The sequence below is a fragment of the Carcharodon carcharias genome, chromosome 9, assembly GCF_017639515.1.
Source record: "Carcharodon carcharias isolate sCarCar2 chromosome 9, sCarCar2.pri, whole genome shotgun sequence".
Taxonomy (NCBI): Eukaryota; Metazoa; Chordata; class Chondrichthyes; order Lamniformes; family Lamnidae; genus Carcharodon; species Carcharodon carcharias.
The window spans coordinates 59,599,695-59,743,873 of NC_054475.1; positions in this window are offsets into that span (position 1 = coordinate 59,599,695).

Here is a 144,179-nt window from a genome sequence, read left to right on the forward strand (position 1 = left end):
ATGGTCACTCAACGTCTGACATTGTCCAGTCTAACCACTCTGGTTATTTGTGGTAACTCAGTGCCTGACATTGTCCATGTCTGGTCACTCTGGTTATTGATGGTCACTCAGAATCTGACATTTGCCATGTCTGGTCACTCTGGTTATTGGTGGTCACTCAGCATCTGACAATGTCCAGTTTCAGCAATCTGGTTATTGGTGGTCACTCAGCGTCTGACATTGTCCAGTCTGGTCTCCCTGGTTTTTAGTGGTCACCCTGGTTATTGGTGGGTGCTCAGCATCTGTCATTGTCCAGTCTGGTCACCCTGGTTATTGATGGTCAGCCAGTGCCTAGCATTGTCCAGTCTGGTCGCTCTGGTAATTGGTGGTCACTCTGCTTATTGTTGGTCAGTCCGCATCTGACATTGTCCATGTCTGGTTGCTCTGGTTATTGGTTGTCACTCAGCGTCTGACATTGTCCATGCCCGGTTGCTCTGTTTATTGGTGGTCACTCTGGTTATTGGTGGTCGGTCACTGAGCATCTGACATTGTTCATGTCTGGTTGCTCTAGTTATTGATGGTTATTCAAAGTCTGACATTGTCCAAGTCTGGTTGCTCTGGTTATTGGTGGTCACTCAGCATCTGACATTGTCCTGTCTGATCACCCTGGATATTAGTGGGCACCCTGGTTATTGCTGTCTGCTCAGCATCTAACATTGTCTAGTCTGGTCACCCTGGTTATTGATGGTGACTCAGTGCCTGACATTTTCCACTCTGGTCACTCTGCATTTTGATGGTCACTCGGGTTATTGATGGTCGGTCACTCAGCATCTGACATTGTCCATGTCTGGTCGCTCTAGTTATTGATGGTCACTCAGCGTCTGACATTGTCCAGTCTAACCACTCTGGTTATTTGTGGTAACTCAGTGCCTGACATTGTCCATGTCTGGTCACTCTGGTTATTGATGGTCACTCAGAATCTGACATTTGCCATGTCTGGTCACTCTGGTTATTGGTTGTCACTCAGCATCTGACAATGTCCAGTTTCAGCAATCTGGTTATTGGTGGTCACTCAGCGTCTGACATTGTCCAGTCTGGTCTCCCTGGTTATTAGTGGTCACCCTGGTTATTGGTGGGTGCTCAGCAACTGACATTGTCCAGTCTGGTCACCCTGGTTATTGATGGTCAGCCAGTGCCTAGCATTGTCCAGTCTGGTCGCTCTGGTTATTGGTGGTCACTCTGCTTATTGTTGGTCAGTCCGCATCTGACATTGTTCATGTCTGGTCACTCTGGTTATTGGTGGTCACTCAGCATCTGACAATGTCCAGTTTCAGCAATCTGGTTATTGGTGGTCACTCAGCATCTGACATTGTCCATGTCTGGTTGCTCTAGTTATTGATGGTCACTCAGCGTCTGACATTGTCCAGTCTAACCACTCTGGTTATTTGTGATAACTCAGTGCCTGACATTGTCCATGTCTGGTCACTCTGGTTATTGAAGGTCACTGAGAATCTGACATTTGCCATGTCTGGTCACTCTGGTTATTGGTGGTCACTCTCATTATTGGAGGTCACTCATCATTTAAAATTGTCCATGCTTGCTTGCTCTAGTTATTGATCGTCACTCAGCGTCTGACATTGTCCAAGTCTGGTCGCTCTGGTTATTGGTGGTCATCCGGTTATTGGTGGTCGGTCACTCAGCATCTGACATTGTTCATGTCTGGTTGCTCTAGTTATTGATGGTCTCTCATAGTCTGATATTGTCCATGTCTGGTTCCTCTGGTTATTGGTGGTCACTCAGCATCTGACATTGTCCAGACTGATCACTCTGGTTATTGGTGGTCACTCTTGTTATTGTTGGTCAGTCCGCATCTGACATTGTCCATGTCTGGTTGCTCTGGTTATTGGTTGTCACTCAGCGTCTGACATTGTCCATGCCCGGTTGCTCTGTTTATTGGTGGTCACTCTGGTTATTGGTGGTCGGTCACTGAGCATCTGACATTGTTCATGTCTGGTTGCTCTAGTTATTGATGGTTATTCAAAGTCTGACATTGTCCAAGTCTGGTTGCTCTGGTTATTGGTGGTCACTCAGCATCTGACAATGTCCAGTTTCAGCAATCTGGTTATTGGTGGTCACTCAGCATCTGACATTGTCCAGTCTGGTCTCCCTGGCTATTAGTGGTCACCCTGGTTATTGGTGGGTACTCAGCATCTGACATTGTCCAGTCTGGTCACCCTGGTTATTGATGGTCAGCCAGTGCCTAACATTGTCCAGTCTGGTCACTCTGCTTATTTCTGGTCACTCTGGTTATTGGTGGATTGTCACTCAGCATCTGACATTGTCCATGTCTGGTCGCTCTAGTTAATTGTAGTCACTCGGCCTCTGACATTGTCCTTGTCTGGTCGCCCTGGTAATTGGTGGTCCCTCAGCATCTGATATTGCCCAGTCTGATCACCCTGTATATTGGTGGTCACATAGCATCAGATATTGTCCAGTCTTGTGACCCTGGTTAATGGTGGTCACCCTGGTTATTGGTGGCTGCTCAGTATCTGTCATTGTCCAGTCTGGTCACCCTAGTTATTGATGGTGACTCAGTGCCTGACATTGTCCCTCTGGTCGCTCTGCTTAGTGGTGGTCACTCTGGTCATTGGTGGTCGGTCACTCAGCATCTGGCATTGTCCATATCTGGTCGCTCTGGTTATTGGTGGTCACTCAGCGTCTGACATTGTCCAATCTAATCACTCAGGTTATTGGTGGTCACTCAGCGCCTGACATTGTCTTGTCTGAGCACTCTGGTTATTGATGGTCACTCTGGTTATTGTTGGTCAGTCCGCATCTGACATTGTCCATGTCTGGTTGCTCTGGTTATTGGTCGGTGCTCAGCATCTGACATTGTCCATGCCTGGTCGCTCTATTTATTGGTGGTCACTCTGCTAATTGGTGGTCGGTCACTCAGCATCTGACATTGTTCATGTCTGGTTGCTCTAGTTATTGATGCTTATTCAAAGTCTGACATTGTCCAAGACTGGTTGGTCTGGTTATTGGTGGTCACTCAGCATCTGACATTGTCCAGTCTGATCACCCTGGATACTGGTGGTCACCCTGGATACTCGTGGGCACCTTGGTTATTGGTGTCTTCTCAGCATCTGACATTGTCTAGTCTGGTCACCCTGGTTATTGATGGTAACTCAGTACCTGACATTGTCCCTCTGGTCGCTCTGCTTAGTGGTGGTCACTCGGGTTATTGGTGGTCGGTCACTCAGCATCTGGCATTGTCCATGTCTGCTCGCTCTAGTTATTGATGGTCACTCAGTGTCTGACATTGTCCATATCTGGTCGCTCTGGTTATTGGTGGTCACTCAGCGTCTGACATTGTCCAGTCTAATCACTCTGGTTATTGGTGGTCACTAAGTGCCTGACATTGTCCATGTCTGGTCACTCTGGTTATTGGTAGTCACTCAGCATCTGACATTGTCCAGACTGATCACTCTGGTTATTGGTAGTCACTCTGGTTATTGTTGGTCAGTCCGCATCTGACATTGTCCATGTCTAGTTGCTCTGGTTATTGGTTGTCACTCAGCGTCTGACATTGTCCAAGCCTGGTCGCTCTGTTTGTTGGTGGTCACTCTGGTTATTGGTGGTCAGTCACTCAGCATCTGACATTGTTCATGACTGTTTGCTCTAGTTATTGATGGTCATTCAGAGTCTGACATTGTCCAAGTCTGGTTGCTCTGGTAATTGGTGGTCACTCAACGTCTGACATTGTCCAGTCTAACCACTCTGGTTATTGGTGGTAACTCATTGCCTGACATTGTCCATGCCTGGTCACTCTGCTTATTGATGGTCACTCAGCATCTGACATTGTCCATGCCTGGTCACTCTTGTCATTGTTGGTCACTCAGGTTATTTGTGGTCACTCAGCACCTGACATTGTGTAGTCTGACCACTCTGGTTATTGATGGTCACTCTGGTTATTGGTGGTCAGTCCGCATCTGACATTGTCCATGTCTGGTTGCTCTTGTTACTGGTGGTCACTCTGGTTATTGGTACTCGGTCACTCAGCATCTGACATTGTTCATGCGTGGTTGCTCTAGTTATTGATGGTCACTCAGTGTCTGACATTGTCCAGTCTGATCACTCTGGTTATTGGTGGTCAGTCTGGTTATTGTTGGTCAGTCCGCATCTGACATTGTCCATGTCTGTTTGCTCTGGTTATTGGTTGTCACTCAGCGTCTGACATTGTCCAAGCCTGGTCACTCTGTTTATTTGTGGTCACTCAGCACCTGACATTGTGTAGTCTGACCACTCTGGTTATTGATGGTCACGCTAGTTATTGGTGGTCAGTCCGCATCTGACATTGTTCATGTCTGGTTGCACTGGTTATTGGTGGTCACTCAGCATCAGACATTGTCCATGTCTGGTCACTCTGTTTATTGCTGGTCACTCAGCCTCTGACATTGTCCAGTCTGATCACTCTGGTTATTGGTGGTCACTCAGCATCTGGCATTGTCCATGTCTGGTCGCTCTGGTTATTGGTGGTCACTCAGCATTTGACATTGTCCAGTCTCAGCACTATGATATTTGGTGGTCACTCTGGTTATTGGCGGTCACTCAGCATCTGACATTGTCCATGTCTGGTCACTCTGGTTATTGGTGGTCACTCTCATTATTGGAGGTCACTCATCATCTGAAATTGTCCATGCCTGCTTGCTCTAGTCATTGATCGTCACTCAGCGTCTGACATTGTCCAAGCCTGGTCGCTCTGGTTATTGGTGGTCACTCTGGTTATTGGTGGTCGGTCACTGAGCATCTGACATTGTTCATGTCTGGTTGCTCTAGTTATTGATGCTTATTCAAAGTCTGACATTGTCCAAGTCTGGTTGCTCTGGTTATTGGTGGTCACTCAGCATCTGACATTGTCCAGTCTGATCACCCTGGATATTGGTGGTAACCCTGGTTATTGCTGTCTGCTCAGCATCTGAAATTGTCTAGTCTGGTCACCCTGGTTATTGATGGTCACTCAGTGCCTGACATTTTCCACTCTGGTCGCTCTGCTCTTTGATGGTCACTCGGGTTATCGGTGGTCGGTCACTCAGCATCTGACATTGTCCATGTCTGGTCGCTCTAGTTATTGATAGTCACTCAGCGTCTGACATTGTCCAGCCTACCCACTCTGGTTATTTGTGGTAACTCAGTGCCTGACATTGTCCATGTCTGGTCACTCTGGTTATTGATGGTCACTCAGAATCTGACATTTGCCATGTCTGGTCACTCTGGTCATTGGTGGTCACTCAGCGTCTGACATTGTCCAGTCTGGTCTCCCTGGCTATTAGTGGTCACCCTGGTTATTGGTGGGTGCTCAGCATCTGACATTGTCCAGTCTGGGTCACCCTGGTTATTGATGGTCAGCCAGTGCCTAACATTGTCCAGTCTGGTCGCTCTGCTTATTTCTGGCCACTCTGGTTATTGGTGGATTGTCACTCAGCATCTGACATTGTTCATGTCTGGTTGCTCTAGTTATTGATGGTTATTCAAAGTCTGACATTGTCCAAGTCTGGTTGCTCTGGTTATTGGTGGTCACTCAGCATCTGACATTGTCCAGTCTGATCATCCTGGATATTAGTGGGCACCCTGGTTATTGCTGTCTGCTCAGCATCTGACATTGTCTAGTCTGGTCACCCTGGTTATTGATGGTGACTCAGTGCCTGACAGTTTCCACTCTGGTCGCTCTGCTTTTTGATGGTCACTCGGGTTATTGGTGGTCGGTCACTCAGCATCTGACATTGTCCATGTCTGGTCGCTCTAGTTATTGATGGTCACTCAGCGTCTGACATTGTCCAGTCTAACCACTCTGGTTATTTGTGGTAACTCAGTGCCTGACATTGTCCATGTTTGGTCACTCTGGTTATTGATGGTCACTCAGAATCTGACATTTGCCATGTCTGGTCACTCTGGTTATTGGTGGTCACTCAGCATCTGACAATGTCCAGTTTCAGCAATCTGGTTATTGGTGGTCACTCAGCGTCTGACATTGTCCAGTCTGGTCTCCCTGGTTATTAGTGGTCACCCTGGTTATTGGTGGGTGCTCAGCATCTGTCATTGTCCAGTCTGGTCACCCTGGTTATTGATGGTCAGCCAGTGCCTAGCATTGTCCAGTCTGGTCGCTCTGGTTATTGGTGGTCACTCTGCTTATTGTTGGTCAGTCCGCATCTGACATTGTTCATGTCTGGTCACTCTGGTTATTGGTGGTCACTCAGCATCTGACAATGTCCAGTTTCAGCAATCTGGTTATTGGTGGTCACTCAGCATCTGACATTGTCCAGTCTGGTCACCCTGGTTATTGATGGTCAGCCAGTGCCTAGCATTGTCCATGTCTGGTCGCTCTGGTTACTGGTGGTCACTCAGCATTTGACATTGTCCAGTCTCAGCATTATGATTACTGACGGTCACTCTGGTTATTGGTGATCACTCAGCATCTGACATTGTCCATGTCTGGTCACTCTGGTTATTGGTGGTCACTCTCATTATTGGAGGTCACTCATCATCTGAAATTGTCCATGCCTGCTTGCTCTAGTCATTGATCATCACTCAGCGTCTGACATTGTCCAAGCCTGGTCGCTTTGGTTATTGGTGGTCATCCGGTTATTGGTGGTCGGTCACTCAGCATCTGACATTGTTCATGTCTGGTTGCTCTAGTTATTGATGGTCTCTCATAGTCTGATATTGTCCATGTCTGGTTCTTCTGGTTATTGGTGGTCAGTCAGCATCTGACATTGTCCAGACTGATCACTCTGGTTATTGGTGGTCACTCTGGTTTTTGTTGGTCAGTCCGCATCTGACATTGTCCATGTCTGGTTGCTCTGGTTATTGGTTGTCATTCAGCGTCTGATATTGTCCATGCCCGGTCGCTCTGTTTATTGGTGGTCACTCTGGTTATTGGTGGTCGGTCACTCAGCATCTGACATTGTTCATGTCTGGTTGCTCTAGTTATTGATGGTTATTCAAAGTCTGACATTGTCCAAGTCTGGTTGCTCTGGTTATTGGTGGTCACTCAGCATCTGACATTGTCCAGTCTGATCACCCTGGATATTAGTGGGCACCCTGGTTATTGCTGTCTGCTCAGCATCTGACATTGTCTAGTCAGGTCACCCTGGTTATTGATGGTGACTCAGTGCCTGACATTTTCCACTCTGGTCACTCTGCATTTTGATGGTCACTCGGGTTATTGATGGTCGGTCACTCAGCATCTGACATTGTCCATGTCTGGTCGCTCTAGTTATTGATGGTCACTCAGCGTCTGACATTGTCCAGTCTAACCACTCGGGTTATTTGTGGTAACTCAGTGCCTGACATTGTCCATGTCTGGTCACTCTGGTTATTGATGGTCACTCAGAATCTGACATTTGCCATGTCTGGTCACTCTGGTTATTGGTGGTCACTCAGCATCTGACAATGTCCAGTTTCAGCAATCTGGTTATTGGTGGTCACTCAGCGTCTGACATTGTCCAGTCTGGTCTCCCTGGTTATTAGTGGTCACCCTGGTTATTGGTGGGTGCTCAGCAACTGACATTGTCCAGTCTGGTCACCCTGGTTATTGATGGTCAGCCAGTGCCTAGCACTGTCCAGTCTGGTCGCTCTGGTTATTGGTGGTCACTCTGCTTATTGTTGGTCAGTCCGCATCTGACATTGTTCATGTCTGGTCACTCTGGTTATTGGTGGTCACTCAGCATCTGACAATGTCCAGTTTCAGCAATCTGGTTATTGGTGGTCACTCAGCATCTGACATTGTCCAGTCTGGTCACCCTGGTTATTGATGGTCAGCCAGTGCCTAGCATTGTCCATGTCTGGTCGCTCTGGTTACTGGTGGTCACTCAGCATTTGACATTGTCCAGTCTCAGCATTATGATTACTGACGGTCACTCTGGTTATTGGTGATCACTCAGCATCTGACATTGTCCATGTCTGGTCACTCTGGTTATTGGTGGTCACTCTCATTATTGGAGGTCACTCATCATCTGAAATTGTCCATGCCTGCTTGCTCTAGTCATTGATCGTCACTCAGCGTCTGACATTGTCCAAGCCTGGTCGCTTTGGTTATTGGTGGTCATCCGGTTATTGGTGGTCGGTCACTCAGCATCTGACATTGTTCATGTCTGGTTGCTCTAGTTATTGATGGTCACTCATAGTCTGATATTGTCCATGTCTGGTCCTTCTGGTTATTGGTGGTCAGTCAGCATCTGACATTGTCCAGACTGATCACTCTGGTTATTGGTGGTCACTCTTGTTTTTGTTGGTCAGTCCGCATCTGACATTGTCCATGTCTGGTTGCTCTGGTTATTGGTTGTCATTCAGCGTCTGACATTGTCCATGCCCGGTCGCTCTGTTTATTGGTGGTCACTCTGGTTATTGGTGGTCGGTCACTCAGCATCTGACATTGTTCATGTCTGGTTGCTCTAGTTATTGATGGTTATTCAAAGTCTGACATTGTCCAAGTCTGGTTGCTCTGGTTATTGGTGGTCACTCAGCATCTGACATTGTCCAGTCTGATCACCCTGGATATTAGTGGGCACCCTGGTTATTGCTGTCTGCTCAGCATCTGACATTGTCCAGTCTGATCATCCTGGATATTGGTGGTAACCCTGGTTATTGGTGTCTGCTCAGCATCTGAAATTGTCTAGTCTGGTCACCCTGGTTATTGATGGTCACTCAGTGCCTGACATTTTCCACTCTGGTTGCTCTGCTTTTTGATGGTCACTTGGGTTATCGGTGGTTGGTCACTCAGCCTCTGACGTTGTCCATGTCTGGTCGCTCTAGTTATTGATGGTCACTCAGCGTCTGACATTGTCCAGTCTACCCACTCTGGTTATTTGTGGTAACTCAGTGCCTGACATTGTCCATGTCTGGTCACTCTGGTTATTGATGGTCACTCAGAATCTGACATTTGCCATGTCTGGTCACTCTGGTTATTGGTGGTCACTCAGCATCTGACAATGTCCAGTTTCAGCAATCTGGTTATTGGTGGTCACTCAGCATCTGACATTGTCCAGTCTGGTCTCCCTGGCTATTAGTGGTCACCCTGGTTATTGGTGGGTACTCAGCATCTGACATTGTCCAGTCTGGTCACCCTGGTTATTGATGGTCAGCCAGTGCCTAACATTGTCCAGTCTGGTCACTCTGCTTATTTCTGGTCACTCTGGTTATTGGTGGATTGTCACTCAGCATCTGACATTGTCCATGTCTGGTCGCTCTAGTTAATTGTAGTCACTCGGCCTCTGACATTGTCCTTGTCTGGTCGCCCTGGTAATTGGTGGTCCCTCAGCATCTGATATTGCCCAGTCTGATCACCCTGTATATTGGTGGTCACATAGCATCAGATATTGTCCAGTCTTGTGACCCTGGTTAATGGTGGTCACCCTGGTTATTGGTGGCTGCTCAGTATCTGTCATTGTCCAGTCTGGTCACCCTAGTTATTGATGGTGACTCAGTGCCTGACATTGTCCCTCTGGTCGCTCTGCTTAGTGGTGGTCACTCTGGTCATTGGTGGTCGGTCACTCAGCATCTGGCATTGTCCATATCTGGTCGCTCTGGTTATTGGTGGTCACTCAGCGTCTGACATTGTCCAATCTAATCACTCAGGTTATTGGTGGTCACTCAGCGCCTGACATTGTCTTGTCTGAGCACTCTGGTTATTGATGGTCACTCTGGTTATTGTTGGTCAGTCCGCATCTGACATTGTCCATGTCTGGTTGCTCTGGTTATTGGTCGGTGCTCAGCATCTGACATTGTCCATGCCTGGTCGCTCTATTTATTGGTGGTCACTCTGCTAATTGGTGGTCGGTCACTCAGCATCTGACATTGTTCATGTCTGGTTGCTCTAGTTATTGATGCTTATTCAAAGTCTGACATTGTCCAAGACTGGTTGGTCTGGTTATTGGTGGTCACTCAGCATCTGACATTGTCCAGTCTGATCACCCTGGATACTGGTGGTCACCCTGGATACTCGTGGGCACCTTGGTTATTGGTGTCTTCTCAGCATCTGACATTGTCTAGTCTGGTCACCCTGGTTATTGATGGTAACTCAGTACCTGACATTGTCCCTCTGGTCGCTCTGCTTAGTGGTGGTCACTCGGGTTATTGGTGGTCGGTCACTCAGCATCTGGCATTGTCCATGTCTGCTCGCTCTAGTTATTGATGGTCACTCAGTGTCTGACATTGTCCATATCTGGTCGCTCTGGTTATTGGTGGTCACTCAGCGTCTGACATTGTCCAGTCTAATCACTCTGGTTATTGGTGGTCACTAAGTGCCTGACATTGTCCATGTCTGGTCACTCTGGTTATTGGTAGTCACTCAGCATCTGACATTGTCCAGACTGATCACTCTGGTTATTGGTAGTCACTCTGGTTATTGTTGGTCAGTCCGCATCTGACATTGTCCATGTCTAGTTGCTCTGGTTATTGGTTGTCACTCAGCGTCTGACATTGTCCAAGCCTGGTCGCTCTGTTTGTTGGTGGTCACTCTGGTTATTGGTGGTCAGTCACTCAGCATCTGACATTGTTCATGACTGTTTGCTCTAGTTATTGATGGTCATTCAGAGTCTGACATTGTCCAAGTCTGGTTGCTCTGGTAATTGGTGGTCACTTAACGTCTGACATTGTCCAGTCTAACCACTCTGGTTATTGGTGGTAACTCATTGCCTGACATTGTCCATGCCTGGTCACTCTGCTTATTGATGGTCACTCAGCATCTGACATTGTCCATGCCTGGTCACTCTTGTCATTGTTGGTCACTCAGGTTATTTGTGGTCACTCAGCACCTGACATTGTGTAGTCTGACCACTCTGGTTATTGATGGTCACTCTGGTTATTGGTGGTCAGTCCGCATCTGACATTGTCCATGTCTGGTTGCTCTTGTTACTGGTGGTCACTCTGGTTATTGGTACTCGGTCACTCAGCATCTGACATTGTTCATGCGTGGTTGCTCTAGTTATTGATGGTCACTCAGTGTCTGACATTGTCCAGTCTGATCACTCTGGTTATTGGTGGTCAGTCTGGTTATTGTTGGTCAGTCCGCATCTGACATTGTCCATGTCTGTTTGCTCTGGTTATTGGTTGTCACTCAGCGTCTGACATTGTCCAAGCCTGGTCACTCTGTTTATTTGTGGTCACTCAGCACCTGACATTGTGTAGTCTGACCACTCTGGTTATTGATGGTCACGCTAGTTATTGGTGGTCAGTCCGCATCTGACATTGTTCATGTCTGGTTGCACTGGTTATTGGTGGTCACTCAGCATCAGACATTGTCCATGTCTGGTCACTCTGTTTATTGCTGGTCACTCAGCCTCTGACATTGTCCAGTCTGATCACTCTGGTTATTGGTGGTCACTCAGCATCTGGCATTGTCCATGTCTGGTCGCTCTGGTTATTGGTGGTCACTCAGCATTTGACATTGTCCAGTCTCAGCACTATGATATTTGGTGGTCACTCTGGTTATTGGCGGTCACTCAGCATCTGACATTGTCCATGTCTGGTCACTCTGGTTATTGGTGGTCACTCTCATTATTGGAGGTCACTCATCATCTGAAATTGTCCATGCCTGCTTGCTCTAGTCATTGATCGTCACTCAGCGTCTGACATTGTCCAAGCCTGGTCGCTCTGGTTATTGGTGGTCACTCTGGTTATTGGTGGTCGGTCACTGAGCATCTGACATTGTTCATGTCTGGTTGCTCTAGTTATTGATGCTTATTCAAAGTCTGACATTGTCCAAGTCTGGTTGCTCTGGTTATTGGTGGTCACTCAGCATCTGACATTGTCCAGTCTGATCACCCTGGATATTGGTGGTAACCCTGGTTATTGCTGTCTGCTCAGCATCTGAAATTGTCTAGTCTGGTCACCCTGGTTATTGATGGTCACTCAGTGCCTGACATTTTCCACTCTGGTCGCTCTGCTCTTTGATGGTCACTCGGGTTATCGGTGGTCGGTCACTCAGCATCTGACATTGTCCATGTCTGGTCGCTCTAGTTATTGATAGTCACTCAGCGTCTGACATTGTCCAGCCTACCCACTCTGGTTATTTGTGGTAACTCAGTGCCTGACATTGTCCATGTCTGGTCACTCTGGTTATTGATGGTCACTCAGAATCTGACATTTGCCATGTCTGGTCACTCTGGTCATTGGTGGTCACTCAGCGTCTGACATTGTCCAGTCTGGTCTCCCTGGCTATTAGTGGTCACCCTGGTTATTGGTGGGTGCTCAGCATCTGACATTGTCCAGTCTGGGTCACCCTGGTTATTGATGGTCAGCCAGTGCCTAACATTGTCCAGTCTGGTCGCTCTGCTTATTTCTGGCCACTCTGGTTATTGGTGGATTGTCACTCAGCATCTGACATTGTTCATGTCTGGTTGCTCTAGTTATTGATGGTTATTCAAAGTCTGACATTGTCCAAGTCTGGTTGCTCTGGTTATTGGTGGTCACTCAGCATCTGACATTGTCCAGTCTGATCACCCTGGATATTAGTGGGCACCCTGGTTATTGCTGTCTGCTCAGCATCTGACATTGTCTAGTCTGGTCACCCTGGTTATTGATGGTGACTCAGTGCCTGACATTTTCCACTCTGGTCGCTCTGCTCTTTGATGGTCACTCGGGTTATCGGTGGTCGGTCACTCAGCATCTGACATTGTCCATGTCTGGTCGCTCTAGTTATTGATAGTCACTCAGCGTCTGACATTGTCCAGCCTACCCACTCTGGTTATTTGTGGTAACTCAGTGCCTGACATTGTCCATGTCTGGTCACTCTGGTTATTGATGGTCACTCAGAATCTGACATTTGCCATGTCTGGTCACTCTGGTCATTGGTGGTCACTCAGCATCTGACAATGTCCAGTTTCAGCAATCTGGTTATTGGTGGTCACTCAGCGTCTGACATTGTCCAGTCTGGTCTCCCTGGCTATTAGTGGTCACCCTGGTTATTGGTGGGTGCTCAGCATCTGACATTGTCCAGTCTGGGTCACCCTGGTTATTGATGGTCAGCCAGTGCCTAACATTGTCCAGTCTGGTCGCTCTGCTTATTTCTGGCCACTCTGGTTATTGGTGGATTGTCACTCAGCATCTGACATTGTCCATGTCTGGTCGCTCTAGTTATTCATGGTCACTCAGTGTCTGACATTGTCCATATCTGGTCGCTCTGGTTATTGGTGGTCACTCAGCGTCTGACATTGTCCAGTCTAATCACTCTGGTTATTGGTGGTCACTCAGTGCCTGACATTGTCCAGACTGATCACTCTGGTTATTGGTGGTCACTTTGGTTATTGTTGTCAGTCCGCATCTGACATTGTCCATATCTGGTTGCTCTGGTTATTGGTGGTCACTCAGCATCTGACATTGTTCTGTCTGATCACCCTGGATATTTGTGGGCACCCTGGTTATTGGTGTCTGCTCAGCAACTGACATTGTCTAGTCTGGTCACCCTGGTTATTGATTGTAACTCAGTACCTGACATTGTCCCTCTGGTCGCTCTGCTTAGTGGTGGTCACTCTGGTTATTGGTGGTCGGTCACTCAGCATCTGACATTGTTCATGTCTGGTTGCTCTAGTTATTGACGGTCACTCATAGTGTGATACTGTCCATGTCTGGTTGCTCTGGTTATTGGTGGTCACTCAGGATCTGACATTGTCCAACTGATCACTCTGGTTATTGGTGGTCACTCTGGTTATTGTTGGTCAGTCCGCATCTGACATTGTCCATGTCTGGTTGCTCTGGTTATTGGTTGTCACTCAGCATCTGACATTGTCCATGCCTGGTCGCTCTGTTTATTGGTGGTCACTCTGGTTATTGGTGGTCGGTCACTCAGCATCTGACATTGTTCATGCGTGGTTGCTCTAGTTATTGATGGTCGCTTAGATTCTGACATTGTCCAGTCTGATCGCTCTGGTTATTGGTGGTCACTCTGGTTATTGTTGGTCAGGCCGCATCTGACATTGTCCATGTCTAGTTGCTCTGGTTATTGGTTGTCACTCAGCATCTGAAATTGTCCAAGCCTGGTCGCTCTGTTTATTGGTGGTCACTGTGGTTATTGGTGGTCGGTCACTCAGCATCTGACATTGTTCATGACTGTTTGCTCTAGTTATTGATGGTCATTCAGATATTGTCCAAGTCTGGTTGCTCAGGTATTTGGTGGTCACTCAACGTCTGACATTGTCCATGTCTGGTTTTTCTGGTTATTGGTCGGTGCTCAGCATCTGCCATTGTCCATGCCTGGTCGCTCTGGTTATTGATGGTCACTCAGCGTCTGACCTTGTCCAGTCTAACCACTCTGGTTATTTGTGGTAACTCAGTGCCTGACATTGTCCATGTCTGGTCACTCTGGTTATTGATGGTCACTCAGAATCTGACATTTGCCATGTCTGGTCACTCTGGTTATTGGTGGTCACTCAGCATCTGACCATGTCCAGTTTCAGCAATCTGGTTATTGGTGGTCACTCAGCCTCTTACATTGTCCAGTCTGGTCTCCCTGGTTATTAGTGGTCACCCTGGTTATTGGTGGGTGCTCAGCATCTGACATTGTCCAGTCTGGTCACCCTGGCTATTGATGGTCAGCCAGTGCCTAACCTTGTCCAATCTGGTCGCTCTGCTTATTTCTGGTCACTCTGGTTATTGGTGTTCGATCACTCAGCGTCTGAAATTGTCCATGTCTGGTCGCTCTGGTTATTGGTGGTCACTCTGGTTTTTGGTGGTCAGTCACTCAACATCTGACATTGTTCATGTATGGTTGCACAGGTTATTGGTGGTCACCCAGCATCAGACATTGTCCATGTCTGGTCACTCTGTTTATTGGTGGTCACTCAGCCTCTGACATTGTCCAGTCTGATCACTCTGGTTATTGGTGGTCACTCAGCATCTGGCATTGTCCATGTCTGGTCGCTCTCGTTATTGGTGGTCACTCAGCATTTGACATTGTCCAGTCTCAGCACTATGATTACTGGCGGTCACTCTGGTTATTGGTGGTCACTCAGCATCTGACATTGTCCATGTCTGGTCACTCTGTTTATTGGTGGTCACTCTCATTATTGGAGGTCACTCATCATCTAAAATTGTCCATGCCTGCTTGCTCTAGTCATTGATCGTCACTCAGCGTCTGACATTGTCCAAGCCTGGTCGCTCTGGTTATTGGTGGTCATCCGGTTATTGGTGGTCGGTCACTCAGCATGTGACATTGTTCATGTCTGGTCACTCTGTTTATTGGTGGTCACTCAGCATCTGAAATTGTCCATGCCTACTTGCTCTCGTTATTGATCATCACTCAGCGTCTGACATTGTCCAAGCCTGGTCGCTCTGGTTATTGATGGTCACTCTGGTTGTTGGTGGTCGGTCACTCAGCATCTGACATTGTTCATGTCTGGTTGCTCTAGTTATTGATGGTTATTCAAAGTCTGACATTGTCCAAGACTGGTTGCTCTGGTTATTGGTGGTCACTCAGCATCTGACATTGTCCAGTCTAACCACTCTGGTTATTGGTGGGCACCCTGGTTATTGGTGTCTGCTCAGCATCTGACATTGTCTAGTCTGGTCACCCTGGTTATTGATGGTGACTCAGTACCTGACATTTTCCCTCTGGTCGCTCTGCTTAGTGGTGGTCACTCTGGTTATTGGTGGTTGGTCACTCAGCATCTGGCATTGTCCATGTCTGGTCGCTCTAGCTATTGATGGTCACTAAGTGTCTGACATTGTCCATATCTGGTTGCTCTGATTATTGGTGGTCACTCAGCATCTGACATTGTCCAGTCTAATCACTCTGGTCATTGGTGGTCAATCAGTGCCTGACATTGTCCATGTCTGGTCACTCTGGTTATTGGTAGTCACTCAGCATCTGACATTGTCCAGATTGATCACTCTGGTTATTGGTGGTCACTCTGGTTATTGTTGGTCAGTCCGCATCTGACATTGTCCATGTCTGGTTGCTCTGGTTATTGGTTGTCACTCAGCGTCTGACATTGTCCATGCCTCGTCGCTCTGTTTATTGGTGGTCACTCTGGTTATTGGTGGTCGGTCACTCAGTATCTGACATTGTTCATGTCTGTTTGCTCTAGTTATTGATGGTTATTCAAAGTCTGACATTGTCCAAGTCTGGTTGCTCTGGTTATTGGTGGTCACTCAGCATCTGACATTGTCCAGTCTGATCACCCTGGATATTGGTGGGCACCCTGGTTATTGGTGTCTGCTCAGCATCTGACATTGTCTGGTCTGGTCACCCTGGTTATTGATTGTGACTCAGTACCTGACATTGTCCCTCTGGTCGCTCTGCTTAGTGGTGGTCACTCTGGTTATTAGTGGTCGGTCACTCAGTATCTGGCATTGTCCATGTCTGGTCGCTCTAGTTATTGGTGGTCACTCAGTGCCTGACATTGTCCATGTCTGGTCACTCTGGTTATTGGTAGTCACTCAGCATCTGACATTGCCCATTCCTGGTCGCTCTGGTTACTGGTGGTCACTATGGTTATTGGTACTCGGTCACTCACCATCTGACATTGTTCATGCGTGGTTGATCTAGTTATTGCTGGTCGCTCAGAGTCTGACATTGTCCAGTCTGATCACTCTGGTTATTGGTGGTCACTCTGGTTATTGTTGGTCAGTCCGCATCTGACATTGTCCATGTCTAGTTGCTCTGGTTATTGGTTGTCACTCAGCGTCTGACATTGTCCAAGCCTGGTCGCTCTGTTTATTGGTGGTCACTCTGGTTATTGGTGGTCGGTCACTCAGCATCTGACATTGTTCATGTCTGTTTGCTCTAGTTATTGATGGTCATTCAGAGTCTGACATTGTCCAAGTCTGGTTGCTCTGGTAATTGGTGGTCACTCAACATCTGACATAGTCCAGTCTAACCACTCTGGTTATTGGTGGTAACTCAGTGCCTGACATTGTCCATGTCTGGTCACTCTGGTTATTGATGGTCACTCAGAATCTGACATTGGCCATGTCTGGTCACTCTGGTTATTGATGGTCACTCTGGTTATTGGTGGTCAGTCCGCATCTGACATTGTCCATGTCTGGTTGCACTGGTTATTGGTGGACACTCAGCATCAGACATTGTCCATGTCTGGTCACTGATTATTGGTGGTCACTCAGCATTTGACATTGTCCAGTCTCAGCACTATGGTTATTGGCGGTCACTCAGGTTATTAGTGGTCAATCAGCCTCTAACATTGTCCATGTCTGGTCACTCTGGTTATTGGTGGTCACTCAGCATCTGAAATTGTCCATGCCTGCTTGCTCTAGTTATTGATCGTCACTCAGCGTCTGACATTGTCCAAGCCTGGTTGCTCTGGTTATTGGTGGTCACTCTGATTATTGGTGGTAGGTCACTCAGCATCTGACATTGTTCATGTCTGGTTGCTCTAGTTATTGACGGTCACTCATAGTGTGATAATGTCCATGTCTGTTTGCTCTGGTTATTGGTGGTCACTCAGCATCTGACATTGTCCAGACTGATCACTCTGGTTATTGGTGGTCACTCTGGTTATTGTTGGTCAGTCCGCATCTGACATTGTCCATGTCTAGTTGCTCTGGTTATTGGTTGTCACTCAGCGTCTGACATTGTCCAAGCCTGGTCGCTCTGTTTATTGGTGGTCACTCTGGTTATTGGTGGTCGGTCACTCAGCATCTGACATTGTTCATGTCTGTTTGCTCTAGTTATTGATGGTCATTCAGAGTCTGACATTGTCCAAGTCTGGTTGCTCTGGTAATTGGTGGTCACTCAACATCTGACATAGTCCAGTCTAACCACTCTGGTTATTGGTGGTAACTCAGTGCCTGACATTGTCCATGTCTGGTCACTCTGGTTATTGATGGTAACTCAGTGCCTGACATTGTCCATGTCTGGTCACTCTGGTTATTGATGGTCACTCAGAATCTGACATTGGCCATGTCTGGTCACTCTGGTTATTGATGGTCACTCTGGTTATTGGTGGTCAGTCCGCATCTGACATTGTCCATGTCTGGTTGCACTGGTTATTGGTGGACACTCAGCATTAGACATTGTCCATGTCTGGTCACTGATTATTGGTGGTCACTCAGCATTTGACATTGTCCAGTCTCAGCACTATGGTTATTGGCGGTCACTCAGGTTATTAGTGGTCAATCAGCCTCTAACATTGTCCATGTCTGGTCACTCTGGTTATTGGTGGTCACTCAGCATCTGAAATTGTCCATGCCTGCTTGCTCTAGTTATTGATCGTCACTCAGCGTCTGACATTGTCCAAGCCTGGTTGCTCTGGTTATTGGTGGTCACTCTGATTATTGGTGGTCGGTCACTCAGCATCTGACATTGTTCATGTCTGGTTGCTCTAGTTATTGACGGTCACTCATAGTGTGATAATGTCCATGTCTGTTTGCTCTGGTTATTGGTGGTCACTCAGCATCTGACATTGTCCAGACTGATCACTCTGGTTATTGGTGATCACTCTGGTTATTGTTGGTCAGTCCGCATCTGACATTGTCCATGTCTAGTTGCTCTGGTTATTGGTTGTCACTCAGCGTCTGACATTGTCCAAGCCTGGTCGCTCTGTTTATTGGTGGTCATTCTGGTTATTGGTGGTCGGTCACTCAGCATCTGACATTGTTCATGTCTGTTTGCTCTAGTTATTGATGGTCATTCAGAGTCTGACATTGTCCAAGTCTGGTTGCTCTGGTAATTGGTGGTCACTCAACATCTGACATAGTCCAGTCTAACCACTCTGGTTATTGGTGGTAACTCAGTGCCTGACATTGTCCATGTCTGGTCACTCTGGTTATTGATGGTAACTCAGTGCCTGACATTGTCCATGTCTGGTCACTCTGGTTATTGATGGTCACTCAGAATCTGACATTGGCCATGTCTGGTCACTCTGGTTATTGATGGTCACTCTGGTTATTGGTGGTCAGTCCGCATCTGACATTGTCCATGTCTGGTTGCACTGGTTATTGGTGGACACTCAGCATCAGACATTGTCCATGTCTGGTCACTGATTATTGGTGGTCACTCAGCATTTGACATTGTCCAGTCTCAGCACTATGGTTATTGGCGGTCACTCAGGTTATTAGTGGTCAATCAGCCTCTAACATTGTCCATGTCTGGTCACTCTGGTTATTGGTGGTCACTCAGCATCTGAAATTGTCCATGCCTGCTTGCTCTAGTTATTGATCGTCACTCAGCGTCTGACATTGTCCAAGCCTGGTTGCTCTGGTTATTGGTGGTCACTCTGATTATTGGTGGTCGGTCACTCAGCATCTGACATTGTTCATGTCTGGTTGCTCTAGTTATTGACGGTCACTCATAGTGTGATAATGTCCATGTCTGTTTGCTCTGGTTATTGGTGGTCACTCAGCATCTGACTTTGTCCAGACTGATCACTCTGGTTATTGGTGGTCACTCTGGTTATTGTTGGTCAGTCCACATCTGACATTGCCCATGTCTGGTTGCTCTGGTTATTGGTTGTGACTCAGCGTCTGACATTGCCCATGCCTGGTCGCTCTGTTTATTGGTGGTCACTCTGGTTATTGGTGGTCGGTCACTCAGCATCTGACATTGTTCATCTCTGTTTGCTCTAGTTATTGATGGTTATTCAAAGTCTGCCATTGTCCAAGTCTGGTTGCTCTGGTTATTGGTGGTCACTCAACGTCTGACATTGTCCAGTCTAACCACTCTGGTTATTGGTGGTAACTCAGTGCCTGACATTGTCCATGTCTGGTCACTCTGGTTATTGATGGTCACTCAGAATCTGACATTGTCCATGCCTGGACACTCTTGTCATTGTTGGTCACTCAGGTTATTTGTGGTCACTCAGCAACTGACATTGTGTAGTCTGACCACTCTGGTTATTGATGGTCACTCTGGTTATTGGTGGTCACTCATCGTCTGGCATTGTCCAATCTGGTCACCCTAGTTATTGCTGGTCACTCAGCACCTGACATTGTGTAGTCTGACCACTCTGGTTATTGATGGTCACTCTGGTTATTGGTGGTCAGTCCGCATCTGACATTGTCCACATCTGGTTTCATTGGTTATTGGTGGTAACTCAGCATCAGACATTGTCCATGTCTGGTCACTCTGTTTATTGGTGGTCACTCAGCATTTGACACTGTCCAGTCTCAGCACTATGGTTATTGGTGGTCACTCAGCATCTATCATTGTCCATGTCTGGTCACTCTGGTTATTGGTGGTCACTCTGATTATTGGTGGTCACTCAGCATCTGAAATTGTCCATGCCTGCTTGCTCTAGTTATTGATCGTCACTCAGCATCTGACATTGTCCATATCTGGTCGCTCTAATTATTGATGGTCACTCAGCGTCTGACATTGTCCAGTCTAACCACTCTGGTTATTTGTGGTAACTCAGTGCCTGACATTGTCCATGTCTGGTCACTCTGGTTATTGATGGTCACTCAGAATCTGACATTTGCCATGTCTGGTCACTCTGGTTATTGGTGGTCACTCAGCATCTGACAATGTCCAGTTTCAGCAATCTGGTTATTGGTGGTCACTCAGCGTCTGACATTGTCCAGTCTGGTCTCCCTGGTTATTAGTGGTCACCCTGGTTATTGGTGGGTGCTGAGCATCTGACATTGTCCATGTCTGGTCACCCTGGTTATTGATGGTCAGCCAGTGCCTAACATTGTCCAGTCTGGTTGCTCTGCTTATTTCTTGTCACTCTGGTTATTGGTGGATTGTCACTCAGCATCTGACATTGTCCATGTCTGGTCACTCTAGTTAATTGTAGTCACTCAGCCTCTGACATTGTCCTTGTCTGGTCGCCCTGGTAATTGATGGTCCCTCAGCATCTGATATTGCCCAGTCTGATCACCCTGGATATTGGTGGTCACATAGCGTCAGATATTGTCCAGTCTTGTCACCCTGGTTAATGGTGGTCACCCTGGTTATTGGTGGTGACTCAGTGCCTGACATTGTCCCTCTGGTCACTCTGCTTAGTGATGGTCACTCTGGTCATTGGTGGTCGGTCACTCAGCATCTGGCATTGTCCATGTCTGGTCGCTCTAATTATTGATGGTCACTCAGCGTCTGACATTGTCCATATCTGGTCGCTCTGGTTATTGGTGGTCACTCAGCGTCTGACATTGTCCAGTCTAATCACTCTGGTTATTGGTGGTCACTCAGTGCCTGACATTGTCCATGTCTGGTCACTCTGGTTATTGGTAGTCACTCAGCACCTGACATTGTCTTGTCTGAGCACTCTGGTTATTGATGGTCACTCTGGTTATTGTTGGTCAGTCCGCATCTGACATTGTCCATGTCTGGTTGCTCTGGTTATTGGTCGGTGCTCAGCATCTGACATTGTCCATGCCTGGTCGCTCTGGTTATTGGTGGTCACTCTGGTTATTGTTGGTCAGTCCGCATCTGACATTGTCCATGTCTGGTTGCTCTGGTTATTGGTTGTCACTCAGCGCTTGACATTGTCCAAGCCAGGTCGCTCTGTTTATTGGTGGTCACTCTGGTTATTGGTGGTCGGTCACTCAGCATCTGACATTGTTCATGTCTGTTTGCTCTAGTTATTGATGATCATTCTCTGACATTGTCCAAGTCTGGTTGCTCTGGTAATTGGTGGTCACTCAACATCTCACATTGTCCAGTCTAACCACTCCGTTTATTGATGGTCACTCAGAATCTGACCTTGGCCATGTCTGGTCACTCTGGTTTTTGGTGGTCACTCAGCATCTGACATTGCCCATGCCTGGTCACTCTTGTCATTGCTGATCATTCAGGTTATTTGTGGTCACTCAGCGCCTGACATTGTGTAGTCTGACCACTCTGGTTATTGATGGTCACTCTGGTTATTGATGGTCAGTCCGCATCTGAAATTGTCCATGTCTGGTCACTCTGGTTATTGATGGTCACTCAGAATCTGACATTGGCCATGTCTGGTCACTCTGGTTATTGGTGGTCACTCAGCATCTGACATTGTCCATGCCTGGTCACTCTTGTCATTGTTGGTCACTCAGGTTATTTGTGGTCACTCAGCACCTGACATTGTGTAGTCTGACCACTCTGGTTATTGATGGTCACTCTGGTTATTGGTGGTCAGTCCGCATCTGAAATTGTCCATGTCTGGTCACTCTGGTTATTGATGGTCACTCAGAATCTGACATTGGCCATGTCTGGTCACTCTGGTTATTGGTGGTCACTCAGCATCTGACATTGTGTAGTCTGACCACTCTGGTTATTGATGGTCACTCTGGTTATTGGTGGTCAGTCCGCATCTGACATTGTCCACGTCTGGTTGCACTGGTTATTGGTGGTAACTCAGCATCAGACATTGTCCATGTCTGGTCACTCTGTTTATTGGTGGTCACTCAGCATTTGACAATGTCCAGTCTCAGCACTATGGTTATTGGTGGTGACTCGGTGTCTGACACGGTCCAGTCTCAGCGCTCTGGTTATTGGCAGTCACACTGGTTATTGGTGGTCACTCAGCATCTAACATTGTCCATGTCTGGTCACTCTGGTTATTGGTGGTCACTCTGATTATTGGTGGTCACTCAGCATCTGAAATTGTCCGTGCCTGCTTGCTCTAGTTATTGATCGTCACTCAGCGTCTGACATTGTCCAAGCCTGGTCGCTCTGGTTATTGATGGTCACTCTGGTTGCTGGTGGTCGGTCACTCAGCATCTGACATTGTTCATGTCTGGTTGCTCTAGTTATTGATGGTTATTCAAAGTCTGACATTGTCCAAGTCTGGTTGCTCTGGTTATTGGTGGTCACTCAGCATCTGACATTGTCCAGTCTGATCACCCTGGATATTGGTGGGCACCCTGGTTATTGGTGTCTGCTCAGCATCTGACATTGTCCATGCCTGGTCGCTCTGGTTATTGGTGGTCACTCTGGTTATTGGTACTCGGTCACTCAGCATCTGACATTGTTCATGCGTGGTTGCTCTAGTTATTGATGGTCGCTCAGAGTCTGACATTGTCCAGTCTGATCACTCTGGTTATTGGTGGTCACTCTGGTTATTGTTGGTCAGTCCGCATCTGACATGGTCCATGTCTGTTTGCTCTGGTTATTGGTTGTCACTCAGCATCTGACATTGTCCATGCCTGGTCACTCTTGTCATTGTTGGTCACTCAGGTTATTTGTGGTCACTCAGCACCTGACATTGTGTAGTCTGACCACTCTGGTTATTGATGGTCACTCTGGTTATTGGTGGTCAGTCCGCATCTGACATTGTCCACGTCTGGTTGCATTGGTTATTGGTGGTAACTCAGCATCAGACATTGTCCATGTCTGGTCACTCTGTTTATTGGTGGTCACTCAGCATTTGACACTGTCCAGTCTCAGCACTATGGTTATTGGTGGTCACTCAGCATCTATCATTGTCCATGTCTGGTCACTCTGGTTATTGGTGGTCACTCTGATTATTGGTGGTCACTCAGCATCTGAACTTGTCCATGCCTGCTTGCTCTAGTTAATGATCGTCACTCAGCGTCTGACATTGTCCAAGCCTGGTCGCTCTGGTTATTGATGGTCACTCTGGTTGTTGGTGGTCGGTCACTCAGCATCTGACATTGTTCATGTCTGGTTGCTCTAGTTATTGAAGGTTATTCAGAGTCTGACATTGTCCAAGTCTGGATGCTCTGGTTATTGGTGGTCACTCAGCATCTGACATTGTCCAGTCTGATCACCCTGGATATTGGTGGGCACCCTGGTTATTGGTGTCTGCTCAGCATCTGACATTGTCTAGTCTGGTCACCCTGGTTATTGATGGTGACTCAGTACCTGACATTGTCCCTTTGGTCGCTCTGCTTAGTGGTGGTCACTCTGGTTATTGGTGGTCGGTCACTCAGCATCTGGCATTGTCCATGTCCGTTCGCTCTAGTTATTGGTGGTCACTCAGTGCCTGACCTTGTCCATGTCTGGTCACTCTGGTTATTGGTAGTCACTCAGCACCTGACATTGTCTAGTCTGAGCACTCTGGTTATTGATGGACACTCTGGTTATTGTTGGTCAGTTCGCATCTGACATTGTCCATGTCTGGTTGCTCTGTTTATTGGTCAGTGCTCAGCATCTGACATTGTCCATGCCTGGTCGCTCTGGTTATTGATGGTCACTCTGGTTATTGGTACTCGGTCACTCAGCATCTGACATTGTTCATGCGTGGTTGCTCTAGTTATTGATGGTCGCTCAGAGTCTGACATTGTCCAGTCTGATCACTCTGGTTATTGGTGGTCACTCTGGTTATTGTTGGTCAGTCCGCATCTGACATTGTCCATGTCTAGTTGCTCTGGTTATTGGTTGTCACTCAGCATCTGACATTGTCCAAGCCTGGTCGCTCTGTTTATTGGTGGTCACTCTGGTTATTGGTGATCGGTCACTGAGCATCTGACATTGTTCATGACTGTTTGCTCTAGTTATTGATGGTCATTCAGAGTCTGACATTGTCCAAGTCTGATTGCTCTGGTAATTGGTGGTCACTCAACGTCTGACATTGTCCAGTCTAACCACTCTGGTTATTGGTGGTAACTCAGTGCCTGACATTGTCCATGTCTGGTCACTCTGGTTACTGATGGTCACTCAGAATCTGACATTGGCCATGTCTGGTCACTCTGGTTATTGGTGGTCACTCAGCATCTGACATTGTCCATGCCTGGTCACTCTTGTCATTGGTGGACACTCAGGTTATTTGAGGTCACTCAGCACCTGACATTGTGTAGTCTGACCACTCTGGTTATTGATGGTCACTCCGGCTATTGGTGGTCAGTCCGCATCTGACATTGTCCATGTCTGGTTGCTCTGGTTATTGGTGTTCACTCAGCATCAGACATTGTCCATGTCTGGTCACTGTTTATTGGTGGTCACTCAGCATTTGACATTGTCCAGTCTCAGCACTATGGTTATTGGCGGTCACTCTGGTTATTGCTGGTCACTCAGCATCTAACATTGTCCATGTCTGGTCACTCTGGTTATTGATGGTCACTCTGATTATTGGTGGACACTCAGCATCTGAAATTGTCCATGCCTGCTTGCTCTAGTTATTGATCGTCACTCAGCGTCTGACATTGTCCAAGCCTGGTTGCTCTGGTTATTGGTGGTCACTCTGGTTATTGGTGGTCGGTCACTCAGCATCTGACATTGTTCATGTCTGGTTGCTCTAGTTATTGACGGTCACTCATAGTGTGATACTGTCCATGTCTGGTTGCTCTGGTTATTGGTGGTCACTCAGGATCTGACATTGTCCAGACTGATCACTCTGGTTATTGGTGGTCACTCTGGTTATTGTTGGTCAGTCCGCATCTGACATTGTCCATGTCTGGTTGCTCTCGTTATTGGTTGTCACTCAGCGTCTGACATTGTCCATGCCTGGTCGCTCTGTTTATTGGTGGTCACTCTGGTTATTGGTGGTCGGTCACTCAGTATCTGACATTGTTCTTGTCTGTTTGCTCTAGTTATTGATGGTTATTCAAAGTCTGACATTGTCCAAGTCTGGTTGCTCTGGTTATTGGTGGTCACTCAGCACCTGACATTGTCCAGTCTGATCACACTGGATATTGGGGCACCCTGGTTATTGGTGTCTGCTCAGCATCTGACATTGTCTAGTCTGGTCACCCTGGTTATTGATGGTGACTCAGTACCTGACATTGTCCCTCTGGTCGCTTTGCTTAGTGGTGGTCACTCTGGTTATTGGTGGTCGGTCACTCAGCATCTGGCATTGTCCATGTCTGGTTGCTCTAGTTATTGGTGGTCACTCAGTGCCTGACATTGTCCATGTCTGGTCACTCTGGTTATTGGTAGTCACTCAGCACCTGACATTGTCTAGTCTCAGCACTCTGGTTATTGATGGTCACTCTGGTTATTGTTGGTCAGTCCGCATCTGACATTGTCCATGTCTGGTTGCTCTGGTTATTGGTCGGTGCTCAGCATCTGACATTGTCCATGCCTGGTCGCTCTGGTTATTGGTGGTCACTCTGGTTATTGGTACTTGGTCACTCAGCATCTGACATTGTTCATGCGTGGTTGCTCTAGTTATTGAAGGTCGCTCAGAGTCTGACATTGTCCAGTCTGGTCGCTCTGCTTATTTCTGGTCACTCTGGTTATTGGTGGACTGTCACTCAGCTTCTGACATTGTTCATGTCTGGTCGCTCTAGTTAATTATGGTCACTCAGCCTCTGACATTGTCCTTGTCTGGTCGCTCTGATAATTGGTGGTCCCTCAGCGTCTGATATTGCCCAGTCTAATCACTCTGGACATTGGTGGTCACATAGCATCAGATATTGTCCAGTCTTGTCACCCTGGTTAATGGTGGTCACCCTGGTTATTGGTGGCTGCTCAGTATCTGACATTGTCCAGTCTGGTCACCCTGGTTATTGATGGTCACTCTGGTTATTGGTGGTCAGTCACTCAGCATCTGGCATTGTCCATGTCTGGTCACTCTGGTTATTGATGGTCACTCAGCACCTGCCATTGTCCAGTCTGAGCACCCTGGTTATTAATGGTCACTCTAGTTATTGTTGGTCAGTCCGCATCTGACATTGTCCATGTCTGGTTGCTCTGGTTATTGGTGGGTGCTCAGCATCTGACATTGTCCATGATTGGTCGCTCTGGTTATTAGTGGTCACTCTGGTTATTGTTGGTCAGTCTTCATCTGACATTGTCCATGTCTGGTTGCTCTGGTTATTGGTTGTCACTCAGCGTCTGACATTGTCCATGCCTGGTTGCTCTGTTTATTGGTGGTCACTCTGGTTATTGGTGGTTGGTCACTCAGCATCTGACGTTGTTCATGTATGTTTGCTCTAGTTATTGATAGTCATTCAGAGTCTGAAATTGTCCAAGTCTGGTTGCGCTGGTTATTGGTGGTCACTCAGCATCTGACATTGTCTAGTCTGATCACCCTGGATATTGGTGGTCACCCTGGTTATTGGTGTCTGCTCAGCATCTGACATTGTCTAGTCTGGTAACCCTGGTTATTGATGGTCACTCAGTGCCTGACATTGTCCACTCTGGTCGCTCTGCTTATTGGTGGTCACCCTGGTTATTGGTGGTCGGTCACTCAGCATCTGACATTGTCCAAGTCTGCTTGCGCTGGTAATTGGTGGTCACTCAACATCTGACATTGTCCAGTCTAACCACTCTGGTTATTGGTGGTAACTCAGTGCCTGACATTGTCCATGTCTGGTCACTCTGGTTATTGATGGTCTCTCAGAATCTGACATTGGCCATGTCTGGTCACTCTGGTTATTGGTGGTCACGCAGCATCTGACATTGTCCATGCCTGCTCACTCTTGTCATTGATGGTTACTCTGCTTATTTGTGGTCATTCAGCACCTGACATTGTGTAGTCTGAGCACTCTGGTTATTGATGGACACTCTGATTATTGGTGGTCAGTCCGTATCTGACATGGTCCAGTCTCAGCACTATGGTAATTGGCGGTCATTCTGGTTATTGCTGGTCAGTCAGCATTTGACATTGTCCATGTCTGGTCACTCTGGTTATTGGTGGTCAGTCACTCAGCATCTGGCATTGTCCATGTCTGGTCACTCTGGTTATTGATGGTCACTCAGCACCTGCCATTGTCCAGTCTGAGCACCCTGGTTATTAATGGTCACTCTAGTTATTGTTGGTCAGTCCGCATCTGACATTGTCCATGTCTGGTTGCTCTGGTTATTGGTGGGTGCTCAGCATCTGACATTGTCCATGATTGGTCGCTCTGGTTATTAGTGGTCACTCTGGTTATTGTTGGTCAGTCTTCATCTGACATTGTCCATGTCTGGTTGCTCTAGTTATTGGTTGTCACTCAGCGTCTGACATTGTCCATGCCTGGTTGCTCTGTTTATTGGTGGTCACTCTGGTTATTGGTGGTTGGTCACTCAGCATCTGACGTTGTTCATGTATGTTTGCTCTAGTTATTGATAGTCATTCAGAGTCTGAAATTGTCCAAGTCTGGTTGCGCTGGTTATTGGTGGTCACTCAGCATCTGACATTGTCTAGTCTGATCACCCTGGATATTGGTGGTCACCCTGGTTATTGGTGTCTGCTCAGCATCTGACATTGTCTAGTCTGGTAACCCTGGTTATTGATGGTCACTCAGTGCCTGACATTGTCCACTCTGGTCGCTCTGCTTATTGGTGGTCACCCTGGTTATTGGTGGTCGGTCACTCAGCATCTGACATTGTCCAAGTCTGCTTGCGCTGGTAATTGGTGGTCACTCAACATCTGACATTGTCCAGTCTAACCACTCTGGTTATTGGTGGTAACTCAGTGCCTGACATTGTCCATGTCTGGTCACTCTGGTTATTGATGGTCTCTCAGAATCTGACATTGGCTATGTCTGGTCACTCTGGTTATTGGTGGTCACGCAGCATCTGACATTGTCCATGCCTGCTCACTCTTGTCATTGATGGTTACTCTGCTTATTTGTGGTCACTCAGCACCTGACATTGTGTAGTCTGAGCACTCTGGTTATTGATGGACACTCTGATTATTGGTGGTCAGTCCGTATCTGACATGGTCCAGTCTCAGCACTATGGTAATTGGCGGTCATTCTGGTTATTGCTGGTCAGTCAGCATTTGACATTGTCCATGTCTGGTCACTCTGGTTATTGGTGGTCAGTCACTCAGCATCTGGCATTGTCCATGTCTGGTCACTCTGGTTATTGATGGTCACTCAGCACCTGCCATTGTCCAGTCTGAGCACCCTGGTTATTAATGGTCACTCTAGTTATTGTTGGTCAGTCCGCATCTGACATTGTCCATGTCTGGTTGCTCTGGTTATTGGTGGGTGCTCAGCATCTGACATTGTCCATGATTGGTCGCTCTGGTTATTAGTGGTCACTCTGGTTATTGTTGGTCAGTCTTCATCTGACATTGTCCATGTCTGGTTGCTCTAGTTATTGGTTGTCACTCAGCGTCTGACATTGTCCATGCCTGGTTGCTCTGTTTATTGGTGGTCACTCTGGTTATTGGTGGTTGGTCACTCAGCATCTGACGTTGTTCATGTATGTTTGCTCTAGTTATTGATAGTCATTCAGAGTCTGAAATTGTCCAAGTCTGGTTGCACTGGTTATTGGTGGTCACTCAGCATCTGACATTGTCTAGTCTGATCACCCTGGATATTGGTGGTCACCCTGGTTATTGGTGTCTGCTCAGCATCTGACATTGTCTAGTCTGGTAACCCTGGTTATTGATGGTCACTCAGTGCCTGACATTGTCCACTCTGGTCGCTCTGCTTATTGGTGGTCACCCTGGTTATTGGTGGTCGGTCACTCAGCATCTGACATTGTCCAAGTCTGCTTGCGCTGGTAATTGGTGGTCACTCAACATCTGACATTGTCCAGTCTAACCACTCTGGTTATTGGTGGTAACTCAGTGCCTGACATTGTCCATGTCTGGTCACTCTGGTTATTGATGGTCTCTCAGAATCTGACATTGGCCATGTCTGGTCACTCTGGTTATTGGTGGTCACGCAGCATCTGACATTGTCCATGCCTGCTCACTCTTGTCATTGATGGTTACTCTGCTTATTTGTGGTCACTCAGCACCTGACATTGTGTAGTCTGAGCACTCTGGTTATTGATGGACACTCTGATTATTGCTGGTCAGTCCGTATCTGACATGGTCCAGTCTCAGCACTATGGTAATTGGCGGTCATTCTGGTTATTGCTGGTCAGTCAGCATTTGACATTGTCTATGTCTGGTCACTCTGGTTATTGGTGGTCACTCTGATTATTGGTGGTCATTCAGCATCTGAAATTGTCCATGCCTGGTCACTCTGGTTATTGATGGTCTCTCTAGTTTTTAACGCTCACTCAGCATCTGACAATGTCCATTTCTGTTCGCTCTAGTTGTTGATCGTCAGTCAGCGTCTGACATTGTCCATGTCTGGTCACTCTGGGTAATGGTGGTCACTTTGCATCTGGCATTATCCAGTCTGGTCACTCTGGTTATTGGTGATTACTCAGTGTCTGACATTATCCAATCTGATCACTCTGGTTATTGGTGGTCACTCAGCGTCAGACATTGTCTAGTCTGGTGTCCCTGGTTATTAGTGGTCACCCTGGTTACTGGTGGGTGCTCAGCATCTGACATTGTCCAGTCTGGTCATCCTGGTTATTGATGGTCAGCCAGTGCCTGACGTTGTCCATTCTGGTCGCTGTGCTTATTTCTGGTCACTTTGATCATTGGTGGACTGTCACTCAGCATCTGACATTGTCCATGTCTGGTCGCTCTAGTTAATTGTGGTCACTCAGCCACTGACATTGTCCTTGTCTGGTCGTTCTGCTAATGGGTGGTCCCTCAGCATCTGACATTCTCCAGTCTCAGCACTCTGGTTATTGGTAATCACTCATCATCTGGCATTGTCCAGTCTTGTTACCCTGGTTGTTGGTGGTCACTCAGCATCTGACATTATCCAGTCTGGTCACTCTGGTTATTGGTGATCGCTCAGTGTCTCACATTACCCAGTCTGATCACACTGGTTATTGGTGGTCACTCAGCATCAGACATTGTCCAATCTGGTCACCCTGGTTATTGGTGGTCACCCCGGTTATTGGTGGGTGCTCAGCATCTGACATTGTCAAGTCTGGTCACCCTCATTATTGGTGGTCACTCAGTGCCTGACATTGTCCAGTCTGAGCACTCTGGTTATTGCTGGTCACTCTGGTTATTCATGGTCAGTCCGCATCTGACATTGCCCATTTCTGGTTGCCCTGGTTTTTGGTGGTCACTCAGCACCGGACAATGTCCATGCCTGGTCCCTCTGGTTATTGGTGGTCACTCTGGTAATTGGTAGTCGGTCACTCAGTGTCTGATATTGTTCAGCCGGATCACTTGGTTATTCCTGGTCACTCTGGTTATTGCTGGTCAATCAGTGTCTGACATTTTCCTGTCTGAGCACTATGGTTATTCGTGGTCACTCTGGTGTTTGGTGGTCACTCAGAATCTGACATTGGCCATGTCTGGTCACTCTGGTTATTTGTAGTCACTCAGCACCTGACATTGTCCAGTCTGAGCACTCTGGTTATTGATGGTCATTCTGGTTATGGTTGGTCAGTCCGCATCTGACATTGTCCATGTCTGGTTGCTCTAGTTATTGATGGTCACTCAGCGTCTGATATTGCCCAGTCTGATCACTCTGGATATTGGTGGTCACATAGCATCAGACATTGTCCAGTCTTGTCACCCTGGTTAATGGTGGTCACCCTGGTTATTGGTGGCTGCTCAGTATCTGACATTGTCCAGTCTGGTCACCCTGGTTACTGATGTTGACTCAGAGCCTGACATTGTCTCTCTGGTCGCTCTGCTTATTGGTGCTCACTCTGGTTATTGATGGTCGGTCACACAGCATCTGGCATTGTCCATGTCTGGTCGCTCTAGTTATTGGTGGTCACTCAGCGTCTGACATTGTCCAGTCTGATCACTCTGGTTATTGGTGGTCACTCTGGTTATTGTTGGTCAGTCCGCATCTGACATTGTCCATGTCTGGTTGCTCTGGTTATTGGTTGTCACTCAGCGTCTGACATTGTCCATGCCTGGTTGCTCTGTTTATTGGTGGTCACTCTGGTTATTGGAGGTTGGTCACTCAGCATCTGACGTTGTTCATGTATGTTTGCTCTAGTTATTGATAGTCATTCAGAGTCTGACATTGTCTAGTCTGATCACCTGGATGTTGGTGGTCACCCTGGTTATTGGTGTCTGCTCAGCATCTGACATTGTCTAGTCTGGTCACCCTGGTTATTGATGGTCACTCAGTGCCTGACATTGTCCAGTCTGGTCGCTCTGCTTATTGGTGGTCAATCTGGTTATTGGTGGTCGGTCACTCAGCATCTGACATTGTCCAAGTCTGCTTGCGCTGGTAATTGGTGGTCACTCAACATCTGACATTGTCCAGTCTAACCACTCTGGTTATTGGTGGTAACTCAGTGCCTGACATTGTCCATGTCTGGTCACTCTGGTTATTGATGGTCACTCAGAATCTGACATTGGCCATGTCTGGTCACTCTGGTTATTGGTGGTCACGCAGCATCTGACATTGTCCATGCCTGCTCACTCTTGTCATTGATGGTTACTCTGCTTATTTGTGGTCACTCAGCACCTGACATTGTGTAGTCTGAGCACTCTGGTTATTGATGGACACTCTGATTATTGCTGGTCAGTCCGTATCTGACATGGTCCAGTCTCAGCACTATGGTAATTGGCGGTCATTCTGGTTATTGCTGGTCAGTCAGCATTTGACATTGTCCATGTCTGGTCACTCTGGTCATTGGTGGTCACTCTGATTATTGGTGGTCATTCAGCATCTGAAATTGTCCATGCCTGGTCACTCTGGTTATTGATGGTCTCTCTAGTTTTTAATGCTCACTCAGCATCTGACATTGTCCATGTCTGGTCACACTGGTTATTTGTGGTCACTCTGATTATTGGTGGTCACTCGGCATCTGAAATTGTCCATTCTTCGTCACTCTGGTTATTGATGGTCACTCAACATCTGACACTGTCCATGTCTAGTCGCTCTAGTTATTGATGGTCCCTCAGCGTCTGACGTTGTCCATCTCTGTTTGCTCTGGTTATTGGTGGTGACTCAGCGTCTGACATTGTCCAGTCTGATTACTCTGGTTATTGGTCGTTACTCAGCATCTGACATTGTTCCGTCTCAGCACTCTGGTTATTGGTGGTCACTCTGGTAATTGGTGGTCACTCAGCATCTGACATTGTCCATGTCTGGTTACTCTGGTTATTGGTGGTCACCCTGATTATTGGTGGTCACTCAGCAACTGACATCGTTCATGTCTGTTTGCTCTAGTTATTGATGGTCACTCTGCATCTGACATTGTCCACTCTGATCACTCTGCTAATTGGTGGTCACTCAGCGCTTGACATTGTCCATGTCTGGTCACTCTGGTTGTTGGTGGTTACTCAGCGTCTGACATTGTCCATGTCTGGTTGCTCTGGTTATTGGTGGGTGCTCAGCATCTGACATTGTCTATGTCTGGTTGCTCTGGTTATTGGTGGTCACTCAGCATCTGACATTGTCCAATCTGATCACCCTGGATATTGGTGGGCACCCTGGTTATTGGTGTCTGCTCAGCATCTGACATTGTCTAGTCTGGTCACCCTGGTTATTGATGGTGACTCAGTACCTGACATTGTTCCTCTGGTCGCTCTGCTTAGTGGTGGTCACTCTGGTTATTGGTGGTCGGTCACTCAGCATCTGGCATTGTCCATGTCCGTTCGCTCTAGTTATTGGTGGTCACTCAGTGCCTGACATTGTCCATGTCTGGTCACTCTGGTTATTGGTAGTCACTCAGCACCTGACATTGTCTAGTCTCAGCACTCTGGTTATTGATGGTCACTCTGGTTATGGTTGGTCAGTCCGCATCTGACATTGTCCATGTCTGGTTGCTCTGGTTGTTGGTGGTCACTCAGCATCTGACATTATCCAGTCTGGTCACTCTGGTTATTGGTGATCGCTCAGTGTCTGACATTATCCAGTCTGATCACACTGGTTATTGGTGGTCACTCAGCATCTGACATTATCCAGTCTGGTCACTCTGGTTATTGGTGATCGCTCAGTGTCTGACATTATCCAGTCTGATCACACTGGTTATTGGTGGTCACTCAGCATCAGACATTGTCCAATCTGGTCACCCTGGTTATTGGTGGTCACCCCGGTTATTGGTGGGTGCTCAGCATCTGACATTGTCAAGTCTGGTCACCCTCGTTATTGGTGGTCACTCAGTGCCTGACATTGTCCAGTCTGAGCACTCTGGTTATTGCTGGTCACTCTGGTTATTCATGGTCAGTCCGCATCTGACATTGCCCATTTCTGGTTGCCCTGGTTTTTGGTGGTCACTCAGCACCGGACAATGTCCATGCCTGGTCCCTCTGGTTATTGGTGGTCACTCTGGTAATTGGTAGTCGGTCACTCAGTGTCTGATATTGTTCAGCCGGATCACTTGGTTATTACTGGTCACTCTGGTTATTGCTGGTCAATCAGTGTCTGACATTTTCCTGTCTGAGCACTGTGGTTATTCGTGGTCACTCTGGTGTTTGGTGGTCACTCAGAATCTGACATTGGCCATGTCTGGTCACTCTGGTTATTTGTAGTCACTCAGCACCTGACATTGTCCAGTCTGAGCACTCTGGTTATTGATGGTCATTCTGGTTATGGTTGGTCAGTCCGCATCTGACATTGTCCATGTCTGGTTGCTCTAGTTATTGATGGTCACTCAGCATCTGATATTGCCCAGTCTGATCACTCTGGATATTGGTGGTCACATAGCATCGGACATTGTCCAGTCTTGTCACCCTGGTTAATGGTGGTCACCCTGGTTATTGGTGGCTGCTCAGTATCTGACATTGTCCAGTCTGGTCACCCTGGTTACTGATGGTGACTCAGAGCCTGATATTGTCTCTCTGGTCGCTCTGCTTATTGGTGCTCACTCTGGTTATTGGTGGTCGGTCACACAGCATCTGGCATTGTCCATGTCTGGTCGCTCTAGTTATTGGTGGTCACTCAGCGTCTGACATTGTCCAGTCTGATCACTCTGGTTATTGGTGGTCACTCTGGTTATTGTTGGTCAGTCCGCATCTGACATTGTCCATGTCTGGTTGCTCTGGTTATTGGTTGTCACTCAGCGTCTGACATTGTCCATGCCTGGTTGCTCTGTTTATTGGTGGTCACTCTGGTTATTGGAGGTTGGTCTCTCAGCATCTGACGTTGTTTATGTATGTTTGCTCTAGTTATTGATAGTCATTCAGAGTCTGACATTGTCTAGTCTGATCACCTGGATATTGGTGGTCACCCTGGTTATTGGTGTCTGCTCAGCATCTGACATTGTCTAGTCTGGTCACCCTGGTTATTGATGGTCACTCAGTGCCTGACATTGTCCAGTCTGGTCGCTCTGCTTATTGGTGGTCAATCTGGTTATTGGTGGTCGGTCACTCAGCATCTGACATTGTCCAAGTCTGCTTGCGCTGGTAATTGGTGGTCACTCAACATCTGACATTGTCCAGTCTAACCACTCTGGTTATTGGTGGTAACTCAGTGCCTGACATTGTCCATGTCTGGTCACTCTGGTTATTGATGGTCATTCAGCATCTGAAATCGTCCATGCCTGGTCACTCTGGTTATTGATGGTCTCTCTAGTTTTTAATGCTCACTCAGCATCTGATATTGTCCATGTCTGGTCACACTGGTTATTTGTGGTCACTCTGATTATTGGTGGTCACTCGGCATCTGAAATTGTCCATTCTTCGTCACTCTGGTTATTGATGGTCACTCAACATCTGACATTGTCCATGTCTAGTCGCTCTAGTTATTGATGGTCCCTCAGCGTCTGACGTTGTCCATCTCTGTTTGCTCTGGTTATTGGTGGTGACTCAGCGTCTGACATTGTCCAGTCTGATTACTCTGGTTATTGGTCGTTACTCAGCATCTGACATTGTTCCGTCTCAGCACTCTGGTTATTGGTGGTCACTCTGGTAATTGGTGGTCACTCAGCATCTGACATTGTCCATGCCTGGTTACTCTGGTTATTGGTGGTCACCCTGATTATTGGTGGTCACTCAGCAACTGACATCGTTCATGTCTGTTTGCTCTAGTTATTGATGGTCACTCTGCATCTAACATTGTCCACTCTGATCACTCTGCTAATTGGTGGTCACTCAGCGCTTGACGTTGTCCATGTCTGGTCACTCTGGTTGTTGGTGGTTACTCAGCGTCTGACATTATCCATGTCTGGTTGCTCTGGTTATTGGTGGGTGCTCAGCATCTGAAATTGTCTATGTCTGGTTGCTCTGGTTATTGGTGGTCACTCAGTGTCTGACATTGTCCAATCTGATCACTCTGGTTATTGGTGGTCTCTCAGTGTCAGACATTGTCCAGTCTGGTCACTCTGGTTATTGGTGGTGACTCAGCGTCTGACATTGTCCAGTCTGATTACTCTGGTTATAGCTCATCACTCAGAATCTGACATTGTCCATGTCTGGTTACTCTGGTTATTGGTGGTCACCCTGGTTATTAGTGGGTGCTCAGCATCTGACAAATTCCAGTCTGGTCACACTGGTTGTTGTTGGTCACTCAGTGCCTGACATTGTCCAGTCTGAGCACTCTGGTTATTGCTGGTCACTCTGGTTACTCGTGGTCAGTCCACATCTGACATTGCCCATTTCGGGTTGCTCTGGTTTTTGGTGGTCACTCAGCATCTGACATTGTCCATGCCTGGTCCCTCCGGTTATTGGTGGTCACTCTGGTAATTGGTAGTCACTCTGGTTATTGGTGGTCACTCAGCGTCTGATATTGTCCATGTCTGGTCGCTCTAGTTATTGATGGTCACTCAGCCTCTGAAATGGTCCATGCCTGATCGCTCTGGTTATTTGTGATCACTCAGCATCTGACATTGTCCAGTCGGGTCACTCTGGTTATTGGTGGGTGCTCCGCGTCTGACATTGTCCAGTTTGGTCACCCTGGTTATTGATTGTCACTCAGTGCTTGTAAATGTCCAGTCTGGTCTCTCTGCTTATTGGTGGTCACTCTGGTTATTGGTGGTCAGTCACTCAGCATCATGTCTGGTTGCTCTAATTATTGATGGTCACTCAGCGTCTGATGTTGTCCAGTCTGGTCACTCTGGTTATCGGTGGTCACTCAGTGTCAGACATCATCCAGTCGGGTCACACTGGTTATTGGTGGTCACTCAGCATCTGACATTGTTCATGTCTGGTTGCTCTAGTTATTGATGGTCACTCAACATCTGATATTGTCCATGTCTGGTTGCTCTGGTTATTGATGGTCACTCTGCATCTGACATTGTCCATCTCTGGTTGCTCTGGTCATTGGTGGTGACTCAGCGTCTGACATTGTCCACTCTGATCATTCTGGTTATTGGTGATCACTCAGCGCTTGACGTTGTCCATGTCTGGTCACTCTGGTTGTTGGTGGTTACTCAGCGTCTGACATTGTCCATGTCTGGTCACTCTGGTTATTGGTGGTGACTCAGCGTCTGACATTGTCCAGTCTGATTACTCTGGTTATAGGTCGTCACTCAGCATCTGACATTGTCCAGTCTCAGCACTCTGGTTATTGGCGGTCACTCTGGTTATTGGTGGTCACTCAGAATCTGACATTGTCCATGTCTGGTTACTCTGGTTATTGGTGGTCACTCTGATTATTGGTGGTCACTCAGCATCTGACATTATCCATGCTTGGTCAATCTGGTTATTGGTGGTCACTCAGCATCTGGCATTATCCAGTCTGATCACCCTCGTTATTGGTGGTCACTCTGGTTATTGGTGTTCGGTCAGTCAGCACCTGACATTTTCCATGTCTGGTTATTCTGGTTATTGGTGGTCACTCTGATTATTGGTGGTCACTCTGCATCTGACATTGTCCATGCCTGGTCAATCTGGTTATTGGTGGTCACTCAGTGTCTGACATTGTCCAGTCTGGTCACCCTGGTTATTTCTGGTCACTCTAGTTATTGGTGGGTTCTCCACGTCTGACATTGTCCAGTTTGGTCACCTTGGTTATTGATGGTCACTCAGTGCCTGACATTGTCCAGTTTAGTCGCTCTGCTTATTGGTGGTCACTCAGCATCAGACATTGTCCATGTCTGTTCTCTCTGGTTATTGATGGTCACTCATTGTCTGACATTGTCCATGTCTGTTCTCTCTGGTTATAGGTGGTGACTCAGCGTCTGACATTGTCCAGTCTGATCACTCTCGTTATTGCTGATCACTCAGCGCCCGACGTTGTCCGTGTCTGGTAGCTCTGGTTATTGGTGGTGACTCGGTGTCTGACACGGTCCAGTCTCAGCGCTCTGGTTATTGGCAGTCACACTGGTTATTGGTGGTCACTCAGCATCTGACATTGTCCATGTCTGGTCACACTGGTTATTTGTGGTCACTCTGATTATTGGTGGTCACTCGGCATCTGAAATTGTCCATTCTTCGTCACTCTGGTTATTGATGGTCACTCAACATCTGACATTGTCCATGTCTGGTCGTTCTAGTTATTGATGGTCCCTCAGCGTCTGACGTTGTCCATCTCTGTTTGCTATGGTTATTGGTGGTAACTCAGCGTCTGACATTGTCCACTCTGATCACACTGGTTATTGGTGATCACTCAGCGCTTGACGTTGTCCATGTCTGGTCGGTCTGGTTGTTGGTGGTGACTCAGCATCTGACATTGTCCAGTCTGATTACTCTGGTTATTGGTCATTACTCAGCATCTGAAATTGTTCCATCTCAGCACTTTGGTTATTGGCGGTCACTCTGGTAATTGGTGGTCACTCAGTATCTGACATTGTCCATGTCTGGTTACTCTGGTTATTGGTGGGCAACCTGATTATTGGTGGTCACTCAGCATCTGACATTGTTCATGTCTGGTTGCTCTAGTTATTGATGGTCACTCAACATCTGACATTGTCCATGTCTGCTCGCTCTGGTTATTGATGGTCACTCTGCATCTGACATTGTCCATCTCTGGTTGCTCTGGTCACTGGTGGTGACTCAGCATCTGACATTTTCCACTCTGATCACTCTTCTTACTGGTGGTCACTCAGCGCTTGACGTTGTCCATGTCTGGTCACTCTGGTTGTTGGTGGTTACTCAGCCTCTGACATTGTCCTTGTCTGGTCGCTCTGTTAATTGGTGGTCCCTCAGCGTCTGACATTGTCCAGTCTGGTCACTCTGGTTATTGATGGCCTCTCAGCATTTGACGTTGTCCATGTCTGGTCACTCTGGTTATTTGTGGTCACTCAGTGTCTGACATTGTCCAGTCTCAGCACTCTGGTTATTGGTGGTCAATCTGGTTATTGGTGGTCACTCATCGTCTGGCATTGTCCAGTCTGGTCACCCTGGTTATTGGTGGTCACTCAGCATCTGACATTATCCAGTTTGGTCACTGTGGTTATTGGTGATCGCTCAGTGTCTGACATTATCCAGTCTGATCACTCTGGTTATTGCTGGTCTCTCAGCGTCAGACATTGTACAGTCTGGTCACCCTGGTTATTGCTGGGCACCCTGGTTATTGGTGGGTGCTCAGCATCTGACATTGCCAAGTCTGGTCACCCTCATTATCGGTGGTCACCCTGGTTATTGGTGGTCACTCAGCATCTGACATTGCCCATGTCTGGTTACTCTGGTTATTGGTGGTCACTCAGCATCTGATATTATCCAGTCTAATCACTCTGGTTATTGGTGGTCTCTCAGCGTCAGACATTGTCCAGTCTGGTCACCCTGGTTATTGCTGGTCACCCTGGTTATTGGTGGGTGCTCAGCATCTGACATTGTCAAGTCTGGTCACCCTCATTATTGGTGGTCACCCTGGTTATTGTTGGTCAGTCCGCATCTGACATTGCCCTATTCTGGTTGCGCTGGTTATTGGTGGTCACTCAGCATCTGACATTGTCCATGTCTGGTTACCCTGGTGTTTGGTGGTCACTCAGCACCTGACATTGTCCAGTCTGAGCACTCTGGTTATTGACGGTCAATCTGGTTATTGGTGGTCACTCAGCGTCTGACATTGTCCAATCTGATCACTCTGGTTATTGGTGGTCACTGTGGTTATTCGTGGTCAGTCCATATCTGACATTGCCCATTTCTGGTTGCTCTGGTTTTTGGTGGTCACTCAGCATCTGACATTGTCCATGCCTGGTCACTCTGGTTATTGGTGGTCACTCTGGTAATTGGTAGTCGGTCACTCAGCGACAGATATTGTTCAGCCTGATCACTCTGGTTATTGCAGGTCACTCTGGTCATTGCTGGTCAATCAGAGTCTGACATTTCCTGTCTGAGCACTGTGGTTATTCGTTGTGACTCTGTTGTTTGGTGGTCACTCAGCATCTGACATTGTCCATGTCGGCTCACTCAGGTTATTGGTGGTCACTCAGCATCTGACATTACCCAGTCTAATCACTCTGGTTATTGGTGGTCAGTCAGCACCTGACATTGTCCAGTCTGAGCACTCTGGTTATTGATGGTCACTCTGGTTATTGTTGGTCAGTCCACATCTGACATTGTCCATGTTTGGTCACTCTGGTTATTGGTGGTCACTCATTGTCTGGCATTGTCCAGTCTGGTCACGCTGGTTATTGGTGGTCACCCTGGTTATTGGTGGGTGCTCAGCATCTAACATTGTCAAGTCTGGTCACCCTCGTTATTGGTGGTCACCCTGGTTATTGGTGGGTGCTCAGCATCTGACAATTTCCAGTCTGGTCACCCTGGTTGTTGATGGTCACTCAGTGCCTGACAATGTCCAGTCTGAGCACCCTGGTTATTGCTGGTCACTCTGGTTATTGTTGTTCAGTCCGCATCTGACATTGTCCATGTCCATGTTCGTGAGGACTCGAAACGTCAACTCTTTTCTTCTCCGCCGATGCTGCCAGACCTGCTGAGTTTTTCCAGGTAATTCTGTTTTCGTTTTTGTTATTGTCCATGTCTGGTTGCTCTGGTTATTGGTGGTGACTCAGCGTCTGACATTGTCCAGTCTGATCACTCTGGTTATTGCTGGTCACTCAGCGCCTGACGTTGTCCATGTCTGGTCACTCTGGTTATTGGTCATTACTCAGCATCTGACATTGTCCAATCTCAGCACTCTGGTTATTGGCGGTCACTCTGGTTATTGGTGGTCACTCAGCATCTGACATTGTCCATGTCTGGTCACTCTGGTTATTAGTGGTCACTCTGATTATTGATGGTCACTCAGCATCTGATATTGTCCATGTCTGGTTTCTCTGGTTATTGATGTTCACTAGGCATCTGACATTATCCATGTCTGGTCAGTCTGGTTATTGGTCATCACTCAGCAACTGACATTGTCCAGTCTGGTCGTTCTGGTTATTGGTGGTCACTCAGCGTCTGACATTGTCCATGTCGGGTCATTCTGGTTATTGGTAGTGACTCTGGTTTTTGGTGGTCGGTCACTCAGCATCTGACATTGTCCATGTCTGGTTTCTCTAGTTATTGATGGTCACTCGGCATCTGACAATGTCCTTGTTTGGTCGCTCTGGTTATTGGTGGTCATTCAGCATCTGACATTGTCCATGTCTGGTCGCTCTAGTTATTGATGGTCACTCAGCGTCTGACATTGTCCATGTCTGTTCTCTCTGGTTATTAGTGGTGACTCAGCGTCTGACATTGTCCACTCTGATCACTCTGTTTATTGCTGGTCACTCAGCGTCTGACATTGTCCATGTCTGTTCTCTCTGGTTATTAGTGGTGACTCAGCGTCTGACATTGTCCACTCTGATCACTCTGTTTATTGCTGGTCACTCAGTGCCTGACCTTGTTCATGTCTGGTCACTCTGGTTATTGGTGGTTACTCAGCGTCTGACATTGTCCAGTCTGGTCGTTCTGGTTATTAGTGGTGACTCAGCGTCTGACATTGTCCACTCTGATCACTCTGTTTATTGCTGGTCACTCAGTGCCTGACCTTGTTCATGTCTGGTCACTCTGGTTATTGGTGGTTACTCAGCGTCTGACATTGTCCAGTCTGGTCGTTCTGGTTATTGGTGGTCACTCAGCGTCTGACATTGTCCATGTCTGGTCATTCTGGTTATTGGTGGTGACTCTGGTTTTTGGTGGTCGGTCACTCAGCATCTGACATTGTCAAGTCTGGTCACCCTCGTTATTGGTGGTCACCCTGGTTATTGGTGGGTGCTCAGCATCTGACAATTTCCAGTCTGGTCACCCTGGTTGTTGATGGTCACTCAGTGCCTGACAATGTCCAGTCTGAGCACCCTGGTTATTGCTGGTCACTCTGGTTATTGTTGTTCAGTCCGCATCTGACATTGTCCATGTCCATGTTCGTGAGGACTCGAAACGTCAACTCTTTTCTTCTCCGCCGATGCTGCCAGACCTGCTGAGTTTTTCCAGGTAATTCTGTTTTCGTTTTTGTTGTTGTCCATGTCTGGTTGCTCTGGTTATTGGTGGTGACTCAGCGTCTGACATTGTCCAGTCTGATCACTCTGGTTATTGCTGGTCACTCAGCGCCTGACGTTGTCCATGTCTGGTCACTCTGGTTATTGGTCATTACTCAGCATCTGACATTGTCCAATCTCAGCACTCTGGTTATTGGCGGTCACTCTGGTTATTGGTGGTCACTCAGCATCTGATATTGTCCATGTCTGGTCACTCTGGTTATTAGTGGTCACTCTGATTATTGATGGTAACTCAGCATCTGATATTGTCCATGTCTGGTTTCTCTGGTTATTGATGTTCACTAGGCATCTGACATTATCCATGTCTGGTCAGTCTGGTTATTGGTCGTCACTCAGCAACTGACATTGTCCAGTCTGGTCGTTCTGGTTATTGGTGGTCACTCAGCGTCTGAAATTGTCCATGTCTGGTCATTCTGGTTATTGGTAGTGACTCTGGTTTTTGGTGGTCGGTCACTCAGCATCTGACATTGTCCATGTCTGGTTTCTCTAGTTATTGATGGTCACTCGGCATCTGACAATGTCCTTGTTTGGTCGCTCTGGTTATTGGTGGTCACTCAGCATCTGACATTGTCCATGTCTGGTCGCTCTAGTTATTGATGGTCACTCAGCGTCTGACATTGTCCATGTCTGTTCTCTCTGGTTATTAGTGGTGACTCAGCGTCTGACATTGTCCACTCTGATCACTCTGTTTATTGCTGGTCACTCAGCATCTGACATTGTCCATGTCTGTTCTCTCTGGTTATTAGTGGTGACTCAGCGTCTGACATTGTCCACTCTGATCACTCTGTTTATTGCTGGTCACTCAGTGCCTGACCTTGTTCATGTCTGGTCACTCTGGTTATTGGTGGTTACTCAGCGTCTGACATTGTCCAGTCTGGTCGTTCTGGTTATTGGTGGTCACTCAGCGTCTGACATTGTCCATGTCTGGTCATTCTGGTTATTGGTGGTGACTCTGGTTTTTGGTGGTCGGTCACTCAGCATCTGACATTGTCCATGTCTGGGTTCTCTAGTTATTGATGGTCACTCGGCATCTGACAATGTCCTTGTTTGGTCGCTCTGGTTATTGGTGGTCACTCAGCATCTGACATTGTCCATGTCTGGTCGCTCTAGTTATTGATGGTCACTCAGCGTCTGACATTGTCCATGTCTGTTCTCTCTGGTTATTAGTGGTGACTCAGCGTCTGACATTGTCCACTCTGATCACTCTGTTTATTGCTGGTCACAGTGCCTGATGTTGTTCATGTCTGGTCACTCTGGTTATTGGTGGTTACTCAGCGTCTGACATTGTCCAGTCTGATTACTCTGGTTATTGGTCATCACTCAGCATCTGACATTGTCCAATCTCAGCACTCCAGTTATCGGCGGTCACTCTGGTTATTGGTGGTCACTCAGTGCCTGACATTGTCCTGTCTGGTCACTCTGTTTATTGATGGTCACTCTGGTTATTGGTGTTCGGTAACTCGGCGTCTGACATTGTCCATGTCTGGTTGCTCTGGTTATTGGTGGTCACTCAGCGTCTGACATTGTGCAGCCTGATCACTCTGGTTATTGGTGGTCACTCAGCGTCTGATATTGTCCATGTCTGGTCGCTCTGGTTATTGGTGGTCACGCAGTGCTTGTAAATGTCCAGTCTGGTCTCTCTGGTTATTGGTGGTCACTCAGTGCTTGTAAATGTCCAGTCTGGTCTCTCTGCTTATTGGTGGTCACTCTGGTTATTGGTGGTCAGTCACACAGCATCATGTCTGGTTGATCTAATTATTGATGGTCACTTAGCGTCTGATGTTGTCCAGTCTGGTCACTCTGGTTATTGGTGGTCACTCTGGTTTTTGGTGGTCAGTCACTCAGCATCTGACATTGTTCATGTCTGGTTGCTCTAGTTATTGATGGTCACTCAATATCTGACATTGTCCATGTCTGGTCGCTCTGGTTATTGATGGACACTCTGCATCTTACATTGTCCATCTCTGGTTGCTCTGGTCATTGGTGGTGACTCAGCGTCTGACATTGTCCACTCTGATCACGCTGGTTATTGGTGATCACTCAGCGCTTGACGTTGTCCATGTCTGGTCAGTCTGGTTATTGGTGACTCAGCATCTGACATTGTCCACTCTGATCATTCTGGTTATTAGTGGTCACTCAGCGCTTGACATTGTCCATGTCTGGTCGCTCTGGTTATTGGTGGTCACTTAGCGTCTGACATTATCCATGCCTGGTCAATCTGGTTATTGGTGGTCACTCAGCATCTGGCATTATCCAGTTTGATCACCCTGGTTATTGGTGGTCACTCTGGTTATTGGTGTTTGGTCACTCAGCACCTGACATTGTCCTGTCTGGTCACTCTGTTTATTGATGGTCACACTGGTTATTGGTGGTCACTCAGTGTCAGACATTGTCCAGTCTGTTCACCCTGGTTATTGGTGGTCACCCTGGTTATTGGTGTGTGCTCCACATCTGACATTGTCCAGTTTGGTCACTCTGGTTATTGGTAGTCATTCTGGTTATTGGTGGTCACTCAGCATCTGACATTGTCCATGTCTAGTCACTCTGGTCATTAGTGGTCACTCTGATTATTGATGGTCACTCAGCATCTGATATTTTCCATGTCTGGTTTCTCTGGTTACTGATGTTCACTAAGCATCTGACATTATCCATGTCTGGTCAGTCTGGTTATTGGTCATCTCTCGGCAACTGACATTGTCCAGTCTGGTTGTTCTGGTTATTTTTAGTCACTCAGCATCTAACATTGTCCAATCTCAGCACTCTGGTTATTGGCGGTCACTCTGGTTATTGGTGGTTACTCAGCGTCTGACATTGTCCAGTCTGATTACTCTGGTTATTGGTCATCACTCAGCATCTGACATTGTCCAATCTCAGCACTCTAGTTATTGGCGGTCACTCTGGTTATTGGTGGTCACTCAGCATCTGATATTGTCCATGTCTGGTCACTCTGGGTATTAGGGGTCACTAGGCATCTGACATTGTCCATGTCGGGTTTCTCTGGTTACTGATGTTCACTAGGCATCTGACATCCATGTCTGGTCAGTCTGGTTATTGGTCGTCACTCAGCAACTGACATTGTCCAGTCTGGTCGTTCTGGTTATTGGTGGTCACTCAGCGTCTGACATTACCCAGTCTAATCACTCTGGTTATTGGTGGTCACTCAGCACCTGACATTGTCCAGTCTGAGCACTCTGGTTATTGATGGTCACTCTGGTTATTGTTGGTCAGTCCGCATCTGACATTGTCCATGTTTGGTCACTCTGGTTATTGGTGGTCACTCATTGTCTGGCATTGTCCAGTCTGGTCACCCTGGTTATTAGTGGTCACTCAGCATCTGACATCATCCAGTCTGGTCACGCTGGTTATTGGTGGTCACCCTGGTTATTGGTGAGTGCTCAGCGTCTAACATTGTCAAGTCTGGTCACCCCCGTTATTGGTGGTCACCCTGGTTATTGGTGGGTGCTCAGCATCTGACAATTTCCAGTCTGGTCACCCTGGTTGTTGATGGTCACTCAGTGCCTGACAATGTCCAGTCTGAGCACCCTGGTTATTGCTGGCCACTCTGGTTATTGTTGGTCAGTCCGCATCTGACATTGTCCATGTCCATGTTCGTGTGGACTCGAAACATCAACTCTTTTCTTCTCCGCCGATGCTGCCAGACCTGCTGAGTTTTTCCAGGTAAGTCTGTTTTCGTTTTTGTTATTGTCCATGTCTGGTTGCTCTGGTTATTGGTGGTGACTCAGCGTCTGACATTGTCCAGTCTGATCACTCTGGTTATTGCTGGTCGCTCAGCGCCTGACATTGTCCATGTCTGGTCACTCTGGTTATTGGTGGTTACTTAGCGTCTGACATTGTCCAGTCTGATTACTCTGGTTATTGGTCATCACTCAGCATCTGACACTGTCCAGTCTCAGCACTATGGTTATTGGCGGTCACTCTGGTTATTGGTGGTCACTCAGCATCTGACATTGTCCATGTCTGGTCACTCTGGTTATTAGTGGTCACTCTGATTATTGATGATCACTCAGCATCTGATATTGTCCATGTCTGGTTTCTCTGGTTATTGATGTTCACTAGGCATCTGACATTATCAATAACAAAAACAGAATTACCTGGAAAAACTCAGCAGGTCTGGCAGCATGGGCGGAGAAGAAAAAAACATTATCCATGTCTGGTCAGTCTGGTTATTGGTCGTCACTCAGCAACTGACATTGTCCAGTCTGGTCATTCTGGTTATTGGTGGTCATTCAGCATCTGACATTGTCCATGTCTGGTCATTCTGGTTATTGGTAGTGACTCTGGTTTTTGGTGGTCGGCCACTCAGCATCTGACATTGTTCATGTCTGGTTTCTCTAGTTATTGATGGTCACTCAGCATCTGACAATGTCCATGTCTGGTCGCTCTGGTTATTGGTGGTCACTCAGCATCTGACATTGTCCATGTCTGGTTGCTCTAGTTATTGATGGTCACTCAGCGTCTGACATTGTCCATGTCTGTTCTCTCTGGTTATTAGTGGTGACCCAGCGTCTGACATTGTCCACTCTGATCACTCTGTTTATTGCTGGTCACTCAGTGCCTGACGTTGTTCATGTCTGGTCACTCTGGTTATTGGTGGTTACTCAGCGTCTGACATTGTCCAGTCTGGTCGTTCTGGTTATTGGTGGTCACTCAGCGTCTGACATTGTCCATGTCTGGTCATTCTGGTTATTGGTGGTGACTCTGGTTTTTGGTGGTCGGTCACTCAGCATCTGACATTGTTCATGTCTGGTTTCTCTAGTTATTGATGGTCACTCAGCATCTGAAAGTGTCCATGTCTGGTCGCTCTGGTTATTGGTGGTCACTCAGCATCTGACATTGTCATGTCTGGTCGCTCTAGTTATTGATGGTCACTCAGCGTCTGACATTGTCCATGTCTGTTCTCTCTGGTTATTAGTGATGACTCGGCATCTGACATTGTCCACTCTGATCACTCTGTTTATTGCTGGTCACTCAGTGCCTGATGTTGTTCATGTCTGGTCACACTGGTTATTGGTGGTTACTCAGCGTCTGACATTGTGCAGCCTGATCACTCTGGTTATTGGTGGTCACTCAGCGTCTGACATTGTCCTGTCTGGTCACCCTGTTTATTGATGGTCACTCTGGTTATTGGTGGTCAGTCACTCAGCATCTGACATTGTCCAGGTCTGGTCGCTCTAGTTATTGATGGTCACTCAGCCTCTGAAATGGTCCATGTCTGACCGCTCTGGTTATTTGTGATCACTCAGCATCTGACATTATCCAGTCGGGTCACTCTGGTTATTGGTGGGTGCTCCGCGTCTGACATTGACCAGTTTGGTCACTCTGGTTATTGGTAGTCACTCTGGTTATTGGTAGTCACTCAGCGTCTGATTTGTCCATGTCTGGTCGCTCTGGTTATTGGTGGTCACGCAGTGCGTGTAAATGTCCAGTCTGGTCTCTCTGGTTATTGGTGGTCACTCTGGTTATTGGTGGTCAGTCATACAGCATCATGTCTGGTTGATCTAATTATTGATGGTCACTCAGCGTCTGATGTTGTCCAGTCTGGTCACTCTGGTTATTGGTGGTCACTCTGGCTTTTGGTGGCCAGTCACTCAGCATCTGACATTGTTCATGTCTGCCTGCTCTAGTTATTGATGGTCACTCAACATCTGACATTGTCCATGTCTGGTCGCTCTGGTTATTGATGGACACTCTGCATCTTACATTGTCCATCTCTGGTTGCTCTGGTCATTGGTGGTGACTCAGCGTCTGACATTGTCCACTCTGATCACGCTGGTTATTGGTGATCACTCAGCGCTTGACGTTGTCCATGTCTGGTCGGTCTGGTTATTGGTGACTCAGCGTCTGACATTGTCCATGTCTGGTTGCTCTAGTTATTGATGGTCACTCAGCGTCTGACATTGTCCATGTCTGTTCTCTCTGGTTATTAGTGGTGACCCAGCGTCTGACATTGTCCACTCTGATCACTCTGTTTATTGCTGGTCACTCAGTGCCTGACGTTGTTCATGTCTGGTCACTCTGGTTATTGGTGGTTACTCGGCGTCTGACATTGTCCAGTCTGGTCGTTCTGGTTATTGGTGGTCACTCAGCGTCTGACATTGTCCATGTCTGGTTTCTCTGGTTATTGATGTTCACTAGGCATCTGACATTATCCATGTCTGGTCAGTCTGGGTATTGGTCGTCACTCAGCGTCTGACATTGTCCATGTCTGGTCATTCTGGTTATTGGTGGTGACTCTGGTTTTTGGTGGTCGGTCACTCAGCATCTGACATCGTTCATGTCTGGTTTCTCTAGTTATTGATGGTCACTCAGTATCTGAAAGTGTCCATGTCTGGTCGCTCTGGTTATTAGTGGTCACTCAGCATCTGACATTGTCATGTCTGGTCGTTCTAGTTATTGATGGTCACTCAGCGTCTGACATTGTCCATGTCTGTTCTCTCTGGTTATTAGTGGTGACTCAGCGTCTGACATTGTCCACTCTGATCACTCTGTTTATTGCTGGTCACTCAGTGCCTGATGTTGTTCATGTCTGGTCACTCTGGTTATTGGTGGTTACTCAGCGTCTGACATTGTCCAGTCTGATTACTCTGGTTATTGGTCATCACTCAGCATCTGACATTGTCCAATCTCAGCACTCTAGTTATCGGCGGTCACTCTGGTTATTGGTGGTCACTCAGTGCCTGACATTGTCCTGTCTGGTCACTCTGTTTATTGATCGTCACTCTGGTTATTGGTGTTCGGTAACTCGGCATCTGACATTGTCCATGTCTGGTCGCTCTGGTTATTGGTGGTCACTCAGCGTCTGACATTGTGCAGCCTGATCACTCTGGTTATTGGTGGTCACTCAGCGTCTGACATTGTCCTGTCTGGTCACTCTGTTTATTGATGGTCACTCTGGTTATTGGTGGTCGGTCACTCAGCATCTGACATTGTCCAGGTCTGGTCGCTCTAGTTATTGATGGTCACTCAGCCTCTGAAATGGTCCATGTCTGATCGCTCTGGTTATTTGTGATCACTCAGCATCTGACATTATCCAGTCGGGTCACTCTGGTTATTGGTGGGTGCTCCGCGTCTGACATTGTCCAGTTTGGTCACTCCGGTTATTGGTAGTCACTCTGGTTATTGGTAGTCACTCAGCGTCTGATTTGTCCATGTCTGGTCGCTCTGGTTATTGGTGGTCACGCAGTGCGTGTAAATGTCCAGTCTGGTCTCTCTAGTTATTGGTGGTCACTCAGTGCTTGTAAATGTCCAGTCTGGTCTCTCTGCTTATTGGTGGTCACTCTGGTTATTGGTGGTCAGTCATACAGCATCATGTCTGGTTGATCTAATTATTGATGGTCACTCAGCGTCTGATGTTGTCCAGTCTGGTCACTCTGGTTATTGGTGGTCACTCTGGTTTTTGGTGGCCAGTCACTCAGCATTAAACATTGTTCATGTCTGGCTGCTCTAGTTATTGATGGTCACTCAACATCTGACATTGTCCATGTCTGGTCGCTCTGGTTATTGATGGACACTCTGCATCTTACATTGTCCATCTCTGGTTGCTCTGGTCATTGGTGGTGACTCAGCGTCTGACATTGTCCACTCTGATCACGCTGGTTATTGGTGATCACTCAGCGCTTGACGTTGTCCATGTCTGGTCGGTCTGGTTATTGGTGACTCAGCGTCTGACATTGTCCATGTCTGGTTGCTCTAGTTATTGATGGTCACTCAGCGTCTGACATTGTCCATGTCTGTTCTCTCTGGTTATTAGTGGTGACCCAGCGTCTGACATTGTCCACTCTGATCACTCTGTTTATTGCTGGTCACTCAGTGCCTGACGTTGTTCATGTCTGGTCACTCTGGTTATTGGTGGTCAGTCATACAGCATCATGTCTGGTTGATCTACTTATTGATGGTCACTCAGCGTCTGATGTTGTCCAGTCTGGTCACTCTGGTTATTGGTGGTCACTCTGGTTTTTGGTGGCCAGTCACTCAGCATTAAACATTGTTCATGTCTGGCTGCTCTAGTTATTGATGGTCACTCAACATCTGACATTGTCCATGTCTGGTCGCTCTGGTTATTGATGGACACTCTGCATCTTACATTGTCCATCTCTGGTTGCTCTGGTCATTGGTGGTGACTCAGCGTCTGACATTGTCCACTCTGATCACGCTGGTTATTGGTGATCACTCAGCGCTTGACGTTGTCCATGTCTGGTCGGTCTGGTTATTGGTGACTCAGCGTCTGACATTGTCCATGTCTGGTTGCTCTAGTTATTGATGGTCACTCAGCGTCTGACATTGTCCATGTCTGTTCTCTCTGGTTATTAGTGGTGACCCAGCGTCTGACATTGTCCACTCTGATCACTCTGTTTATTGCTGGTCACTCAGTGCCTGACGTTGTTCATGTCTGGTCACTCTGGTTATTGGTGGTTACTCGGCGTCTGACATTGTCCAGTCTGGTCGTTCTGGTTATTGGTGGTCACTCAGCGTCTGACATTGTCCATGTCTGGTTTCTCTGGTTATTGATGTTCACTAGGCATCTGACATTATCCATGTCTGGTCAGTCTGGGTATTGGTCGTCACTCAGCGTCTGACATTGTCCATGTCTGGTCATTCTGGTTATTGGTGGTGACTCTGGTTTTTGGTGGTCGGTCACTCAGCATCTGACATCGTTCATGTCTGGTTTCTCTAGTTATTGATGGTCACTCAGTATCTGAAAGTGTCCATGTCTGGTCGCTCTGGTTATTAGTGGTCACTCAGCATCTGACATTGTCATGTCTGGTCGTTCTAGTTATTGATGGTCACTCAGCGTCTGACATTGTCCATGTCTGTTCTCTCTGGTTATTAGTGGTGACTCAGCGTCTGACATTGTCCACTCTGATCACTCTGTTTATTGCTGGTCACTCAGTGCCTGATGTTGTTCATGTCTGGTCACTCTGGTTATTGGTGGTTACTCAGCGTCTGACATTGTCCAGTCTGACTACTCTGGTTATTGGTCATCACTCAGCATCTGACATTGTCCAATCTCAGCACTCCAGTTATCGGCGGTCACTCTGGTTATTGGTGGTCATTCAGTGCCTGACATTGTCCTGTCTGGTCACTGTGTTTATTGATGTTCACTCTGGTTATTGGTGTTCGGTAACTCGGCGTCTGACATTGTCCATGTCTGGTCGCTCTGGTTATTGGTGGTCACTCAGCGTCTGACATTGTGCAGCCTAATCACTCTGGTTATTGGTGGTCACTCAGCGTCTGACATTGTCCTGTTTGGTCACTCTGTTTATTGATGGTCACTCTGGTTATTGGTGGTCGGTCACTCAGCATCTGACATTGTCCAGGTCTGGTCGCTCTAGTTATTGATGGTCACTCAGCCTCTGAAATGGTCCATGTCTGATCGCTCTGGTTATTTGTGATCACTCAGCATCTGACATTATCCAGTCGGGTCACTCTGGTTATTGGTGGGTGCTCCGCGTCTGACATTGTCCAGTTTGGTCACTCTGGTTATTGGTAGTCACTCTGGTTATTGGTAGTCACTCAGCGTCTGATTTGTCCATGTCTGGTCGCTCTGGTTATTGGTGGTCACGCAGTGCTTGTAAATGTCCAGTCTGGTCTCTCTGGTTATTGGTGGTCACTCAGTGCTTGTAAATGTCCAGTCTGGTCTCTCTGCTTATTGGTGGTCACTCTGGTTATTGGTGGTCAGTCATACAGCATCATGTCTGGTTGATCTAATTATTGATGGTCACTCAGCGTCTGATGTTGTCCAGTCTGGTCACTCTGGTTATTGGTGGTCACTCTGGTTTTTGGTGGTCAGTCACTCAGCATCTGACATTGTTCATGTCTGGTTGCTCTAGTTATTGATGGTCACTCAACATCTGACATTGTCCATGTCTGGTCACTCTGGTTATTGATGGACACTCTGCATCTTACATTGTCCATCTCTGGTTGCTCTGGTCATTGGTGGTGACTCAGCATCTGACATTGTCCACTCTGATCACGCTGGTTATTGGTGATCACTCAGCGCTTGACGTTGTCCATGTCTGATCGGTCTGGTTATTGGTGACTCAGCGTCTGACATTGTCCACTCTGATCATTCTGGTTATTGGTGGTCACTCAGCGCTTGACGTTGTCCATGTCTCAACGCTCTGGCTATTGGTGGTCACTCAGCATCTGAAATTATCCATGCCTGGTCAATCTGGTTATTGGTGGTCACTCAGCATCCGGCATTATCCGGTTTGATCACCCTGGTTATTGGTGGTCACTCAGCATCCGGCATTATCCGGTTTGATCACCCTGGTTATTTGTGGTCACTCTGGTTATTGGTGTTCGGTCACTCAGCACCTGACATTGTCCTGTCTGGTCACCCTGTTTATTGATGGTCACACTGGTTATTGGCGGTCACTCAGTGTCAGACATTGTCCAGTCTGTTCACCCTGGTTATTGGTGGTCACCCTGGTTATTGGTGTCTGCTCCACATCTGACATTGTCCAGTTTGGTCATTCTGATTATTGGTAGTCATTCCGGTTATTGGTGGTCACTCAGCATCTGACATTGTCCATGTCTAGTCACTCTGGTTATTAGTGGTCACTCTGATTATTGATGGTCACTCAGCATCTGATATTGTCCATGTCTGGTTTCTCTGGTTATTGATGTTCACTAGGCATCTGACATTATCCATGTCTGGTCAGTCTAGTTATTGGTCGTCTCTCGGCAACTGACATTGTCCAGTCTGGTTGTTCTGGTTATTGGTGGTCACTCAGCATCTGACATTGTCCAATCTCAGCACTCTGGTTATTGGCGGTCACTCTGGTTATTGGTGGTTACTCAGCGTCTGACATTGTCCAGTCTGATTACTCTGGTTATTGGTCATCACTCAGCATCTGACATTGTCCAATCTCAGCACTCTAGTTATTGGCGGTCACTCTGGTTATTGGTGGTCACTCAGCATCTGATATTGTCCATGTCTGGTCACTCTGGTTATTAGTGGTCACTAGGCATCTGACATTGTCCATGTCTGGTTTCTCTGGTTACTGATGTTCACTAGGCATCTGACATCCATGTCTGGTCAGTCTGGTTATTGGTCGTCACTCAGCAACTGACATTGTCCAGTCTGGTCGTTCTGGTTATTGGTGGTCACTCAGCGTCTGAAATTGTCCACTCTGATCACTCGGTTTATTGCTGGTCACTCAGTGCCTGACGTTCTTCATGTCTGGTCACTCTGGTTATTGGTGGTTACTCAGCGTCTGACATTGTCCAGTCTGGTCGTTCTGGTTATTGGTGGTCACTCAGCGTCTGACATTGTCCATGTCTGGTCATTCTGGTTATTGGTGGTGACTCTGGTTTTTGGTGGTCGGTCACTCAGCATCTGACATTGTTCATGTCTGGTTTCTCTAGTTATTGATGGTCACTCAGCATCTAAAAGTGTCCATGTCTGGTCGCTCTGGTTATTGGTGGTCACTCAGCATCTGACATTGTCCATGTCTGGTCACTCTAGTTATTGATGGTCACTCAGCGTCTGACATTGTCCATGTCTGTTCTCTCTGGTTATTAGTGGTGACTCAGCGTCTGACATTATCCACTCTGATCACTCTGTTTATTGCTGGTCGCTCAGTGCCTGATGTTGTTCATGTCTGGTCACTCTGGTTATTGGTGGTTACTCAGCATCTGACATTGTCCAGTCTGATTACTCTGGTTATTGGTCATCACTCAGCATCTGACATTGTCCAATCTCAGCACTCTATTTATCGGCGGTCACTCTGGTTATTGGTGGTCACTCAGTGCCTGACATTGTCCAGTCTGGTCTCTCTGCTTATTGGTAGTCACTCTGGTTATTGGTGGTCACTCAGCGTCTGATATTGTCCATGCCTGGTCGCTCTGGTCATTGGTGGTCACTTAGTGCTTCTAAATGTCCAGTCTGGTCTCTCTGCTTATTGGTGGTCACTCTGGTTATTGGTGGTCAGTCACACGGCATCATGTCTGGTTGATCTAATTATTGATGGTCACTCAGCGTCTGATGTTGTCCAGTCTGGTCACTCTGGTTATTGGTGGTCACTCAGCGTCTGATATTGTCCATGTCTGGTCGCTCTGGTTATTGGTGGTCACTCTGGTTTTTGGTGGTCAGTCACTCAGCATCTGACATTGTTCATGTCTGGTTGCTCTAGTTATTGATGGCCACTCAACCATCTGACATTGTCCATCTCTGGTTGCTCTTGTCATTGGTGGTGACTCAGCGTCTGACATTGTCCACTCTGATCACGCTGGTTATTGGTGATCACTCAGCGCTTGACGTTGTCCATGTCTGGTCGGTCTGGTTATTGGTGGTGACTCAGCGTCTGACATTGTCCACTCTGATCATTCTGGTTATTGGTAGTCACTCAGCGCTTGACGTTGTCCATGTCTGGTCGCTCTGGTTATTGGTGGTCACTCAGCGTCTGACATTATCCATGCCTGATCAATCTGGTTATTGGTGGTCACTCAGCATCTGGCATTATCCAGTTTGATCACCCTGGTTATTGGTGGTCACTCTGGTTATTGGTGTTCGTTCACTCAGCACCTGACATTGTCCATGTCTGGTTACTCTCTTTATTGGTGGTCACTCTGATTATTGGTGGTCACTCAGCATCTGACATTGTCCATGCCTGGTGAATCTGGTTATAGGTGGGTGCTCAGCGTCTGACATGGTCCAGTCTGGTTACTCTGGTTATTGGTGGTCACTCAGCGTCTGACATTATCCAGTCTGGTCACCCTGGTTATTTCTGGTCACTCTAGTTATTGGTGGGTTCTCCACGTCTGACATTGTCCAGTTTGGTCACCCTGGTTATTTCTGGTCACTCTAGTTATTGGTGGGTTCTCCACGTCTGACATTGTCCAGTTTGGTCACCTTGGTTATTGATGGTCACTCTAGTTATTGGTGGGTTCTCCACGTCTGACATTGGCCAGTTTGGTCACCTTGGTTATTGATGGTCACTCAGTGCCTGACATTGTCCAGTCTAGTCGCTCTGCTTATTGGTGGTCACTCTGGTTATTGGTGGTCCGTTACTCAGCATCAGCCATTGTCCATGTCTGTTCTCTCTGGTTATTGATGGTCACTCATCGTCTGACATTGTCCATGTCTGTTCTCTCTGGTTATTGGTGGTGACTCAGCGTCTGACATTGTCCAGTCTGATCACTCTGGTTATTGCTGGTCACTCAGCACCTGACGTTGTCCATGTCTGGTAGCTCTGGTTATTGGTGGTGACTCAGTGTCTGACACGGTCCAGTCTCAGCACTCTGGTTATTGGCGGTCACGCTGGTTATTGGTGGTCACTCAGCATCTGACATTGTCCATGTCTGGTCACACTGGTTATTTGTGGTCACTCTGATTATTGGTGGTCACTCGGCATCTGAAATTGTCCATTCTTCGTCACTCTGGTTATTGATGGTCACTCAACATCTGACATTGTCCATGTCTGGTCGCTCTAGTTATTGATGGTCCCTCAGCGTCTGACGTTGTCCATCTCTGTTTGCTCTGGTTATTGGTGGTGACTCAGCATCTGACATTGTCCACTCTGATCACACTGGTCATTGGTGATCACTCAGCGCTTGACGTTGTCCATGTCTGGTCAGTCTGGTTATTGGTGGTGACTCAGCGTCTGACATTGGCCAGTCTGATTACTCTTGTTATTGGTCGTTACTCAGCATCTGACATTGTTCCGTCTCAGCACTCTGGTTATTGGTGGTCACTCTGGTAATTGGTGGTCACTCAGCATCTGACATTGTCCATGTCTGGTTACTCTGGTTATTGGTGGCCACCCTGATTATTGGAGGTCACTCAGCAACTGACAATGTTCATGTCTGGTTGCTCTAGTTATTGCCCGTCACTCAACATCTGACATTGTCCATGTCTGCTCGCTCTGGTTATTGATGGTCACTCTGCATCTGACATTATCCATCTCTGGTTGCTCTGGTGGTGACTCAGCGTCTAACATTTTCCACTCTGATCACTCTGCTAATTGGTGGTCACTCAGCGCTTGATGTTGTCCATGTCTGGTCACTCTGGTTGTTGGTGGTTACTCAGCATCTGACATTGTCCATGTCTGGCTCTTGTTATTGGTGGTGACTCTGATTATTGGTAGTCACTCAGCATCTGACATTGTCCATGCCTGGTCAATCTGGATATTGGTGGTGACTCAGCATCTGGCATTATCCGGTTTGATCTCCCTGGTTATTGGTGGTCAACCTGGTTTTCGGTGGGTGCTCAGCGTCCGACATGGTCCAGTCTGGTTACTCTGGTTATTGGTGGTCACTCTGGTTATTGGTGGTCGGTCTCTCAGCATCTGACATTGTCCAGTCTGGTCACCCTGGTTACTGATGGTCACTCAGTGCCTGACATTGTCCATGTCTGATTACTCTGGTTATTGGTGGTGACTCTGATTATTGGTAGTCACTCAGCACCTGACATTGTCCATGCCTGGTCAATCTGGTTATTGGTGGTCACTCAGCATCAAACATTGTCCAGTCTGTTCACCCTGGTTATTGGCGGTCACCCTGGTTATTGGTCGGTGCTCCACGTCTGACATTGTCCAGTTTGGTCACCCTGGTTATTGATGGTCACACAGTGGTTGACATTGTCCAGTCTAGTCGCTCTGCTTATTGGGGGTCACTCTGGTTCTTGGTGGTTGGTCACTCAGCACCTGACATTGTCTAAGTCTGGTCACTGTAGTTGTTGATGGTCATGGAACGTCAGACATTGTCCATGTCTGGTCGCTTTGGTTATTGGTGGTCACTCAGCATCTGACATTGTCCAGTCTGAGCACTCTGGTTATTGGTGGTCACTCTTGTTATTGGTGGTCAGTCCACATCTGACATTATTCATGTCTGGTTTCTCTGGTTATTAGTGGTCACTCTGATTATTGATGGTCACTCAGCATCTGATATTGTCCATGTCTGCTTTCTCTGGTTATTGATGTTCACTAGGCATCTGACATTATCCATGTCTGGTCAGTCTGGTTATTGGTCTTCACTCAGCAACTGACATTGTCCAGTCTGGTCACCCTGGTTATTGGTGGTCACACAGCATCTGGCATTATCCAGTTTGATCAACCTGGTTATTGGTGGTCATCCTGGTTATAGGTGGGTGCTCAGCATCTGACATGGTCCAGTCTGGTCACCCTGGTTATAGGTAGTCAGTCAGCATCTGATGTTGTCCAGTCTGGTCACTCTGGTTATTGATGGTCACTCAGTGCCTGATATTGTCCAGTCTAGTCACTCTGCTTATTGGTGGTCACTCTGGTTATTGGTGTTCGGTCACTCAGCGTCTGACATTGTCCATGTCTGGTCGCTCTGGTTATTAGTGGTCACTCAGCATCTGATATTGTCCAGTCTGTTCACTCTGGTTATTGGTGGTCACTCGGCGTCTGACATGGTCCTGTCTGGTCACTCTGTTTATTGATGGTCACTCTGGTTATTGGTGGTCGGTCACTCAACATCTGACATTGTCCAGGTCTGGTCGCTCTAGTTATTGATGGTCACTCAGCCTCTGAAATGGTCCATGTCTGATTGCGCTGGTTATTTGTGATCACTCAGCATCTGACATTATCCAGTCGGGTCAGTCTGGTTATTGGTGGGTGCTCCGCGTCTGACATTGTCCAGTTCGGTCACCCTGGTTATTGATTGTCACTCAGTGCTTGTAAATGTCCAGTCTGGTCTCTCTGCTTATTGGTGGTCACTCTGGTTACTGGTGGTCACTCAGCATCTGATATTGTCCATGTCTGGTCGCTCTGGTTATTGGTGGTCACTCTGGTTTTTGGTGGTCAGTCACCCAACATGTGACATTGTCCATGTCTGGTCGCTCTAGTTATTGTTGGTGACTCAGCGTCTGACATTGTCCACTCTGATCATTCTGGTTATTGGTGGTCACTCAGCGCTTGACGTTGTCCATGTCTGGTCACTCTGGCTGTTGGTGGTTACTCAGCGTCTGACATTGTCCATGTCTGGTCACTCTGGTTATTGGTGGTTACTCAGCGTCTGACATTGTCCAGTCTGACTACTCTGGTTATAGGTCGTCACTCAGCATCTGACATTGTCCAGTCACAGCACTCTGGTTATTGGAGGTCACTCTGGTTATTGGTGGTCACTCAGAATCTGACATTATCCATGCCTGGTCAATCTGGTTATTGGTGGTCACTCTGGTTAATGGTGGTCACTCAGCATCTGACATTGTCCATGTCTGGTCAGTCTGGTTATTGGTCGTCACTCAGCATCTGACATTGTCCAGTCTGGTCACCCTGGTTTTTGGTGGTCACTCAGCATCTGGCATTATCCAGTTTGATCACTCTGGTTATTGGTGGTCATCCTGGTTATAGGTGGGTGCTCAGCATCCGACAGTGTCCAGTCTGGTCACCCTGATTATAGGTGGTTACGCAGAGTCTGATGTTTTCCAGTCTGGTCACTCTGGTTATTGATGGTCACTCAGTGCCTGACATTGTCCAGTCTAGTCGCACTGCTTATTGGTGGTCACTCTGGTTATTGGTGGGGTCAGTCACTCAGCATCTGACATTGTCCGTGTCTGGTTGCTCTGGTTATTGGTGGTCACTCAGCTCCTGACATTGTCCATGTCTGGTCGCTCTGGTTATTGGTGGTCACTCAGCATCTGACATTGTCCATGTCTGGTTGCTCTGGTTATTGGTGGTCACTCAGCATCTGACATCGTCCAGTCTTATCACTCTGGTTATTGGTGGTCACTCAGCTCCTGACATTGTCTATGTCTGGTCGCTCTGGTTATTGGTGGTCACTCAGCATCTGACATTGTGCAGCCTGATCACTCTGGTTATTGGTGGTCACTCAGCGCCTGACATTGTCCTGTCTGGTCACTCTGTTTATTGATGGTCACACTGGTTATTGGTGGTCACTCAGTGTCAGACATTGTCCAGTCTGTTCACCATAGTTATTGGTGGTCACCCTGGTTATTGGTGTGTGCTCCACATCTGACATTGTCCAGTTTGGTCACTCTGGTTATTGGTAGTCATTCTGGTTATTGGTGGTCACTCTGCATCTGAAATTGTCCATGCCTGATCACTCTGGTTATTGAAGGTCACTCAGCACCTGACATTGTCCAGTCTGAGCACTCTGGCTATTGATGGTCACTCTTGTTATTGGTGGTCCGTCCACATCTGACATTGTCCATGTCTGTTTTCTCTGGTTATTGGTGGTCACTCAGCTCCTGACATTGTCCATGTCTGGTCGCTCTGTTTATTGGTGGTCACTCAGCATCTGACATTGTGCAGCCTGATCACTCTGGTTATTGGTGGTCACTCAGTGCCTGACATTGTCCTGTCTGGTCACTCTGTTTATTGATGGTCACACTGGTTATTGGTGGTCACTCAGTGTCAGACATTGTCCAGTCTGTTCACCATAGTTATTGGTGGTCACCCTGGTTATTGGTGTGTGCTCCACATCTGACATTGTCCAGTTTGGTCACTCTGGTTATTGGTAGTAATTCTGGTTATTGGTGGTCACTCTGCATCTGAAATTGTCCATGCCTGATCACTCTGGTTATTGAAGGTCACTCAGCACCTGACATTGTCCAGTCTGAGCACTCTGGCTATTGATGGTCACTCTTGTTATTGGTGGTCCGTCCACATCTGACATTGTCCATGTCTGTTTCCTCTGGTTATTGGTGGTCACTCAGCTCCTGACATTGTCCATGTCTGGTCGCTCTGGTTATTGGTGGTCACTCAGCATCTGACATTGTCCATGTCTGGTTGCTCTGGTTATTGGTAGTCACTCAGCATCTGACATCGTCCAGTCTTATCACTCTGGTTATTGGTGGTCACTCAGCGCCTGACACTGTCTATGTCTGGTCGCTCTGGTTATTGGTGGTCACTCAGCATCTGACATTGTGCAGCCTGATCACTCTGGTTATTGGTGGTCACTCAGCGCCTGACATTGTCCTGTCTGGTCACTCTGTTTATTGATGGTCACACTGGTTATTGGTGGTCACTCACTGTCAGACATTGTCCAGTCTGTTCACCATAGTTATTGGTGGTCACCCTGGTTATTGGTGTGTGCTCCACATCTGACATTGTCCAGTTTGGTCACTCTGGTTATTGGTAGTAATTCTGGTTATTGGTGGTCACTCTGCATCTGAAATTGTCCATGCCTGATCACTCTGGTTATTGAAGGTCACTCAGCACCTGACATTGTCCAGTCTGAGCACTCTGGTTATTGATGGTCACTCTTGTTATTGGTGGTCCGTCCACATCTGACATTGTCCATGTCTGTTTTCTCTGGTTATTGGAGGTCACTCAGCGTCTGACATTGTCCATGTCTGGTTGCTCTAGTTATTGATGGTCACTCAACATCTGACACTGTCCATGTCTGGTTGCTCTGGTTATTGATGGTCCCCCAACGTCTGACCATGTCCATCTCTGTTTGCTCGGGTTATTGGTGGTGACTCAGCGTCTGACATTGTCCACTCTGATCACGCTGATTACTGGTGATCACTCAGCGCTTGACATTGTCCATGTCTGGTCGGTCTGGTTATTGGTGGTGTCTCAGCGTCTGACATTGTCCAGTCTGATTACTCTGGCTATTGGCCGTTACTCAGCATCTGACATTGTTCCGTCTCAGCAATCTGGTTATTGGCGGTCACTGTGGTTATTGGTGGTCACTCAGCATCTGACATTGTCCATGTCTGGTTACTCTGGTTATTGGTGGTCACCCTGATTATTGGTGGTCACTCAGCATCTGACATTGTTCATATCTGATTGCTCTAGTCATTGATGGTCACTCAGCATCTGACATTGTCCAGTCTGAGCACTCTGGTTATTGGTGGTCACTCTTGTTATTGGTGGTCAGTCCGCATCTGACATTGTTCATGTCTGGTGTCTCTGATTATTGGTGGTCACTCAGCATCTGACATTGTCCATGTCTGGTCGTCCTGGTTATTGGTGGTGACTCTGGTTTTTGGTGGTCGGTCACGCAGCATCTGACATTGTTCATGTCTGGTTGCTCTAGTTATTGATGGTCACTCAGCATGTGCCAGTGTCCATGTCTGGTTGCTCTGGTTAGTGGTGGTCACTCAGCATCTGTCATTGTCCATGTCTGGTCGCTCTAGTTATTGATGGTCACTGAGCGCCTGACATTGTCCATGTCTGTTCTCTCTGGTTATTAGTGGTGACTCAGCGTCTGACATTGTCCAATCAGATCACTCTGGTTATTGCTGGTCACTCAGCTCCTGACATTGTCCATGTCTGGTCGCTCTGGTTATTGGTGGTCACTCAGCATCTGACATTGTCCATGTCTGGTTGCTTTGGTTATTGGTAGTCACTCAGCATCTGACATCGTCCAGTCTTATCACTCTGGTTATTGGTGGTCACTCAGCTCCTGACATTGTCTATGTCTGGTCGCTCTGGTTATTGGTGGTCACTCAGCATCTGACATTGTGCAGCCTGATCACTCTGGTTATTGGTGGTCACTCAGCGCCTGACATTGTCCTGTCTGGTCACTCTGTTTATTGATGGTCACACTGGTTATTGGTGGTCACTCAGTGTCAGACATTGTCCAGTCTGTTCACCATAGTTATTGGTGGTCACCCTGGTTATTGGTGTGTGCTCCACATCTGACATTGTCCAGTTTGGTCACTCTGGTTATTGGTAGTCATTCTGGTTATTGGTGGTCACTCTGCATCTGAAATTGTCCATGCCTGATCACTCTGGTTATTGAAGGTCACTCAGCACCTGACATTGTCCAGTCTGAGCACTCTGGCTATTGATGGTCACTCTTGTTATTGGTGGTCCGTCCACATCTGACATTGTCCATGTCTGTTTTCTCTGGTTATTGGTGGTCACTCAGCTCCTGACATTGTCCATGTCTGGTCGCTCTGTTTATTGGTGGTCACTCAGCATCTGACATTGTCCATGTCTGGTTGCTCTGGTTATTGGTGGTCACTCAGCTCCTGACATTGTCCATGTCTGGTCGCTCTGGTTATTGGTGGTCACACAGCTCCTGACATTGTCTATGTCTGGTCGCTCTGGTTATTGGTGGTCACTCAGCGCCTGACATTGTCCTGTCTGGTCACTCTGTTTATTGATGGTTACACTGGTTATTGGTGGTCGCTCAGTGTCAGACATTGTCCAGTCTGTTCACCATAGTTATTGGTGGTCACCCTGGTTATTGGTGTGTGCTCCACATCTGACATTGTCCAGTTTGGTCACTCTGGTTATTGGTAGTAATTCTGGTTATTGGTGGTCACTCTGCATCTGAAATTGTCCATGCCTGATCACTCTGGTTATTGAAGGTCACTCAGCACCTGACATTGTCCAGTCTGAGCACTCTGGTTATTGATGGTCACTCTTGTTATTGGTGGTCCGTCCACATCTGACATTGTCCATGTCTGTTTTCTCTGGTTATTGGAGATCACTCAGCGTCTGACATTGTCCATGTCTGGTTGCTCTAGTTATTGATGGTCACTCAACATCTGACACTGTCCATGTCTGGTTGCTCTGGTTATTGATGGTCCCCCAACGTCTGACGATGTCCATCGCTGTTTGCTCGGGTTATTGGTGGTGACTCAGCGTCTGACATTGTCCACTCTGATCACGCTGATTACTGGTGATCACTCAGCGCTTGACGTTGTCCATGTCTGGTCGGTCTGGTTATTGGTGGTGTCTCAGCGTCTGACATTGTCCAGTCTGATTACTCTGGCTATTGGTCGTTACTCAGCATCTGACATTGTTCCGTCTCAGCAATCTGGTTATTGGCGGTCACTGTGGTTATTGATGGTCACTCAGCATCTGACATTGTCCATGTCTGGTTACTCTGGTTATTGGTGGTCACCCTGATTATTGGTGGTCACTCAGCATCTGACATTGTTCATATCTGATTGCTCTAGTCATTGATGGTCACTCAGCATCTGACATTGTCCAGTCTGAGCACTCTGGTTATTGGTGGTCACTCTTGTTATTGGTGGTCAGTCCGCATCTGACATTGTTCATGTCTGGTGACTCTGGTTTTTGGTGGTCGGTCACGCAGCATCTGACATTGTTCATGTCTGGTTGCTCTAGTTATTGATGGTCACTCAGCATGTGACAGTGTCCATGTCTGGTTGCTCTGGTTAGTGGTGGTCACTCAGCATCTGTCATTGTCCATGTCTGGTTGCTCTGGTTATTGGTAGTCACTCAGCATCTGACATCGTCCAGTCTTATCACTCTGGTTATTGGTGGTCACTCAGCTCCTGACATTGTCTATGTCTGGTCGCTCTGGTTATTGGTGGTCACTCAGCATCTGACATTGTGCAGCCTGATCACTCTGGTTATTGGTGGTCACTCAGCCCCTGACATTGTCCTGTCTGGTCACTCTGTTTATTGATGGTCACACTGGTTATTGGTGGTCACTCAGTGTCAGACATTGTCCAGTCTGTTCACCATAGTTATTGGTGGTCACCCTGGTTATTGGTGTGTGCTCCACATCTGACATTGTCCAGTTTGGTCACTCTGGTTATTGGTAGTAATTCTGGTTATTGGTGGTCATTCTGCATCTGAAATTGTCCATGCCTGATCACTCTGGTTATTGAAGGTCACTCAGCACCTGACATTGTCCAGTCTGAGCACTCTGGTTATTGATGGTCACTCTTGTTATTGGTGGTCCGTCCACATCTGACATTGTCCATGTCTGTTTTCTCTGGTTATTGGAGGTCACTCAGCGTCTGACATTGTCCATGTCTGGTTGCTCTAGTTATTGATGGTCACTCAACATCTGACACTGTCCATGTCTGGTTGCTCTGGTTATTGATGGTCCCCCAACGTCTGACGATGTCCATCGCTGTTTGCTCGGGTTATTGGTGCTGACTCAGCGTCTGACATTGTCCAATCTGATCACGCTGATTACTGGTGATCACTCAGCGCTTGACGTTGTCCATGTCTGGTCGGTCTGGTTATTGGTGGTGTCTCAGCGTCTGACATTGTCCAGTCTGATTACTCTGGTTATTGGTCGTTACTCAGCATCTGACATTGTTCCGTCTCAGCAATCTGGTTATTGGCGGTCACTGTGGTTATTGATGGTCACTCAGCATCTGACATTGTCCATGTCTGTTTTCTCTGGTTATTGGTGGTCACTCAGCTCCTGACATTGTCCATGTCTGGTCGCTCTGTTTATTGGTGGTCACTCAGCATCTGACATTGTCCATGTCTGGTTGCTCTGGTTATTGGTGGTCACTCAGCATCTGACATCGTCCAGTCTTATCACTCTGGTTATTGGTGGTCACTCAGCTCCTGACATTGTCTATGTCTGGTCGCTCTGGTTATTGGTGGTCACTCAGCATCTGACATTGTGCAGCCTGATCATTCTGGTTATTGGTGGTCACTCAGCGCCTGACATTGTCCTGTCTGGTCACTCTGTTTATTGATGGTCACACTGGTTATTGGTGGTCACTCAGTGTCAGACATTGTCCAGTCTGTTCACCATAGTTATTGGTGGTCACCCTGCTTATTGGTGTGTGCTCCACATCTGACATTGTCCAGTTTGGTCACTCTGGTTATTGGTAGTAATTCTGGTTATTGGTGGTCACTCTGCATCTGAAATTGTCCATGCCTGATCACTCTGGTTATTGAAGGTCACTCAGCACCTGACATTGTCCAGTCTGAGCACTCTGGTTATTGATGGTCACTCTTGTTATTGGTGGTCCGTCCACATCTGACATTGTCCATGTCTGTTTTCTCTGGTTATTGGAGGTCACTCAGCGTCTGACATTGTCCATGTCTGGTTGCTCTAGTTATTGATGGTCACTCAACATCTGACACTGTCCATGTCTGGTTGCTCTGGTTATTGATGGTCCCCCGACGTCTGACGATGTCCATCGCTGTTTGCTCGGGTTATTGGTGGTGACTCAGCGTCTGACATTGTCCACTCTGATCACGCTGATTACTGGTGATCACTCAGCGCTTGACGTTGTCCATGTCTGGTCGGTCTGGTTATTGGTGGTGCCTCAGCGTCTGACATTGTCCAGTCTGATTACTCTGGTTATTGGTCGTTACTCAGCATCTGACATTGTTCCGTCTCAGCAATCTGGTTATTGGCGGTCACTGTGGTTATTGGTGGTCACTCAGCATCTGACATTGTCCATGTCTGGTTACTCTGGTTATTGGTGGTCACCCTGATTATTGGTGGTCACTCAGCATCTGACATTGTTCATATCTGATTGCTCTAGTCATTGATGGTCACTCAGCATCTGACATTGTCCAGTCTGAGCACTCTGGTTATTGGTGGTCACTCTTGTTATTGGTGGTCAGTCCGCATCTGACATTGTTCATGTCTGGTGTCTCTGGTTATTGGTGGTCACTCAGCATCTGACATTGTCCATGTCTGGTCGTCCTGGTTATTGGTGGTGACTCTGGTTTTTGGTGGTCGGTCACGCAGCATCTGACATTGTTCATGTCTGGTTGCTCTAGTTATTGATGGTCACTCAGCATGTGACAGTGTCCATGTCTGGTTGCTCTGGTTAGTGGTGGTCACTCAGCATCTGTCATTGTCCATGTCTGGTCGCTCTAGTTATTGATGGTCACTGAGCGCCTGACATTGTCCATGTCTGTTCTCTCTGGTTATTAGTGGTGACTCAGCGTCTGACATTGTCCAATCAGATCACTCAGATTATTGCTGGTCACTCTGCTCCTGACATTGTCCATGTCTGGTCGCTCTGGTTATTGGTGGTCACTCAGCATCTGACATTGTCCATGTCTGGTTGCTCTGGTTATTGGTAGTCACTCAGCATCTGACATCGTCCAGTCTTATCACTCTGGTTATTGGTGGTCACTCACCTCCTGACATTGTCTATGTCTGGTCGCTCTGGTTATTGGTGGTCACTCAGCATCTGACATTGTGCAGCCTGATCACTCTGGTTATTGGTGGTCACTCAGTGCCTGACATTGTCCTGTCTGGTCACTCTGTTTATTGATGGTCACACTGGTTATTGGTGGTCACTCAGTGTCAGACATTGTCCAGTCTGTTCACCATAGTTATTGGTGGTCACCCTGGTTATTGGTGTGTGCTCCACATCTGACATTGTCCAGTTTGGTCACTCTGGTTATTGGTAGTAATTCTGGTTATTGGTGGTCACTCTGCATCTGAAATTGTCCATGCCTGATCACTCTGGTTATTGAAGGTCACTCAGCACCTGACATTGTCCAGTCTGAGCACTCTGGCTATTGATGGTCACTCTTGTTATTGGTGGTCCGTCCACATCTGACATTGTCCATGTCTGTTTCCTCTGGTTATTGGTGGTCACTCAGCTCCTGACATTGTCCATGTCTGGTCGCTCTGGTTATTGGTGGTCACTCAGCATCTGACATTGTCCATGTCTGGTTGCTCTGGTTATTGGTAGTCACTCAGCATCTGACATCGTCCAGTCTTATCACTCTGGTTATTGGTGGTCACTCAGCGCCTGACACTGTCTATGTCTGGTCGCTCTGGTTATTGGTGGTCACTCAGCATCTGACATTGTGCAGCCTGATCACTCTGGTTATTGGTGGTCACTCAGCGCCTGACATTGTCCTGTCTGGTCACTCTGTTTATTGATGGTCACACTGGTTATTGGTGGTCACTCACTGTCAGACATTGTCCAGTCTGTTCACCATAGTTATTGGTGGTCACCCTGGTTATTGGTGTGTGCTCCACATCTGACATTGTCCAGTTTGGTCACTCTGGTTATTGGTAGTAATTCTGGTTATTGGTGGTCACTCTGCATCTGAAATTGTCCATGCCTGATCACTCTGGTTATTGAAGGTCACTCAGCACCTGACATTGTCCAGTCTGAGCACTCTGGTTATTGATGGTCACTCTTGTTATTGGTGGTCCGTCCACATCTGACATTGTCCATGTCTGTTTTCTCTGGTTATTGGAGGTCACTCAGCGTCTGACATTGTCCATGTCTGGTTGCTCTAGTTATTGATGGTCACTCAACATCTGACACTGTCCATGTCTGGTTGCTCTGGTTATTGATGGTCCCCCAACGTCTGACCATGTCCATCTCTGTTTGCTCGGGTTATTGGTGGTGACTCAGCGTCTGACATTGTCCACTCTGATCACGCTGATTACTGGTGATCACTCAGCGCTTGACATTGTCCATGTCTGGTCGGTCTGGTTATTGGTGGTGTCTCAGCGTCTGACATTGTCCAGTCTGATTACTCTGGCTATTGGCCGTTACTCAGCATCTGACATTGTTCCGTCTCAGCAATCTGGTTATTGGCGGTCACTGTGGTTATTGGTGGTCACTCAGCATCTGACATTGTCCATGTCTGGTTACTCTGGTTATTGGTGGTCACCCTGATTATTGGTGGTCACTCAGCATCTGACATTGTTCATATCTGATTGCTCTAGTCATTGATGGTCACTCAGCATCTGACATTGTCCAGTCTGAGCACTCTGGTTATTGGTGGTCACTCTTGTTATTGGTGGTCAGTCCGCATCTGACATTGTTCATGTCTGGTGTCTCTGATTATTGGTGGTCACTCAGCATCTGACATTGTCCATGTCTGGTCGTCCTGGTTATTGGTGGTGACTCTGGTTTTTGGTGGTCGGTCACGCAGCATCTGACATTGTTCATGTCTGGTTGCTCTAGTTATTGATGGTCACTCAGCATGTGCCAGTGTCCATGTCTGGTTGCTCTGGTTAGTGGTGGTCACTCAGCATCTGTCATTGTCCATGTCTGGTCGCTCTAGTTATTGATGGTCACTGAGCGCCTGACATTGTCCATGTCTGTTCTCTCTGGTTATTAGTGGTGACTCAGCGTCTGACATTGTCCAATCAGATCACTCTGGTTATTGCTGGTCACTCAGCTCCTGACATTGTCCATGTCTGGTCGCTCTGGTTATTGGTGGTCACTCAGCATCTGACATTGTCCATGTCTGGTTGCTTTGGTTATTGGTAGTCACTCAGCATCTGACATCGTCCAGTCTTATCACTCTGGTTATTGGTGGTCACTCAGCTCCTGACATTGTCTATGTCTGGTCGCTCTGGTTATTGGTGGTCACTCAGCATCTGACATTGTGCAGCCTGATCACTCTGGTTATTGGTGGTCACTCAGCGCCTGACATTGTCCTGTCTGGTCACTCTGTTTATTGATGGTCACACTGGTTATTGGTGGTCACTCAGTGTCAGACATTGTCCAGTCTGTTCACCATAGTTATTGGTGGTCACCCTGGTTATTGGTGTGTGCTCCACATCTGACATTGTCCAGTTTGGTCACTCTGGTTATTGGTAGTCATTCTGGTTATTGGTGGTCACTCTGCATCTGAAATTGTCCATGCCTGATCACTCTGGTTATTGAAGGTCACTCAGCACCTGACATTGTCCAGTCTGAGCACTCTGGCTATTGATGGTCACTCTTGTTATTGGTGGTCCGTCCACATCTGACATTGTCCATGTCTGTTTTCTCTGGTTATTGGTGGTCACTCAGCTCCTGACATTGTCCATGTCTGGTCGCTCTGTTTATTGGTGGTCACTCAGCATCTGACATTGTCCATGTCTGGTTGCTCTGGTTATTGGTGGTCACTCAGCTCCTGACATTGTCCATGTCTGGTCGCTCTGGTTATTGGTGGTCACACAGCTCCTGACATTGTCTATGTCTGGTCGCTCTGGTTATTGGTGGTCACTCAGCGCCTGACATTGTCCTGTCTGGTCACTCTGTTTATTGATGGTTACACTGGTTATTGGTGGTCGCTCAGTGTCAGACATTGTCCAGTCTGTTCACCATAGTTATTGGTGGTCACCCTGGTTATTGGTGTGTGCTCCACATCTGACATTGTCCAGTTTGGTCACTCTGGTTATTGGTAGTAATTCTGGTTATTGGTGGTCACTCTGCATCTGAAATTGTCCATGCCTGATCACTCTGGTTATTGAAGGTCACTCAGCACCTGACATTGTCCAGTCTGAGCACTCTGGTTATTGATGGTCACTCTTGTTATTGGTGGTCCGTCCACATCTGACATTGTCCATGTCTGTTTTCTCTGGTTATTGGAGATCACTCAGCGTCTGACATTGTCCATGTCTGGTTGCTCTAGTTATTGATGGTCACTCAACATCTGACACTGTCCATGTCTGGTTGCTCTGGTTATTGATGGTCCCCCAACGTCTGACGATGTCCATCGCTGTTTGCTCGGGTTATTGGTGGTGACTCAGCGTCTGACATTGTCCACTCTGATCACGCTGATTACTGGTGATCACTCAGCGCTTGACGTTGTCCATGTCTGGTCGGTCTGGTTATTGGTGGTGTCTCAGCGTCTGACATTGTCCAGTCTGATTACTCTGGCTATTGGTCGTTACTCAGCATCTGACATTGTTCCGTCTCAGCAATCTGGTTATTGGCGGTCACTGTGGTTATTGATGGTCACTCAGCATCTGACATTGTCCATGTCTGGTTACTCTGGTTATTGGTGGTCACCCTGATTATTGGTGGTCACTCAGCATCTGACATTGTTCATATCTGATTGCTCTAGTCATTGATGGTCACTCAGCATCTGACATTGTCCAGTCTGAGCACTCTGGTTATTGGTGGTCACTCTTGTTATTGGTGGTCAGTCCGCATCTGACATTGTTCATGTCTGGTGACTCTGGTTTTTGGTGGTCGGTCACGCAGCATCTGACATTGTTCATGTCTGGTTGCTCTAGTTATTGATGGTCACTCAGCATGTGACAGTGTCCATGTCTGGTTGCTCTGGTTAGTGGTGGTCACTCAGCATCTGTCATTGTCCATGTCTGGTTGCTCTGGTTATTGGTAGTCACTCAGCATCTGACATCGTCCAGTCTTATCACTCTGGTTATTGGTGGTCACTCAGCTCCTGACATTGTCTATGTCTGGTCGCTCTGGTTATTGGTGGTCACTCAGCATCTGACATTGTGCAGCCTGATCACTCTGGTTATTGGTGGTCACTCAGCCCCTGACATTGTCCTGTCTGGTCACTCTGTTTATTGATGGTCACACTGGTTATTGGTGGTCACTCAGTGTCAGACATTGTCCAGTCTGTTCACCATAGTTATTGGTGGTCACCCTGGTTATTGGTGTGTGCTCCACATCTGACATTGTCCAGTTTGGTCACTCTGGTTATTGGTAGTAATTCTGGTTATTGGTGGTCATTCTGCATCTGAAATTGTCCATGCCTGATCACTCTGGTTATTGAAGGTCACTCAGCACCTGACATTGTCCAGTCTGAGCACTCTGGTTATTGATGGTCACTCTTGTTATTGGTGGTCCGTCCACATCTGACATTGTCCATGTCTGTTTTCTCTGGTTATTGGAGGTCACTCAGCGTCTGACATTGTCCATGTCTGGTTGCTCTAGTTATTGATGGTCACTCAACATCTGACACTGTCCATGTCTGGTTGCTCTGGTTATTGATGGTCCCCCAACGTCTGACGATGTCCATCGCTGTTTGCTCGGGTTATTGGTGCTGACTCAGCGTCTGACATTGTCCAATCTGATCACGCTGATTACTGGTGATCACTCAGCGCTTGACGTTGTCCATGTCTGGTCGGTCTGGTTATTGGTGGTGTCTCAGCGTCTGACATTGTCCAGTCTGATTACTCTGGTTATTGGTCGTTACTCAGCATCTGACATTGTTCCGTCTCAGCAATCTGGTTATTGGCGGTCACTGTGGTTATTGATGGTCACTCAGCATCTGACATTGTCCATGTCTGTTTTCTCTGGTTATTGGTGGTCACTCAGCTCCTGACATTGTCCATGTCTGGTCGCTCTGTTTATTGGTGGTCACTCAGCATCTGACATTGTCCATGTCTGGTTGCTCTGGTTATTGGTGGTCACTCAGCATCTGACATCGTCCAGTCTTATCACTCTGGTTATTGGTGGTCACTCAGCTCCTGACATTGTCTATGTCTGGTCGCTCTGGTTATTGGTGGTCACTCAGCATCTGACATTGTGCAGCCTGATCATTCTGGTTATTGGTGGTCACTCAGCGCCTGACATTGTCCTGTCTGGTCACTCTGTTTATTGATGGTCACACTGGTTATTGGTGGTCACTCAGTGTCAGACATTGTCCAGTCTGTTCACCATAGTTATTGGTGGTCACCCTGCTTATTGGTGTGTGCTCCACATCTGACATTGTCCAGTTTGGTCACTCTGGTTATTGGTAGTAATTCTGGTTATTGGTGGTCACTCTGCATCTGAAATTGTCCATGCCTGATCACTCTGGTTATTGAAGGTCACTCAGCACCTGACATTGTCCAGTCTGAGCACTCTGGTTATTGATGGTCACTCTTGTTATTGGTGGTCCGTCCACATCTGACATTGTCCATGTCTGTTTTCTCTGGTTATTGGAGGTCACTCAGCGTCTGACATTGTCCATGTCTGGTTGCTCTAGTTATTGATGGTCACTCAACATCTGACACTGTCCATGTCTGGTTGCTCTGGTTATTGATGGTCCCCCGACGTCTGACGATGTCCATCGCTGTTTGCTCGGGTTATTGGTGGTGACTCAGCGTCTGACATTGTCCACTCTGATCACGCTGATTACTGGTGATCACTCAGCGCTTGACGTTGTCCATGTCTGGTCGGTCTGGTTATTGGTGGTGCCTCAGCGTCTGACATTGTCCAGTCTGATTACTCTGGTTATTGGTCGTTACTCAGCATCTGACATTGTTCCGTCTCAGCAATCTGGTTATTGGCGGTCACTGTGGTTATTGGTGGTCACTCAGCATCTGACATTGTCCATGTCTGGTTACTCTGGTTATTGGTGGTCACCCTGATTATTGGTGGTCACTCAGCATCTGACATTGTTCATATCTGATTGCTCTAGTCATTGATGGTCACTCAGCATCTGACATTGTCCAGTCTGAGCACTCTGGTTATTGGTGGTCACTCTTGTTATTGGTGGTCAGTCCGCATCTGACATTGTTCATGTCTGGTGTCTCTGGTTATTGGTGGTCACTCAGCATCTGACATTGTCCATGTCTGGTCGTCCTGGTTATTGGTGGTGACTCTGGTTTTTGGTGGTCGGTCACGCAGCATCTGACATTGTTCATGTCTGGTTGCTCTAGTTATTGATGGTCACTCAGCATGTGACAGTGTCCATGTCTGGTTGCTCTGGTTAGTGGTGGTCACTCAGCATCTGTCATTGTCCATGTCTGGTCGCTCTAGTTATTGATGGTCACTGAGCGCCTGACATTGTCCATGTCTGTTCTCTCTGGTTATTAGTGGTGACTCAGCGTCTGACATTGTCCAATCAGATCACTCAGATTATTGCTGGTCACTCTGCTCCTGACATTGTCCATGTCTGGTCGCTCTGGTTATTGGTGGTCACTCAGCATCTGACATTGTCCATGTCTGGTTGCTCTGGTTATTGGTAGTCACTCAGCATCTGACATCGTCCAGTCTTATCACTCTGGTTATTGGTGGTCACTCACCTCCTGACATTGTCTATGTCTGGTCGCTCTGGTTATTGGTGGTCACTCAGCATCTGACATTGTGCAGCCTGATCACTCTGGTTATTGGTGGTCACTCAGTGCCTGACATTGTCCTGTCTGGTCACTCTGTTTATTGATGGTCACACTGGTTATTGGTGGTCACTCAGTGTCAGACATTGTCCAGTCTGTTCACCATAGTTATTGGTGGTCACCCTGGTTATTGGTGTGTGCTCCACATCTGACATTGTCCAGTTTGGTCACTCTGGTTATTGGTAGTAATTCTGGTTATTGGTGGTCACTCTGCATCTGAAATTGTCCATGCCTGATCACTCTGGTTATTGAAGGTCACTCAGCACCTGACATTGTCCAGTCTGAGCACTCTGGCTATTGATGGTCACTCTTGTTATTGGTGGTCCGTCCACATCTGACATTGTCCATGTCTGTTTCCTCTGGTTATTGGTGGTCACTCAGCTCCTGACATTGTCCATGTCTGGTCGCTCTGGTTATTGGTGGTCACTCAGCATCTGACATTGTCCATGTCTGGTTGCTCTGGTTATTGGTAGTCACTCAGCATCTGACATCGTCCAGTCTTATCACTCTGGTTATTGGTGGTCACTCAGCGCCTGACACTGTCTATGTCTGGTCGCTCTGGTTATTGGTGGTCACTCAGCATCTGACATTGTGCAGCCTGATCACTCTGGTTATTGGTGGTCACTCAGCGCCTGACATTGTCCTGTCTGGTCACTCTGTTTATTGATGGTCACACTGGTTATTGGTGGTCACTCACTGTCAGACATTGTCCAGTCTGTTCACCATAGTTATTGGTGGTCACCCTGGTTATTGGTGTGTGCTCCACATCTGACATTGTCCAGTTTGGTCACTCTGGTTATTGGTAGTAATTCTGGTTATTGGTGGTCACTCTGCATCTGAAATTGTCCATGCCTGATCACTCTGGTTATTGAAGGTCACTCAGCACCTGACATTGTCCAGTCTGAGCACTCTGGTTATTGATGGTCACTCTTGTTATTGGTGGTCCGTCCACATCTGACATTGTCCATGTCTGTTTTCTCTGGTTATTGGAGGTCACTCAGCGTCTGACATTGTCCATGTCTGGTTGCTCTAGTTATTGATGGTCACTCAACATCTGACACTGTCCATGTCTGGTTGCTCTGGTTATTGATGGTCCCCCAACGTCTGACCATGTCCATCTCTGTTTGCTCGGGTTATTGGTGGTGACTCAGCGTCTGACATTGTCCACTCTGATCACGCTGATTACTGGTGATCACTCAGCGCTTGACATTGTCCATGTCTGGTCGGTCTGGTTATTGGTGGTGTCTCAGCGTCTGACATTGTCCAGTCTGATTACTCTGGCTATTGGCCGTTACTCAGCATCTGACATTGTTCCGTCTCAGCAATCTGGTTATTGGCGGTCACTGTGGTTATTGGTGGTCACTCAGCATCTGACATTGTCCATGTCTGGTTACTCTGGTTATTGGTGGTCACCCTGATTATTGGTGGTCACTCAGCATCTGACATTGTTCATATCTGATTGCTCTAGTCATTGATGGTCACTCAGCATCTGACATTGTCCAGTCTGAGCACTCTGGTTATTGGTGGTCACTCTTGTTATTGGTGGTCAGTCCGCATCTGACATTGTTCATGTCTGGTGTCTCTGATTATTGGTGGTCACTCAGCATCTGACATTGTCCATGTCTGGTCGTCCTGGTTATTGGTGGTGACTCTGGTTTTTGGTGGTCGGTCACGCAGCATCTGACATTGTTCATGTCTGGTTGCTCTAGTTATTGATGGTCACTCAGCATGTGCCAGTGTCCATGTCTGGTTGCTCTGGTTAGTGGTGGTCACTCAGCATCTGTCATTGTCCATGTCTGGTCGCTCTAGTTATTGATGGTCACTGAGCGCCTGACATTGTCCATGTCTGTTCTCTCTGGTTATTAGTGGTGACTCAGCGTCTGACATTGTCCAATCAGATCACTCTGGTTATTGCTGGTCACTCAGCTCCTGACATTGTCCATGTCTGGTCGCTCTGGTTATTGGTGGTCACTCAGCATCTGACATTGTCCATGTCTGGTTGCTTTGGTTATTGGTAGTCACTCAGCATCTGACATCGTCCAGTCTTATCACTCTGGTTATTGGTGGTCACTCAGCTCCTGACATTGTCTATGTCTGGTCGCTCTGGTTATTGGTGGTCACTCAGCATCTGACATTGTGCAGCCTGATCACTCTGGTTATTGGTGGTCACTCAGCGCCTGACATTGTCCTGTCTGGTCACTCTGTTTATTGATGGTCACACTGGTTATTGGTGGTCACTCAGTGTCAGACATTGTCCAGTCTGTTCACCATAGTTATTGGTGGTCACCCTGGTTATTGGTGTGTGCTCCACATCTGACATTGTCCAGTTTGGTCACTCTGGTTATTGGTAGTCATTCTGGTTATTGGTGGTCACTCTGCATCTGAAATTGTCCATGCCTGATCACTCTGGTTATTGAAGGTCACTCAGCACCTGACATTGTCCAGTCTGAGCACTCTGGCTATTGATGGTCACTCTTGTTATTGGTGGTCCGTCCACATCTGACATTGTCCATGTCTGTTTTCTCTGGTTATTGGTGGTCACTCAGCTCCTGACATTGTCCATGTCTGGTCGCTCTGTTTATTGGTGGTCACTCAGCATCTGACATTGTCCATGTCTGGTTGCTCTGGTTATTGGTGGTCACTCAGCTCCTGACATTGTCCATGTCTGGTCGCTCTGGTTATTGGTGGTCACACAGCTCCTGACATTGTCTATGTCTGGTCGCTCTGGTTATTGGTGGTCACTCAGCGCCTGACATTGTCCTGTCTGGTCACTCTGTTTATTGATGGTTACACTGGTTATTGGTGGTCGCTCAGTGTCAGACATTGTCCAGTCTGTTCACCATAGTTATTGGTGGTCACCCTGGTTATTGGTGTGTGCTCCACATCTGACATTGTCCAGTTTGGTCACTCTGGTTATTGGTAGTAATTCTGGTTATTGGTGGTCACTCTGCATCTGAAATTGTCCATGCCTGATCACTCTGGTTATTGAAGGTCACTCAGCACCTGACATTGTCCAGTCTGAGCACTCTGGTTATTGATGGTCACTCTTGTTATTGGTGGTCCGTCCACATCTGACATTGTCCATGTCTGTTTTCTCTGGTTATTGGAGATCACTCAGCGTCTGACATTGTCCATGTCTGGTTGCTCTAGTTATTGATGGTCACTCAACATCTGACACTGTCCATGTCTGGTTGCTCTGGTTATTGATGGTCCCCCAACGTCTGACGATGTCCATCGCTGTTTGCTCGGGTTATTGGTGGTGACTCAGCGTCTGACATTGTCCACTCTGATCACGCTGATTACTGGTGATCACTCAGCGCTTGACGTTGTCCATGTCTGGTCGGTCTGGTTATTGGTGGTGTCTCAGCGTCTGACATTGTCCAGTCTGATTACTCTGGCTATTGGTCGTTACTCAGCATCTGACATTGTTCCGTCTCAGCAATCTGGTTATTGGCGGTCACTGTGGTTATTGATGGTCACTCAGCATCTGACATTGTCCATGTCTGGTTACTCTGGTTATTGGTGGTCACCCTGATTATTGGTGGTCACTCAGCATCTGACATTGTTCATATCTGATTGCTCTAGTCATTGATGGTCACTCAGCATCTGACATTGTCCAGTCTGAGCACTCTGGTTATTGGTGGTCACTCTTGTTATTGGTGGTCAGTCCGCATCTGACATTGTTCATGTCTGGTGACTCTGGTTTTTGGTGGTCGGTCACGCAGCATCTGACATTGTTCATGTCTGGTTGCTCTAGTTATTGATGGTCACTCAGCATGTGACAGTGTCCATGTCTGGTTGCTCTGGTTAGTGGTGGTCACTCAGCATCTGTCATTGTCCATGTCTGGTTGCTCTGGTTATTGGTAGTCACTCAGCATCTGACATCGTCCAGTCTTATCACTCTGGTTATTGGTGGTCACTCAGCTCCTGACATTGTCTATGTCTGGTCGCTCTGGTTATTGGTGGTCACTCAGCATCTGACATTGTGCAGCCTGATCACTCTGGTTATTGGTGGTCACTCAGCCCCTGACATTGTCCTGTCTGGTCACTCTGTTTATTGATGGTCACACTGGTTATTGGTGGTCACTCAGTGTCAGACATTGTCCAGTCTGTTCACCATAGTTATTGGTGGTCACCCTGGTTATTGGTGTGTGCTCCACATCTGACATTGTCCAGTTTGGTCACTCTGGTTATTGGTAGTAATTCTGGTTATTGGTGGTCATTCTGCATCTGAAATTGTCCATGCCTGATCACTCTGGTTATTGAAGGTCACTCAGCACCTGACATTGTCCAGTCTGAGCACTCTGGTTATTGATGGTCACTCTTGTTATTGGTGGTCCGTCCACATCTGACATTGTCCATGTCTGTTTTCTCTGGTTATTGGAGGTCACTCAGCGTCTGACATTGTCCATGTCTGGTTGCTCTAGTTATTGATGGTCACTCAACATCTGACACTGTCCATGTCTGGTTGCTCTGGTTATTGATGGTCCCCCAACGTCTGACGATGTCCATCGCTGTTTGCTCGGGTTATTGGTGCTGACTCAGCGTCTGACATTGTCCACTCTGATCACGCTGATTACTGGTGATCACTCAGCGCTTGACGTTGTCCATGTCTGGTCGGTCTGGTTATTGGTGGTGTCTCAGCGTCTGACATTGTCCAGTCTGATTACTCTGGTTATTGGTCGTTACTCAGCATCTGACATTGTTCCGTCTCAGCAATCTGGTTATTGGCGGTCACTGTGGTTATTGATGGTCACTCAGCATCTGACATTGTCCATGTCTGTTTTCTCTGGTTATTGGTGGTCACTCAGCTCCTGACATTGTCCATGTCTGGTCGCTCTGTTTATTGGTGGTCACTCAGCATCTGACATTGTCCATGTCTGGTTGCTCTGGTTATTGGTGGTCACTCAGCATCTGACATCGTCCAGTCTTATCACTCTGGTTATTGGTGGTCACTCAGCTCCTGACATTGTCTATGTCTGGTCGCTCTGGTTATTGGTGGTCACTCAGCATCTGACATTGTGCAGCCTGATCATTCTGGTTATTGGTGGTCACTCAGCGCCTGACATTGTCCTGTCTGGTCACTCTGTTTATTGATGGTCACACTGGTTATTGGTGGTCACTCAGTGTCAGACATTGTCCAGTCTGTTCACCATAGTTATTGGTGGTCACCCTGGTTATTGGTGTGTGCTCCACATCTGACATTGTCCAGTTTGGTCACTCTGGTTATTGGTAGTAATTCTGGTTATTGGTGGTCACTCTGCATCTGAAATTGTCCATGCCTGATCACTCTGGTTATTGAAGGTCACTCAGCACCTGACATTGTCCAGTCTGAGCACTCTGGTTATTGATGGTCACTCTTGTTATTGGTGGTCCGTCCACATCTGACATTGTCCATGTCTGTTTTCTCTGGTTATTGGAGGTCACTCAGCGTCTGACATTATCCATGTCTGGTTGCTCTAGTTATTGATGGTCACTCAACATCTGACACTGTCCATGTCTGGTTGCTCTGGTTATTGATGGTCCCCCGACGTCTGACGATGTCCATCGCTGTTTGCTCGCGTTATTGGTGGTGACTCAGTGTCTGACATTGTCCACTCTGATCACGCTGATTACTGGTGATCACTCAGCGCTTGACGTTGTCCATGTCTGGTCGGTCTGATTATTGGTGGTGCCTCAGCGTCTGACATTGTCCAGTCTGATTACTCTGGTTATTGGTCGTTACTCAGCATCTGACATTGTTCCGTCTCAGCAATCTGGTTATTGGCGGTCACTGTGGTTATTGGTGGTCACTCAGCATCTGACATTGTCCATGTCTGGTTACTCTGGTTATTGGTGGTCACCCTGATTATTGGTGGTCACTCAGCATCTGACATTGTTCATATCTGATTGCTCTAGTCATTGATGGTCACTCAGCATCTGACATTGTCCAGTCTGAGCACTCTGGTTATTGGTGGTCACTCTTGTTATTGGTGGTCAGTCCGCATCTGACATTGTTCATGTCTGGTGTCTCTGGTTATTGGTGGTCACTCAGCATCTGACATTGTCCATGTCTGGTCGTCCTGGTTATTGGTGGTGACTCTGGTTTTTGGTGGTCGGTCACGCAGCATCTGACATTGTTCATGTCTGGTTGCTCTAGTTATTGATGGTCACTCAGCATGTGACAGTGTCCATGTCTGGTTGCTCTGGTTAGTGGTGGTCACTCAGCATCTGTCATTGTCCATGTCTGGTCGCTCTAGTTATTGATGGTCACTGAGCGCCTGACATTGTCCATGTCTGTTCTCTCTGGTTATTAGTGGTGACTCAGCGTCTGACAGTGTCCAATCAGATCACTCAGGTTATTGCTGGTCACTCTGCTCCTGACATTGTCCATGTCTGGTCGCTCTGGTTATTGGTGGTCACTCAGCATCTGACATTGTCCATGTCTGGTTGCTCTGGTTATTGGTAGTCACTCAGCATCTGACATCGTCCAGTCTTATCACTCTGGTTATTGGTGGTCACTCACCTCCTGATATTGTCTATGTCTGGTCGCTCTGGTTATTGGTGGTCACTCAGCATCTGACATTGTGCAGCCTGATCACTCTGGTTATTGGTGGTCACTCAGTGCCTGACATTGTCCTGTCTGGTCACTCTGTTTATTGATGGTCACACTGGTTATTGGTGGTCACTCAGTGTCAGACATTGTCCAGTCTGTTCACCATAGTTATTGGTGGTCACCCTGGTTATTGGTGTGTGCTCCACATCTGACATTGTCCAGTTTGGTCACTCTGGTTATTGGTAGTAATTCTGGTTATTGGTGGTCACTCTGCATCTGAAATTGTCCATGCCTGATCACTCTGGTTATTGAAGGTCACTCAGCACCTGACATTGTCCAGTCTGAGCACTCTGGCTATTGATGGTCACTCTTGTTATTGGTGGTCCGTCCACATCTGACATTGTCCATGTCTGTTTCCTCTGGTTATTGGTGGTCACTCAGCTCCTGACATTGTCCATGTCTGGTCGCTCTGGTTATTGGTGGTCACTCAGCATCTGACATTGTCCATGTCTGGTTGCTCTGGTTATTGGTAGTCACTCAGCATCTGACATCGTCCAGTCTTATCACTCTGGTTATTGGTGGTCACTCAGCGCCTGACACTGTCTATGTCTGGTCGCTCTGGTTATTGGTGGTCACTCAGCATCTGACATTGTGCAGCCTGATCACTCTGGTTATTGGTGGTCACTCAGCGCCTGACATTGTCCTGTCTGGTCACTCTGTTTATTGATGGTCACACTGGTTATTGGTGGTCACTCACTGTCAGACATTGTCCAGTCTGTTCACCATAGTTATTGGTGGTCACCCTGGTTATTGGTGTGTGCTCCACATCTGACATTGTCCAGTTTGGTCACTCTGGTTATTGGTAGTAATTCTGGTTATTGGTGGTCACTCTGCATCTGAAATTGTCCATGCCTGATCACTCTGGTTATTGAAGGTCACTCAGCACCTGACATTGTCCAGTCTGAGCACTCTGGTTATTGATGGTCACTCTTGTTATTGGTGGTCCGTCCACATCTGACATTGTCCATGTCTGTTTTCTCTGGTTATTGGAGGTCACTCAGCGTCTGACATTGTCCATGTCTGGTTGCTCTAGTTATTGATGGTCACTCAACATCTGACACTGTCCATGTCTGGTTGCTCTGGTTATTGATGGTCCCCCAACGTCTGACCATGTCCATCTCTGTTTGCTCGGGTTATTGGTGGTGACTCAGCGTCTGACATTGTCCACTCTGATCACGCTGATTACTGGTGATCACTCAGCGCTTGACATTGTCCATGTCTGGTCGGTCTGGTTATTGGTGGTGTCTCAGCGTCTGACATTGTCCAGTCTGATTACTCTGGCTATTGGTCGTTACTCAGCATCTGACATTGTTCCGTCTCAGCAATCTGGTTATTGGCGGTCACTGTGGTTATTGGTGGTCACTCAGCATCTGACATTGTCCATGTCTGGTTACTCTGGTTATTGGTGGTCACCCTGATTATTGGTGGTCACTCAGCATCTGACATTGTTCATATCTGATTGCTCTAGTCATTGATGGTCACTCAGCATCTGACATTGTCCAGTCTGAGCACTCTGGTTATTGGTGGTCACTCTTGTTATTGGTGGTCAGTCCGCATCTGACATTGTTCATGTCTGGTGTCTCTGATTATTGGTGGTCACTCAGCATCTGACATTGTCCATGTCTGGTCGTCCTGGTTATTGGTGGTGACTCTGGTTTTTGGTGGTCGGTCACGCAGCATCTGACATTGTTCATGTCTGGTTGCTCTAGTTATTGATGGTCACTCAGCATGTGCCAGTGTCCATGTCTGGTTGCTCTGGTTAGTGGTGGTCACTCAGCATCTGTCATTGTCCATGTCTGGTCGCTCTAGTTATTGATGGTCACTGAGCGCCTGACATTGTCCATGTCTGTTCTCTCTGGTTATTAGTGGTGACTCAGCGTCTGACATTGTCCAATCAGATCACTCTGGTTATTGCTGGTCACTCAGCTCCTGACATTGTCCATGTCTGGTCGCTCTGGTTATTGGTGGTCACTCAGCATCTGACATTGTCCATGTCTGGTTGCTTTGGTTATTGGTAGTCACTCAGCATCTGACATCGTCCAGTCTTATCACTCTGGTTATTGGTGGTCACTCAGCTCCTGACATTGTCTATGTCTGGTCGCTCTGGTTATTGGTGGTCACTCAGCATCTGACATTGTGCAGCCTGATCACTCTGGTTATTGGTGGTCACTCAGCGCCTGACATTGTCCTGTCTGGTCACTCTGTTTATTGATGGTCACACTGGTTATTGGTGGTCACTCAGTGTCAGACATTGTCCAGTCTGTTCACCATAGTTATTGGTGGTCACCCTGGTTATTGGTGTGTGCTCCACATCTGACATTGTCCAGTTTGGTCACTCTGGTTATTGGTAGTCATTCTGGTTATTGGGGGTCACTCTGCATCTGAAATTGTCCATGCCTGGTCACTCTGGTTATTGAAGGTCACTCAGCACCTGACATTGTCCAGTCTGAGCACTCTGGCTATTGATGGTCACTCTTGTTATTGGTGGTCCGTCCACACCTGACATTGTCCATGTCTGTTTTCTCTGGTTATTGGTGGTCACTCAGCTCCTGACATTGTCCATGTCTGGTCGCTCTGGTTATTGGTGGTCACTCAGCATCTGACATTGTCCATGTCTGGTTGCTCTGGTTATTGGTGGTCACTCAGCACCTAACATCGTCCAGTCTTATCACTCTGGTTATTGGTGGTCACTCAGCTCCTGACATTGTCTATGTCTGGTCGCTCTGGTTATTGGTGGTCACTCAGCATCTGACATTGTGCAGCCTGATCACTCTGGTTATTGGTGGTCACTCAGTGCCTGACATTGTCCTGTCTGGTCACTCTGTTTATTGATGGTCACACTGGTTATTGGTGGTCACTCAGTGTCAGACATTGTCCAGTCTGTTCACCATAGTTATTGGTGGTCACCCTGGTTATTGGTGTGTGTTTCACATCTGACATTGTCCAGTTTGGTCACTCTGGTTATTGGTAGTAATTCTGGTTATTGGTGGTCACTCTGCATCTGAAATTGTCCATGCCTGATCATTCTGGTCATTGAAGGTCACTCAGCACCTGACATTGTCCAGTCTGAGCACTCTGGCTATTGATGGTCACTCTTGTTATTGGTGGTCCGTCCACATCTGACATTGTCCATGTCTGTTTTCTCTGGTTATTGGTGGTCACTCAACTCCTGACATTGTCCATGTCTGGTCGCTCTGGTTATTGGTGGTCACTCAGCATCTGACATTGTCCATGTCTGGTTGCTCTGGTTATTGGTAGTCACTCAGCATCTGACATCGTCCAGTCTTATCACTCTGGTTATTGGTGGTCACTCAGCGCCTGACATTGTCTATGTCTGGTCGCTCTGGTTATTGGTGGTCACTCAGCATCTGACATTGTGCAGCCTGATCACTCTGGTTATTGGTGGTCACTCAGCGCCTGACATTGTCCTGTCTGGTCACTCTGTTTATTGATGGTCACACTGGTTATTGGTGGTCACTCAGTGTCAGACATTGTCCAGTCTGTTCACCATAGTTATTGGTGGTCACCCTGGTTATTGGTGTGTGCTCCACATCTGACATTGTCCAGTTTGGTCACTCTGGTTATTGGTAGTAATTCTGGTTATTGGTGGTCACTCTGCATCTGAAATTGTCCATGCCTGATCACTCTGGTTATTGAAGGTCACTCAGCACCTGACATTGTCCAGTCTGAGCACTCAGGTTATTGATGGTCACTCTTGTTATTGGTGGTCCGTCCACATCAGACATTGTCCATGTCTGTTTTCTCTGGTTATTGGAGGTCACTCAGCGTCTGACATTGTCCATGTCTGGTTGCTCTAGTTATTGATGGTCACTCAACATCTGACACTGTCCATGTCTGGTTGCTCTGGTTATTGATGGTCCCCCAACGTCTGACTATGTCCATCTCTGTTTGCTCGGGTTATTGGTGGTGACTCAGCGTCTGACATTGTCCACTCTGATCACGCTGATTACTGGTGATCACTCAGCGCTTGACATTGTCCATGTCTGGTCGGTCTGGTTATTGGTGGTGTCTCAGCGTCTGACATTGTCCAGTCTGATTACTCTGGCTATTGGTCGTTACTCAGCATCTGACATTGTTCCGTCTCAGCAATCTGGTTATTGGCGGTCACTGTGGTTATTGGTGGTCACTCAGCATCTGACATTGTCCATGTCTGGTTACTCTGGTTATTGGTGGTCACCCTGATTATTGGTGGTCACTCAGCATCTGACATTGTTCATATCTGATTGCTCTAGTCATTGATGGTCACTCAGCATCTGACATTGTCCAGTCTGAGCACTCTGGTTATTGGTGGTCACTCTTGTTATTGGTGGTCAGTCCGCATCTGACATTGTTCATGTCTGGTGTCTCTGGTTATTGGTGGTCACTCAGCATCTGACATTGTCCATGTCTGGTCGTCCTGGTTATTGGTGGTGACTCTGGTTTTTGGTGGTCGGTCACGCAGCATCTGACATTGTTCATGTCTGGTTGCTCTAGTTATTGATGGTCACTCAGCATGTGACAGTGTCCATGTCTGGTTGCTCTGGTTAGTGGTGGTCATTCAGCATCTGTCATTGTCCATGTCTGGTCGCTCTAGTTATTGATGGTCACTGAGCGCCTGACATTGTCCATGTCTGTTCTCTCTGGTTATTAGTGGTGACTCAGCGTCTGACATTGTCCAATCAGATCACTCTGGTTATTGCTGCTCACTCAGCTCCTGACATTGTCCATGTCTGGTCGCTCTGGTTATTGGTGGTCACTCAGCATCTGACATTGTCCATGTCTGGTTGCTCTGGTTATTGGTAGGCACTCAGCATCTGACATCGTCCAGTCTTATCACTCTGGTTATTGGTGGTCACTCAGCATCTGACATTGTGCAGCCTGATCACTCTGGTTATTGGTGGTCACTCAGCGCCTGACATTGTCCTGTCTGGTCACTCTGTTTATTGATGGTCACACTGGTTATTGGTGGTCACTCAGTGTCAGACATTGTCCAGTCTGTTCACCATAGTTATTGGTGGTCACCCTGGTTATTGGTGTGTGCTCCACATCTGACATTGTCCAGTTTGGTCACTCTGGTTATTGGTAGTCATTCTGGTTATTGGTGGTCACTCTGCATCTGAAATTGTCCATGCCTGGTCACTCTGGTTATTGAAGGTCACTCAGCACCTGACATTGTCCAGTCTGAGCACTCTGGCTATTGATGGTCACTCTTGTTATTGGTGGTCCGTCCACATCTGACATTGTCCATGTCTGTTTTCTCTGGTTATTGGTGGTCACTCAGCTCCTGACATTGTCCATGTCTGGTCGCTCTGGTTATTGGTGGTCACTCAGCATCTGACATTGTCCATGTCTGGTTGCTCCGGTTATTGGTGGTCACTCAGCACCTAACATCGTCCAGTCTTATCACTCTGGTTATTGGTGGTCACTCAGCTCCTGACATTGTCTATGTCTGGTCGCTCTGGTTATTGGTGGTCACTCAGCATCTGACATTGTGCAGCCTGATCACTCTGGTTATTGGTGGTCACTCAGCGCCTGACATTGTCCTGTCTGGTCACTCTGTTTATTGATGGTCACACTGGTTATTGGTGGTCACTCAGTGTCAGACATTGTCCAGTCTGTTCACCATAGTTACTGGTGGTCACCCTGGTTATTGGTGTGTGCTCCACATCTGACATTGTACAGTTTGGTCACTCTGACATTATCCATGTCTGGTTTCTCAGGTTATTGGAGGTCACTCAGCGTCTGACATTGTCCATGGCTGGTTGCTCTAGTTATTGATGGTCACTCAACATCTGATATTGTCCATGTCTGGTTGCTCTGGTTATTGATGGTCCCCCAGCATCTGACGTTGTCCATCTCTGTTTGCTCAGGTTATTGGTGGTTACTCAGCATCTGACATTGTCCATGTGTGTTCTCTCTGGTTATTAGTGGTGACTCAGCGTCTGACATTGTCCAGTCATATCACTCTGGTTATTGCTGGTCACTCAGCGCCTGACGTTGTCCATGTCTGGTCACTCTGGTTATTGGTGGTTACTCAACGTCTGACATTGTCCAGTCTGAGCACTCTTGTTATTGGTCATCACTCAGCATCTGACATTGTCCATGTCTGGTCACTCTGGTTATTAGTGGTCACTCTGATTATTGATGGTCACTCAGCATCTGATATTGTCCATGTCTGGTTTCTCTGGTTATTGATGTTCACTAGGCATCTGACATTATCCATGTCTGGTCAGTCTGGTTATTGGTCGTCACTCAGCAACTGACATTGTCCAGTCTGGTCGTTCTGGTTATTGGTGGTCACTCAGCATCTTACATTGTCCAATCTCAGCACTCTGGTTATTGGCGGTCACTCTGGTTATTGGTGGTTACTCAACATCTGACATTGTCCAGTCTGATTACTCTGGTTATTGGTCATCACTCAGCATCTGACATTGTCCAATCTCATCACTCTCGCTATTGGTGGTCACTCTGTTTATTGGTGGTCACTCAGCATCTGATATTGTCCATGTCTGGTCACTCTGGTTATTAGTGGTCACTAGGCATCTGACATTGTCCAGTCTAGTCGCTCTGCTTATTGGTGGTCACTCTGGTTATTGGTGGGGTCAGTCACTCAGCATCTGACATTGTCCATGTCTGGTTGCTCTGGTTATTGGTGGTCACTCAGCTCCTGACATTGTCCATGTCTGGTCGCTCTGGTTATTGCTGGTCACTCAGCATCTGACATTGTCCTGTCTGATCACTCTGGTTATTGGTGGTCACTCAGCGCCTGACATTGTCCAGTCTGATCAGTCTGCTTACTGGTGGTCTCTCAGTATCTGACATTGTGCAGCCTGATCACTCTGGTTATTGGTGGTCACTCAATGCCTGACATTGTCCTGTCTGGTCACTCTGTTTATTAATGTCACACTGGTTATTGGTGGTCACTCAGTGTCAGACATTGTCCAGTCTGTTCACCCTGGTTATTGGTGGTCACCCTGGTTATTGGTGTGTGCTCCACATCTGACATTGTACAGTTTGGTCACTCTGGTTATTGGTAGTCATTCTGGTTATTGGTGGTCACTCTGCATCTGAAATTGTCCATGCCTAATGACTCTGGTTATTGATGGTCACTCAGCACCTGACATTGTCCAGTCTGAGCACTCTGGTTATTGATGGTCACTCTTGTTATTGTTGGTCTGTCCACATCTGACATTATCCATGTCTGGTTTCTCTGGTTATTGGAGGTCACTCAGCGTCTGACATTGTCCATGGCTGGTTGCTCTAGTTATTGATGGTCACTCAACATCTGACATTGTCCATGTCTGGTTGCTCTGGTTATTGATGGTCCCCCAGCATCTGACGTTGTCCATCTCTGTTTGCTCAGGTTATTGGTGGTTACTCAGCATCTGACATTGTCCATGTGTGTTCTCTCTGGTTATTAGTGGTGACTCAGCGTCTGCCATTGTCCAGTCAGATCACTCTGGTTATTGCTGGTCACTCAGCGCCTGACGTTGTCCATGTCTGGTCACTCTGGTTATTGGTGGTTACTCAGCGTCTGACATTGTCCAGTCTGAGCACTCTGGTTATTGGTCATCACGCAGCATCTGACATTGTCCAATCTCAGCACTCTGGTTATTGGCGGTCACTCTGGTTATTGGTGGTCACTCAGCATCTGACATTGTCCATGTCTGGTCACTCTGGTTATTAGTGGTCACTCTGATTATTGATGGTCACTCAGCATCTGATATTGTCCATGTCTGGTTTCTCTGGTTATTGATGTTCACTAGACATCTGACATTATCCATGTCTGGTCAGTCTGGTTATTGGTCGTCACTCAGCAACTGATATTGTCCAGTCTGGTCGTTCTGGTTATTGGTGGTCACTCAGCATCTGACATTGTCCAATCTCAGCACTCTGGTTATTGGCGGTCACTCTGGTTATTGGTGGTTACTCAACATCTGACATTGTCCAGTCTGATTACTCTGGTTATTGGTCATCACTCAGCATCTGACATTGTCCAATCTCAGCACTCTAGCTATTGGTGGTCACTCTGTTTATTGGTGGTCACTCAGCATCTGATATTGTCCATGTCTGTTCACTCTGGTTATTAGTGGTCACTAGGCATCTGACATTGTCCATGTCTGGTCAGTCTGGTTATTGGTCGTCAGTCAGCAACTGACATTGTCCAGTCTAGTCACCCTGGTTATTGGTGGTCACACAGCGTCTGGCATTATCCAGTTTGATCACAACTGGTTATTGGTGGTCATCCTGGTTTTGGTGGGTGCTCAGCGTCTGACATGGTCCAGTCTGGTTACTCTGGTCATTGGTGGTCACTCTGGTTATTGGTTGTCGGTCACTCAGCATCTGACATTGTCCAGTCTGGTCACCCTGGTTATAGGTAGTCACTCAGTGTCTGATGTTGTCCAGTCTGGTCTCTCTGGTTATTGATGGTCACTCAGTGCCTGACATTGTCCAGTCTAGTCACTCTGCTTATTGGTGGTCACTCTGGTTATTGGTGTTCGGTCACTCAGCATCTGACATTGTCCATGTCTGGTCGCTCTAGTTATTGATGGTTACTCAGCGTCTGACATTGTCCATGTCTGTTCTCTCTGGTTATTAGCGGTGACTCAGCGTCTGACATTGTCCAGTCTGATCACTCTGGTTATTGCAGGTCACTCAGCGCCTGACGTTGTCCATGTCTAGTAGCTCTGGTTATTGGTGGTTACTCAGCGTCTGACATTGTCCAGTCTGATTACTCTGGTTATTGGTCATCACTCAGCATCTGACATTGTCCAATCTCAGCACTCTGGTTATTGGCGGTCACTATGGTTATTGGTGGTCACTCAGCATCTGACATTGTCCATGTCTGGTCACTCTGGTTATTAGTGGTCACTCTGATTATTGATGGTCACTCAGCATCTGATATTGTCCATGTCTGGTTTCTCTGGTTATTGATGTTCACTAGGCATCTGACATTATCCATGTCTGGTCAGTCTGGTTATTGGTCGTCACTCAGCAATTGACATTGTCCAGTCTGGTCGTTCTGGTTATTGGTGGTCACTCAGCGTCTGACATTGTCCATGTCTGGTCATTCTGGTTATTGGTGGTGACTCTGGTTTTTGGTGGTCGGTCACTCAGCATCTGACATTGTTCATGTTTGGTTTCTCTAGTTATTGATGGTCACTCAGCATCTGACAGTGTCCGTGTCTGGTCACTCTGGTTATTGGTGGTCACTCAGCATCTGACATTGTCCATGTCTGGTCGCTCTAGTTATTGATGGTCACTCAGCGTCTGATATTGTCCATGTCTGTTCTCTCTGGTTATTAGTGCTGACTCAGTGTCGGACATTGTCCACTCTGATCACTCTGTTTATTGCTGGTCACTCAGTGCCTGACGTTGTTCATGTCTGGTCACTCTGGTTATTGGTGGTTACTTAGCGTCTGACATTGTTCTTGTCTGGTCATTTTGGTTATTGGTGGTGACTCTGGTTTTTGGTGGTCGGTCACTCAGCATCTGACATTGTTCATGTCTGGTTTCTCTAGTTATTGATGGTCACTCAGCATCTGACAGTGTCCATGTCTGGTCGCTCTGGTTATTGGTGCTCACTCAGCATCTGGCGTTGTCCATGTCTAGTTGCTCTAGTTATTGCTGGTCACTCAGTGCCTGACGTTGTTCATGTCTGGGCACTCTGGTTATTGGTGGTTACTCAGCATCTGACATTGTCCAGTCTGATTACTCTGGTTATTGATCATCAATCAGCATCTGACATTCTCCAATCTCAGCACTCTAGTTATTGGCGGTCACTCTGGTTATTGGTGGTCACTCAGCATCTGATATTGTCCATGTCTGGTCACTCTGGTTATTAGTGGTCACTAGGCATCTGACATTGTCCATGTCTGGTCAGTCTGATTATTGGTCGTCACTCAGCAACTGACATTGTCCAGTCTGGTCACCCTGGTTATTGGTGGTCACACAGCGTCTGGCATTATCCAGTTTGATCACCCTGGTTATTGGTGGTCATCCTGGTTTTGGTGGGTGCTCAGCATCTGACATGGTCCAGTCTGGTTACTCTGGTTGTTGGTGGTCACTCAGCGTCTGATGTTGTCCAGTCTGGTCACTCTGGTTATTGATGGTCACTCAGTGCCTGACATATTCCAGTCTAGTTGCTCTGCTTATTGGTGGTCACTCTGGTTATTGGTGTTTGGTCACTCAGCGTCTGACATTGTCCATGTCTGGTCGCTCTGGTTATTGGTGGTCACTCAGCGTCTGACATTGTGCAGCCTGATCACGCTGGTTACTGGTGGTCACTCAGCACCTGACATCGTCCTGTCTGGTCGCTCTAGTTATTGATGGTCACTCAGCCTCTGAAATGGTCCATGTCTGATCGCTCTGGTTATTTGTGATCACTCAGCATCTGACATTATCCAGTCGGGTCACTCTGGATATTGGTGGGTGCTCCGCGTCTGACATTGTCCAGTTCGGTCACCCTGGTTATTGATTGTCACTCAGTGCTTGTAAATGTCCAGTCTGGTCTCTCTGCTTATTGGTGGTCACTCTGGTTATTGGTGGTCAGTCACTCAGCATCATGTCTGATTGATCTAATTATTGATGGTCACTCAGCGTCTGATGTTGTCAAGTCTGGTCACTCTGGTTATTGGTGGGCACTCAGGGTCAGAAATTATCCATTCGGGTCACACTGGTTATTGGTGGTCACTCAGTGTCAGACATTGTCTAGTGTGTTCACCCTGGTTATTGGTGGTCACCCTGGTTATTGGTGGGTGCTCCACGTCTGACATTGTCCAGTTTGGTCACTCTGGTTATTGGTAGTCACTCTGGTTATTGGTCGTCACTCAGCATCTGATATTGTCCATGTCTGGTCGCTCTGTTTATGGGTGGTCACTCTGGCTTTTGGTGGTCAGTCACTCAGCATCTGACATTGTTCATGTCTGGTTGCTCTAGTTATTGCTGGTCACTCGACATCTGACATTGTCCATGTCTGGTTGCTCTGGTTATTGATGGTCAATCTGCATCTGACATTGTCCATCTCTGGTTGCTCTGGTCATTGGTGGTGACTCAGCGTCTGACATTGTCCACTCTGTTCACGCTGGTTATTGGTGATTACACAGCGCTTGACGTTGTCCCTGTCTGGTCGGTCTGATTATTGGTGGTGACTCAGCGTCTGACATTGTCCACTCTGATCATTCTGGCTATTGGTGGTCACTCAGCGCTTGACGTTGTCCATGTCTGGTCACTCTGGTTGTTGGTGGTTACTCAGCGTCTGACATTGTCCATGTCTGGTCGCTCTGGTTATTGGTGGTGACTCAGCGTCTGACATTGTCCAGTCTGATTACTCTGGTTATAGGTCGTCACTCAGCATCTGACATTGTCCAGTCTCAGCACTCTGGTTATTGGCGGTCACTCTGGTTATTGGTGGTCACTCAGAATCTGACATTGTCCATGTCTGGTTACTCTGGTTATTGGTGGTCACTCTGATTATTGGTGGTCACTCAGCATCTGACATTATCCATGCCTGGTCAATCTGGTTATTGGTGGTCACTCAGCATCTGGCATTATCCAGTTTGATCACCCTGGTTATTGGTGGTCACTCTGGTTATTGGTGTTCGGTCACTCAGCACCTGTCATTGTCCATGTCTGGTTACTCTGGTTATTGGTGGTCACTCTGATTATTGGTGGTCACTCAGCATCTGACATTGTCCATGCTTGGTCAATCTAGTTATAGGTGGGTGCTCAGCGTCTGACATGGTCCAGTCTGGTTACTCTGGTTATTGGTAGTCACTCAGCAGCTGACATTGTCCAGTTTGGTCACCTTGGTTATTGATGGTCACTCAGTGCCTGACATTGTCCAGTCTAGTCGCTCTGCTTATTGGTGGTCACTCTGGTTATTGGTGGTCCGTCACTCAGCATCAGACATTGTCCTTGTCTGTTCTCTCTGGTTATTGATGGTCACTCATCGTCTGACATTGTCCATGTCTGTTCTCTCTGGTTATTGGTGGTGACTCAGTGTCTGAGTTTGTCCAGTCTGATCACTCTGGTTATTGCTGGTCACTCAGCGCCTGATGTTGTCCATGTCTGGTAGCTCTGGTTATTGGTGGTGACTCAGTGTCTGACATGGTCCAGTCTCAGCACTCTGGTTATTGGCGGTCACGCTGGTTATTGGTGATCACTCAGCATCTGACATTGTCCATGTCTGGTCACACTGGTTATTTGTGGTCACTCTGATTATTGGTGGTCACTCGGCATCTCAAATTGTCCATTCTTGATCATTCTGGTTATTGATGGTCACTCTGCATCTGACATTGTCCATCTCTGGTTGCTCTGGTTATTGGTGGTGACTCAGCGTCTGACATTTTCCACTCTGATCACTCTTCTTATTGGTGGTCACTCAGCGCTTGACGTTGCCCATGTCTGGTCACTCTGGTTGTTGGTGGTTACTCAGCGTCTGACATTGTCCATGTCTGGCTCTTGTTATTGGTGGTGACTCTGATTATTGGTAGTCACTCAGCACCTGACAATGTCCATGCCTGGTCAATCTGGATATTGGTGGTCACTCAGCGTCTGGCATTATCCGGTTTGGTCACCCTGGTTATTGGCGGTCACCCTGGTTTTTGGTGGGTGCTCCACGTCTGACATTGTCCAGTTTGGCCACCCTGGTTATTGATGGTCACACAGTGGTTGACATTGTCCCGTCTAGTTGCTCTGCTTATTGGTGGTCACTCTGGTTCTTGGTGGTCGGTCACTCAGCATCTGACATTGTCTAAGTCTGGTCACTCTAGTTGTTGATGGTCATGGAACGTCAGACATTGTCCATGTCTGGTTGCTCTGGTTATTGGTGGTCACTCAGCATCTGACATTGTCCAGTCTGAGCACTCTGGTTATTGGTGGTCACTCTTGTTATTGGTGGTCAGTCCGCATCTGACATTATTCATGTTTGGTTTCTCTGGTTATTAATGGTCACTCTGATTATTGATGGTCACTAAGCATCTGATATTGTCCATGTCTGGTTTCTCTGGTTACTGATGTTCACTAGGCATCTGACATTATCCATGTCTGGTCAGTCTGGTTATTGGTCGTCACTCAGCAACTGACATTGTCCAGTCTGGTCACCCTGGTTATTGGTGGTCACACAGCGTCTGGCATTATCCAGTTTGATCACCCTGGTTATTGGTGGTCATCCTGGTTATAGGTGGGTGCTCAGCGTCTGACATGGTCCAGTCTGGTTACTCTAGTTGTTGCTGGTCACTCTGGTTATTGGTTGTCGGTCACTCAGCATCTGACATTGTCCAGTCTGGTCACCCTGGTTATAGGTAGTCACTCAGCATCTGATGTTGTCCAGTCTGGTCACTCTGGTTATTGATGGTCACTCAGTGCCTGACATTGTCCAGTCTAGTCGATCTGCTTATTGGAGGTCACTCTGGTTATTGGTGTTCGGTCACTCAGCTTCTGACATTGTCCATGTCTGGTCGCTCTGGTTATTGGTGGTCACTCAGCATCTGACATTGTCCAGTCTGATCACTCTGGTTATTGGTGGTCACTCAGCATCTGACATTGTCCTGTCTGGTCACTCTGTTTATTGATGGTCACTCTGGTTATTGGTGGTCGGTCACTCAGCATCTGACATTGTCCATGTCTGGTCGCTCTAGTTATTGATGGTCACTCAGCCTCTGAAATGGTCCATGTCTGATCGCTCTGGTTATTTGTGATCACTCAGCAACTGACATTATCCAGTCGGGTCACTCTGGTTATTGGTGGGTGCTCCACGTCTGACATTGTCCAGTTCGGTCACCCTGGTTATTGATTGTCACTCAGTGCTTGTAAATGTCTAGTCTGGGCTCTCTGCTTATTGGTGGTCACTCTGGTTATTGGTGGTCAGTCACTCAGCATCATGTCTGATTGATCTAATTATTGATGGTCACTCAGCATCTGATGTTATCCAGTCTGGTCACTCTGGTTATTGGTGGTCACTCAGTGTCAGACATTATCCAGTCGGGTCACACTGGTTATTGGTGATCACTCAGTGTCAGAGATTGTCCAGTGTGTTCACCCTGGTTATTGGTGGTCACCCTGGTAATTGATGGGTGCTGCACGTCTGACATTGTCCAGTTTGGTCACTCTGGTTATTGGTGGTCACTCTGGTTATTGGTGGTCAATCACTCAGCATCTGACATTGTCCAGTCTGGTCACCCTGGTTATTGGTGGTCACTCAGCATCTGACATTGTCCAGTCTGGTCACCCTGGTTATTTCTGGTCACTCTAGTTATTGGTGGGTTCTCCACGTCTGACATTGTCCAGTTTGGTCACCCTGGTTATTTCTGGTCACTCTAATTATTGGTGGGTTCTCCACGTCTGACATTGTCCAGTTTGGTCACCCTGGTTATTGATGGTCACTCAGTACCTGACATTGTCCAGTCTAGTCGCTTTGCTTATTGGTGGTCACTCTGGTTATTGGTGGTCTGTCACTCAGCATCAGACATTGTCCATGTCTGTTCTCTCTGGTTATTGGTGGTGACTCAGCGTCTGACGTTGTCCATGTCTGGTAGCTCTGGTTATTGGTGGTGACTCAGTGTCCGACACGGTCCAGTCTCAGCACTCTGGTTATTGGTGGCCACTCAGCATCTGAAATTGTCCATGCCTGGTTTCTCTGGTTATTGGTGGTCACTCAGCGTCTGATATTGTCCATGTCTGGTCGCTCTGGTTATTGGTGGTCACTCAACGCATGACATTGTCCACTCTGATCATTCTGGTTATTGGTGGTCACTCAGCGCTTGACGTTGTCCATGTCTGGTCACTCTGGTTGTTGATGGTCACTCAGAATCTGACATTGTCCATGTCTGGTTACTCTGGTTATTGGTGGTCACTCTGATTATTGGTGGTCACTCAGCATCTGACATTATCCATGCCTGGTCAATCTGGATGTTGGTGGTCACTCTGATTATTGGTGGTCACTCAAAAATCTGACATTGTCCATGCCTGGTCAATCCGGTTATAGGTGGGTGCTCAGCGTCTGACATGGTCCAGACTGGTTACTCTGGTTATTGGTGGTCACTCTGGTTATTGGTGGTCAATCACTCAGCATCTGACATTGTCCAGTCTGGTCACCCTGGTTATTAGTGGTCACTCAGCATCTGACGTTGTCTAGTCTGGTCACCCTGGTTATTTCTGGTCATCTGGTTATTGGTGGGTTCTCCACGTCTGACATTGTCCAGTTTGGTCACCCTGGTTATTGATGGTCACTCAGTGCCTGACATTGTTCAGTCTAGTCGCTTTGCTTATTGGTGGTCACTCTGGTTATTGGTGGTCTGTCACTCAGCATCAGACATTGTCCATGTCTGTTCTCTCTGGTTATTGGTGGTGACTCAGCGTCTGACATTGTCTAGTCTGATCACTCTGGTTATTGCTGGTCACTCAGCGCCTGATGTTGTCCATGTCTAGTAGCTCTGGTTATTGGTAGCAACTCTGGTTATTGGTGGTCACTCAGCATTTGACATTGTCCATGTCTGGTCAGTCTGGTTATTGGCCATCACTCAGCATCTGACATTGTCCAGTCTGGTCACCCTGGTTATTGGTGGTCACTCAGCATCTGGCATTATCCAGTTTAATCACCCTGGTTATTGGTAGTCATCCTGGTTATAGGTGGGTGCTCAGCATCTGACAGTGTCCAGTCTGGTCACCCTGATTATAGGTGGTTACTCAGAGTCTGATGTTGTCCAGTCTGGTCACTCTGGTTATTGATGGTCATTCAGTGCCTGACATTGTCCAGTCTAGTCACTCTGCTTATTGGTGGTCACTCTGGTTATTGGTGGTCAGTCACTCAGCATCTGACATTGTCCATGTCTGGTTGCTCTGGTTATTGGTGGTCACTCAGCATCTGACATTGTCCAGTCTGATCACTCTGGTTATTGGTGGTCACTCAGCGTCTGACATTGTCCATGTCTGGTTGCTCTAGTTATTGATGGTCACTCAACATCTGACATTGTCCATGTCTGCTCGCTCTGGTTATTGATGGTCACTCTACATCTGACACAAAAACAGAATTACCTGGAAAAACTCAGCAGGTCTGGCAGCATCGGCGGAGAAGAAAAGAGTTGACGTTTCGAGTCCTCAGGAGGACTTTGAGGACTCGAAACGTCAACTCTTTTCTTCTCCGCCGATGCTGCCAGACCTGCTGAGTTTTTCCAGGTAATTCTGTTTTTGTTTTGGATTTCCAGCATCCGCAGTTTTTTTGTTTTTAACTCTACATCTGACATTGTCCATCTCTGGTTGCCCTGGTGGTGACTCAGTGTCTGACATTTTCCACTCTGATCACTCTTCTTATTGGTGGTCACTCAGCGCTTGACGTTGTCCATGTCTGGTCACTCTGGTTGTTGGTGGTTACTCAGCGTCTGACATTGTCCATGCCTGGCTCTTGTTATTGGTGGTGATTCTGATTATTGGTAGTCACTCAGCATCTGACAATGTCCATGCCTGGTCAATCTGGATATTGGTGGTCACTCAGCGACTGGCATTGATCACCCTGGTTATTGGTGGTCAACCTGGTTTTTGGTGGGTGCTTAGTGTCTGACATGGTCCAGTCTGGTTACTCTGGTTATTGGTGGTCACTCTGGTTATTGGTGGACGGTCTCTCAGCATCTGACATTGTCCAGTCTGGTCACCATGGTTATTGATGGTCACTCAGTGCCTGACATTGTCCATGTCTGATTACTCTGGTTATTGGTAGTCATTCTGATTATTGGTAGTCACTCAGCATCTGACATTGTCCATGCCTGGTCAATCTGGTTATTGGTGGTCACTCAGCATCAGACATTGTCCAGTCTGTTCACCCTGGTTATTGGCGGTCACCCCGGTTATTGGTGGGTGCTCCACGTCTGACGTTGTCCAGTTTGGTCACCCTGGTTATTGATGGTCACACAGTGGTTGACATTGTCCAGTCTAGTCGCTCTGCTTATTGGTGGTCACTCTGGTTCTTGGTGGTCGGTCACTCAGCATCTGACATTGTCTAAGTCTGGTCACTCTAGTTGTTGATGGTCATGGAACGTCAGACATTGTCCATGTCTGGTCACTCTTGTGATTGGTGGTCAGTCCGCATCTGACATTATTCATGTCTGGTTTCTCTGGTTATTAGTGGTCACTCTGATTATTGATGGTCACTCAGCATCTGATATTGTCCATGTCTGGTTTCTCTGGTTACTGATGTTCACTAGGCATCTGACATTATCCATGTCTGGTCAGTCTGGTTATTGGTCGTCACTCAGCAACTGACATTGTCCAGCCTGATCACCCTGGTTATTGGTGGTCATCCTGGTTATAGGTGGGTGCTCAGCGTCTGACATGGTCCAGTCTGGTAACTCTAGTTGTTGCTGGTCACTCTGGTTATTGGTTGTCGGTCACTCAGTATCTGACATTGTCCAGTCTGGTCACCCTGGTTATAGGTAGTCACTCAGCGTCTGATGTTGTCCAGTCTGGTCACTCTGGTTATTGATGGTCACTCAGTGCCTGACATTGTCCAGTCTAGTCGATCTGCTTATTGGTGGTCACTCTGGTTATTGGTGGTCACTCAGCATCTGACATTGTCCAGTCTGATCACTCTGGTTATTGGTGGTCACTCAGCATCTGACATTGTCCTGTCTGGTCACTCTGTTTATTGATGGTCACTCTGGTTATTGGTGGTCGGTCACTCAGCATCTGACATTGTCCATGTCTGGTCGCTCTAGTTATTGATGGTCACTCAGCCTCTGAAATGGTCCATGTCTGATCGCTCTGGTTATTTGTGATCAGTCAGCATCTGACATTATCCAGTCGGGTCACTCTGGTTATTGGTGGGTGCTCCGCGTCTGACGTTGTCCAGTTCGGTCACCCTGGTTATTGATTGTCACTCAGTGCTTGTAAATGTCCAGTCTGGTCTCTCTGCTTATTGGTGGTCACTCTGGTTATTGGTGGTCAGTCACTCAGCATCATGTCTGGTTGATCTAATTATTGATGGTCACTCAGCGTCTGATGTTATCCAGTCTGGTCACTCTGGTTATTGGTAGTCACTCAGTGTCAGACATTATCCAGTCGGGTCACACTGGTTATTGGTGGTCACTCAGCGTCAGACATTGTCCAGTGTGTTCACCCTGGTTATTGGTGGTCACCCTGGTAATTGATGGGTGCTCCACGTCTGACATTGTCCAGTTTGGTCTGGTTATTGGGAGCCACTCTGGTTATTGGTGGTCACTCAGCATCTGAAATTGTCCATGCCTGGTTTCTCTGGCTATTGGTGGTCACTCAGCGGCTGATATTGGCCATGTCTGGTCGCTCTGGTTATTGGTGGTTACTCAGCTTCTGACATTGTCCATGTCTGGCTCTTGTTATTGGTGGGGACTCTGATTATTGGTAGTCACTCAGCATCTGACAATGTCCATGCCTGGTCAATCTGGATATTGGTGGTCACTCAGCGACTGGCATTATCCGGTTTGATCACCCTGGTTATTGGTGGTCATCCTGGTTTTCGGTGGGTGCTTAGTGTCTGACGTGGTCCAGTCTGGTTACTCTGGTTATTGGTGGTCACTCTGGTTATTGGTGGACGGTCTCTCAGCATCTGACATTGTCCAGTCTGGTCACCATGGTTATTGATGGTCACTCAGTGCCTGACATTGTCCATGTCTGATTACTCTGGTTATTGGTGGTTACTCTGATTATTGGTGGTCACTCAGCACCTGACATTGTCCATGCCTGGTCAATCTGGTTATTGGTGGTCACTCAGCGTCAGACATTGTCCAGTCTGTTCACCCTGGTTATTGGCGGTCACCCTGGTTTTTGGTGGGTGCTCCACGTCTGACATTGTCCAGTTTGGTCACCCTGGTTATTGATGGTCACACAGTGGTTGACATTGTCCAATCTAGTCGCTCTGCTTATTGGTGGTCACTCTGGTTCTTGATGGTCGGTCACTCAGCATCTGACATTGTCTAAGTCTGGTCACTCTAGTTGTTGATGGTCATGGAACTTCAGTCATTGTCCATGTCTGGTCGCTCTGGTTATTGGTGGTCACTCAGCATCTGACATTGTCCAGTCTGAGCACTCTGGTTATTGGTGGTCACTCTTGTTATTGGTGGTCAGTCCACATCTGACATTTTTCATGTCTGGTTTCTCTGGTTATTAGTAGTCACTCTGGTTATTGGTGGTCACTCAGCATCTGATATTGTCCATGTCTGGTCGCTGTGGCTATTGGTGGTCACTCTGGTTTTTGGTGGTCAGTCACTCAGCATCTGACATTGTTCATGTCTGGTTGCTCTAGTTATTGATGGTCACTCAACATCTGACATTGTCCATGTCTGGTCGCTCTGGTTATTGGTTGTCACTCAGCGCATGACATTGTCCACTCTGTTCATTCTGGTTATTGGTGGTCACTCAGTGCTTGACGTTGTCCATGTCTGGTCACTCTGGTTGTTGGTGGTTACTCAGCGTCTGACATTGTCCATGTCTGGTCGCTCTGGTTATTGGTGGTGACTCAGCGTCTGACATTGTCCAGTCTGATTACTCTGGTTATAGGTCGTCACTCAGCATCTGACATTGTCCAGTCACAGCACTCTGGTTATTGGTGGTCACTCTGATTATTGGTGATCACTCAGCATCTGACATTATCCATGCCTGGTCAATCTGGATGTTGGTGGTCACTCTGATTATTGGTGGTCACTCAGCATCTGACATTGTCCATGCCTGGTCAATCTGGTTATAGGTGGGTGCTCAGCGTCTGACATGGTCCAGTCTGGTTACTCTGGTTATTGGTGGTCACTCTGGTTATTGGTGGTCAATCACTCAGCATCTGACATTGTCCAGTCTGGTCACCCTGGTTATTGGTGGTCACTCAGCATCTGACATTGTCCAGTCTGGTCACCCTGGTTATTTCTGGTCACTCTAGTTATTGGTGGGTTCTCCACGTCTGACATTGTCCTGTTTGGTCACCCTGGTTATCGATGGTCACTCAGTGCCTGACATTGTCCAGTCTAGTCGCTTTGCTTATTGGTGGTCACTCTGGTTATTGGTGGTCTGTCACTCAGCATCAGACATTGTCCATGTCTGTTCTCTCTGGTTATTGGTGGTTACTCAGCGTCTGACATTGTCCACTCTGATCACTCTGTTTATTGCTGGTCACTCAGCGCCTGACGTTGTCCATGTCTAGTATCTCTGGTTACTGGTGGTGACTCAGAGTCTGACACGGTCCAGTCTCAGCACTCTGTTTATTGGTGGTCACTCTGGTTATTGGTGGTCACTCAGCATCTGACATTGTCCCTGTCTGGTCACACTGGTTATTTGTGGTCACTCTGATTATTGGTGGTCACTCAGCATCTGACATTATCCATGTCTGGTAGGTCTGGTTATTGGTCATCACTCAGCATCTGACATTGTCCAGTCTGGTCACCCTGGTTATTGGTGGTCACTCAGCGTCTGATGTTGTCCAGTCTGGTCACTCTGGTTATTGATGGTCACTCAGTGCCTGACATTGTCCAGTCTAGTCACTCTGCTTATTGGTGGTCACTCTGGTTATTGGTGGTCAGTCACTCAGCATCTGACATTGTCCATGTCTGGTTGCTCTGGTTATTGGTGGACACTCAGCATCTGACATTGTCCAGTCTGAGCACTCTGGTTATTGAAGGTCACTCTTGTTATTGCTGGTCCGTCCACATCTGACATTGTCCATGTCTGTTTTCTCTGGTTATTGGAGGCCACTCAGCGTCTGACATTGTCCATGTCTGGTTGCTCTAGTTATTGATGGTCACTCAACATCTGACATTGTCCATATCTGGTTGCTCTGGTTATTGATGGTCCCCCAGCGTCTGACGTTGTCCATCTCTGTTTGCTCGGGTTACTGGTGGTTACTCAGCTTCTGACATTGTCCATGTCTGGCTCTTGTTATTGGTGGGGACTCTGATTATTGGTAGTCACTCAGCATCTGACAATGTCCATGCCTGGTCAATCTGGATATTGGTGGTCACTCAGCGACTGGCATTATCCGGTTTGATCACCCTGGTTATTGGTGGTCATCCTGGTTTTCGGTGGGTGCTTAGTGTCTGACGTGGTCCAGTCTGGTTACTCTGGTTATTGGTGGTCACTCTGGTTATTGGTGGACGGTCTCTCAGCATCTGACATTGTCCAGTCTGGTCACCATGGTTATTGATGGTCACTCAGTGCCTGACATTGTCCATGTCTGATTACTCTGGTTATTGGTGGTTACTCTGATTATTGGTGGTCACTCAGCACCTGACATTGTCCATGCCTGGTCAATCTGGTTATTGGTGGTCACTCAGCGTCAGACATTGTCCAGTCTGTTCACCCTGGTTATTGGCGGTCACCCTGGTTTTTGGTGGGTGCTCCACGTCTGACATTGTCCAGTTTGGTCACCCTGGTTATTGATGGTCACACAGTGGTTGACATTGTCCAATCTAGTCGCTCTGCTTATTGGTGGTCACTCTGGTTCTTGATGGTCGGTCACTCAGCATCTGACATTGTCTAAGTCTGGTCACTCTAGTTGTTGATGGTCATGGAACTTCAGTCATTGTCCATGTCTGGTCGCTCTGGTTATTGGTGGTCACTCAGCATCTGACATTGTCCAGTCTGAGCACTCTGGTTATTGGTGGTCACTCTTGTTATTGGTGGTCAGTCCACATCTGACATTTTTCATGTCTGGTTTCTCTGGTTATTAGTAGTCACTCTGGTTATTGGTGGTCACTCAGCATCTGATATTGTCCATGTCTGGTCGCTGTGGCTATTGGTGGTCACTCTGGTTATTGGTGGTCAGTCACTCAGCATCTGACATTGTTCATGTCTGGTTGCTCTAGTTATTGATGGTCACTCAACATCTGACATTGTCCATGTCTGGTCGCTCTGGTTATTGGTTGTCACTCAGCGCATGACATTGTCCACTCTGTTCATTCTGGTTATTGGTGGTCACTCAGTGCTTGACGTTGTCCATGTCTGGTCACTCTGGTTGTTGGTGGTTACTCAGCGTCTGACATTGTCCATGTCTGGTCGCTCTGGTTATTGGTGGTGACTCAGCGTCTGACATTGTCCAGTCTGATTACTCTGGTTATAGGTCGTCACTCAGCATCTGACATTGTCCAGTCACAGCACTCTGGTTATTGGAGGTCACTCTGGTTATTGGTGGTCACTCAGAATCTGACATTGTCCATGTCTGGTTACTCTGGTTATTGGTGGTCACTCTGATTATTGGTGATCACTCAGCATCTGACATTATCCATGCCTGGTCAATCTGGATGTTGGTGGTCACTCTGATTATTGGTGGTCACTCAGCATCTGACATTGTCCATGCCTGGTCAATCTGGTTATAGGTGGGTGCTCAGCGTCTGACATGGTCCAGTCTGGTTACTCTGGTTATTGGTGGTCACTCTGGTTATTGGTGGTCAATCACTCAGCATCTGACATTGTCCAGTCTGGTCACCCTGGTTATTGGTGGTCACTCAGCATCTGACATTGTCCAGTCTGGTCACCCTGGTTATTTCTGGTCACTCTAGTTATTGGTGGGTTCTCCACGTCTGACATTGTCCTGTTTGGTCACCCTGGTTATCGATGGTCACTCAGTGCCTGACATTGTCCAGTCTAGTCGCTTTGCTTATTGGTGGTCACTCTGGTTATTGGTGGTCTGTCACTCAGCATCAGACATTGTCCATGTCTGTTCTCTCTGGTTATTGGTGGTTACTCAGCGTCTGACATTGTCCACTCTGATCACTCTGTTTATTGCTGGTCACTCAGCGCCTGACGTTGTCCATGTCTAGTATCTCTGGTTACTGGTGGTGACTCAGAGTCTGACACGGTCCAGTCTCAGCACTCTGTTTATTGGTGGTCACTCTGGTTATTGGTGGTCACTCAGCATCTGACATTGTCCCTGTCTGGTCACACTGGTTATTTGTGGTCACTCTGATTATTGGTGGTCACTCAGCATCTGACATTATCCATGTCTGGTAGGTCTGGTTATTGGTCATCACTCAGCATCTGACATTGTCCAGTCTGGTCACCCTGGTTATTGGTGGTCACTCAGCGTCTGATGTTGTCCAGTCTGGTCACTCTGGTTATTGATGGTCACTCAGTGCCTGACATTGTCCAGTCTAGTCACTCTGCTTATTGGTGGTCACTCTGGTTATTGGTGGTCAGTCACTCAGCATCTGACATTGTCCATGTCTGGTTGCTCTGGTTATTGGTGGACACTCAGCATCTGACATTGTCCAGTCTGAGCACTCTGGTTATTGAAGGTCACTCTTGTTATTGCTGGTCCGTCCACATCTGACATTGTCCATGTCTGTTTTCTCTGGTTATTGGAGGCCACTCAGCGTCTGACATTGTCCATGTCTGGTTGCTCTAGTTATTGATGGTCACTCAACATCTGACATTGTCCATATCTGGTTGCTCTGGTTATTGATGGTCCCCCAGCGTCTGACGTTGTCCATCTCTGTTTGCTCGGGTTACTGGTGGTGAATCAGCGTCTGACATTGTCCACTCTGATCACGCTGGTTATTGGTGATAACTCAGCGCTTGACGTTGTCCATGTCTGGTCGGTCTGGGTATTGGTGGTGACTCAGCGTCTGACATTGTCCAGTCTGATTACTCTGGTTATTGGTCGTTACTCAGCATCTGACATTGTTCTGTCTCAGCACTCTGGTTATTGGTGGTCACTCAGCATCTGACATTGTCCATGTCTGATTGCTCTAGTTATTGATGGTCACTCAACATCTGACATTGTCCATGTCTGGTCGCTCTGGTTATTGGTGGTCACTCAGCATCTGACATTGTCCAGTCTGAGCACTCTGGTTATTGGTGGTCACTCTTGTTATTGGTGGTCAGTCCACATCTGACATTGTTCATGTCTGGTTTCTCTGGTTATTGGTGGTCACTCAGCATCTGATATTGTCCATGTCTGATCACTCTGGTTATTGGTGGTCACTCAGCATCTGACATTGTCCTGTCTGGTCACTCTGTTTATTGATGGTCACTCTGGTTATTGGTGGTCGGTCACTCAGCATCTGACATTGTCCATGTCTGGTCGCTCTAGTTATTGATGGTCACTCAGCCTCTGAAATGGTACATGTCTGATCGCTCTGGTTATTTGTGATCACTCAGCAACTGACATTATCCAGTCGGGTCACTCTGGTTATTGGTGGGTGCTCCGCGTCTGACATTGTCCAGTTCGGTCACCCTGGTTATTGATTGTCACTCAGTGCTTGTAAATGTCCAGTCTGGGCTCTCTGCTTATTGGTGGTCACTCTGGTTATTGGTGGTCAGTCACTCAGCATCATGTCTGGTTGATCTAATTATTGATGGTCACTCAGCATCTGATGTTATCCAGTCTGGTCACTCTGGTTATTGGTGGTCACTCAGTGTCACACATTATCCAGTCAGGTCACACTGGTTATTGGTGGTCACTCAGTGTCAGACATTGTCCAGTGTGTTCACCCTGGTTATTGGTGGTCACCCTGGTAATTGATGGGTGCTGCACGTCTGACATTGTCCACTTTGGTCACTCTGGTTATTGGTGGTCACTCTGGTTATTGGTGGTCAATCACTCAGCATCTGACATTGTCCAGTCTGGTCACCCTGGTTATTGGTGGTCACTCAGCATCTGACATTGTCCAGTCTGGTCACCCTGGTTATTTCTGGTCACTCTAGTTATTGGTGGGTTCTCCACGTCTGACATTGTCCAGTTTGGTCACCCTGGTTACTGATGGTCACTCAGTGCCTGACATTGTCCAGTCTAGTCGCTTTGCTTATTGGTGGTCACTCTGGTTATTGGTGGGCTGTCACTCAGCATCAGACATTGTCCATGTCTGTTCTCTCTGGTTATTGGTGGTGACTCAGCGTCTGACGTTGTCCATGTCTGGTAGCTCTGGTTATTGGTGGTGACTCAGTGTCCGACACGGTCCAGTCTCAGCACTCTGGTTATTGGTGGCCACTCAGCATCTGAAATTGTCCATGCCTGGTTTCTCTGGTTATTGGTGGTCACTCAACGCATGACATTGTCCACTCTGATCATTCTGGTTATTGGTGGTCACTCAGCGCTTGACGTTGTCCATGTCTGGTCACTCTGGTTGTTGATGGTCACTCAGAATCTGACATTGTCCATGTCTGGTTACTCTGGTTATTGGTGGTCACTCTGATTATTGGTGGTCACTCAGCATCTGACATTATCCATGCCTGGTCAATCTGGATGTTGGTGGTCACTCTGATTATTGGTGGTCACTCAAAAATCTGACATTGTCCATGCCTGGTCAATCCGGTTGTAGGTGGGTGCTCAGCGTCTGACATGGTCCAGTCTGGTTACTCTGGTTATTGGTGGTCACTCTGGTTATTGGTGGTCAATCACTCAGCATCTGACATTGTCCAGTCTGGTCACCCTGGTTATTGGTGGTCACTCAGCATCTGACGTTGTCTAGTCTGGTCACCCTGGTTATTTCTGGTCATCTGGTTATTGGTGGGTTTTCCAAGTCTGACATTGTCCAGTTTGGTCACCCTGGTTATTGATGGTCACTCAGTGCCTGACATTGTTCAGTCTAGTCGCTTTGCTTATTGGTGGTCACTCTGGTTATTGGTGGTCTGTCACTCAGCATCAGACATTGTCCATGTCTGTTCTCTCTGGTTATTGGTGGTGACTCAGCGTCTGACATTGTCTAGTCTGATCACTCTGGTTATTGCTGGTCACTCAGCGCCTGATGTTGTCCATGTCTAGTAGCTCTGGTTATTGGTAGCAACTCTGGTTATTGGTGGTCACTCAGCATTTGACATTGTCCATGTCTGGTCAGTCTGGTTATTGGCCGTCACTCAGCATCTGACATTGTCCAGTCTGGTCACCCTGGTTATTGGTGGTCACTCAGCGTCTGGCATTATCCAGTTTAATCACCCTGGTTATTGGTAGTCATCCTGGTTATAGGTGGGTGCTCAGCATCTGACAGTGTCCAGTCTGGTCACCCTGATTATAGGTGGTTACTCAGAGTCTGATGTTGTCCAGTCTGGTCACTCTGGTTATTGATGGTCACTCAGTGCCTGACATTGTCCAGTCTAGTCACTCTGCTTATTGGTGGTCACTCTGGTTATTGGTGGTCAGTCACTCAGCATCTGACATTGTCCATGTCTGGTTGCTCTGGTTATTGGTGGTCACTCAGCATCTGACATTGTCCAGTCTGATCACTCTGGTTATTGGTGGTCACTCAGCGTCTGACATTGTCCATGTCTGGTTGCTCTAGTTATTGATGGTCACTCAACATCTGACATTGTCCATGTCTGGTTGCTCTGGTTATTGGTGGTCACCCTGATTATTGGTGGTCACTCAGCATCTGACATTGTTCATGTCTGGTTGCTCTAGTTATTGATGGTCACTCAACATCTGACATTGTCCATGTCTGCTCGCTCTGGTTATTGATGGTCACTCTACATCTGACATTGTCCATCTCTGGTTGCTCTGGTGGTGACTCAGTGTCTGACATTTTCCACTCTGATCACTCTTCTTATTGGTGGTCACTCAGCGCTTGACGTTGTCCATGTCTGGTCACTCTGGTTGTTGGTGGTTACTCAGCGTCTGACATTGTCCATGTCTGGCTCTTGTTATTGGTGGTGACTCTGATTATTGGTAGTCACTCAGCATCTGACAATGTCCATGCCTGGTCAATCTGGATATTGGTGGTCACTCAGCGACTGGCATTGATCACCCTGGTTATTGGTGGTCAACCTGGTTTTCGGTGGGTGCTTAGTGTCTGACATGGTCCAGTCTGGTTACTCTGGTTATTGGTGGTCACTCTGGTTATTGGTGGACGGTCTCTCAGCATCTGACATTGTCCAGTCTGGTCACCATGGTTATTGATGGTCACTCAGTGCCTGACATTGTCCATGTCTGATTACTCTGGTTATTGGTAGTCATTCTGATTATTGGTAGTCACTCAGCATCTGACATTGTCCATGCCTGGTCAATCTGGTTATTGGTGGTTACTCAGCATCAGACATTGTCCAGTCTGTTCACCCTGGTTATTGGCGGTCACCCTGGTTATTGGTGGGTGCTCCACGTCTGAAGTTGTCCAGTTTGGTCACCCTGGTTATTGATGGTCACACAGTGGTTGACATTGTCCAGTCTAGTCGCTCTGCTTATTGGTGGTCACTCTGGTTCTTGGTGGTCGGTCACTCAGCATCTGACATTGTCTAAGTCTGGTCACTCTAGTTGTTGATGGTCATGGAACGTCAGACATTGTCCATGTCTGGTCACTCTTGTGATTGGTGGTCAGTCCGCATCTGACATTATTCATGTCTGGTTTCTCTGGTTATTAGTGGTCACTCTGATTATTGATGGTCACTCAGCATCTGATATTGTCCATGTCTGGTTTCTCTGGTTACTGATGTTCACTAGGCATCTGACATTATCCATGTCTGGTCAGTCTGGTTATTGGTCGTCACTCAGCAACTGACATTGTCCAGCCTGATCACCCTGGTTATTGGTGGTCATCCTGGTTATAGGTGGGTGCTCAGCGTCTGACATGGTCCAGTCTGGTAACTCTAGTTGTTGCTGGTCACTCTGGTTATTGGTTGTCGGTCACTCAGTATCTGACATTGTCCAGTCTGGTCACCCTGGTTATAGGTAGTCACTCAGCGTCTGATGTTGTCCAGTCTGGTCACTCTGGTTATTGATGGTCACTCAGTGCCTGACATTGTCCAGTCTAGTCGATCTGCTTATTGGTGGTCACTCTGGTTATTGGTGGTCACTCAGCATCTGACATTGTCCAGTCTGATCACTCTGGTTATTGGTGGTCACTCAGCATCTGACATTGTCCTGTCTGGTCACTCTGTTTATTGATGGTCACTCTGGTTATTGGTGGTCGGTCACTCAGCATCTGACATTGTCCATGTCTGGTCGCTCTAGTTATTGATGGTCACTCAGCCTCTGAAATGGTCCATGTCTGATCGCTCTGGTTATTTGTGGTCACTCAGCATCTGACATTATCCAGTCAGGTCACTCTGGTTATTGGTGGGTGCTCCGCATCTGACATTGTCCAGTTCGGTCACCCTGGTTATTGATTGTCACTCAGTGCTTGTAAATGTCCAGTCTGGTCTCTCTGCTTATTGGTGGTCACTCTGGTTATTGGTGGTCAGTCACTCAGCATCATGTCTGGTTGATCTAATTATTGATGGTCACTCAGCGTCTGATGTTGTCCAGTCTGGTCACTCTGGTTATTGGTAGTCACTCAGTGTCAGACATTATCCAGTCGGGTCACACTGGTTATTGGTGGTCACTCAGCGTCAGACATTGTCCAGTGTGTTCACCCTGGTTATTGGTGGTCACCCTGGTAATTGATGGGTGCTCCACGTCTGACATTGTCCAGTTTGGTCACTCTGGTTATTGGGAGCCACTCTGGTTATTGGTGGTCACTCAGCATCTGAAATTGTCCATGCCTGGTTTCTCTGGTTATTGGTGGTCACTCAGCGGCTGATATTGGCCATGTCTGGTCGCTCTGGTTATTGGTGGTCACTCTGGTTTTTCGTGGTCAGTCACCCAGCATCTGACATTGTTCATGTCTGGTTGCTCTAGTTATTGGTGGTCACTCAACATCTGACATTGTCCATGTCTGGTCGCTCTGGTTATTGGTGGTCACTCAGCGCATGACATTGTCCACTCTGATCATTCTGGTTATTGGTGGTCACTCAGCGCATGACATTGTCCAGTCTGATCACTCTGGTTATTGGTGGTCACTCAACATCTGACATTGTCCATGTCTGGTTGCTCTAGTTATTGATGGTCACTCAACATCTGACATTGTCCATGTCTGGTTGCTCTGGTTATTGGTGGTCACCCTGATTATAGGTGGTCACTCAGCATCTGACATTGTTCATGTCTGGTTGCTCTAGTTATTGATGGTCACTCAACATCTGACATTGTCCATGTCTGCTCGCTCTGGGTATTGATGGTCACTCTGCATCTGACATTGTCCATCTCTGGTTGCTCTGGTCATTGGTGGTGACTCAGCGTCTGACATTTTCCACTCTGATCACTCTTCTTATTGGTGGTCACTCAGCGCTTGACATTGTCCATGTCTGGTCACTCTGGTTGTTGGTGGTTACTCAGCGTCTGACATTGTCCATGTCTGGCTCTTGTTATTGGTGGGGACTCTGATTATTGGTAGTCACTCAGCATCTGACAATGTCCATGCCTGGTCAATCTGGATATTGGTGGTCACTCAGCGACTGGCATTATCCGGTTTGATCACCCTGGTTATTGGTGGTCAACCTGGTTTTCGGTGGGTGCTTAGTGTCTGACATGGTCCAGTCTGGTTACTCTGGTTATTGGTGGTCACTCTGGTTATTGGTGGACGGTCTCTCAGCATCTGACATTGTCCAGTCTGGTCACCATGGTTATTGATGGTCACTCAGCATCTGACATTGTCCATGCCTGGTCAATCTGGTTATTGGTGGTCACTCAGCGTCAGACATTGTCCAGTCTGTTCACCCTGGTTATTGGCGGTCACCCTGGTTTTTGGTGGGTGCTCCACGTCTGACATTGTCCAGTTTGGTCACCCTGGTTATTGATGGTCACACAGTGGTTGACATTGTCCAATCTAGTCGCTCTGCTTATTGGTGGTCACTCTGGTTCTTGATTGTCGGTCACTCAGAATCTGACATTGTCTAAGTCTGGTCACTCTAGTTGTTGATGGTCATGGAACTTCAGTCATTGTCCATGTCTGGTCGCTCTGGTTATTGGTGGTCACTCAGCATCTGACATTGTCCAGTCTGAGCACTCTGGTTATTGGTGGTCACTCTTGTTATTGGTGGTCAGTCCACATCTGACATTTTTCATGTCTGGTTTCTCTGGTTATTAGTAGTCACTCTGATTATTGATGGTCACTCAGCATCTGATATTGTCCATGTCTGGTTTCTCTGGTTATTGGTGGTCACTCAGCATCTGATATTGTCCATGTCTGGTCGCTCTGGCTATTGGTGGTCACTCTGGTTTTTGGTGGTCAGTCACTCAGCATCTGACATTGTTCATGTCTGGTTGCTCTAGTTATTGATGGTCACTCAACATCTGACATTGTCCATGTCTGGTCGCTCTGGTTATTGGTTGTCACTCAGCGCATGACATTGTCCACTCTGTTCATTCTGGTTATTGGTGGTCACTCAGTGCTTGACGTTGTCCATGTCTGGTCACTCTGGTTGTTGGTGGTTACTCAGCGTCTGACATTGTCCATGTCTGGTCGCTCTGGTTATTGGTGGTGACTCAGCGTCTGACATTGTCCAGTCTGATTACTCTGGTTATAGGTCGTCACTCAGCATCTGACATTGTCCAGTCACAGCACTCTGGTTATTGGAGGTCACTCTGGTTATTGGTGGTCACTCAGAATCTGACATTGTCCATGTCTGGTTACTCTGGTTATTGGTGGTCACTCTGATTATTGGTGGTCACTCAGCATCTGACATTATCCATGCCTGGTCAATCTGGATGTTGGTGGTCACTCTGGTAATTGGTGGTCACTCAGCATCTGACATTGTCCATGCCTGGTCAATCTGGTTATAGGTGGGTGCTCAGCGTCTGACATGGTCCAGTCTGGTTACTCTGGTTATTGGTGGTCACTCTGGTTATTGGTGGTCAATCACTCAGCATCTGACATTGTCCAGTCTGGTCACCCTGGTTATTGGTGGTCACTCAGCATCTGACATTGTCCAGTCTGGTCACCCTGGTTATTTCTGGTCACTCTAGTTATTGGTGGGTTCTCCACGTCTGACATTGTCCTGTTTGGTCACCCTGGTTATCGATGGTCACTCAGTGCCTGACATTGTCCAGTCTAGTCGCTTTGCTTATTGGTGGTCACTCTGGTTATTGGTGGTCTGTCACTCAGCATCAGACATTGTCCATGTCTGTTCTCTCTGGTTATTGGTGGTTACTCAGCGTCTGACATTGTCCACTCTGATCACTCTGTTTATTGCTGGTCACTCAGCGCCTGACGTTGTCCATGTCTAGTATCTCTGGTTACTGGTGGTGACTCAGAGTCTGACACGGTCCAGTCTCAGCACTCTGTTTATTGGTGGTCACTCTGGTTATTGGTGGTCACTCAGCATCTGACATTGTCCCTGTCTGGTCACACTGGTTATTTGTGGTCACTCTGATTATTGGTGGTCACTCAGCATCTGACATTATCCATGTCTGGTAGGTCTGGTTATTGGTCATCACTCAGCATCTGACATTGTCCAGTCTGGTCACCCTGGTTATTGGTGGTCACTCAGCGTCTGATGTTGTCCAGTCTGGTCACTCTGGTTATTGATGGTCACTCAGTGCCTGACATTGTCCAGTCTAGTCACTCTGCTTATTGGTGGTCACTCTGGTTATTGGTGGTCAGTCACTCAGCATCTGACATTGTCCATGTCTGGTTGCTCTGGTTATTGGTGGTCACTCAGCATCTGACATTGTCCAGTCTGAGCACTCTGGTTATTGAAGGTCACTCTTGTTATTGCTGGTCCGTCCACATCTGACATTGTCCATGTCTGTTTTCTCTGGTTATTGGAGGTCACTCAGCGTCTGACATTGTCCATGTCTGGTTGCTCTAGTTATTGATGGTCACTCAACATCTGACATTGTCCATATCTGGTTGCTCTGGTTATTGATGGTCCCCCAGCGTCTGACGTTGTCCATCTCTGTTTGCTCGGGTTATTGGTGGTGACTCAGCGTCTGACATTGTCCACTCTGATCACGGTGGTTATTGGTGATAACTCAGCGCTTGACGTTGTCCATGTCTGGTCGGTCTGGGTATTGGTGGTGACTCAGCGTCTGACATTGTCCAGTCTGATTACTCTGGTTATTGGTCGTTACTCAGCATCTGACATTGTTCTGTCTCAGCACTCTGGTTATTGGTGGTCACTCAGCATCTGACATTGTCCATGTCTGATTGCTCTAGTTATTGATGGTCACTCAACATCTGACATTGTCCATGTCTGGTCGCTCTGGTTATTGGTGGTGACTCAGCATCTGACATTGTCCAGTCTGAGCACTCTGGTTATTGGTGGTCACTCTTGTTATTGGTGGTCAGTCCACATCTGACATTGTTCATGTCTGGTTTCTCTGGTTATTGGTGGTCACTCAGCATCTGATATTGTCCATGTCTGGTCACTCTGGTTATTGGTGGTCACTCTGATTATTGATGGTCACTCAGCATCTGATATTGTCCATGTCTGGTTTCTCTGGTTATTGATGTTCACTAGGCATCTGACATTATCCATGTCTGGTCAGTCTGGTTATTGGTCGTCACTCAGCGTCTGACATTGTCCATGTCTGGTCATTCTGGTTATTGGTGGTAACTCTGGTTTTTGGTAGTTGGTCACTCAGTATCTGACATTGTTCATGTCTGGTTTCTCTAGTCTTCGATGGTCACTCAGCATCTGACAGTGTCCATGTCTGGTCGCTCTGGTTATTGGTAGTCTCTCAGCATCTGACATTGTCCATGTCTGGTCGCTCTAGGTATTGACGATCCCTCAGCGTCTGACATTGTCCATGTCTGTTCTCTCTGGTTATTAGTGGTGACTCAGCGTCAGACATTGTCCACTCTGATCACTCTGTTTATTGCTGGTCACTGAGTGCCTGACGTTGTTCATGTCTGGGCACTCTGGTTATTGGTGGTTGCTCAGCGTCTGACATTGTCCAGTCTGATTACTATGGTTAATGGTCATCACTCAGCATCTGACCTTCTCCAATCTCAGCACTCGAGTTCATGTCTGGTCACTCTGGTTATTATTGGTCACTAGGCATCTGACATTGTCCATGTCTGGTCAGTCTGGTTATTGGTTGTCACTCAGAAACTGACATTGTCCAGTCTGGTCATCCTGGTTATTGGTGGTCATCCTGGTTATAGGTAGGTGCTCAGCATATGACATGGTCCAGACTGGTTACTCTGGTTGTTGGTTGTCACTCTGGTTATTGGTGGTCAACCTGGTTATAGGTGGGTGCTCAGGATCTGACATTGTCCAGTCTGGTCACCCTGATTATAGGTGGTTACTCAGAGTCTGATGTTGTCCAGTCTGGTCACTCTGGTTATTGGTGGGTGCTCCGCGTCTGACATTGTCCAGTTCGGTCACCCTGGTTATTGATTGTCACTCAGTGCTTGTAAATGTCCAGTCTGGTCTCTCTGCTTATTGGTGGTCACTCTGGTTATTGGTGGTCAGTCACTCAGCATCATGTCTGGTTGATCTAATTATTGATGGTCACTCAGCGTCTGATGTTGTCCAGTCTGGTCACTCTGGTTATTGATGGTCACTCAGTGCCTGACATTGTCCAGTCTAGTCGCTCTGCTTATTGGTGGTCACTCTAGTTATTGGTGGGGTCAGTCACTCAGCATCTGACATTGTCCATGTCTGGTTGCTCTGGTTATTGGTGGTCACTCAGCATCTGACATCGTCCAGTCTTATCACTCTGGTTATTGGTGGTCACTCAGCTCCTGACATTGTCCATGTCTGGTCGCTCTGGTTATTGGGGGTCACTCAGCATTTGACATTGTCCAGTCTGATCACTCTGGTTATTGGTGGTCACTCAGCGCCTGACATTGTCCAGTCTGATCAGTCTGCTTACTGGTGGTCTCTCAGTATCTGACATTGTGCAGCCTGATCACTCTGGTTATTGGTGGTCACTCAGCGCCTGACATTGTCCTGTCTGGTCACTCTGTTTATTGATGGTCACACTGGTTATTGGTGGTCACTCAGTGTCAGACATTGTCCAGTCTGTTCACCCTGGTTATTGGTGGTCACCCTGGTTATTGGTGTATGCTCCACATCTGACATTGTCCAGTTTGGTCACTCTGGTTATTGGTAGTCATTCTGGTTATTGGTGGTCACTCTGCATCTTAGATTGTCCATGCCTGGTCACTCTTGTTATTGGTCGTCCGTCCGCATCTGACATTGTCCATGTCTGGTTTCTCTTGTTATCGGTGGTCACTCAGCGTCTGACATTGTCCATGTCTGGTCGCTCTGGTTATTGATGGTCCCTCAGCGTCTGACGTTGTCCATCTCTGTTTGCTCTGGTTATTGGTGGTGACTCAGCGTCTGACATTGTCCACTCTGATCACGCTGGTTACTGGTGATCACTCAGCGCTTGACGTTGTCCATGTCTGGTTGGTCTGGTTATTGGTGGTGACTCAGCGTCTGACATTGTCCAGTCTGATTACTCTGGTTATTAGTGGTCACCCTGATTATTGGTGGTCACTCAGCATCTGACATTGTCCATCTCTGGTTGCTCTGGTCATTGGTGGTGACTCAGCATCTGGCATTATCCAGTTTGATCACCCTGGTTATTGGTGGTCATCCTGGTTTTCGGTGGGTGCTCAGCGTCTGACATGGTCCAGTCTGGTTACTCTGGTTATTGGTGGTCACTCTGGTTATTGGTGGTCGGTCTCTCAGCATCTGACATTGTCCCGTCTGGTCACCCTGGTTATTGATGGTCACTCAGTGCCTGACATTGTCCATGTCTGATTACTCTGGTTATTGCTGGTCAATCTGATTATTGGTGGTCACTCAGTATCTGACATTGTCCATGCCTAGTCAATCTGGTTATTGGTGGTCACTCAGCGTCAGACATTGTCCAGTCTGTTCACCCTGGTTATTGGCAGTCACCCTGGTTATTGGTGGGTGCTCCACGTCTGACATTGTCCAGTTTGGTCATCCTGGTTATTGATGGTCACACAGTGGTTGACATTGTCCAGTCTAGTCGCTCTGCTTATTGGTGGTCACTCTGGTTCTTGGTGGTCGGTCACTCAGCATCTGACATTGTCTAAGTCTGGTCACTCTAGTTGTTGATGGTCATGGACCGTCAGACATTGTCCATGTCTGGTCGCTCTGGTTATTGGTGGTCACTCTGGTTATTGGAGGTCACTCAGCATCTGACATTGTTCATGTCTGGTTTCTCTGGTTATTGGTGGTCACTCAGCATCTGACATTGTCCATGTCTGGTCGTTCTGGTTATTGGTGGTGACTCCGGTTTTTGGTGGTCGGTCACGCAGCATCTGACATTTTTCATGTCTGGTTGCTCTAGTTATTGATGGTCACTCAACATGTGACAGTGTCCATGTCTGGTCGCTCTGATTAGTGGTGGTCACTCAGCATCTGACATTGTCCATGTCTGGTCGCTCTAGTTATTGATGGTCACTCAGCGTCTGACATTGTCCATGTCTGTTCTCTCTGGTTATTAGTGGTGACTCAGCGTCTGACATTGTCCAGTCTGATCACTCTGGTTATTGGTGGTCACTCAGCGTCTGACATTGTCCTGTCTGGTCGCTCTAGTTATTGATGGTCACTCAGCCTCTGAAATGGTCCATGTCTGATCGCTCTGGTTATTTGTGATCACTCAGCTTCTGACATTATCCAGTCGGGTCACTCTGGTTATTGATGGGTGCTCCGCGTCTGACATTGTCCAGTTCGGTCACCCTGGTTATTGATTGTCACTCAGTGCTTGTAAATGTCCAGTCTGGTCTCTCTGCTTATTGGTGGTCACTCTGGTTATTGGTGGTCAGTCACTCAGCATCATGTCTGGTTGATCTAATTATTGATGGTCACTCAGCGTCTGATGTTGTCCAGTCTGGTCACTCTGGTTATTGATGGTCACTCAGTGCCTGACATTGTCCAGTCTTGTCGCTCTGCTTATTGGTGGTCACTCTAGTTATTGGTGGGGTCAGTCACTCAGCATCTGACATTGTCCATGTCTGGTTGCTCTGGTTATTGGTGGTCACACAGCATCTGACATCGTCCAGTCTTATCACTCTGGTTATTGGTGGTCACTCAGCTCCTGACATTGTCCATGTCTGGTAGCTCTGGTTATTGGTGGTCACTCAGCATCTGACATTGTCCAGTCTGATCACGCTGGTTAATGGTGGTCACTCAGCGCCTGACATTGTCCAGTCTGATCAGTCTGCTTACTGGTGGTCTCTCAGTATCTGACATTGTGCAGCCTGATCACTCTGGTTATTGGTGGTCACTCAGCGCCTGACATTGTCCTGTCTGGTCACTCTGTTTATTGATGGTCACACTGGTTATTGGTGGTCACTCAGTGTCAGACATTGTCCAGTCTGTTCACCCTGGTTATTGGTGGTCACCCTGGTTATTGGTGCATGCTCCACATCTGACATTGTCCAGTTTTGTCACTCTGGTTATTGGTAGTCATTCTGGTTATTGGTGGTCACTCTGCATCTTAAATTGTCCATGCCTGGTCACTCTTGTTATTGGTGGTCCGTCCGCATCTGACATTGTCCATGTCTGGTTTCTCTTGTTATCGGTGGTCACTCAGCGTCTGACATTGTCCATGTCTGGTCGCTCTGGTTATTGATGGTCCCTCAGCGTCTGACGTTGTCCATCTCTGTTTGCTCTGGTTATTGGTGGTGACTCAGCGTCTGACATTGTCCACTCTGATCACGCTGGTTATTGGTGATCACTCAGCGCTTGACGTTATCCATGTCTGGTTGGTCTGGTTATTGGTGGTGACTCAGCGTCTGACATTGTCCAGTCTGATTACTCTGGTTATTGGTGGTCACCCTGATTATTGGTGGTCACTCAGCATCTGACATTGTCCATCTCTGGTTGCTCTGGTCATTGGTGGTGACTCAGCATCTGACATTTTCCACTCTGATCACTCTGGTTGTTGGTGGTTACTCAGCCTCTGACATTGTCCTTGTCTGGTCGCTCTGGTTATTGGTGGTGACTCTGATTATTGGTAGTCACTCAGCATCTGACATTGTCCATGCCTGGTCAATCTGGATATTGGTGGTCACTCAGCGTCTGGCATTATCCAGTTTGATCACCCTGGTTATTGGTGGTCATCCTGGTTTTCGGTGGGTGTTCAGCATCTGACATGGTCCAGTCTGGTTACTCTGGTTATTGGTGGTCACTCTGGTTATTGGTGGTCGGTCTGTCAGCATCTGACATTGTCCTGTCTGGTCACCCTGGTTATTGATGGTCACTCAGTGCCTGACATTGTCCATGTCTGGTTACCCTGGTTATTGCTGGTCAATCTGATTATTGGTGGTCACTCAGTATCTGACATTGTCCATGCCTGGTCAATCTGGTTATTGGTGGTCACTCAGCGTCAGACATTGTCCAGTCTGTTCACCCTAGTTATTGGCGGTCACCCTGGTTATTGGTGGGTACTCCACGTCTGACATTGTCCAGTTTGGTCACCCTGGTTATTGATGGTTACACAGTGGTTGACATTGTCCAGTCTATTCGCTCTGCTTATTGGTGGTCACTCTGGTTCTTGGTGGTCGGTCACTCAGCATCTGACATTGTCTAAGTCTGGTCACTCTAGTTGTTGATGGTCATGGAACGTCAGACATTGTCCATGTCTGGTCGCTCTGGTTATTGGTGGTCACTCTTGTTATTGGAGGTCACTCAGCATCTGACATTGTTCATGTCTGGTTTCTCTGGTTATTGGTGGTCACTCAGCATCTGACATTGTCCATGTCTAGTCGTTCTGGTTATTGGTGGTGACTCCGGTTTTTGGTGGTCGGTCACGCAGCATCTGACATTGTTCATGTCTGGTTGCTCTAGTTATTGATGGTCACTCAGCATGTGACAGTGTCCATGTCTGGTCGCTCTGATTAGTGGTGGTCACTCAGCATCTGACATTGTCCATGTCTGGTCACTATAGTTATTGATGGTCACTCAGCGTCTGACATTGTCCATGTCTGTTCTCTCTGGTTATTAGTGGGGACTCAGCGTCTGACATTGTGCAGTCTGATCACTCTGGTTATTGCTGGTCACTCAGTGCCTGACGTTGTCCATATCTGGTCACCCTGGTTATTGGTGGTTACTCAGCGTCTGACATTGTCCAGTCTGATTACTCTGGTTATTGGTCATCACTCTGCCTCTGACATTGTCCATGTCTGGTCACTCTGGTTATTAGTGGTCACTCTGATTATTGGTTGTCACTCAGCATCTGAAATTGTCCATTCCTGGTCACTCTGGTCATTGATGGTCATTCTGGTTATTGATAGTCACTCAGCATCTCACATTGTCCATGTCTGGTTTCTCTGGTTATTGATGGTCTCTCAGCATCTGACATTGTCCATGTCTGGTCAGTCCAGTTTTTGGTCATCACTCAGCAACTGACATTGTCCAGTCTGGTCACCCTGGTTACTGGTGGTCACTCAGCGTCTGGCATTATCCAGTTTAATTACCCTGGTTATTGGTGGTCATCCTGGTTATAGGTGGGTGCTCAGCGTCTGACATGGTCCAGTCTGGTTACTCTGGTTGTTGGTGGTCACTCTGGTTATTGGTTGTTGGTCACTCAGCATCTGACATTGTCCAGTCTGGTCACCCTGGTTTTAGGTGGTCACTCAGTGTCTGATGTCGTCCAGTCTGGTCACTCTGGTTATTGATGGTCACTCAGTGCCTGATATTGTCCAGTCTAGTCGCTCTGCTTATTGGTGGTCACTCTGGTTATTGGTGGTCGGTCACTCAGCATCTGACATTGTCTATGTCTGGTCACTCTAGTTGTTATTGGTCACTCAGCATCTGACATTGTCCATGTCTGGTCGCTCTGGTTATTGGTGGTCACTCAGCGCCTGACATTTTCCAGTCTGCTCACTCTGCTTACTGGTGGACACTCAGCGTCTGACATTGTGCAGCCTGATCACTCTGGTTATTGGTGGTCACTCAGCGCCTGACATTGTCCTGTCTGGTCACTCTGTTTATTGATGGTCACTCTGGTTATTGGTGGTCGGTCACTCAGCATCTGACATTGTCCATTTCTGGTCGCTCTAGTTATTTGTGATCGTTCAGCATCTGACATTATCCAGTCGGGTCACACTGGTTATTGGAGGTCACTCAGCGTCAGACATTGTCCAGTCTGTTCACCCTGGTTATTGGTGGTCACCCTGGTTATTGGTGGGTGCTCCACATCTGACATTGTCCACTTTGGTCACTCTGGTTATTGGTGGTCACTCTGCATCTGAAATTGTCCGTGCCTGGTCCCTCTGGTTATTGATTGTCACTCAGCACCTGACATTGTCTAGTCTGAGCACTCTCGTTATTGATGGTCACTCTTGTTATTGGTGGTCCATCTGCATCTGACATTGTCCATGTCTGGTTTCTCTGGTTATTGGTGGTCACTCAGCGTCAGACATTATCCAGTCTGATCACTCTGGTTATTGGTGGTCACTCAGTGCCTGACATTGTCCTGTCTGGTCACACTGTTTATTGATGGTCACTCAGCATCTGTCATTGTCCAGTCTGATCATTCTGCTTATTGGTGGTCACTCAGTGTCTGACATTATCCAGTCTGGACATCTGGTTATTGGTGGTCACTGAGCATCTGACATTGTCCGTGTCTGGTTGCTATGGGTATTGGTGGTCACTCAGTGTCTGACATTGTCCATGTCTGATCGATCTGGTTATTGGTGGTTACTCAGCGTCTGGCATTGTCCAGTCTGAGCACTCTGGTTATTGGTGGTCAGTCTGGTTATTGGTGGTCACTCTGGTTATTGGTGGTCACTCAGCATCTGAAATTGTCCATGTCTGATCACTCTGGTTATTGGTGGTCACTCAGCACCTGACATTGTCCTGTCTGGTCACTCTATTTATTGATGGAAACTCTGGTTATTGATGGTCACTCAGCATCTGTCATTGGCCAGTCTGATCACTCTGCTTATTGGTGGTCACTCAGTGTCTGACATTATCCAGTCTGGATACTCTGGTTATTGGTGGTCACTCAGCATCTGATATTGTCCATGTCTGGTTGCTGTGGTTATTGGTCGTCCCTCAGTGTCTTACATTGTCCATGTCTAATCAATCTGGTTATTGGTGGTTACTCAGCGTCTGGCATTGTCCAGTCTGAGCCCTCTGGTTATTGGTGGTCACTCTGGTTATTGGTGGTCACTCAGCATCTGACATTGTCCATGTCTGGTTTCTCTGGTTATTGGTGGTCACTCAGCATCTGACATTGTCCATGTCTGGTCACTCTGGTTATTGGTGGTCACTCTGGTTATTGGTGGTCACTCAGCCTCTGACATTGTCCATGTCTGGTCACTCTGTTTATTGATGGTCACACTGGATATTGGTGATCACTCAGTGTCAGACATTGTCCAGTCTGTTCACCCTGATTATTGGTGGTCACCCTGGTTATTGGTGTGTGCTCCACACCTGCATTGTCCAGTTTGGTCACTCTGGTTATTGGTAGTCATTCTGGTTATTGGTGGTCACTCTGCATCTGAAATTGTCCATGCCTGATCACTCTGGTTATTGATAGTCACTCAGCACCTGACATTGTCCAGTCTGAGCACTCTGGTTATTGAAGGTCACTCTTGTTATTGCTGGTCCGTCCACATCTGACATTGTCCATGTCTGTTTTCTCTGGTTATTGGAGGCCACTCAGCGTCTGACATTGTCCATGTCTGGTTGCTCTAGTTATTGATGGTCACTCAACATCTGACATTGTCCATATCTGGTTGCTCTGGTTATTGATGGTCCCCCAGCGTCTGACGTTGTTCATCTCTGTTTGCTCGGGTTATTGGTGGTGACTCTGCGTCTGACATTGTCCACTCTGATCACGCTGGTTATTGGTGATAACTCAGCGCTTGACGTTGTCCATGTCTGGTCGGTCTGGGTACTGGTGGTGACTCAGCGTCTGACATTGTCCAGTCTGATTACTCTGGTTATTGGTCGTTACTCAGCATCTGACATTGTTCTGTCTCAGCACTCTGGTTATTGGTGGTCACTCAGCATCTGACATTGTCCATGTCTGATTGCTCTAGTTATTGATGGTCACTCAACATCTGACATTGTCCATGTCTGGTTGCTCTGGTTATTGGTGGTCACTCAGCATCTGACATTGTCCAGTCTGAGCACTCTGGTTATTGGTGGTCACTCTTGTTACTGGTGGTCAGTCCACATCTGACATTGTTCATGTCTGGTTTCTCTGGTTATTGGTGGTCACTCAGCATCTGATATTGTCCATGTCTGGTCACTCTGGTTATTGGTGGTCACTCTGATTATTGATGGTCACTCAGCATCTGATATTGTCCATGTCTGGTTTCTCTGGTTATTGATGTTCACTAGGCATCTGACATTATCCATGTCTGGTCAGTCTGGGTATTGGTCGTCACTCAGCGTCTGACATTGTCCATGTCTGGTCATTCTGGTTATTGGTGGTGACTCTGGTTTTTGGTAGTTGGTCACTCAGCATCTGACATTGTTCATGTCTGGTTTACCTAGTCTTCGATGGTCACTCAGCATCTGACAGTGTCCATGTCTGGTCGCTCTGGTTATTGGTGGTCTCTCAGCATCTGACATTGTCCATGTCTGGTCGCTCTAGGTATTGATGGTCCCTCAGCGTCTGACATTGTCCATGTCTGTTCTCTCTGGTTATTAGTGGTGACTCAGCGTTAGACATTGTCCACTCTGATCACTCTGTTTATTACTGGTCACTCAGTGCCTGACGTTGTTCATGTCTGGGCACTCTGGTTATTGGTGGTTACTCAGCGTCTGACATTGTCCAGTCTGATTACTCTGGTTATTGGTCATCACTCAGCATCTGACCTTCTCCAATCTCAGCACTCGAGTTATTGGCGGTCACTCTGGTTATTGGTGGTCACTCAGCATCTGATATTGTCCATGTCTGGTCACTCTGGTTATTATTGGTCACTAGGCATCTGACATTGTCCATGTCTGGTCAGTCTGGTTATTGGTTGTCACTCAGCAACTGACATTGTCCAGTCTGGTCACCCTGGTTATTGGTGGTCACACAGCGTCTGGCATTATCCAGTTTGATCACCCTGGTTATTGGTGGTCATCCTGGTTATAGGTGGGTGCTCAGCATATGACATGGTCCAGTCTGGTTACTCTGGTTGTTGGTTGTCACTCTGGTTATTGGTGGTCAACCTGGTTATAGGTGGGTGCTCAGGATCTGACATTGTCCAGTCTGGTCACCCTGATTATAGGTGGTTACTCAGAGTCTGATGTTGTCCTGTCTGGTCACTCTGGTTATTGGTGGGTGCTCCGCGTCTGACATTGTCCAGTTCGGTCACCCTGGTTATTGATTGTCACTCAGTGCTTGTAAATGTCCAGTCTGGTCTCTCTGCTTATTGGTGGTCACTCTGGTTATTGGTGGTCAGTCACTCAGCATCATGTCTGGTTGATCTAATTATTGATGGTCACTCAGCGTCTGATGTTGTCCAGTCTGGTCACTCTGGTTATTGATGGTCACTCAGTGCCTGACATTGTCCAGTCTAGTCGCTCTGCTTATTGGTGGTCACTCTGGTTATTGGTGGGGTCAGTCACTCAGCATCTGACATTGTCCATGTCTGGTTGCTCTGGTTATTGGTGGTCACTCAGCATCTGACATCGTCCAGTCTTATCACTCTGGTTATTGGTGGTCACTCAGCTCCTGACATTGTCCATGTCTGGTCGCTCTGGTTATTGGTGGTCACTCAGCATCTGACATTGTCCAGTCTGGTCACTCTGGTTATTGGTGGTCACTCAGCGCCTGACATTGTCCAGTCTGATCAGTCTGCTTACTGGTGGTCTCTCAGGATCTGACATTGTGCAGCCTGATCACTCTGGTTATTGGTGGTCAATCAGCGCCTGACATTGTCCTGTCTGGTCACTCTGTTTATTGATGGTCACACTGGTTATTGGTGGTCACTCAGTGTCAGACATTGTCCAGTCTGTTCACCCTGGTTATTGGTGGTCACCCTGGTTATTGGTGTATGCTCCACATCTGACATTGTCCAGTTTTGTCACTCTGGTTATTGGTAGTCATTCTGGTTATTGGTGGTCACTCTGCATCTTAAATTGTCCATGCCTGGTCACTCTTTTTATTGGTGGTCCGTCCGCATCTGACATTGTCCATGTCTGGTTTCTCTTATTAGCGGTGGTCACTCAGCGTCTGACATTGTCCAGTCTAGTCGCTCAGTTTATTGGTGGTCACTCTGGTTCTTGGTGGTCGGTCACTCAGCATCTGACATTGTCTAAGTCTGGTCACTCTAGTTGTTGATGGTCATGGACCGTCAGACATTGTCCATGTCTGGTCGCTCTGGTTATTGGTGGTCACTCTGGTTATTGGAGGTCACTCAGCATCTGACATTGTTCATGTCTGGTTTCTCTGGTTATTGGTGGTCACTCAGCATCTGACATTGTCCATGTCTGGTCGTTCTGGTTATTGGTGGTGACTCCGGTTTTTGGTGGTCGGTCACGCAGCATCTGACATTGTTCATGTCTGGTTGCTCTAGTTATTGATGGTCACTCAACATGTGACAGTGTTCATGTCTGGTCGCTCTGGTTATTGATGGTCCCTCAGCGTCTGACGTTGTCCATCTCTGTTTGCTCTGGTTATTGGTGGTGACTCAGCGTCTGACATTGTCCACTCTGATCACGCTGGTTATTGGTGATCACTCAGCGCTTGATGTTTTCCATGTCTGGTTGGTCTGGTTATTGGTGGTGACTCAGCGTCTGACATTGTCCAGTCTGATTACTCTGGTTATTGGTGGTCACCCTGATTATTGGTGGTCACTCAGCATCTGACATTTTCCATCTCTGGTTGCTCTGGTCATTGGTGGTGACTCAGCGTCTGACATTTTCCACTCTGATCACTCTGGTTGTTGGTGGTTACTCAGCCTCTGACATTGTCCATGTCTGGTCGCTCTGGTTATTGGTGGTGACTCAGCATCTGGCATTATCCAGTTTGATCACCCTGGTTATTGGTGGTCATCCTGGTTTTCGGTGGGTGCTCAGCGTCTGACATGGTCCAGTCTGGTTACTCTGGTTATTGGTGGTCACTCTGGTTATTGGTGGTCGGTCTCTCAGCATCTGACATTGTCCCGTCTGGTCACCCTGGTTATTGATGGTCACTCAGTGCCTGACATTGTCCATGTCTGATTACTCTGGTTATTGCTGGTCAATCTGATTATTGGTGGTCACTCAGTATCTGACATTGTCCATGCCTAGTCAATCTGGTTATTGGTGGTCACTCAGTGTCAGTCATTGTCCAGTCTGTTCACCCTGGTTATTGGCGGTCACCCTGGTTATTGGTGGGTGCTCCACGTCTGACATTGTCCAGTTTGGTCATCCTGGTTATTGATGGTCACACAGTGGTTGACATTGTCCAGTCTAGTCGCTCAGTTTATTGGTGGTCACTCTGGTTCTTGGTGGTCGGTCACTCAGCATCTGACATTGTCTAAGTCTGGTCACTCTAGTTGTTGATGGTCATGGACCGTCAGACATTGTCCATGTCTGGTCGCTCTGGTTATTGGTGGTCACTCTGGTTATTGGAGGTCACTCAGCATCTGACATTGTTCATGTCTGGTTTCTCTGGTTATTGATGGTCACTCAGCATCTGACATTGTCCATGTCTGGTCGTTCTGGTTATTGGTGGTGACTCCGGTTTTTGGTGGTCGGTCACGCAGCATCTGACATTGTTCATGTCTGGTTGCTCTAGTTATTGATGGTCACTCAACATGTGACAGTGTTCATGTCTGGTCGCTCTGATTAGTGGTGGTCACTCAGCATCTGACATTGTCCATGTCTGGTCGCTCTAGTTATTGATGGTCACTCAGCATCTGACATTGTCCATGTCTGTTCTCTCTGGTTATTAGTGGTGACTCAGCGTCTGACATTGTCCAGTCTGGTCGCTCTAGTTATTGATGGTCACTCAGCCTCTGAAATGGTCCATGTCTGATCGCTCTGGTTATTTGTGATCACTCAGCATCTGACATTATCCAGTCGGGTCACTCTGGTTATTGATGGGTGCTCCGCGTCTGACATTGTCCAGTTCGGTCACCCTGGTTATTGATTGTCACTCAGTGCTTGTAAATGTCCAGTCTGGTCTCTCTGCTTATTGGTGGTCACTCTGGTTATTGGTGGTCAGTCACTCAGCATCATGTCTGGTTTCTCTTGTTATCGGTGGTCACTCAGCGTCTGACATTGTCCATGTCTGGTCGCTCTGGTTATTGATGGTCCCTCAGCGTCTGACGTTGTCCATCTCTGTTTGCTCTGGTTATTGGTGGTGACTCAGCGTCTGACATTGTCCACTCTGATCACGCTGGTTATTGGTGATCACTCAGCGCTTGACGTTGTCCATGTCTGGTTGGTCTGGTTATTGGTGGTGACTCAGCGTCTGACATTGTCCAGTCTGATTACTCTGGTTATTGGTGGTCACCCTGATTATTGGTGGTCACTCAGCATCTGACATTGTTCATGTCTGGTTGCTCTAGTTATTGATGTTCACTCAACATCTGACATTGTCCATCTCTGGTTGCTCTGGTCATTGTTGGTGAGTCAGCGTCTGACATTTTCCACTCTGATCACTCTGGTTGTTGGTGGTTACTCAGCCTCTGACATTGTCCATGTCTGGTCGCTCTGATTAGTGGTGGTCACTCAGCATCTGACATTGTCCATGTCTGGTCGCTCTAGTTATTGATGGTCACTCAGCGTCTGACATTGTCCATGTCTGTTCTCTCTGGTTATTAGTGGGGACTCAGCGTCTGACATTGTGCAGTCTGATCACTCTGGTTATTGCTGGTCACTCAGTGCCTGACGTTGTCCATATCTGGTCACCCTGGTTATTGGTGGTTACTCAGCGTCTGACATTGTCCAGTCTGATTACTCTGGTTCTTGGTCATCACTCTGCCTCTGACATTGTCCATGTCTGGTCACTCTGGTTATTAGTGGTCACTCTGATTATTGGTTGTCACTCAGCATCTGAAATTGTCCATTCCTGGTCACTCTGGTCATTGATGGTCATTCTGGTTATTGATAGTCACTCAGCATCTCACATTGTCCATGTCTGGTTTCTCTGGTTATTGATGGTCTCTCAGCATCTGACATTGTCCATGTCTGGTCAGTCCGGTTTTTGGTCATCACTCAGCAACTGACATTGTCCAGCCTGGTCACCCTGGTTATTGGTGGTCATTCAGCATCTGGCATTATCCAGTTTAATCACCCTGGTTATTGGTGGTCATCCTGGTTATAGGTGGGTGCTCAGCGTCTGACATGGTCCAGTCTGGTTACTCTGGTTGTTGGTGGTCACTCTGGTTATTGGTTGTTGGTCACTCAGCATCTGACATTGTCCAGTCTGGTCACCCTGGTTTTAGGTGGTCACTCAGTGTCTGATGTCGTCCAGTCTGGTCACTCTGGTTATTGATGGTCACTCAGTGCCTGATATTGTCCAGTCTAGTCGCTCTGCTTATTGGTGGTCACTCTGGTTATTGGTGGTCGGTCACTCAGCATCTGACATTGTCTATGTCTGGTCACTCTAGTTGTTATTGGTCACTCAGCATCTGACATTGTCCATGTCTGGTCGCTCTGGTTATTGGTGGTCACTCAGCGCCTGACATTTTCCAGTCTGCTCACTCTGCTTACTGGTGGACACTCTGGTTATTGGTGGTCGGTCACTCAGCATCTGACATTGTCCATTTCTGGTCACTCTAGTTATTTGTGATCGTTCAGCATCTGACATTATCCAGTCAGGTCACACTGGTTATTGGAGGTCACTCAGCGTCAGACATTGTCCAGTCTGTTCACCCTGGTTATTGGTGGTCACCCTGGTTATTGGTGGGTGCTCCACATCTGACATTGTCCACTTTGGTCACTCTGGTTATTGGTGGTCACTCTGCATCTGAAATTGTCCGTGCCTGGTCACTCTGGTTATTGATTGTCACTCAGCACCTGACATTGTCTAGTCTGAGCACTCTCGTTATTGATGGTCACTCTTGTTATTGGTGGTCCATCTGCATCTGACATTGTCCATGTCTGGTTTCTCTGGTTATTGGTGGTCACTCAGCGTCAGACATTATCCAGTCTGATCACTCTGGTTATTGGTGGTCACTCAGTGCCTGACATTGTCCTGTCTGGTCACACTGTTTATTGATGGTCACTCAGCATCTGTCATTGTCCAGTCTGATCATTCTGCTTATTGGTGGTCACTCAGTGTCTGACATTATCCAGTCTGGACATCTGGTTATTGGTGGTCACTGAGCATCTGACATTGTCCGTGTCTGGTTGCTATGGTTATTGGTGGTCACTCAGTGTCTGACATTGTCCATGTCTGATCGATCTGTTATTGGTGGTTACTCAGCGTCTGGCATTGTCCAGTCTGAGCACTCTGGTTATTGGTGGTCAGTCTGGTTATTGGTGGTCGCTCTGGTTATTGGTGGTCACTCAGCATCTGAAATTGTCCATGTCTGATCACTCTGGTTATTGGTGGTCACTCAGCACCTGACATTGTGCAGCCTGATCACACTGGTTATTGGTGGTCACTCAGCACCTGACATTGTCCTGTCTGGTCACTCTATTTATTGATGGAAACTCTGGTTATTGATGGTCACTCAGCATCTGTCATTGGCCAGTCTGATCACTCTGCTTATTGGTGGTCACTCAGTATCTGACATTATCCAGTCTGGATACTCTGGTTATTGGTGGTCACTCAGCATCTGATATTGTCCATGTCTGGTTGCTGTGGTTATTGGTCGTCATTCAGTGTCTTACATTGTCCATGTCTAATCAATCTGGTTATTGGTGGTTACTCAGCGTCTGGCATCGTCCAGTCTGAGCACTCTGGTTATTGGTGGTCACTCTGGTTATTGCTGGTCACTCAGCATCTGACATTGTCCATGTCTGGTTTCTCTGGTTATTGGTGGTCACTCAGCATCTGACATTGTCCATGTCTGGTCACTCTGGTTATTGGTGGTCACTCTGGTTATTGGTGGTCACTCAGCCTCTGACATTGTCCAGTCGGACCACTCTGCTTATTGGTGATCACTCAATGTCTGACATTGTCTAGTCTGATTACCCTGGTTATTGGTGGTCGCTCTGGTTATTGCTGGTTACTCGGTTTCTGACATTGTCCAGTCTGACCACTCTGGTTATTGGTGGTCACTCTGTCAGACATTTTGCACTCTGGTCACTCTCTCTGCTGATTTATCGTTTTTGTGTGAAGCGATTGTCTTGTTTGAATTCGTGATTCAGTCCATACGAAATATGAGCTGAAGTAGGCCATTTGGCCCCTCAATCCTGCTCCACTATTCTATAAAATCAGGCTGATCTGTTTGTGTTTTGAATTCCACATTCCCATCTACTCCCGGTAACCTTTAATTCCTTTGCCTAACAAGAATCTATCTACCTCTGCCTTAAAAATATTCAATGACTCTGCCTCCACCGCCTTCTGAGGCAGAGAGTTCCAAAGTTGCACTATCCTCTCAGAGAAAAAATTTCTCCTCATCTCTGTCCAAAAGGGTGACCCATAATTTTAAAACAGTGGTCCCAAGTTCTGGACTCACCCACAAGAGGAAACATCCTTCCCACTTCCACCTTGTCTATACCATTCAGGATCTTATATATTTCAATCAAATCACCCCTCACTCTTCTGAAATCCAGTGGAAACAAGCCCAGTCTGTCTAACCTTCCCTCATAAGACAACCCATTTATTCCAGGTATCAATCTAGTAAACCTCCTCTGAACCACCTCCAACACATTTACATCCTTCCTTAAATAAGGAGATCAAAACTGAACACAATTTGAGATGTGGTCTTACCAATGCCCTGTAAAACTGAAGCATAACATTCTTACTTTTATGTTCAATTCCTCTTGTAATAAAGGATAGCATTTCATTAGCTTTATTAATTACTTGCTGTACCTGCATACTAACTTTTGTGACTCATGCAATAGAACACTTAGATCCCTCTGCACCTCGGAATTCTGCAGCTGTTCTCCATTTAAGTAATAGTCTGCTTTTGCATTCTTCCTGCCAAAGTGAACAACTTCACATTTTCACACATATACTCCATCTGCCAGATCTTTGCCCACTCACTCAACCTACCTATGTCCTTATGTCCTTGTCACAACATACTTTCCTACCTATCTTTGTGTCATCTACAAATTTTGCGATCATACCTTTCACTCCCCTCATCTAAGTCATTGATATAATTTGTAAAAAGTTGAGGCCACAGCACGGACCCCTGTGGGACTCCACTTGTCACATCCTGCCAGTCAGAAAAGGACCCATTTATGCATACTCTCTGTTTTCTGCCAGCCAGCCAATCTTCTATCCATTCTAACATGTTACCCCCTACACTATAACCTTTGGTGTGGCACCTTATCAAATGCCTTCTGGAAATCCAAGTACAGCACATCTACAGGATCCCCTTAATCCGCAGCGCATGTTACTCCGCCAAACAACTCCAATGAATTGGTTAAACATGATTTCTCTTTCACAAAACCATGCTGACTCTTCCCGATTGCCTTAAGTTTCTCTAAGTGCCTGGCTATAACCTCCTTAATGATCGATTCTAACACCTTCTCCACAACAGGGGTTGAATAGGCTGGGGTTGTTTTCCTTGGAACTGAGGAGGCTGAGGGGTGACCTGATTGAGGTGCACATGATTATGAGGGGCCTAGATAGAGCAGAAGGGATGCCATGTTTCCCCTACCAGTGAGGTCAATTACCAGGGGACACAGATTTAGGGTGATTGGTAGAAGGATTACAGGGGACATGGGGAGGGACTTCTTCACCCAAAGGGTGTGGGTGTTTGGAATTCACTATCTGGTATGGTGGTGGAGGCAGAAGCCCTCAGCTCATTTAAAAGGCACCTGGATCTGCACCTAAAGATCTATAGCCTGCAAGGCTACAGACCAGGTGCTGGAAATTGGGATTAGAAAGGGCAGCTCGGTTTTTACATTTTTTCTTTTTCAGCCGGCGCAGACATAATGGAACTTTTCTATGGTTCTAACAGACATCAAGCTAGTTTCCTGTTTTCTGCCTCCCTCCCTTATTGAATAGAGGGTTATATTTGCTACTTTCCAGTCTGATGGAACCTTTCTAGAATCTAGTGAATTTTGGAAAATTAACACCAGCACATTGACTACCTCATTAGCAACCTCTTTTAAGACGCTAGGATGTAGTCCATCAGGACAAAGAGACTTGTCAGCCCGCAGCTCCATCAGTTTGCTCAGTTCCACTTCCCTAGTGATTGTAATTTCACCAAGTTCCCCTCTCCCCTCCATCTCCTGATTTATAGCTATCAGTGGAATGTTTTTTTGTATCCTCTATAGTGAAGACAGAAGCAAAATATTTGTTCATTTCATCCATCATTTCCTATTATCAACTATTAAATCCCCATTTTCACTCTAGAGGACCAACACTCGCTTTACCTACTCTTTTCCTGTTTAAATACCTGTAGAAACTCTTGCTGTCCGCTTTTACATTTCTAGCTAGCTTCCTCACATACTTTAATTTCTTTCTCCTGATCAACCTTTCAGTCGTTCTCTGTCGTTCTTTATATTGTGACCAATCATCTGAACTGCCACTCAGCTTTGCGCAGTTAAATGATTTTTCCTTAGTTTGATGCTTTCCTTAGCTTCTTTAGTTAACCACGGATTGTGGGTCCTCCCCTTAGAATTTTTCTTTATTGTAGGAATATACTTATTCTGAGTATTCCGAAATATCCCCTTAAATGTCTGCCACTGCTTCTCTATTGATCTTTCCCTTAACCTAGTTTCTCAGTTCACTTCACCTAGCTCAGCTTTCATCCCCACATATTTGCCCTTACTTAAGTTTAAAATACTGGTCTCAGACCCTCTCTTCTCCCTTTCAAACTGGATGTAAAATTCAATCATATTGTGGTCGCTGCTACCTAGGGATGCCTTCACTCTGCAATTATTAATTAATCCTGCCACATTATACAACACCAAGTCTCATATAACCTGCTCTCTGGCTGGATCCATAAAGTGCTGCTCTAAAAAAAACTCTTGAATGCATCCTATGAACTCCTCATCCAGGCTACTACTGTCAGTCTGATTTTTTCCAGTTTATATGTAGATTAAAATCACCCATGAATATTGCTGTCCCTTTATCATAAGCACCCAATATTTCGTGTATGCTTTGTCCTACATTGTAGTTACTGTTAGGGGGCTTGTAGATCACTTCCACTAGTGACTTCTTTCCCCTGCTTTTCCTTATCTCCACCCAAACCGATTCTACATCCTGATCTCCTGAACCAAGGTCATTTCTAACTATTGCATCAATGCCATTCTTGATTAAGAGTGCTACCCTCCAACTTTACCTACCTTCCTATTATTCTTGAATATCATATACCCCTCAATATTCAGGACCCAGTCCTTGTCATCCTGCAGCCACATCATCGCAATGGCTATCAGATTATAATTATCTACTTCAATGTGCAGTATCAATTCATTTACTTTGCTATGAGTGCTACGTGCAGATACAGAGCCTTTAGTTCTGTCTTTTTGTTATGTTTGTAACATCTAATCTTGACTATTGGTGTATTCTTAGGTTTTATCTCTGTCCCTTCTACTATTCTATGACCCTCATTTCCCATATTACTGTCGTGGTTTCCTGCTTTGAACCTACCCCATGATTTTCCACATCTACCCAAGCTTGATCCCTCACTCCCACCCTTGTTTAGTTCAAAGCCCTCTCTACTTCCCTAGTTATGAGATTTGCAAGAACATGTAAAAAAAGGCAGTACATTAATCATGGGTGACTTTAATCTTCATGTAGATTGGGAAAATCAAATTGGCAGAGATAGCCATGAGCAAGAAGTCAAAGTGTATTCGGGACAGTTTCTTAGAACAATATGTTGTGGATCCAACCAGGGATCAGGCTATTTTGGATCTGGTAATGTGTAATGAAGCAGGTTTAATAAATGATCTCCGAGTAAAAGATCCACTAGGATACTACATGGTAGAATTTAGCATTCAGTTTGAGAGTGAGAAACTTGTGTCGGAAACAACTTCATAAAACTTAAATGAGGGTAATTGCAAAGGAATGAGGGTAGAGTTGGCTGGAGTGGACTGGGAAAGGGGTTTAGCAGAAAAGACAGTTGATGAACAATGGGAGACGTTTAAGAAAATAGTTCATGACTCACAACAAATATATATCCTAGTAAGGAAGAAGGATTCTAGGAAGGAGATAAACCGACCATGGTTAACCAAGGAAGTTAAGGATAGTATCAAATTGAAAGAAAAATCATACAATGTGGCAAAGATTAGTGGTAAGCCAGAGAATTGGGAAAGTTTCCAAAACCAACAAAAAAAAATAAAGAGGGAGAAAATAAACTTTGAGGGTAAACTAGCAAGTAATATAAAAGCAGATAGCGAGAGCTTCTTTAAATCTATAAAAAGGAAAAGAGAGGCCACAGCGAACAGAGGCCCCTTGGAGAACGAGAGTGGGAAAATAATGGGGAACCAGGAAATGGCAGAGGAGTTGAAATAAATATTTTACATCAGTCTTCAGGGTAGAAGACACTATTAGCATTCCAAAAATATTAAATAATCAAGGGGCAAAAGAGGGGGAGGGTTGAAATAAATGCAATAACTATCACTAGAGATAAAATAGTGAAACTAATGGGGTAAAGGCAGCTAAGTCCCCTGAACGTGAATGGTTGCATTCTAGGATATTAAAGGAAGTAGCTACACAGATAGTGGATGCACTGATAGTATCTTCCAAGAATCCTTAGATTCTGGAAAAGTTCCAGAGGATTGGAAAACTACCAATGTAACACCCTTATTCAAAAAGGGAGGGAGACAAAAAAAAACAGGTTATTATAGGCCAGTTAGCTTAACATCCGTTATTGAGAAAATGTCAGAGTCTATTATAAAGGATGTAATAGCAGAGCATTTAGAAATGCATAATATAATCAAGCAGAGTCATCATGGCTTCATGAAGGGAAAATCATGCCTGACAAATTTATTAGAATTCTTTGAGGAGGTAACAAGCAGGATAGATAAAGGGGAACCAATAGACGTAATATATTGGATTTCCAAAAAGCATTCAATAAGGTACCACACAAGAGGCTACTTAATAAGATAAGAGCCCATGGTGTTGAGGGTAGTATATTACCATGGATAGAGGGTTGTTGGGATAAGGGGGGCATCTTCAGGGATGAGGGAAATCAATGTACCATCACCAAGTTTGCAGATGAGACAAAAATAGGTGGGAAGGCAAGTGGTGAGGATGACACAAAAAGTCTACAGAGGGATATAGACAGATTAAGTGAGTGGGCAAAAACTTGGCAGATGGAATATAATGGTGGAAAATGTGAGGTTAGGTAGGATATAAGGCAGGAAGAATAGAAGAGCTGAATATTATTTAAATGGAGAAGGGCTGCAGAAAGCTGCAGCACAGAGGGATTTGGGGGTCCTCAAGTATGAATCCCAAAAAGCGAGTATACAAGTTCAACAGGTAATAGGGAAGGCAAATGGAATGTTGGCCTGTATTTCAAAGGGAATGGAGTATAAAAATAGGAAGCCTTGCTAAAACTATACAAAGCACTAGTTAGACTATACCTGTGAACAGTTTTGGTCCCTTGTCTAAGGAAAAATATACTGGCATTGGAGGTAGTCCAGAAAAGGTTGATCCCAGGCCTAGAGGGATTTTCTTATGAGGAGAGATTGAGTAGGTTGGGCCTGTACTCACTGGAGTTTAGAAGATGGAAGGTGACCTTATTGAAACATATAAGATTCTTAGGGGGTTTGACAGGGTAGATGCTGAAAGGTTGTTTCCCCTTGTGAAAGAGTCTAGGACCAGAGGCGTAATCTCAGAGTAAGGGGTCGCCCAGTTAAGACAGAGATGAGGAGGAATTTCTTCTCTCAGAGGGTAGTGAACTTGTGGAATTCTTTACCACAGAGGGCTGTAGAAGCTGGGTTGTTAAGTATATTCAAGGCAAAGCTAGACAGATTTTTAATGAGAAAGCGAATCAAGGGTTATGGGAAAAAGCAGGACAGTGGAGTTGAGGATCATCAGATCAGCCATGATCTCATTGAATGGTGGAGCAGACTCGATGAGCTGAGTGCCCTACTTTTGCTCCTACATCTTATGGTTTTATGTCCCAACATGGTTCAGGTGTAGACCGTCCCAATGTTACAGCCCTCACTTTCCCCAGTACTGATGCCAGAGGCCCACGAATCAGAACCCACTTCTCCCACACCTTTCTTTGAACCATGCATTAATCTTTTGAATCTTATTTGCCCTATGCCAATTTTCACATGGCTCAGGTAATAATCCAGAGATTAACATGAGAAATAGGAACTAGAGTAGACCATTCAGTCCCTCTACCCTGCTCTGCCATTCAATAAGATCATGGCTGATGATCTTATGTTTCAATTTCTACATTCCCATCTAACCCCAATAACCTTTAATTCCCTTGCCTAACAAGAATCTATCTACCTCTGCCTTAAAAATATTCAATGACCCCGCCTCCACCACCTTCTGAGGCAGAGAATCCCAAAGTCGCACAATCTCAGAAAAAGAATTTCTCCTCATCTTTGTCCTAAAAGGGTGCCCCCTAATTTTAAAACAGTGCCTCCTAGTCTGGACACCCACAAGAGGAAACAACCTTTCCTCATAAGACAACCCACTCATTCCAGGTATCAATCTAGTAAACCTCCTTTGAACCACCTCCAATGCATTACATCCTTCCTTAAATAAAGAGACCAAAACTGTACATAGTATTCGGGGTACGTTCTCACCCGTGCCCTATATAACTGAAGCATAATATCCTTACTTTTATGTTAATTCCTTCTCATAATAAAGGACAGCATTCTACTAGCCTGTAAATACTTGCTGTGCCTGCATACTAACTTTTTGTGACTCATACTCGAACACCTAGATCCCTCTGTACCTCGGAATTATGCAGAATTATTACCTTTGAGGTTCTGATTCTTAATCTGGTACCTAGATTCTAAGACTGACTATGCAGAACCTCCTTCCTTATCCTAACAATGTTGTTGGTACCTACATGGGCCATGACAATGGCTCCTCCCCCTCCCACTGCAAGTTCCTCTCCAGCCCCGAGCAAATATCCTGAACCCTGGTGTCAGGTTGGCAACACAGCCTTCTGGACTCCCGCTCTTTGATGCAGAGAACAGTGTTAATCTCCCTCACTATACTGTCTCCTACTACCACTACATTCCTGTTTGTTCCCCCCACATGAACAGCTTCATGTACCATGGTGCCATAGCCTGCCTGCCCATCCACCTTGTAGACCTCACTTTCATTCACACAGGTTGTGAGCACCTCAAACCTGTTTGACAGTTGCAAGTCTAAGGCTCCTCTACCACTAGCTGCTTGGTCCCTTTATCTGCATCACTCACGGTCACATCCTCCTGTCCCTCACTGCTGACCAAAACAGACAACCGTATTCTAGGAGGCATGACCATCTTCTGGAACAAAGTGTCCGGGTATTTCTCCCCCTCCCTTACGTTGCAGTATCTGCAGTTTGGCTTCCAGATCAGTAATTCTGATCTAGAATTCCCCTAGCTGCTTACACTTTCTGCATACATGTTTGTGATGGTTGCCTTAGCATCCACAAGCACCCACATTCCACACCTGCAACATAACACCTATCCTGCCATTGTTATTTAGGTTATTTAGTTAATTTAATTACTCACTTAATTAATTTAGTATAATTGCTTTGTATGTCCCACCCCTTTCCCCCGTGCACCAAATTCCTATGTGAACCTAACTCGCTACTCACCCAGTCTCCGTCTCACTCCAGCTTAATCGCCTGCCTCCTCACGCAACCCTTACTGATTGTGCAGTTTGAAAAGATGGTCTCTTTTATAGATCCTCTGATGAGTCACTAGCTAATTTAACTTCCTGCTACAGCAAATAACACCACTTGAACCAACTGCTTTCAGGTCATTGACAGATAACTGCCACTCCATGTAGTTCTCTTTTTAACAAACTAATCTAACTTACTTGAAGGTTAGTACTATGTCAGCTCTTGATTCTTAATCTACAGTAAAAACTTGAAAAGAACTTACCAGAACTTAGCATGTAAACATAATTCACTACTCACTCAGTCGCTGTCTCACTCCAGCATAGTTGCCTGTCTCCTTGCATGCCCCTTACTGTCCAGCTACTTCTCTGGTCATTCTTAAAGTGAAATTTTATGGAAGAGATTCTTCAAGATAAAATGTGCCCATTTAGTCATTACTTGCATGTAATCTCATGCATCTTTACAATCAACATCTTTAATTTCTGTTGCTGAATTAACCACTGGAGCCTGGGTCCTTCTTTCAACTGTTCCAATACTGATAAGCATTCTAGATATTTGAAATTCTATTATCACGACTCAATTCAAGTTGGCCCTGTATTTTGTGATGGAATACCATTACTGTATCACCACCATCAAGTTGATTTAGAAACAACAACTTGCATTTATATAGCACGTTGAACCTCATAAAACATCCCAATTCACTTCACAGGAGCATTACAAAGCCAGATTTGACAATGAACAACATATGGAATTGTTAGGGCAGATAACCGAAAGCTTTGTCAAAAGAGCTAGGTTTTAAGGAACATCTTAAGCAGAGAGAGGAGGAGAGCATTAGGGAGGGGATTCCAGATCTTAGTTTCTAGGCAACTGAAGGAACAGTCGCCAATGGTGGAGCAACTGAAATTGGAACTGCTCAAGTGGCTGGAATTGGAGGAGCACAGATATTTCAGAAGGTTATTAGGTTGGAGATTGCAGAGGTAGGGAGGGGCAAGGCCAGGGGGAGATTTGAAAACAAGGAAGAGAAATTTAAATTGAGTATTTTACATATGTTTTGATCTGATATAAGTCACATGCTGCAACGACTCAGTTATGCATTCATTTGGAGGCTGTGTGTGTATGTGTGTGTGTGTCATCGCTACCTTTAGACAACTAAATAACATTCCAAAAACAGTAGGCTGAAGAGGACGTTAGGAGATAGAGTTTTATATATTTGCTTACTTTTAAGGAATTGACCAGCAAGAGCAGGACAGAGGCGGGGAATCCTACAATGAGTAACTCACCTCCTGACTCCCTAAAGCCTGTCCACCATATACAAGGCACAAGTCAGGAGTGTGATGGAATACTCCCCACTTGCCTGGATGAGTGCAGCTCCAACAACACCCAAGAAGCTCAACAGCATCCAGGACAAAGCAGCCCACTTGATTGGCACCCCATCTACAAACATTCACTCCCTCCACCACCAATGCACAGTGGCAGCAGTGTGTACCATCTACAAGCTGCACTGCAGGAACTCACCAAGGTTGCTTAGACAATACCTTCCAAACCCACAACCTCTACCATCTAGAAGGACAAAGGCAGCAAACACATGGGAACACCACCACCTGGAAGTTCCCCTCCAAGCCACTCACCATCCTGACTTGGAAATATATCGCCCTCCTTCTCTGTTGCTGGGTCAAAATTCTGGAACTCCCTCCTTAACAGCACTGTGGGTGTCCCTACACCACACAGACTGCAGCGATTCAAGAAGGCAGCTCACCACCACCTTCTCAAGGGCAATTAGGGATGGGCAATAAATACTGGCCTAGCCTGTGACAACCATACCCGATGAATGAATAAAAAAAATTAGATCTCGCTAATTGAAAGAGTAGACGTCTACATTTTAGCAACAGAATAATACTTTGCTTCACATGCAAGATATTCCTGACCTAACAAAACAAATCATTCTGTCATTCACTGTGAACCGTAATGGGTAATATTCAGGGAATTAATGTATGCACTGGAATAGTTATACATTCCTTTCTGGTGCAAAAACACATTAGGGAAGGTGGCCCAATCATGGCTAATAAAAGAAATTAAGGATAGTATTTGATCCAAAGAAGAGTCAAATATATTTACTAGAAAAAGTAGCAAGCCTGAGGATTGGGAGCAGTTTAGAATTCAGCAAAGGAGGACCAAGATATTGATAAAGAGGGGAAAAATAGAGTATGAGAGTAAACTTGCAAGGAACATAAAAGTGGATGGTAAAAGTTTCTATAAGTTTGTAAAAAGTAAAAGATTATTGAAGACAAATGTAGGTCCCTTACAGTGAATTTATAATAGAGAACAAGGAAATGGCAGAGTAATTAAACAATTACTTTAATTCTGTCTTCATGGAGGAAGGTAGAAATAACTTCCCAGAAATAATAGGGAACCAAAGGTCCAGTGAGAAGGGGGAATTGAAGGAAATTAGTATTACTAAAACAATAGTACTGGAGAAGTTAATGGGACTGAAAGATGATAAATCCCCTGGACCTGATAATCTACATCCCAGGGTATTAAAGGAGGTGGCCATGGAAAAAGTGGATGTGTTGGCTATCATATTCCAAAATTCTGTAGATCCTGGACCAGTCCTGGCAGATTGGAGGGTGGTAAATGTAATCTCACATTTAAAAAAGGAGGGAGGGAGACAACAGCAAATTATAGACTGGTTAGCCTAAAATCAGTAGTAGGAAAATGCTAGAGTCTATTTTAAAGGATGTGATAACAGGACACTTAGAAAATAGCAACAGGATTAGACAAAGTCAACATAGATTTATGAAAGGGAAATCATGTTTGACAAACCTACTGGAGTTTTTTTGAGAACATAACCAGCAGAATAGATAAGGGAGAACCAGTAGATCTGGTGTATTTGGATTTTCAGAAAGATTTAAATAAAGTCCCACATAAGAGGTTAGTGTGTAAAATTAAAGCACATGGGATTGGGGATAATACATTGACACAGATTGAGAATTGGTTAGCAGACAGGAAATAGAGAGGAGGAATAAATGGATGTTTTTCGGAATGGCAGGCAGTGACTAGTGGGGTCAGTGTCAGTGCTTGCGCCCCACTATTCACAATGTGTATCGATGATTTGGATGAGGGAACCAAATGTAATATTTCCAAAACAAGAACAGAATTACCTGGAAAAACTCAGCAGGTCTGGCAGCATCGGCAGAGAAGAAAAGAGTTGACGTTTCGAGTCTTCATGACCCTTCCACAGAACTGAGCGAATATAAGGAGAGGATTGAAAGATAAGCCGGTTTAAGGTGGGGGGTGGGGGGGGGGGGTGCGTGGCGGTAGAGAAGTTGGAGTGGGGTGGTGTGGTTGTAGGGACAAACAAGCAATGATAGGAGCAGATAATCAAAAGATGTCACAGACAAAAGAACAAAAGAACACAGAGGTGTTGAAGGTAGTGATATTATCTAAACGAATGTGCTAATTAAGAATGGATGGTAGGGCAATCAAGGTACAGCTCTATTGGGGGTGGGGTGGAAAGATTAGGGGGGCATAAAAGATTTAAAAATAATGGAAATAGGTGGGAAAAGAGACATCTATATAAATTATTGGAAAAAACAAAAGGAAGGGGGAAGAAACAGAAAGGGGGTGGGGATGGAGGAGGGAGGTCGAAATCTAAAGTTGTCGAATTCAATATTCAGTCTGGAAGGCTGTAAAGTGCCTAGTCGGGAGATGAGGTGCTGTTCCTCCAGTTTGCGTTGGGCTTCACTAGAACAATGCAGCAAGCCAAGGACAGACATGTGGGCAAGAGAGAAGGGTGGAGTGTTAAAATGGCAAGTGACAGGGAGGTTTGGGTCATTCTTGCGGACAGACCACAGATGTTCTGCAAAGCGGTCACCCAGTTTACGTTTGGTCTCTCCAATGTAGAGGAGACCACATTGGGAGCAACAAATGCAGTAGACTAAGTTGGGGGAAATGCAAGTGAATTGCTGCTTCACTTGAAAGGAGTGTTTGGGTCCTTGGACAGTGAGGAGAGAGGAAGTGAAGGGGCAGGTGTTGCATCTTTTGTGTGGGCATGGGGTGGTGCCATAGGTGGGGGTTGAGGAGTAGGGGGTGATGGAGGAGTGGACCTCGGTGTCCCGGAGGGAACGATCCCTATGGAATGCCACCGGGGGGGGGTGAAGGGAAGATGTGTTTGGCAGTGGCATCATGCTGGAGTTGGCGGAAATGGCGGAGGATGATCCTTTGAATGCGGAGGCTGGTGGGGTGATAAGTGAGGACAAGGGGGACCCTATAATGTTTCTGGGAGGGAGGAGAAGGCGTAAGGGCGGATGCGTGGGAGATGGGCCGGACACGGTTGAGGGCCCTGGAATATTTCCAAGTTTGCTGACAACACAAAACTTGGTGGGAATGTGAGCAATGAGGAGGGTGTTAAGAGGCTTCAAGGTGATTTAGACAGGTTAGGTGAGTGGGCAAATACATGGCAGATGCAGTATAATGTGGATAAGTGCGAAGCTATCCACCTCGGTAGGAAAATAGAACGGCAGAGTATTATTTAAATGGTGATAGATTGGGAAACGTTGATGCACAAAGGGACCTGGGTGTCCTTGTACACCAATCACTGAAAGCAAGCAAGCGGGGACAGCAAGCAGTAAGAAGGCAAATGGCATGTTAACCTTCATTGCGAGAGGACTTGAGTACAGGAGCAAGGATGTAGCTGTACATAGCTGAAGCTGTGTGGATGTAGCTGCAGTTGTACATAGCCTTGGTGAAACAACACCTGGAGTAGTGTGTGCAGTTTTGGTCTCCTTACCTAAGAAAGGATATACTTACCATAGAGGGAGTGCAGCAAAGGTTCACCAGACTGATTCCTGGGATGGCAGGATTGTCCTATGAGGAGAGATTTGGCCAACTAGGCCTGTATTCACTAGAGTTTAGAAGAATGAGAGAGGATTTCATTGAAACATATAAAATTCTGACAGGACTAGTCAGAATGGATGCAAGGATGATGTTTCCTCTGGCTGGGGGTCTAGAACAAGGGATCACAGTCTCAGGATACTGGGTAGGCCATTTAGGACTGAGATGAGGAGAAACTTCTTCACTCAGAGGATGGTGAACCTGTGGAATTCTCTACCACAGAAGGTTGTGGAGGCCAAGTTACTGATTATATTTAAGGAAATAGGTTGATTTCTGCATTATAAAGGCATCAAGGAGAATGGGAAGAGAGCAGGAGCATGGCGTTGAGATAGAGGATCAGCCATGATAATATTTAATGGCGGAGCAGGCTCGAAGGGCTGAATGACCTACTCCTGCTCCTATTTTTCTATGTTTTCTATGTTTAGTGCCAGAAGTTGTCTTGTCAGCATGACAGAAACAGTACGTCCAATATAAATCTCTCCATCGATTAACTTCCTGTGTCACACTTAGACAAAGGTATAGAGAACGTTCCAAGAATATAAGATAAATGGAGCCAGACTGTCTGCAGGCTCTTAATTGACCATTTTGTAAATTCATTTAGTTGTTCTTTGAACAATAATGAGATCTTGTATCTTTGAAGAGATTCCTATCACTCTCCATGTCTTTGCAACCTTCGGAGTCAACTAAACCAAGATTGTTCTGGATGGAGCCCAATCTTCCAATCTGTGCAAACTTGACTTTATTCTAAACATTGCCACTCACATCCTATCTCACACCATGTTTAGTTCTATCACCTTTATACTCATTGACCTTCTCTGGCTTCCAGTCCAGCAACACCTCTGTTGAAGGGTCATGAGGACTCGAAATGTCAACTCTTTTCTTCTCCGCCGATGCTGCCAGACCTGCTGAGTTTTTCCAGGTAATTCTGTTTTTGCCTCAAATTAAAGTACTTATCCTGTGTTTAGGGCCTCACATCTATCTCAAATTTCCTCCAGTCCTACAGCCTTTGGATGACTCCAATTCTTGCCTCTTGCACATCCCTAAATTCTTTCACCCCATTTTTGGGGCTGTGTCTTCAGCTATCTGCTCTGTGAGAAACAGAACACCCAGCCCCGTCGACTCTGCAACGTCCTCCTTACTTACATCTGGAGGCTTGTGCTGGTGGGAAAGCTGTCCTGCAGACTAGTCAAGCAACAACCTGGCATAGTCATACTCACCAAATCATACAGACAACATCCCAGACATCATCACCATTCAATCCAAATAGCAGGACAGACCCAACAATGGTACTGTCAGGAGGGAGTTGCTCTTGGAGCCAACATTAGCTCCAGACCCCATGAAGTCTCATGGTACTAGGTCAAACGTGGGCAAGGAAACCTCCTGCTCATTACCACCTACCCACCCCCCTGCCCCCTCAGCTGATGAATCAGTAATCTTCTTCCATGTTGAAATCCAATTGGAAGAAGAACTGCGGGTGGCAAGAGCTCAGAATGTACCCAATGTTCGTGGGTCAGTAGCAACACTACTGACCTGGCTGGCCGAGTCCTAAAGGATATAGCTGCTAGTCTGGGTCTACGGCAGGTGACAAGGAAGCCAGCAAGGAGGGAAAACCTACTTGGCCTCATCCTCACTCCTCTACCTGTTGCAGATGCATCTGTCAATGACATCATCGGTAGGAGTAACCACCGCACGATCCTTGGAAAGGTAAGTTCTGTCTTCACACAGAGCATACCTTCCATCATGTTGTGTGGCACAATCCACTTCCTAAAGGGGGTTGATTCAGAAGAGATCTAGCAGCTCAAAACTGGGCATCTAGTATCTGCTGTGGGCTATCAGCAGCAGCAAAATTGTATTCAAGCACATTTCTGTAACCTCATGGCCCGGCATATCCCTCACTCTACCATTACCATCAAGCTAAGGGATCAACACTGGTTCAATGAAGAGTGCAAAATGGCATGCCAGGAGCAGCACCAGGCATACCTAAAAATGAGCTGTCAACCTGGTGAAGCTACAACACAGGACTACACATGCACACCTAACAGCAAAAGTAGCATGCAACTTAACAGAGCTAAGAAATTCAAGAACCAACAAATCAGATCAAAGTTCTGCGACATCCAGTCATGTATGACAGTGGAAAATTAAACATTAAATTAAACTAACTGGAGGAGGAGGCTCCAAAAATATCCCTATACTCAATGATGGCAGACCCCAGCATGAGTGCAAAAGACAAGGCTGAAGAATTTACAACCATCTTCAGCCAGAAATGCTGAGCAGATGATCCATCTCAGCCTCCTCCTCAAGTCCCCAGCATCACAGGTGCCAGTTTTCAGCCAAATCGATCCACTCCACATGTCAAGCAACAGCTGAAGGCACTGGATACTGCAAAGGCTATGGGTCCTGACAACATCCCAGCAATACCACTCAAGTCTCATGCTCCAGAACTAGCTGCACCCCTAGCCAAGCTGTTCCAGTACAGCTAAAACACTGGCAACTGCCCAGCAATGTGGAAAATTGCCCAGCAATGTCCTGTACACAAAAAGCAAGACAAATCCAATCCAGCCAATTACTGCCCCAAAAGCTTCCTCTCATCAAAATCATGGAAGATATTGTTGACAGTTCTATCAAGCAGCACTTACACAGTAGAGTAACCTGCTTGCTGATGCTCAGTTTGGGTTCTGTCAGGGTTACTCAGCTTCTGACCTCACTACAGCCTTAGTCTAAACAGGGATAAAAGAACAGAACTCCGGAGGTAAACTGAGAGTGACTGTCCTTGGCACCAAGGCAGCACTTGACTGAGTGTGACATCAGGGAGCCCTAGCAAAACTGGAGTCAATGGGAATAGGGAGGAAACTCTCCTCTAGTTGGAGTGATACCTAGCACAAAGGAAGATGGTTGAGATGGTTGGAGGTGTATCATATCAGTCCCAGGACACCGCTGCAGGAATTTCTCAGGGTAGTGCCCTAGGCCCACCCATCATCAGCTACTTCATCAATGACTTTCTCCCCATCATAAAGTCAGAAGTGAGGATGTTCCCTCTAGATTGCACAAAGTTCAGTACGGCTTGCAACTCCTAAGCTACTGAACCAGTCTGTGTCCATATGCAGCAAGACCTGGACAATATTAAGGCTTGGGCTGAAAAGTTGCAAGTAACATTAACGCCGCACAAGTACCAGGCAATCACCATCTGCTATGTGAGAATCTAACCCTTTTCCCATGACATTCAATGGCATTACTATCGCTGAATCCCCCAATATCAGCATTCTGGAGGTTACCATTAACCAGAAACTGAACTGGACCAGCCATATAAATTCTGTGGCTACAAGAGCAGAACAAAGGCTGGGAATTCTGAGGCAGGTAACTCCCCAAAGCCTGTCCACCATCTACAAGGCACAAGTGAGGACTGTGATAGAATACTCTCCACTTGCAGTTCCAACAAAACACATGAAGCTTACAACATCCAGGACAAAGTATTTAAACATTCAAACATTTAACCTCAAACATTCACTCCCCACACCACCAATGCACAGTAGCAGCAATGTGTATCATCTACAAGTACACTGCAACAACTCACCAAGGCTCCTTCAACAGCACCTTCCAAACACCCGACCTCTACCACCTAGAAGGACAAGGGCAGCAGATGTGTGGGAACACCACCACCAGCAAGTTCACCTGCAAGCCACACACCATCCTGACTTGGAAACATATCACAATTCTTTCACTGTCATAGGTTCAAAATATTGCAAGCTCCTTCCTAAAAGCACTGTGGGTATACTGTGCCATATGGACTGCAGCAGTTCAAGAAGGCAGCTCACCACCATCTTCTCAAGGGCAGTTGGGGATGGGCAAAGTTGGCCTTGCCAGCGATGTCCACATCTCATGAAAGAATAAGAAAATGCTCCACTTGAGCCTCCTTCCATCTTTCCCCATCTAAATCTATCATGGTAACCCTCTATTCCCTTCTCTCTTAGGTGCTTATCTAGTATCCCCTTAAATGCACCTACACTATTCACTTCAATAGGTGACTCACGCTATATGAACAGCTCTCGCAGACTGGGTACAGTTATGGCTGGCCGAATGGCCTCCTTCTGTGCTGTAACCATTCCATATTTCTAACCACTCCCTATGAAAGTGAGTTCCACATTCCCACCACTCTTTGGGTCAAGAAGTTTCTTCAGAATTCTTTCGAAATCTATTGGATTTCTTAGCTATGAAGTTGTCTTTTGTGTTCAAGTACCTTCATTAAGTTTTCTACTTGGGATGCCTTTGACTTTTGCAAAAGCCTGGGCTTAAAGGTGATCCTCTCAGCTAAAGCAAGTTACAATTGGTGTCTATACCTGTAGTTCCCAAAATGTTGCTGAGTAGAGAATCTCAGGAGCCTGAGCATCATTTTCTCAGTGCTAGTGGGAGTAAAATTTCCCTGAAGCTGAAAATGAATTATAAAAACATGTTCAGGTGATGTTTCAGATGGAAACCAAAACATCTTTTTTCACTTTGGAGATAAACCAAGCTTAGAAAAATAATGAAAATGATTATAAATAATAAAAACAGAAAATGCTGGAAAAACTCAGCAAGTCTGGCAGCATCTGTGGACAGAGAAACAGAGTTAACGTTTCGAGTCCATATGACTCTTCTTCAGGGCTAAAGAGAAGTAGAAATGTGATGGATTTTATACTGTTTAAGAGGGGGTGGAGCAGGTGGAACAAAATGAAGGTCAGGGATGGGTGGGAGCTCAGGAGAGATGTCATGGACATAAAGACAAAGGGAGTGTTAATAGTAGTGTTAAAGACTAAAAAAGGTGCTGATAGTGGCATAAAGGTAAGAGCAGAATGTGTTAAAAGCAGAACAA